This window comes from Corylus avellana, chromosome 3 (assembly GCF_965113065.1).
Source record: "Corylus avellana chromosome 3, dhCorAvel1.hap1.2, whole genome shotgun sequence".
Classification (NCBI taxonomy): domain Eukaryota; kingdom Viridiplantae; phylum Streptophyta; class Magnoliopsida; order Fagales; family Betulaceae; genus Corylus; species Corylus avellana.
In genome coordinates, this window is record NC_142492.1 from 12,304,903 (window position 1) to 12,439,063 (window position 134,161).

At 36.6% G+C, this 134,161-nt stretch overlaps 7 protein-coding genes, 2 non-coding genes and 1 pseudogene across 11 annotated transcripts; 4 read left to right on the forward strand and 6 right to left on the reverse strand.

Moving 5' to 3' along the window:
- The first annotated feature begins 2,898 nt into the window (after positions 1-2,898).
- Positions 2,899-4,412, forward strand: LOC132176178 (putative WRKY transcription factor 29). Its single transcript, XM_059588311.2, has 2 exons — positions 2,899-3,267; positions 3,779-4,412. The coding sequence occupies exons 1-2, from the start codon at positions 2,945-2,947 to the stop codon at positions 4,320-4,322; spliced, it is 867 nt and encodes a 288-aa protein (XP_059444294.2). The 5' UTR covers positions 2,899-2,944; the 3' UTR covers positions 4,323-4,412.
- Positions 4,413-7,773: 3,361 nt separating this feature from the next.
- On the reverse strand, positions 7,774-12,533 carry LOC132175101 (endoglucanase-like). The gene is made up of 8 exons (XM_059586926.2): positions 12,282-12,533; positions 11,921-12,133; positions 11,167-11,367; positions 11,002-11,079; positions 10,106-10,258; positions 9,881-9,989; positions 8,835-9,001; positions 7,774-8,251 (listed from the first exon to the last, which is right to left on the reverse strand). The coding sequence occupies exons 1-8, from the start codon at positions 12,522-12,524 to the stop codon at positions 7,862-7,864; spliced, it is 1,554 nt and encodes a 517-aa protein (XP_059442909.2). The 5' UTR covers positions 12,525-12,533; the 3' UTR covers positions 7,774-7,861.
- A 13,822-nt stretch (positions 12,534-26,355) lies between these two features.
- On the reverse strand, positions 26,356-32,159 carry LOC132175437 (endoglucanase-like). Its single transcript, XM_059587388.2, has 8 exons — positions 31,920-32,159; positions 31,525-31,737; positions 31,146-31,346; positions 30,979-31,056; positions 29,667-29,819; positions 29,453-29,558; positions 29,061-29,227; positions 26,356-26,766 (listed from the first exon to the last, which is right to left on the reverse strand). The coding sequence occupies exons 1-8, from the start codon at positions 32,157-32,159 to the stop codon at positions 26,380-26,382; spliced, it is 1,545 nt and encodes a 514-aa protein (XP_059443371.2). The 3' UTR covers positions 26,356-26,379.
- A 6,794-nt stretch (positions 32,160-38,953) lies between these two features.
- LOC132176757 (small nucleolar RNA R71) lies at positions 38,954-39,060 on the reverse strand. Its single transcript, XR_009439610.2, has one exon. It is a non-coding gene; the product is annotated as a small nucleolar RNA R71 (small nucleolar RNA).
- Positions 39,061-47,882: 8,822 nt separating this feature from the next.
- LOC148586804 (small nucleolar RNA R71) lies at positions 47,883-47,989 on the reverse strand. The gene has a single exon (XR_015911809.1). It is a non-coding gene; the product is annotated as a small nucleolar RNA R71 (small nucleolar RNA).
- Positions 47,990-61,482: 13,493 nt separating this feature from the next.
- Positions 61,483-64,082, forward strand: LOC132176470 (putative WRKY transcription factor 43 pseudogene; annotated as a pseudogene).
- Positions 64,083-65,119: 1,037 nt separating this feature from the next.
- Positions 65,120-86,571, reverse strand: LOC132175377 (Transducin/WD40 repeat-like superfamily protein). 3 transcript variants are annotated; one of them, XR_009439420.2, is made up of 10 exons: positions 86,304-86,571; positions 79,550-82,261; positions 79,332-79,435; positions 72,124-72,193; positions 70,072-70,881; positions 69,189-69,391; positions 68,301-68,424; positions 66,094-66,300; positions 65,565-65,769; positions 65,120-65,407 (listed from the first exon to the last, which is right to left on the reverse strand). XR_009439420.2 is itself a non-coding variant. In XM_059587315.2 (9 exons), the coding sequence occupies exons 1-9, from the start codon at positions 86,457-86,459 to the stop codon at positions 65,626-65,628; spliced, it is 4,530 nt and encodes a 1,509-aa protein (XP_059443298.2). In that variant the 5' UTR covers positions 86,460-86,571; the 3' UTR covers positions 65,120-65,625. The 3 variants fall into 3 exon arrangements, 2 of the variants coding, with proteins under 2 accessions (XP_059443298.2, XP_059443299.2); XM_059587315.2 differs by having other exon boundaries at positions 65,120-65,769; XM_059587316.2 differs by lacking the exons at positions 65,120-65,407; positions 65,565-65,769; positions 66,094-66,300; positions 68,301-68,424 and having other exon boundaries at positions 69,230-69,399.
- A 5,203-nt stretch (positions 86,572-91,774) lies between these two features.
- Positions 91,775-96,773, forward strand: LOC132174801 (protein SGT1 homolog B). The gene is made up of 10 exons (XM_059586482.2): positions 91,775-92,108; positions 92,221-92,290; positions 92,607-92,731; positions 92,911-93,076; positions 93,593-93,689; positions 93,909-93,974; positions 94,702-94,840; positions 95,108-95,190; positions 95,851-95,955; positions 96,401-96,773. Exons 1-10 carry the CDS (start codon positions 91,919-91,921, stop codon positions 96,506-96,508), a joined length of 1,149 nt encoding a protein of 382 aa, XP_059442465.2. The 5' UTR covers positions 91,775-91,918; the 3' UTR covers positions 96,509-96,773.
- An 804-nt stretch (positions 96,774-97,577) lies between these two features.
- On the reverse strand, positions 97,578-125,264 carry LOC132174322 (E4 SUMO-protein ligase PIAL2). Its single transcript, XM_059585996.2, has 16 exons — positions 124,974-125,264; positions 123,062-123,134; positions 118,310-118,375; positions 111,926-111,991; positions 111,750-111,832; positions 110,980-111,031; positions 110,831-110,902; positions 106,050-106,117; positions 105,917-105,965; positions 105,709-105,793; positions 105,528-105,629; positions 105,313-105,364; positions 103,715-103,766; positions 99,847-99,963; positions 98,880-99,749; positions 97,578-98,569 (listed from the first exon to the last, which is right to left on the reverse strand). The coding sequence occupies exons 1-16, from the start codon at positions 125,108-125,110 to the stop codon at positions 97,901-97,903; spliced, it is 2,613 nt and encodes an 870-aa protein (XP_059441979.2). The 5' UTR covers positions 125,111-125,264; the 3' UTR covers positions 97,578-97,900.
- LOC148586805 (uncharacterized) lies at positions 121,116-121,994 on the forward strand. The gene has a single exon (XM_088514093.1). It carries the CDS (start codon positions 121,116-121,118, stop codon positions 121,992-121,994), a length of 879 nt encoding a protein of 292 aa, XP_088370219.1.
- Positions 125,265-134,161: the final 8,897 nt, after the last annotated feature.

The window sequence follows — 134,161 nt, forward strand, 5'->3', positions numbered from 1 at the left end:
CTTTGTTTCTTGTGAAAGTAAACTTGACTTGTCAATTTACAATATTGTTTAGGTTGCTTTTGTGCGTGCAGAAAGGGAGATGGAGATGGCCATGGATCATGGATGGACCAACCAAGACACCATAGCTAGCTAGCTTAGCTATACGTGAGCAATGGTCACCATATATATGACACTAGGCTTTGTAAATATCTACTACTACTTGTGTCTGACGTACACAAGCAGATCGAAGCTAAGGCTTTTTATGTCTTGAGAATGTTTGTCTTATTCTTCATTAATCCATGTCTATCTTCTGATGTTTAGCTAAATTCAGATCTCTGCCCTCCACCCCTGATTGATTTCCTCCATTTGATCAACACATAATCAAACGACAAATGCCGTCGTTTCAATCTAGCACATTGATACCTCTCTCTCAACACCAAAATTCTCTCCCAAAAAACCAAAGCAAGCTAAGGAGGAGGGAAGAGCCGGCTTCGATTTTCATAGTTAAAGTAGTGATTAAGTGATTAAATTTATCTCTTCCTATTAGCTTAAACTTTTGGAATTAATGGTAGTTTAACATCCTCCATACCCCTCAGCCTTAAGATCGAAACTCCTCTCTCCCACCCCTCCATTTGTATTTGTCACTTTTTCTTCAACCCTTTAACTCTTGGTTTTTTGCCCCCACTTCTACCATGCATCTACCCACATCCCCTCTATCTTTATTGGTCCCTGCTTCACCTTTCACCAGTCTCCATCCTGGCGCATAAATCCTATTAAAGTAATAATTAAATGATTAAATTTACCTCTTCATATATATGAGCTTAAGTTTGTGGGATAAACGATAATTTAACTTGGTATTAGATATAATGGTCCTGAGTTCGAACGTCCTTGACTTTGTCATTTACTTCTCATTTCAATTAAATATTCAACGTGAAATGGAATGTTAAAGTAATGATTAAATGATTAAATTTACCTCTTTTTATGAATTTAACATTTTGGGATAACTGGTGATTTAATACATCTCACACACCACCGTGTTATACGTGCTTAATTGGGCTGTGCACATGTAGATGCCACTTTTGGACTCATGTGGCACATTCCAGACTCTTCCACCTAGCTAGCTCATTGCTTTCTCTAGCTCTCTTTTGTCTTGTGAAATTTTCTTTGGCGTAAATAATTTTTCAGATCCAAACATTGGCCATTAAATATTTGTCATGTATTACTATTTGTCTTTCAGTTCTTTTACTATGTCTTCTTTTGGTCTTACCAATTATTTTAGAAGCTAGTATGATGATACTAAGAAACATAAGAGTTTCATTAGATGTACAATCTACCATGGGCTGCTACAACTAGCTCAGCTGGTAGCTTTCCCACTCGCTTCCTCGATCCACCTCAAGGATTACCCGCAAAGCTGTGAAAAAGCCTTGCTTAGATTGCTAGCTGTTAAGAATAGTTTAATTTCTTTAATTGGCATGTAATGTTTTCGGCTCTTTGTTGTTTAGTTTTGGTAAGTTTTTAATGATTTCATCTATATATAAGAAATATCTCTTGCTCAATATCTTACATAATCTATACGTACGATTTTTCTAAAGAGAAATTTGATGGATTCTTTATTAAAAAATAATTAAGTGAACAATCCAAATCCATTCCGTTAGGGTGTTAATTAAATGATTAAATTTATCATTTTTATTAGCTTAACTTTTAGATTAAATAATGATTTTACATGGCATTAAAGTAAATGTCAGGAATTTGAACATTGACTCCACAATTTACTCTCAATTTTAGTTAAATATTTAGGTAAAGTCCACTTAATTCCCACAAACTACTACCTTAATGACAATTTACCTCCCAAACTATCAATTACGATAATTTACCCCCCAAACTACTAAAACATTGATAATGTACCTCCAATTTTTTTAAAATGACAAAATTACCCTTACTAAAATAAAAACAAAAATACTAAAATTTAATTTTTTTACAAATTTTTAAGGGCATTTTTGTCTTATTGAAAATTTTATAGGGGTTATTTTGTCATTTTGCTAGCATTAGGGGGGTACATTGTCATTGTTTTGGTAATTTGGGAGATTGTAATTGATAGTTTGGGGGGTAGATTATCATTTGAGTGATAGTTTGATGGGGTTAAAGTGAACTTTACCCTAAATATTTCACTTGTCAAATCTTATTTTTTGGGAAAGATTTTGGACCTACGACTATATGTAAATAAAATTTTAGAATATTATAAGAAATTTTAGCAGTTAAAAAATTTTAGAATATTAATTAAATGAATAAATTCTTCATTAAAATAAATAAATAGTGATTTACCAAAATGTTAAAGTGTTAAATTTTTTTCATCCAAAGTGCAGGCCAAATGTATAATGAATTTAGACTAATGATAATGATAAATAAATCACAATTGAAAAAAAAAAAAAAAAATGTAGGTGAAGTAAACGAATAACATTAAAATTTTTGACCAAGTAAAAGACGTATTTGGGTTTACATCACCGACTCAAGAAAGAGTGTGAGCGTGGAGATTTTATCAGAAGATTCCAAACTATCGGTCCTCGAATATTAGGCGACTGCCCAATATACTCGCGCGAGTACGTAAAATTCACACTCGCACAAGTGCCTTCACCGACCCAGAAAACCATAAACACGGCACCATTCACCAACTCCAAGCAAGATTTGAGACAAAAATCTACAGCGAGTACCATCTCCCTGCGAGTATCATTGGCGCTAGTCGCAGCTTTTGACTTTCGCAAAAGTCAACCAAAGAAATTGAAAAACTGGTTAAGAGTGAAAGGAAGAAAATCCAAAATAAGCTTTTGAAAAACTTTTTCTCACACACTCTCCCCAATATAAATCCAACCCCTGCTTTCAGTTTCCTCATAAAGCTGTTTGCAGCTCTCTGACAGCCTGCCAATAAACTCTCTCCCATTTTCTTCTTCTCAGCTAGGCCGTCAATTGCATGGAGGGCTGGGATTTGCAAGCTGTAGTTAGAGGATGCATGGATGAATTCATTGAAGCCCCTACCATGGCTGACCCAGAATCTTTTTTTGCTCCCTTGAGTGCTGTAGAAAATGATCTCCTTTTGGGGTTTCCTGAAATCAGTGATACCAGAGCAGTTTTGGATGAACTAGAAATCCTTTACAAGCCCTTTTACCCTGTTTCCTCACAAAACATCCTTGCCAGCTCCAGCTCCAGCTCCATATCTGTTCCTAAAGAACTCAAACAACCAGAGCAGCAGCAGCAAAGTAAAAAACAACAACCAGCTACTTACAGAAGATTAAGGTTAGTTATTTCGTGTAAAATTTTGCTAATTCTATCTTAGATTTCATATATATGTTAGAATATAGATTGAATCAATAAATTCATCATTTCTTAAAAGGGCTTGTTTGGGAAGACAATTCTTCCCAATTCTTCTCAACTTTTTTTCTTCGTTTTTTTAGTTGATTTGACACTGCTAACACTTAATTCAACTCAAAATTTTTTAGCTTTATTCAAAATTTTATATTTTTCAAACAACTCAAACATAATCTCAATTTTTTTTTGATATTCGCAATTTTAAATTCAGTTCGGTAGAATAGAAAAAAAAATCGCAAACCCAAATGAGCCAATTATTTTTGAAAAAATAATAATTTAAGATAGTATCTAGTATATATTAAATTGCCGTGCACGGAAATTTTTATCGTTTTTGAAAAAAAGTGGTGATTTAATGATGATATATGGGGCTGAAAATTTATTCATGAAAACTCTTCAAAAGTTAACAGTTTTTTTTTTTTTTTTTTCCCACGAACTGCAGCAGAAAGAATCAGCACAAGAGGGTGGTGCAATATGTGGCAGGGGAGGGAAATGGCTCAGATTTGTGGGCATGGCGTAAATATGGTCAGAAACCCATCAAAGGATCGCCATATCCGAGAAGCTATTACAGGTGCAGCAGCTCAAAAGGGTGTTCAGCAAGAAAACAAGTGGAAAGGAGCAATTTGGATCCGGGGATTTTCATTGTAACCTATACTTCAGAGCACAATCACACCCATCCAACTCGCCGGAACTCGCTTGCGGGCAGCAGGCGGAGCAAGTTCCCGGCACCCGAAAAGAAAGGCAGCCACCTTTCTCCGACAACCCCTTTGATGGCAGCCATTGAGGATGATCATGAGCTTGTGCAAAGTACAGCAAGCGTGAAGAATCATGAGGAAGAGCAAATGGTGCAAGGAAATGAAGGTAATAGTAACATAATTTCCATGCCTGATACTATTTTGGACAACGAATTATTCTTTCCAAGCCTAGAAGATGGTTTCTTTTTGGACCAATTATTGGATAACTGTCCTTTACCTTGGTTTCATTGACAAATCCACGACCGTAGGAGATGACACAAAGGGAGCATATATATATATATATGGGTTACTCAAGCTTCAATTAATGTCTCAGAACATGCAAATTGTAATGTTGTTTTCAATCTTTTTTGCACTCATCCGTTTTGTAATTTAGTTTCCTACTTATTCACTGAAATAGTTTTCAGGTATCTGACAAAAGATATATGTGTATGTTAGTAAATGTTAGAATATTAATCAAAGGGTTAGCTACATTTACCGTACGAATCTAATTATCATCATTTTTTGCAATGTCTCTTCAATGTTTCAATTTTTGAAATTAATGATCTCACTAATCTACCATTAAGGATGTAATATTATTCTCCGGCAATTCAAAACGATAAAAATATCATTCATAAGATAGAAAAAATGATGGCTACCCCCCTTTTTTTATTTGAATTTTTAGTTTTACATGGAGTAATTTTGTTATTTTGGGTGGCGGAAGGGAGACATTGCAACCCCAATGGTAAAGGACATTCTAGAAATAAAACATTAAAATGACATTGAAAAATGGATGGTAATTACAAATTAGAGGGGGTGAATGTAATTTCTTCCTTAATTAAATGATTGATTTGATCATTTTTTATTTATTTATTAAAAGCTGACGTTTATAACAAAGGTTAATTTAACATAGTATAGCGCAAAAGTCCTGAATTCAAATTTTGTTATGGATCGATCATTCACCTCACGTCTTATTTTAATATTTAAAATTATTAATAATTTAATGGGGGAAATTATGCAAGTCAAGAAAAGTTTGGCTTGAGGATCCGACTTATTCAAACACTATAATTAAACAAAGACTGGGAAAAGACCATATCTAATTTCTTCTATATTTGGCACAATTATGTGTCAAGTTGGAGATTTTCTGAGAATTTTCATATGCGGTGGGACATTAATCCGCTGTCCGCCCACCGTCCCAATTATATAACTGTAACGGAAAATGACAGAAATGCATGAGGATAAGCTCAGGGAAAAAAAAAGAAGTTAAAATATTAGGATAAGCCCCATGGCGTATCTTCAGGTAAACACCCTTCCTACAAGCAATGAAATCAATTTTTAAATTAATGATTTTTTAGCATAGCCCGGCTGCCGAATCTTTTATTTGGGAATTGGATGTCTTCAATTGGAATTGACTTTGATCTTTTAACTGTGAAAATGAAATTGTACGTGCAATTGGACATTGTTGGGATCCGGCGGAGACACTGCTCGGACCCGTACAGAACTCGAACAGGACCCTGTCAGGACCTGGATGGAACTCGACTGGGACACCGCTAGGATTTGGTCGGCACATTATTATCAGGAGGATTCAATTAGAACATTACCAAGACCTGGTTGAGACACTGCTAGTACCCGGACATAACCTAGTTGAGACCCCGTCTAGAACCAGACGAGACTCGTTGGGGGACCCAGTCAGGACATTGCCGAGACCTGATCGGGACACCTCTGAAACTCAGTCAAGACATTATCATAATTTAAAGTTTAATATAATTGAATGAATATATATATATATAGGGGTGTCAAAAATTACCGGGGAACCGGAACCGGAACCGGAAAACCGGGAAACCGGGAAACCGGAAACCGGGAAACCGGGGTCCCGGTTCCGGTTCCGGTTTGAAAAATCTAAAAACCGGGTACCCCGGTTCCGGTACCGGTTTTTGGTACCCGGTTTTTACCGGGAATACCGAAACCGGGTTTCCATTTTATTTAATAATATTTATATATTATTATATTTATATATTAATATATATATTATATATATTAATATTTTTTACACTTAGGTCTAGGTTTAGGGTATTTTAAAAAATTAAATTTTTATTTCTAAGGCCCAAATTGGCAAAAATAATGATTTTTTAGGATTTTTGGACTTTTTAAGGTTTATTTTTTAATTATTTGGAACAATCACAACAAAGCCCCTTTAATTTAGACAAAGAAACTAATAGATTTTTTTAAAAATGGGCCAACTTATGAAAAACAAATTGGCTTATTTTAGGCCCAATACCTAAAATAAGCCCAAAAATCAATTTTTTAAAAAAACCGGTTATCGGACCGGGTAATACCGGAACCGGCCGGTAACCGGGACCCCGGTTAACCGGGGTCCCGGTTCCGGTTCCGGTTTCTCAAAATTGAGAACCGGGGTACCCCGGTTCCGGTTCCGGTTTTAGGCCAAAAACCGGGAAACCGGACCGGGTTGACACCCCTATATATATATATATATATATATATATATATATATATATCAATGAAATTATTTTTCAAGAACGAAAAATATTTTACGTCGAAACAAACGGAGTCGACTAGGTCATGATAGAGTTCTAGTAAAGTCCTAGTGGGTCTCGACGGGGTTCTGACTAGGTCTCGGTGGTGGCCTAGATGGGTCCCAGCGAGTCCGATCGTGTTACGACAGGTCCCATTTGGGTCCCAACAGTTGATCAATTGGGTCTCGGTGGTGGCCTAGATGGGTCCCAGCGAGTCCGATCGTGTTACGACAGGTCCCATTTGGGTCCCAACAGTTAATCAATTGGGTCCCAGTGAGTCCCAAGGGGGTCCCGACGGAGGTTCGGTGAATTCGTTCTGGCTGAGTCTGTTAATTTGAAAATAAGATGTTTAAACTCGAAAAGTGGTTTATGATTTTAAAAAATGGAGACCATTTTATAAAAATTAAAGAAATTTTTTTGATTAAACCAAAAATATTTTTTGTTCTACCAAACACCAAAAAAATATGAAAAATATTTTCTAAAAATTATCTATGCCAAAACGAACTGATACCAAACTCATAAGTTGAATTATGACCAAACTCATAAATTTAAGCTTTTAGGTCTGACATGCTATTAAGTTTCATTGACAATAAACTCAACGTCATCCCCAATAATTGAAATCCAGACATTATAGATATTTTATTTGTTTTTATTATTATTATTATTAAAGACCTCCAAAACTACTTTTCGGCTACTTTGCCATCTTTCTCTTGATCCGAGCCTTCCTAATTTGTCTTGATCCGAGCAACTTGACTTGAGGAATCATAAATGTGTGACGGCATCAGACCCATTTGTACAAGTGGATGTACTTAAAGAATTAGTTTGAAGAATTATAAGCCCACATATAGTGCAAAATGCGGTTGCGATTAGTAGTTATTAAGTAGCTAATAAAATTAAATAGCAATTATTTAATAACTGTCGGTTTTTTAAAAGGATAAAAAAGAGAAAAAAAAAAGAGAAGAAGTCGAAACAACGGTTAGGGTGGTTAGTCACCCGCAATTTCAGCCCTACACGTACATAATTGCTTTGATGCTCAAAGGAAGTTAAGCGGAATCTAAAAGGAAAGGGCAACTCTTGTAGGAATTCCTCCAAACTTCTTTAATTTCTCTAGCAATAACTTTCGTGGCATCCATTTAGGAATATGTATATGATTTTGTATTAACTCGTGCATGTAACAAAGATGAGATTCTGCATTATTATTTAAGCCATAGAGTACAATATTACTAGTTGAATGAAGTACTCATCGATCTTTAGCACAACTTACACATAATAAGCCATATTAGCAGTTTTATTAACCTGTGGCAAATATTTCAAATACTCCTCTTTGCTTTCAGCAAGCAAAGCAGCCACTGAGCCCACAAAAGCTGCATTCATGTAGGTTGTAGGTTCAGCGTGGGAGAAGTCAGATCTCACATCGTTAAAGTTGTCATTGGAATCAGGACCTCCAACAATTGCACCCACATGAGTGTTTGGATTTGGATTGCTGGAAGAGAAATAGTTTGAGAAGCCATCATTGCAACCCACCTTTGTAGGGAGAGCTTTGACTGAGGGGATGGATGAACCTCTATGGTGTAGTTGCTTAGGGTGTTTGTCGCCAAACCCAACCATGTATGACATCTTCTTTGGGTTGTTTCCAAGTATGTAGTTCACCTGAAACCCAAATTCTTACAATATGATTTAAAAAATTACAACTAATTGTTTTAAAAACTTAATCTTATGAAAAATGATGAGTTTAATCACTTAATCGATAATAAATTAACTAACTACTAGCATAATATAAGTGAAATTCTTTAACTTAAAATAAGACGCAGACGGGAGCTAGCTAGCTAGAGTTTCAACTCAATATTGCTTGATCTAATACCATGATAAATTATTACTTATTTTAATTAAAGCCTTAAGCTTAATTATAAGAAATAATAAATATAATCACTTAATTAATATTCTAAAAATATGCACTTACGTGCATGCTAATATTCATGATTTACATTAATAAAATGATTAGTCCTCAATTTAAAGTCCAAATTTGTTAGAACATATATATTAATTCGTGAAAAAAATAAAGATGAAAGAAAAACAAAAAAAGTTTATTAATTAATGTGGCCAACTTAATCCTGCAATACTAAATTCCTGCCGTGATAATAATTCCCATATGGGCCATATTGGTCATGTGGGTTGTCGTGGGATTTATCCTTTGATTCTGAAGAAGAAATAATATTTGGTGGTGCAAATTAACCTGTGACTTTGCAAACTTTCTGAGTTGAGAAGCAGAGAAATGCACAGAACCACATTTTACTCCATCAATATGAGCTGCATTTAAGATTTTGGTGTAGATGAATAACACCATGGAAGAGCTTGTAACGTACTGTAGATTACTACTATCTCTTATAAACAGTAGCCCACCTGCAGAGAAAACAGTAGACAGTCTGTCAAGAAAACTTCTTAGGTCCAGTGTAGTCAACCATGTGTTAATAATTAACACTTTAATTATAAAAAACAATACATTTTAGCCCTCCGAACAATCACATATTTTGCACTTATAAACCCCAAAACTTTAAAAAGTAATATTAAGACCTCCTATACTTTCACCGCATGTTAAAAAAAAAAAAAAAAAAAACTTATTTGAATTTTTTTTTTTTTTTGTAAAAATTAAACAAAAACTAAAACTAAAATCACCAAAAAGGCGGCCCTTATTCATATTAGTCCATTAAATTTTTTTTTTCCAAATGATTATTTTTTAATTTTATTTATTAATAACTTCAAGAGTATTTTGGAGAGAAAAATGCAAAAGTGTCTAATTTGACATGCAATGATACTATGTGGGGGCATCGATGTCACTTTTTAAAGCTTGAAGGCATAATTGTAAAATGGGTGATAGTTCTCGAGGGGCTATATATATATATATTTTCCCCTTTGTTTTATTTAGCTGACTGACATGATAAGTCATTTAAAATACGTTAGAAAAATGTTATGTATACCAAATATTTTATTAAGAGAGACTAATCAAATGATGCATAGCTCTCATTCATTGGTCCCTGTTACATTTATTTTAATTAATTGTTTTGTTTCTCTCCAATGATTGAATTAAACATTAGTTTGATAAGTTTCATTTAGTAAAACATTTAATACCCCTAACATTTTTTAATACATTACGTCGTCAGCCGGTGTAAACTGTGAAGAGTAGTATTATTCAGTCAACCATAGATCGCACGTACACCCTGGTTGATGTAATATAACCTTTTGATGAATAATATATATATATATATGCTGTGATTTTCTTACCAGGGGTTGTTTTAATCTGTAGTGAGCTACTCCCGGGCATTACTGCACAAATAAATGACTCTGCATCGCTCTTAAACTTGGTCAAATCCTTCTTCCCACCATAAAACTCCTGATATATCACAGAATCTATTTTCCTTAGTTTTTTTTTTTTTTTTTTTTGGAAGGAAAAAGAAGGCAAAAAAATGTATATGAATAGTTATTATTATTATATATATATATACATACCTTTGCTAATAATGTCTGAGCTCCAACAAATTTGTTATCCCAACTGAACTCCGCAACCGGCTGACTCCAGCCTTGGTTGCTTTTGACATAGCTCAAATACTTGTTTCCTCTACTTGCCTTGTATAGCCAAGCCGCAGCCCACAGCAGCTCATCCTTATTGAGAAGTAACAAATTAACCATTGTAGAAATATATAATAAAATATCTAAAGCGAAATAAAAAAGAAAAAAGAAAAAAGAGACTAATAAAGACCCTTAGGGCTACATCTTTATTATATTTAAGTATATATGTTGAATTGTATTACAATAGATGGTATTTAAATATAAAGAAATTAGGGTGTAGTCAAGGACAGAGCCCGGAAGTCTTATAGGAAGGGGCCAAACCAAAACCAAAGACTACCTAGACTAATCATCGAATATAAATTAAAAAAAATATTGTAGTCTACAATCAAATAACTATAGTTAGTAAATAAAACTAAATAACTATAATTTCTTATAAAATACCAATAAAAAGAGCAAACCCGGGCCCCATGTATAAACTTTTCAAGATGTCCATTTGGCAACCCACTCTTATTATCAATCTATTTTTTTTTTTTTTTTTTTTTCTCATTTCTATCCGATTGGCCTTATTGCTTATGGTAACTTGGTAGGAACAACAAAATTTTTATACAATTAGAGCTTCAAGGTTTGAATGACTATAAGGACCAAAAGATATATTGGGTGGGGACAACAAAATTTTTATACAATTAGGATTTCTAGGTTTGAATGGATAAAGGCCAAAAATTTATTGAGTGGGCCAAAAAAATTAGTAAATAGGGGCCAAAATATGAAAGTAAAAATTTTACAGCAAGGACCAATCTTTTCTAAAAGAACCTTTTATAGCTAGCTTTACTTTTTACCTGATAGCCTGAATAGGAGCAATAGAAAGGGCAAGAAGCCTGGTAAGATTCTCTATACTTGTCGGCAAATTCAAACAGCTGAAAAACATGTTTCATGAATTAGATGGAACTTGTACTACTAGAGTTTTTTCGACAAGATTAATGAAATTGGATTATGCTCCTTACTGATCGGGAATGGCTTAGCAGCCTCCTTGAATAATTGGCATCAACCCCTTTGAAGACGATTGAGGCTGCAGAAAGAGCAGCGGCAGCGTCAGCAGCTGCCTCGGTGCCTGGAGAGTTGGAAGTGATCTTGTAGAGATTTCGCGGGGTGTCCATGTCTTCGGGACGCTCCCAACACTGGTGATCCGAATTACCATCTCCCACCTATAAATACAATATTGTTAAAATATTAATTAAATGATTAAATTTATTATTTTTTATCTGCAAAAAGTTTTAAGATAAATAGTGATTTAACCAGAAAATCAGCACATATTTAGCATGACTTTGTCTAAATATAACAATCCTTTGTTGGTCTTAGTAAGTTTCTTATTAATTAGTAATTAACATCATAATGTAAACATATATGTTCTGTCACAGAAATCTGTAGCTTCGTGGTGAAAATTTGCTTGAGAAATTAAGACTCGTTTGAGTTTGCAATTTTTTCTATTCTACTGATCAACTGAATTCAAAATTGCGAATATCGAGGAGAAAAAAAGTTGAGATTATATTTGGGTTGCTTGAAGATTGAATATGAAATTTTGAATAAAGTTGAAAAATTTTGAGTTGAGATGAGTGTTAGTGGTGTCAAATCAACTAAAAAAGAGAAAACAAATTGAGAAGAATTGGAAAGAATTGTTTTCGCTGCCTAAACAAGCCCAGTAGGGCCAGTATAATGAGTTATTTACGATGCGGCAAAGTATAGAAGAAAGAAAAAGACCTGAGTATAAAGAGTAGTGGGAGAAGTGTGAGCTTTCAATATAAAGTTAGTGCCCCAGCGGATTGCAGTGTGGAGGTGGCCAAGTTGGTTGACAGAAGATATCTCTTTCTTGTACTCAATTGCTGCCCAGCTCAACAAGCTGACAGTAAATGCCATTGGCCATCCAAATTTGACGTTGTCACCTGCATCATAGTATCCTCCGATCAAATTCACCTGTCAAAAGCACGCCCCAAAGTGTCAAAAACCATGATCATATATATATATATATATATGTGTGTGTGTGTGTTTGTGTGTTTGATCATGTTATGAAAAGGATGTTTAATTCTACATTAATTAATGTTAAGGTGAATGAATTTCATACATGATCAGGGTCGCCATCAGAGAGTGCAGAGTCTCCCCTCCACTTTACTCTCTGGCTTGCTGGCAATTTTCCTGAGCGTTGCCCTTCAAAGAATAAGATAGCTTTGCCAAGGGCATCTTTATAGTGAAAAGCAGAGGAGCACGATGCTTGTTCCTCAACAGCTAACCCATAAATGATCTGACTAGCCAAGACATGCCACAACAAGAACAGTCCCTTGAGTAGTAGTACTCCACCTTGCTCCATAGATCCTGACTCTTCTGGGCCTGCATGCAGAGGGTGCACTTGAGATTAGTATTTATAGAGCCATTGTTACTATAGGAATCATGACTTCATCATAGCATTATTAGCCGCTCCATCAAATTTTATTTACCAAAATAATTAAAAGTACATTTTTCTCTATTAATTTAACTAATTTTTTTAGAACACCACCAACAGCTTCACTATTTTAACAATCAATTTTAACTATTCTATTTAAATATTATTTTTTTAAAAGATTTGTTTATTCTTTTTCTAACTATTAAAGGAGGAGAGAGAAACAATATTTTTTTATTTAATTGGTAAGTAAATAGTACTCACTACTATTAATAGTGAGTAGTATTCACTCACCATTTTTTTTTTGTTTTTTTTTGACATGTCCGCACAAGAGGGGGGAGGAGGATTTGAACTAGTGACTTCTGCTTTATTAAGTGTGATCCCAGCTGATTGAACTAAAACTTTGGTGAGGCAATTTGATGAAAATGCTTAAAAACTTTCATTCTCAGCTTCACCAATTTGATATTGCATTAGAAAGTTTAAAAAATATTTATAGTATCTAGAAAGTTGTGCTAAATGAAAAATTGGTCTGTTAGGTTAAAAACTCTAAGAATACTTATTTGACTTTTTTATTCTAAAAATAATCAAAGCATATTTAAGGGAAAAAAACTTAAAAATGAAGGTGTTTTATTTTTTTCAACTTTAAAAGACGTGTTTCCCACACAATCTCAAACATCCTCTTAAGAATAACTATTCTCTTAAAAGAAGAATAACTATTCATCTCAAAAAGTAGTAGAGATCGATCCTCCAAGAATTGGATAGCTCTAAAAATAATTATATCCCAAAAAATCTATATATATATTTTTTATTAATAGTATTTTAAGAAATTAAGTTAAAATATGATTCGATTCGAGTTAGAAATTTGGTCATTCATGTATTGTTACTAAAACCAATAAATAGAAATGATAATTCTATTACACGTATAGTTTCTTGTAATTATAGTAATACTCATTCTTATTCTCAAATAATAATCATTCCAGTGTAACATTTCCTTACTATTAGCTAGATGTCTATATATCAAGATGGGTATAAGTTTGTCAATTCGAGTAAAAAATAAGATGTCACAGAGATTACAATAGTCATGACAGTAAGATTCTTGTAACCACTCCACTACGTCATTAGCTTCAATTATTCTCATTTTTAGGGTGCTATATTTGATACTATACGTAGTGTACACGTAATTGCTTCTATGCTCACCCCTAAAATCTAGCTCTATATCCTGATAATTACTTAATCAATATTTTAATTTTTTTTAGGTATAAAATCAAACTCTTATTTAATAAATAAAATTCAAGACTTTTATTTTAATACCATGTGAATTGGAAAAATGGTAATCTATCTTTGATTGAAGGTGGAATATATATGTAGAACCTAGTAGCTAGGTAATTGCTCGAATATATATGGCTTGTTATTGTCAGAATATACGGAAATATTTCATATATTCTTTATTTGATTGATATTTAAATATTCTATTCCCAAGAGAACATTTCAATATTAATTAAATGGAGGAGAATATTTCAATACCAATCAAATATAGAATTTATAGAAAATATATTATATTTTCTAAGAGTTATCATGATTAAAGCTAACAAATCAAGAAAGATATTACAAGATAACATCATGCATTGGGTCCTGCGAGTTTAGAAAGAGGAATGTTAGGCTTACAAATAAATATTATAAAAAAACTTTTACAAACTGATGTGGTACAATATGATTGGAAATGTCAGAAGGAGATAAATTCAAATTTTGAGAAACCCAGCATATAGTACGTGCCGCATCAGTCTGTAAAATGTTTTTTGTAAAATTTGTTTGTAAACCTAACATTTTCCATTTAGAAATGTACATCAAAGTTTAATATGAAAAAGTCACTTAGAGCCTGTTTGAAATTGCGTTTGAGAAATAGAGTTTTTAAGTCAAAAAAGGCTTTTTGGCAAAATCTTCATTTTTAAGCTTTTGTCAAAAGTGTGTTTTGGCCATTTTTAGGCTTTTTGGACTCTTAAAATTAAGCGCTTTTACTTTTTTTTTTTTTTTTTTTTTTTAAGTGGACTTTTTGAATGTTAAGAGCACTTTTAGGTATTTCAAACGCAATCACAAACCCTTAGTAAGAAAATGGATGGCCGGAGGAAATAAATTTTGAGTATGATATATTGTTTGAATTTTGTCTAAAATATAAAACACTGGCGATTTAGATTTCACATGCTAATCTATATTGCCTTGGCAATTTACATGTAACCCTATTCTAAGTAGTGTCTTGAATACTTTTATGATAAAAAAAATAAAAAATAATTTTTTTTTTTTTAAAAAAAAAATCCTAAAGAGTCTATAATTTGCTGACTGATCATTACGGAAATCTAATCAATTATACTGGGAAAATAAGCTTACTAGCTTGTGCCAAATAATAATATATTGAGACCTCATTGGAGGTACTCCGACAGACCGGGCCTTACTTCTTGTAGTTGTCTCTAAGCAACGGAAACCTGAGCAACCTCGTTACCCTATTGCCCGGAATCCCACTGTGATATTACTCCATGCATGCATGTGAGATTCTATCATGCATATATTTCTATCTGCTACAACGATCATATTCCCACTAGCTAGCCATGTGAGATTAGATTCTTATATTTCTATTTGCTACAACGATAATTTTTAAAATATGAGATTCTTATATTTTAAAATTTGAGTCTTTCATTTCATTTAACGGTTTAAATAAATACAAAATTTGTATTAACATATTAAAAATTAAAATTAATTACCTCGTAACATACGAACTTTTACTCAAATTTTAGAATACGAGAATATCATATATATATATATATATATATATATATATATTTCCGAGATTAAACTAGGTGAATTCCATCTCATCACATGGCAAATTCCAACAAGTCACAATCCTCCCAGAATACACACCTTGCATCACATCACATGGAAAATTCCAAAAAGTTACAGTCCTCCCTACCAATGCACAACACAAAAAAACACACGCAATCCCAAAAGAAGATGCCATTCAATCCATCCTTCAAGATTTATGTCCAATTAGCTTCTAAATTAGCTTTGTCTCATTGGGGGCATATGGGGCATATGCTTGTTAGCAACTGAGCTACGGTTCTTTCACACGAGAAGGATATTTCTTGTAATCTATGGCGAGCCTTTCACATGGAGCCAAATTCAAAACAGTAACTGAGAACTTTCTCCTCTTCATATATACCTACTCTGCGGGGTGAAACAAATGAGGTAACTTTGGATTGGCTTGATCAAACCATATATATATCTATATGGCCACCTTGCTTGTATGGTTAAAATTCATTTTTTAGCCTTCCTTTTTTCCTCTTTTTGTTTCTAACTTTATTGGGTTATCTGTATATATAGCAATTCTAGTAGAACACACAACCAAAGATCATATATCCATTCACACACGCATCTATTAAAGAATCTAGTATAAGATATTATATATCCACGAGATATCAAGAAAAGTCAAAATTTTACGACTTTTAGATAGGGCTGGAAATTTTTTATCCCATATAAATTTAATGCAAAATTAGCATGGTAGAGTTAAGGGCTTTGATCCGTTTAAATAAATGTGTCAGTTAGGATTGACACATATAGTCTTATATATATATATATATATATATATGATATATACACATGCATGTATTGACACGACTCAAACCCGACTCATAACGTAAGGGTCGGCAATTTTTTGACATAAGTCATGAACCTAATACAAATTGTACCAAACACAAAATTAGTTGGTTGAAGTTGAAGGGCATGACCCATTTAATTAAATGAGTTGAGTTATAATTGACCTATATATATAGTCTTATATCTATATCTCGACACAACCTAAACCCGACACACGAATACAATTGTTACCCCTACTTTTAACGAGAATGGCAATTCCAAACATTTGGGCAAGTTCACTGGACACAAGAAAAGAAGGTTCTATGGATAACATATATATATATATGAAACCTGTATATAGTCGATATATAGTATTCCAACTAAATAATTCATGAGTTACATCAATTATTTTCCAAAAATCTTCAAATGCGAGCATGGGTGCAGAATGAATTGTTTGTTTGTTCTTTTTATTTTTATTTTTATATGTAAGCTATCCCCTATATATATATATATATATATATATATATATATATATATCGTACTTTGGTCACTATTATACTAGATAAATTAGTGTTGCATTTATTAATATTTAATATGCTAGTCTCAAATATCGTTTTGTTTTGAAAATGAATAATTTCAGGAACAGTTCACGTATTATTTTAATGCAATGACAAAATACGGAATAAAGTTTATATTTTAAGCAATGTACATAATCATTCATAATCTATAGTTATATTTCATATGGTCTATTCATGCCATTAACCCTTTTTCGATAGGGTTTGCATTGTCTTGTGAGATTGTTCATTGTAGAAAGACACTAGTGCTTTACTTGTTATAACTTGTTAAACCCAAGCATGCATGCTTTACAAGCGTTATTAAAAGACATAAAAGATTCTAATTTCATCCTTGTAAACCTAATTTATTTCCCAACAAATCTGAGATAAGTGCATTAAGCGGCAACATAAAGTTGCCGCTAATGGTCCTGATGAAAAAACAAATAAAAAATAGGTCTTATTAGCAGCAACATAAAGTTGCCGCTATTAAGTGCCTAACAGCGGCAACTTTAAAGTTGCCGCTAATGGTCCTGACAAAAAACAAATAAAAAAATAAGCCTTATTAGCGGCGACATAAAATTGCCGCTATTAAGTTCCTAACAGCGGCAACTTTAAAAGTTGCCGCTAATGATTCTGAAGAAAAAACAAATAAAAAATACGCATTATTAGCGGCGACATAAAGTTGCCACTATTGAGTGCCTAACAGCGGCGACTTTTAAATGTTGGCGCTAATGAGTGGTCAATAGTGGCAACTTTTAAAAGATTAACCGATTGACCATAATGGTTCTAAAGAAACAAAAATAAAAAAATAGGCCTTAGTGTATTAGTCTGATCGATCATGATAAGATCAATCGATCAATTATTAGTCTAATTGATTGTGATAATCTCAATTGATTGATCCAAGTGCATTAGTGTGATTGATCGTGATACAATCAAATGATCGATCCAATTTGACACAATTGAATGTTCGCTCGAACATCCGATTACTCTTAGTATATTAGTCTGATTGATCATGACAAGATTAACCGATCGACCCAAGTGCAATATTAGTGTGGTTGATCGTGATACAATCAAATGATCGATCTAATTTAACAAAATTGATTGTTTGATCGAACATCTGATTACTCTTAGTGTATTCGTCTGATCGATCATGATAAGCTCAACCGATAGATCATTAGTCCGATTTGATCATGATAATCTTAATCGATCGATCCAAGTGCAATATTAGTGTGATTGATCGTGATACAATCAAATGATTGACCCAATTTGACAAAATTGATTGTTCGATCGAACATCTGATTGCTCTTAGTGTATTCGTCTGATCGATCATGATAAGATCAACTGATCGATCATGATAATCTTAATCGATCGATCCAAGTGCAATATTAGTGTGATTGATCGTGATACAATCAAATGATCGATCCAATTTGACACTATTTAATTATGATACATGATATCATAATTACTTTTTCAATCATGACCATCAAAACATGGCTTCTAATTTATTATATTTTGATTCTTAATTTCTTTATATATGAAGTGACCTTAATTTACTAACCCACCTACACACACACACATATATATATATAAGGAATTAATTGAGGAAAGTGGTAGAACGACCTCGTTTTAGGGAAAAATTTTGCCGGGATCCATTAATTATATTTCGCACTAGATATTTCGCACGAAACTTATGTTTCCCTCGCTCACCTCCCTCATCACTCTCACTCTCGATCTCTCTCCCTCAAAAACACCCCCCTCTCACTTGATCTCTCTCACTCCGGCACCTAGTGACCCGGACGGTTGGCCAACCCACCGGCCATCTTCTCCAGTTGAAACCGGCCGGCCATCCCCCTCTCCATCTCCCCGATCGATTGATGTATCCTCTCTCTACGGCGTCCAGATAGTGCTCTCTCTCTCTTAAGCCGGCGATTATTCTGCCGTTACTATTCCTATACTAGTGAGTCTCTCTCTGTCTTTGTATCTATTTTTCTTTGTCTCTGCTGTCTCTTTAAGTTGTCGATTTAGGATTCTAATAGTCAGATTTTTGATGTAGTATGATTTTTAGGAGAATTACGGATTTTAAATTTAGCAAGGTTTTCTCTGCTTTTAGGGTGTAGTTGGTTTGTTGCACTTCTTGAGATACAAGTGGAAGTAAGGAACAAATCTGCTGCCAAATAAAATCAATTAAAAAAAAAAAAAATTTGCTGACGACCCTGCCTGGCTTTTTTTTTTTTTTTTGGACGACCCTGCCTCTCTTTGCTAAATTAGCATTGGTGCTGTGCTCTGGTCTACAATGTGTAGAGTCAAAGAAATGGCATTAAGCATTGCAATCCTATGAAACCAGAGGAAAAAATTGTTAAGCAAATTGTGTGGGAAGTTAGGGCTAAGATCATGAGTAGAGGGAAATTTGGATTGACTAGAGAAAATGTGGATCTTTGTTGTCGTTGGAATCTGCTTGCATCTCTTAAATAATTTAGGAGATTGTGGTTTCGTAGTTTTCTCTAGTTGTTTGTTGCTTTCTTTGTAGTTTGTTATGGATGTCTCTGTTTTATTTCTGCTGAGGTGTTGTTGATGATTTGATTATAATGTTTGTTTGGGTATAAAAGTTTTCGCTTATTCATTGAAGAGAAAAATTAAATGAGTTACCCACCTACCAAAATCTTAAAATAACCAAAAAATAATAACAACAATAAGAAAAAAAGAAGCTAACATCAATATCAATAGTCAACACCTAATATATATATATATATATATATATATTGGTGATCAAAAGGCTATAGATGTACATTATGCATTTGTGCTAATGGATCAACCAACCAAGAGGCAAAATTTGCAAGGCAGCAGCATAAGCACAGGTCATGAAGACAAAATTTTAATTTTCTCTTGCATAACAAGCATGGTATTATTTGAATACATCATGAGATTGATCATTGATCACATATATTATATATATAAATACACCTTGTATGATGTGTGTATGTGAATGTAGATACAGATTTTGATTGTCTCATTTCACAGCATGAGAGACGAAGATAAAAAAAGTTTGTTGTAATGGAGCTAAAAGATTATGTGGATTGATGTTAGGCTGCACTGCAGATATCAACTGTGGCTAAACCAGAGTTTTTTTTTTTTTTTTTGGTTATCACTATAAGATAATTTAGCAGGCTGCAATGCAATCCAATTGTTACCGAGCCATTCTTTAGTTGATAGTTTCACCTAGCCTGCACATCCTAATGGCTTAAAAAAGACATAGGCAGTCATGGAACCTAGCAGCCTTGCACCCAGAAGGCCAAGCTCTATATCTACCTCAACACTCAACAACAGCACAACATGTTAATGTTCAATGATACAACATAAGCACACAAAGAAAAGAAGAAAAAAACAATATGTTAGGAAGAAAATTTCCTTTCTCAATTACATTTCAAAAAGACTTGCATCTATGAAAAACAACATAAATTCACTTACTGATAAATCCATCTATATGAGTAACATAAAACAGTTTAATTTATATAGACACCTTTCCCTTCTTCTTTTTTTGATAAGTTATACAGACAACTTCCCTTTTACTCAATACAACAGAAAAAACTACAGCTCTGCAAGTACGTCTGTCACAAATTTTTGTCTTGGCATTGCCTGACTTATGGAGGCCCAATTACCTAAATGCCTTCATTGGGTTTAGTAACATAAGATCCCTATGCAGCTTGATTTCATCAAAAGTCACACAGTCAGCTTCAATCAGAGCATGCGACTTTAACTAACTCTAACTTCATCTGCATCATTTCCAAATTCAAACACCCCAATTCGATCCTCTGACAATAAGAAAACAAAGTAGACTTCCACGAATAAATTTCAATTAGCTCTTCATAATGCAACACCCACAGAAACCACATGCTGATATTCCTAAATGTTTTCTTCTAAACAAGCCTAAGAAAACTTTTCACCCATTTTACTATTACTGGTACACTTGATTACCAAAGGAGAAAAGTCATTTTTCAATTAACCAATATCTACACTCCATAATGCTCAGCTAGTTCTGTTGTAATTTTACGTCAAAATGCTAAAAGCAACCCACAAAGCAGCCACCATGTCCCTTTTATATCAGAATACATTCCTGCCTTGTCATAATTGAGCGACCAATATGAGACAAAGGTTTCAAACTTTTCTAAAAGGTGGCAAACATCCTATAGAACCTATTACTACCAAAGCTAACAAAAATCCTGGAGTATCAAAATATCTTTATGCATGTAAATCATTGAATAAAAGAAAGTTACTTTACAACATTTACATTTAAGCATTTATAAATCCTTTGAGACATTGTGGTCACGCAAAAGTACCCAAATTTCATTGACATTCCAATCAAAACCTCATTCTTACCCAATTTCTTCAAATCAGTTGTCAAGTGTTTTGTCACCATTTGATCTTTTCTTTTCTTTTCTTTTTTTATTTTTTTTTATTTTTTTATTTATTTATTTTTTATTTTTTACAGATGCAATGTTTAAATGTAGCCATTAGAAGATGAGAGAATCAATTCTCCCTAAAAACCTTTGGATAAGGAAACGAACAATGTAAAGGTGGAATTGAAAAATAGAATAAAAAATAATAAGAAACTAAAATGTTTAGCAGTCCTTCCTTGTGCAATTATTAACACTTCTCTTTCCTTATGCTCATTCCTTCTATCATTCTGATGAATGCCAACTCCCTGTTATATGGTACCCCCATGGTATCACATATTTATACATGCTGCATCATAATTTGGAGATTCCCTTTCTATTGTGGGTTACACCATATTTATACATGTGTCTCAATCAAAACTTACAGATATTTGGCTAACAAACTGTAGAAATCACAACTTACACATAATTTGGCTATTGAGACCAAATTTCTAAACACACACAGCACGGTCTTACAATGTGTAATTGCATTGCCAATGAAGCTATAGCTCAAATGGCACTTCCTCGCTTTGTAGCGAGGTAGAGGGTGAGGTCGTGGGTTGAGTCCCACCGGGTGCGTATGTAACCTACCAAGCAAAAAACAATGTGTAATTGCATTTGTCATCAATTCAATCAGAGTAAAACTAGAAGAGAAAATGAAGAATTACAAAAAACTACCCATCCGCCCAAAATTTCTTCTTGAAGCATAAATAGATTATGTCAATTATCACTTCAAAAAAAAAAAAAAAAAGATTATGTACGTGTATGCTTTCATACAATATTTCTTCATCTTCTTCATATACTTTGGTTCATGCCTCTCTTTCTCTCTCCATCCTGAAATTTTAGCTATAGGCAATTGTTCTTGCCTTTGTTACAATATTCTCTAATTGTCTCTCATGGATTCTATTTGATTTTGTTAATTGGTGTAGTGCCATGTTCACTTATTGGTTTCGGCAATTTGTTTTCTCTTTTGTTTCAGTTTAATGATTATTTCTATTTGCATCATTGGTAAGAAAAAAAAATGCATGTTTACAACCTTTCCGAATCAAGTTTGCATTGTAGAATGTTATTTTATCAATCTTGACTCATTCAATCTCTCACTTAGAATACACGAGGTAGTGCTTCACTGTGTTTCTGTGTGTGTTTTGTAATAGAAAATGGAGAATGAGATTCATACCAAGTACCAAAAATAATTTCAGGTGTGCATAAATGTACACCTTTCTTTGTGTTTATGTGCGATAAGAAAATATTTAGAGGGTGGGATTCTCCTCAACTATAAAATATAGTTTGAGGTAGTAACTAGATGATCTCCATGGCGGTAGCATCCATCTTGCTGGAATTGAGTTGGTTAATTTATGTTTAGTATGAAGAGGTCTTAACTTGTGTGCAGTGATGTTGATATCTACATAGCCAAACCTTCTACTAGCCCACTTTGAGGACATAAATTTTTTTTTCTTTAGATATCAATCATTTCCCCCTCTTAACAATAGAGTATACATGATACTTAGCTTTGAAAAAATATGACCTTATAATATGTCCAATTCGACCTTATAATATTTTCATTACCAAAATATTTGTATAGTGAAACTTGCAGCATCAAACATTGCATTACAGATTATATCATCATTCCATACCGTGAATCGAGCACATGTTTGGAGTTGCTATCTTTCTTTGTTGTCATTCTTGAGTGTTTAATTTTAGTTAAGTAAATACTGTAACATGATAGAAAGCTTGTGCTAATTGTAGTTTGTAATAGTTTGGTTGAATCGAGTTAGTTGCTTGCTTTGATGGTGCATACTCTTGGTAGTGTTTATGGACAGGTTATTAGGACTGTTGAAAAGAAAATATAAAAATAGATGTGTTATTATGGTGATAATTCATACATGCATGCTTTTAAAGTTTTGCTATTCATGGCAACATGGTTTACTCTAAACTTAATACATTTTCAAGGTCCATGGTGTACTATAATGAAGAAACATTTGATGGATTACTATTTTATGTACCTATAGGTTGGTTGAGATAAACACCATGAACATGAATGTGTTATGTATTTTTCAATACCCTTTAATTTGAAGTAACAACTTATGTGTGATATCTAAATTAAACCTCTTTCGTTTCTTTTGGTACATCATATTTACTCAATTTTATAGTCTTACTTTTCAGAAAATTTTATGTATACTTGTTCAATAATCTAGACATTAAATCTATTTATAGGATAATATATATATATATATATATATTATTGAAATTATAATGGTAACAATTGTAGTGATACATAATATAGGGAATGAAGCACGTGCCATCCCAACTAGTATATATATATAGATGCTTTTTTTTTTTTTTTTTTTTTTTTTTTTATTATTATTATTATTTTTTATCAATAGCAGCGACCCTATTGAGTTTCTATTTTTTTAATTCATTAGAGGCAACCTCTAAGTTGCCGCTAATGAGATAAATAGCGGCGACTCTATGTTGCCGCTAATGACAGATGAATAGTGGCAACTATAGGTCGCCGGTAATGATGGAGAAATAGCAGCAACTATAGGTTGCCGCTAATGATAGATGAATAGTGGCAACTCCATGTAGCCGCTATTGACTTTTTTTTAAAAAAAAATTTTCTTATATTATTAGCAGCGACTCAATGTCGCCGCTAAAGACATACAATTAGCGGCAACTTGGTGGTCGCCGCTAATGATATACCAATAGCGGCAACCGTGGAATCATTTTAAACCTTTTTTTCCAGCAAAAAAAAAAATATTAGCGGCGACTTAGAGTGGTCGCTAATGAGTTGTCATTAGCGGCAACCTTGAAAGTTGCCGGTATTTAGCTTTACTGTCGGCTTACTACCAACTACCAAATAGCGGCCGCGTGTTGCCGGTATTTGTAAATAGCGGCAACTTTTTGGTCATTAGCGGCCACTTTGGGTCGCCGCTAATGACCATAATTTTTGTAGTGAAATTAACTCTTATAGTATTTGACTCCTCATAAGTTTAAATACTATTGTTATAATTTTGATAAAAATATTTGTGCAACCATCACGAATCAACCTTTAAGATTGTTGGAAATAATTTTTGATAGTGCACAAATTCTCATTGATATAGAATAATTACAATCTGAATATTAACAATAAAATAAATAAAATACAAGAGATGAAAAGTAGAGTATGGAAAGATCTCACAATGCTATAGAATCACGCAAGAGAGTTGTCTTTAAAGGTTGATTCGTGCCTCCCGGAGTGTATAACTCGGTGTGATCAGATCATTTGACACGTAACCTCTCAGGATTAGCCTATAGCGTCTACCTTCGTTAGGTATGCACTTCCAATAACGAAGACTAGTAGAATAACCCTTTAATCTTTTTGATAGAAAACTGCAAAGAGAAAATAGAAATTGAATAGAATAGAATTCTATACAATTGGTCTTCTAAAATATGACAAAACTCTTTTTATAAAGAAAATGAGTTTGTCTTTCTTTCTTTCTTGTTGAAAACTCACTCTTCCATAGGATTGGAGATGTTTTCTTTCTTTATATAATTAATGACCAAATGGTCATAACACTAAAAAAGGGTAAAACATTTGTTAATAATTTAATGATCAAACTACAATAAAACTTGTTAAAGACTAACGGTCAAAACGGTAAAAATCAATTAAAACTAATTTTTATTTAATAACTCATAACCAAGTAATAAATACAAACGGTTATAAAAGTTATATCTCATAACCAAGTACTAAATACAAACGGTTATAAAAGGTATATCTCATAACCAAGTAATATATACAAACTGTCATAAAAGTTATATCTCATAACCAAGTAATAAATACAAACGGTTATAAACCAAAATAGTTTGAAAATTCTAAATACGACTCCAAATGACACCAATAAGGGGGTTGAATAGGTGTATGCAAATAATACGCGGAATTAAAAATTAAACAATCATACAACCAAAATATGTAGAACAATAGATCACAGAGACACAAATATTTTGGTTACGAAGAGGAAACCATTTAGAGAACTCTCTAAAATGTAAAACCTCTCCGGGGCAGCCAAACCCAGGAAATCAATCAACTATAAAAGAATAAGGATTACAAAAAGTTCACACTTACAAAACCTTTGCAATTGACACTTCCTATATAAGACAAGCGACCCACTTGACTTCTACCGCAGTAGCCCTTTCCAGAACATCTGGCACAATCTTTCTACTTGATCTCCTTTACCGGAACTCCGGTAGACTTCGGTTGTATATGATTTGTGATGAAGACACAACCTTTAACTCTAAGAGAGACTAATCCTAACGCTCAATATCTTAAACGCTCTCTTAGCACATGGAATTCTTATGTGGAATTCCTTACAATTTCGTGCATAACAGCTCTCTATATATAGACTACAAGAAAACCTAGTACTAGTTGAAATGGAAAAAAAAACTAGTTCTAGTTGGAATAGGATTCATCCAAATTTTCTTCCTTATCTTGCGAGGCGATTTTGGCATAGCTAACTTTCGAATTTTGAAAATCTTATTTCACAAAGATTTGTATAATTTTGTGTTAGCTTTCCAATGCCGCTGGTTTCACCTCAATCCGAGTCTTGAGCCGAAAGTTATGGTCCGAATACTAATACATGTGTAGGATACGAAATTTAAACAAATCCTATTTTAACTCTAATTAAAGAATTCCGATTTGATTAAATTTAACCATATCATATCGATCTTCTAGGTCTTCTCTTGACACAACACCTCGTGTATGCACTGCTGATGAGATTGCAGATGAATGTATTTTGTCAATGAATTTGGCAATTCAAAACCCAACATAGTTAAAAGATGATTTTTTTTTTTTTGAAAATTGCGGACTTGTGCATTTATTTTGAATTAGGCAACGCAGAAAACTCTGCTTGCAATAATAGGTCACAAATACATGCCGGTGGGTTGGAAAAAGATGATTTTTATTTCTCATAAAAACTCGTGAAAATATTATCAAATGATAAAACATTTTCAAATGACTGAAAAATGAATGTTTGTAACAAATATTACAGCACAACTTTCGTGGCATCCATTGAGGAATATATATGATTAATTTTGTATTAACTCGTGCATGTTACAAATATCAGATTCTTCATAATTTAAGCCATAGAGTACAATATTACTAGTTGAAGTACTCATGTTGAAGTACTCATCGATCTTTAGCACAAATTACACATAATAAGCCATATTAGCAGTTTTATTAACCTGTGGCAATTTCAAATACTCATCTTCGCTTTCAGCAAGCAAAGCAGCCACTGAGCCCACAAAAGCTGCATTCATGTAGGTTGTAGGTTCAGCGTGGGAGAAGTCAGATCTCACATCGTTGAAGTTGTCATTGGAATCAGGACCTCCAACAATTGCACCCACATGAGTGTTTGGATTTGGATTGCTGGAAGAGAAATAGTTTGAGAAGCCATCATTGCAACCCACCTTTGTAGGGTGAGCTTTGACTGAGGGAATGGATGAACCTCTATGGTGAAGTTGCTTAGGGTATTTGTTGCCAAACCCAACCATGTATGACATCTTCTTGGGGTTGTTTCCTAGTATGTAGTCCACCTGAAACCCAAATTACAATATGATTAATAAATTACCACTTGTTTTACAAACTTAATCTTATGAAAATGATGTCATTAATCACTTAAGGCCTATTTGGGTATACGTTTGAGGGGCTTAAAAGTGCGCTTAACACTTAAAAAGTTAATTTTAAAAAAAAAGTACTTGTTTGTTAAAATAATTGAAAATGCTTTTAAAGATCTAAAAGCCAAAAAATAGCTAAAAAACACTTTTGACAAAAGATTAAAAATGAAGCTTTAGCTAAAAAACTTTTTTTTTTGACTTAAAAGCTCTATTTCTCTATCGCAATCCCAAACATACCATTAATCAATAAATTAATTACTAGGGGTGTAAAAGCAAACTGCAAAACCACTTTTGTAGGTGGTTGAAAAACAAAAATTAATCGCCTATAAGGTAGTGTGGTTAATGGTTTTAGGGTTAAGTAGAGGCGTTTAATAACCGCTTACCCATATATATATATATATATATATATATATGCATCGACACACCAAAACGAAGTTGTTTTGGGTTTAGTGTTTACATGCCTCTCTTTTTTTCTCTTCTCATTTCATTTGTTATAACAATCAAATGAGGGCAAAGGTTTTCCAAAGATGGTAATATATATATAAAACTTATAGACTTCTTTTATATGATTTTTTTTCTTAGTTTGTCATTGCCCAAGAAAAAAATGATTTTTTTGTTAAGGTTTATCTTATAAGTGAGGCCGAAAAAGGACCATAAAAAGAGGCTAAAAAAAAGAGAAGAAAGGGCAAAAAAAAAAAAAAATCTAAAATAGGCCAAAAAAAAAAAAGGTTTAAGAAGGCCCAAAACACACATGTAGACTCAAAAGACCCAAATTAAAAAACCTGTTATGCGGTGCAGTTTTTACTTCAAATAACTGTTAATTAACCGCCTAAAGTAGAGCAGTTACTGTTATTAAAATAAGATAATTGCCAGAGGTGGTTATGGTTACGATTAGGATCCCTACAAAAAAAAAACCAATATTAGGGACATGTGAACAGTGAGGTAGTTTTGAAAACATCATAAAATGGTGATGTATGAACAGTAAAATAATGACGTCCCTCTAAGGGGTGTCGTTTGAACAATACCAACTGGTGACGTTCACACGTCATTAATTTCAAATTTCAAATTTTAAAATTTTTTTATCCATTTTTAATGACGTGTGAACAGTCACTAATTTTGAATTTTAAATTTTGAATTTAAAATAGTTTTTTATACCTTATAAATTTTCTCACAGAACAATTTTACTCACTCAGACGCCCATCTCCCTCTTATTCTCCCTCTGTATCTCTTCTCACGCCCATCTATCTCTTATTCTCCCTCTGTATCTCGCTCTCTGCCTCTCTAGTTTCTCTAAATCTCACGACTGATTGAGAGACGAGGGGTCTAAATAAAAGAAAGAGTAGAAGACAAGAGAGAAAAATAAAAAGGAGAGGCGTGCAGATGAGCATGGGAAAAGGAAGAGAAAAGGAAAGAGCTAGGCGAGCATGTTTGCGTGAATGGGGGAAAGAAAGGAGAAATAAGGCTGTCGGCAGAGAAAATAAGTGAAAGGAAAGAAAAAGAGGAAAGAAAGAGAAAATTAAGAAAGACCGAATTATATTACATGGCAGCCAATGTCTACCAACACTGCCAAGCGCAGGTGAGAAAAGAAGAAGAAGGAGGAGGAGGAGAAGATCGAAGATCTAGAGAGAAAAAAATGAACAAATAAATTAATAAATAAATGAAAAAAAAAAACTTTAATGCCGTTTTTACTGTTTACATGTCACTAATTGGTGACCTTTTTTGGCCCAAAAAAGTCACTAATAGGCAGTCACAATATCCTTAAATTTTTGTAGTGGATTAGCGGCAATAGTAGTTGTTTTTACGGCCTTACTAACGATAACACAATCTAAGTGAAATTCTTTAACTTTATTATTACTTATCTTAATTAAAAGTTTAAACTTACTTATAAGAAATAATAAATTTAATTACTTAATTAATTTTAAAAACATGCACTTACGTGCATGCTACATATTCATGATTTACATTATAATATGATTAGTCCTCAATTTAAAGTCCAAATTTGTTAGAAAATATTAATTTGTGAAAAAAATAAAGATGAAAAATTTAATGAAAAAAAAAGGTTTATTAATGTAGCCACCCGAAAAAAGTCCAGTACTGTAAACCAAATCCTTCTATACTACTAAATTCCTGCCGTGGTCATAATTCCCATATTGGTCATGTGGGTCGTGGTGGGATTTATCCTTTGATTCTGAAGAAGAAATGGTGCTGCAAACCTGTGACTTTGCAAACTTTCTGAGTTGAGAGGCAGAGAAATGCACAGAACCACATTTTACTCCATCAATATGAGCTGCATTTAAGATTTTGGTGTAGATGAATAACACCATGGAAGCGCTTGTAACATACTGTAGATTGCTACTATCTCTTATAAACAGTAGTCCTCCTGCAGAGAAAACAGTAGTCAGTCTGTCAAGAAAACTTCTTGGAACGGTGTAGTCAACTACTCTTTACGACCAATTTATAGTGATTGATATGACTTATTTTAAGTGATTAACACACTTAATTTTTTAAACTGACTTAAAATATTACAGTCAACCATACATGGCACACCGGGTTCAAGTAATATCATCTTTTGATGAATAATATATATATGCTGTGATTTTCTTACCAGGGGTAGTAATCTGTACTGAGCTATTCCCGGGCATTACTGCACAGATAAATGACTCTGCATCACTCTTAAACTTGGTAAAATCCTTCTTCCCACCATAAAACTCCTGATATATCACAGAATCTATTTTGCTTAGATTTTCTTTCTTTTTTTCTTTTTTTTTTTTTGGGAAGGAAAAAGAAGGCAAAATATGTATATGAAAAGATATATATACCATTGCTAATAATGTCTGAGCACCAACAAATTTGTTATCCCAGCTGAACTCCGAAACCGGTTGACTCCAGCCTTGGTTAGTTGAGACATAGCTCAAGTACTTGTTTTCTCTACTTGCCTTGTATAGCCAAGCCGCAGCCCACAGCAGCTCATCCTTATTGAGTTAAGTAACAAATTAATTACCATTGTAGAAATATATAATAAAATATATAAAGTGAAAGTGAGAGAGCGGAAGCGGAAAAATAAATAAATAAATACGATACTAATAAAGACCTTAGGGCTACATCTTTACTATATTTAAGTATATATGTTAGTCTCCAAGGGGCAGCTCATTCTGTTGGGGACTACGTCTTATGAAGCAGAGGTCACTAGTTTGAATATCTCTTCTCCTCTTGTGTGGACATGTCAAGAAAGAAAAAGAAAAAAATAAAAAAAAGTATATATGTTGAATTTCCCTCGTAACCTTTTTCCCCATTTGCTTAAAAAAAAAAAAAGCATGTATGTTGAATTGTATTACAATAGATAGTATTTATAAAGAAATTAGGTAATTGAGTCAAGGACACAGCCCGGAAGTCTTATGGGAAGGACCAAACCAAAACTTTTTTTTTTTTTTTTTGTTCTCAAGATTATTATTATTATTATTTAAAAAATTCTTTTGGTTGTATTTTATGAACTAAAGACTACCTAGAATATAATTATCGAATAAAAATTAAAAAATATTGCAGTCTACAATCAAACAACTATAGTTAGTATAAATAACAACTAAATAACTATAATTTCTTATAAAATACCAATAAAAAGAGCAAACCTCATATACAAACTTTTGATGTCCATTTGGCAACCCACTCATTTTTTTGTTCCTTTCTATCCAAAAAAGCCAATCATTTTTTCACATTTACAAACAATTTTCTTCATTTCTTACTTAAAAAAATTCAAAACTCATTTTACTCACATCAACCGACTTTTATGTCTTATCAATTTATTTTTTTCTCATTTCTATTCTACTGGCCTGTTTGCTTATGGTAACTTGGTAGGGACTACAAAATTTTTATACAATTAGAGCTTCTAGCTTTGAATGGATATTGGATAACGAGCAAACATTTATTGGCTAGGTATAACAAATTTTTTATACAATTAAGGCTGCTAGGTTTGAATATGGGTAAAGACCAAAGATTTGTTGAGTGGACCAAAAAAATTAGTAAATAGGGCCAAAATATTTTGTTGGTAGGGGCCAATAGGCTGAAGGTACAAATTTGACAGCAACGATATATCAATCTTTTCTAAAAAATTTGGTAGATAGCTTTACTTTTTACCTGATAGCCTGAATAGGAGCAATAGAAAGGGCAAGAAGCCTGGTAAGATCCTCTATACTTGTCCGCAAATTCAAACAGCTGAAAAACATGTTTAATGAGTTAGATGGAACTTTTTCAAAGAGCTTTTTCTACATGAGTAATGAAGTTAGATTAATTGTGCTCCTTACTGATCGGGAATGGCTTAGTAGCCTCCTTGAATAATTTGCATCAACCCCTTCGAAGACGATTGAGGCTGCAGAAAGAGCAGCGGCAGCCTCAGCAGCTGCCTCAGTGCCTGGAGAGTTGGAAGTGATCTTGTAGAGATTTCGTGGGGTGTCCATGTCTTCGGGACGCTCCCAACACTGGTGATCCGAATTACCATCTCCCACCTACAAAGACAATGTTAAAATATTAATTAAATGATTACATTTACTATTTTTTTATAATTAGCTTAATTTTGTCTAAATATAAAAATCTATTACAGAAATCTGTAGCTTTCATGGTGAAAATTTGCTTGAGAAACTAAGTTAATTGGGATGCAGCAAATTATAGAAGAAAGAAAAAGACCTGAGTATAAAGAGTGGTGGGAGAAGTGTGAGATCTCAATATAAAGTTAGTGCCCCAGCGGATTGCAGTGTGGAGGTGGCAAAGTTGGTTGACAGAAGATATCTCATTCTTGTACTCAATTGCTGCCCAGCTCAACAAGCTGACAGTAAATGCCATTGGCCATCCAAATTTGACGTTGTCAGCTGCATCATAGTATCCTCCGATCAAATTCACCTGTCGAAAGCACACCCCCAAAGTGTCAAAAACCATGATCATATATATGTGTGTGTGTGTGTTGATTTTACCTTTTTTAATTTGTTGCTAATTTCATCCATGTTTTTTTAATTTCTTTAGCATGTTATGAAAAGGATATTGTTTTTCACGTTAATTAATGTTAAGGTGAATGAATTTCATACATGATCAGGGTTGCCATCAGAGACTGCAGAGTCTCCCCTCCACTTTGCTCTCTGGCTTGCTGGCAAGTTTCCTGAGCGTTGCCCTTCAAAGAATAAGATAGCTTTGCCAAGGGCATCTTTATAGTGAAAAGCAGAAGAGCACAATCCTTGTTCCTCAACAGCTAACCCATTAATCTGACTAGCCAAGCCATGCCACAACAAGAACAGTCCCGTGAGTAGTACTACTCCACCATGCTCCATTGTATCTGACTCTTCTGGACCTGCATGCAGAGGGTGCACTTGAGCTTAGCATTTATAGAGCCAATGTTGCTAGGACCTAATCAGGATATTAATGAAAGTTACCTAGCTTAGAGCATGCTTGATTCACAAGAATAGACCTAGATAGCTATTCCGTAATTTGGTTGGGCCACTTAGAGCGTGTTTGAGATTCCATTCGAAAGCTTAAAAAACATTTTTAGTACTTATAAGTACTAAAAAAAAAAGTGCTGGTCTGTTTGGTTAAATATTTCAAAAGTACTTATTTGATTTTATTTTTTATTTTTTATTTTTTACTTTAAAAATGATGAAATCGTACTTTTGAAAAAAAAAAAGGCTTTTTTAAAAAAGCTATTTTTAACTTTAAAAGCTTATTTCCTAACGCAATCACAAATATTCTCTTAGGAATAACTATTCTCTTAAATGAATATTCATCTCAAAAAGTAGTAGAGATCCTCCAAGAATCGGATAGCTTTAAAAATAATATTCCAAAAAATCTATTTTTTTTTCTCAGTAATAGTATTTAAATATGATTCTATTTTGGTTAAAAAAAATTTGGTCATTCATGTATTGTTACTAAAACCAATAAATAGAAATGATAATTCTATTACACGTGTAGTTTCTTATACTTCTGGTAATACTCTTTCTTATTCTCAAATAATAATCATTCCAGTGTAACATTTCCTTACTATGTATTAACTAGATGCCTATATATCAAGATGGGTATAAGTTTGTCAATTCGAGTAAAAAATAAGATGTCACAGAGATTACAATAATCATGACAGCAAGATACTTGTAACCACTCCACTACGTCATTAGCTTCAATCATTCTCATTTTTAGGGTGCTATATTTGATACTATACGTAGTGTACACGTAATTGCTTCAAAGCTCACCCCTAAAATCTCTATATCGTGATATATATAGTCAATAAGTAAAATTCAACATATAAATTTTTTTTTAATTAAAATAAAAGTTAAATTTCAAAGATAATGTTAAAATTCTAGACTTTTGTTCTGATAGCATGTGAATTGGAAAAACGGTAACTTAATTATCTTCCATTGAACCATTGAAGTGGAATATATATGTAGAACATAGTAGCTAGGTAACCGCTTGAATATGTATGGCTTGTTATTGTTAGAATATACGGAAATATTTCATATATTTCATATTTGATTGATATTGAAATATTCTATTCCCAATAGAACATTTCAATATTACCTAAATAGAGTTCCTAAGGAGTAGCTCAATCAGCTGTGGACCACGCCTCGTGAAGTAGAGATCACTAGTTCGAATCTCCCTTACCTCTTCTCTTGTGTGGACATGTCAAATATATATATATATATATATATATTAACTAAATGGAGGCGAATATTTTAATGCCAATCAAATATAGGATATATGAAAAATATAATATATTTTCTATATATATATTCCTAAGAGTTTTCACTATTACAGCTAACAAATAAAGAAAGATATTACAAGATGACATCATTGGGTCTTGCGAGTTTGGAAAAAGGGATGCTAGTCTTAATATGAAAAAGTCACTTAATAAGAAAAAGCCTTTTCTTATTAAGTGACTTTTTCCTCCATAGCTAGGGATAGAAGAAGTAAATTGTGAGTATGATTGTTTGAATTTTGTCTAAAATATAAAACAATGGCCATTTAGAGTTCACATACTAAGTATACTGTCTTGAATACCCACATACTAAGTATACTGTCTTGAATACCTTTATGATAATAAAACAAATAATAAAAATAATAAAATAATAAAAAAAAATCCTAAAAGAGTCTATAATTTACTGACGGATCATTAATTACAGAAATCTAATCAATTATATTGGGAAAATAAGCTTTACTAGTTTGTGCCAAATAATATTATATTAATTTATTTTATTGAGACCTTATAATTCAAGGTAGTACTCCGACAGACCGGGCCTTACTTCTTGTAGCTGTCTCTAATTAAGCAAGTGAAACCCTGGGCAAGCTCGTTGCCCTATTGCCCGGAATCCCACTATGATATTACTCCATGTGAGATTCTGTCATGCTGCAGGCATGATATTTCTATCTACTACAACCATCATATTTCCGCTAGCCATGTGAGATTAGATGAAATGGAGGGCTAATATTATAAAACGATTATATTAGCTCGTAACATATAAATTTTTACATTTGTTTAGACTGTTAAATAAAATGGAAGGATCAAATTGTAGAATATGATTAGAATCTCATATTTTAAAAAATATGAAGGAATCTCAATTAAACTAGGTGAATTATTCCATCTCATCACATGGGAAATTCTAACAAGTCTTAATCCTCCCTGAATACACACCTTGCATCACATCACATGGGGCAGTCCAAAAAGTTAACAGTCCTCCCTACGAATACACAACACACAAACACACACGCAATCCCAAAAGAAGATGCCATTCATTCCACCCTTCGAGATTTATGTCCAATTAGCTTTGTCTCGTTTCGGCATATGCTTGTTAGCAATGAGCTACGGTTCTTTCACATGGGAAGGATTATTCTAGTAATCTATGGCGAGCCTTTCACATGCACCACATTTCCTCCCAAATTCAAAACAATAACTGAGAACTTTCTCCTCTTCAATTCATATATACCTACTCTGCGGGGTGAAACAAATGAGGTAACTTTGATTGGGTTGACCGTTGATCAAACCATATAATCTATGGCCACCTTGCTTGTATGGTTAAAATTCATTTTTTAGCCTTCCTTTTTTCCTCTTTTTGTTTCTAACCTTTTTTTTTTTTTTTTTTGGATCATATATGCATTCACAAACGCATCTATTAAGAATCTAGTAGTAGTATAAGATATTATATATCCACGCGATGTCAAGAAAGTCCAAATTTTGCAACTTTCAGATAGGGCTGGAAATTTTTTATCCTATACAAATTTAATGCAAAATTTGCATGTTAGAGTTAAGGGCTTTAACCCGTTAATTAAATGTGACACTTATGGTTGACCTATATATATATAACATGCATTGTCAAATCCGACTCATAACATAAGGGTTAACAATTTTTGACATGACCCGCGAACATGATACAAATTGTATCCGACACGAAATTAATTAGTTAGTTGAAGTTGAAGTTGAAGGGTCTTACCCATTTAATTAAATGGGTTGGGTCATAATTGACTTATGTATAAAGTCTTAATTATATCAATGCATCGACACAACCTGAGCCTGACAAGCGAGAAGGCAATTCCAAATATTTGGGCAAATTCATTGGACAAAAGAAAAGAAAGTTCTATATATATGGATAACATATATGAAACCTGGCCTGTATATAGTCGATAAATAGTATTCCAACTAAATAATTCAGTTAGATAAATTATTTTCCAAAAATCTTCGAATGCGAGCATGGGTGCAGAATGTATTGTTTGTTTGTTCTTTTTATTTTTATATGTTAGCTACCCCCTATCTCGTACTTTGGTCACTATTATACTAAATAAATTAAGTGTTGTATTTATTAATATTTAATATGCTAGTCTCAAATATTGTCTTTTTTTTTTTTTTGAAAATGCATAATTTCAGGAACAATTAATTCACGTATTATTTTAATGCAATGAAAAAAATGCGGAATAAAGTACATATTTTAAGCATTGTACATAATTATTAATAATCTATAATTTTATTTCATATGGTTTATTCAAGCCATTAACCCCTTTTCGATAAGGTTTGCATTGTTTAGTAAGACTACTTTAGTGCTTTACTTGTTAAACCCCAAGCATGCTTTACATGTTAAACCCAAGCATGCTTTACAAGCGTTATTAAAAGACATAAAAGATTCTAAATTCATTCTTGTAACCCTGATTTATTTGCTAACAAATCTGAGATAAGTGCATTAAAACGTTTAATGGTGTGTGCTTCAAGACTGTTTTGTCATTTGAAACAACTCTTCAAAGTCTTTAGTTTTGATAATAGCTTAAAAGTGTATATTTTTTCTATTAAAATAAACATTATTATACTATGTTCTATTTTAATTCATATATTTTAGATTCAATTGTGGAATAGTATTCAATTATTGATATTGAGCTTGAATAATGTATTAATACAAGAAATCATCTTTTGTAGGAATCAATAGAATTTGTAGCAATTGGAAAAGCAAAAGAAAAAAAAAATAGAAGAAAGAAGAAAGCAGGCAACAAGGACTTATATATGAGATTTTGTCTCATATATACATATATCACGTGGGACCTCTAACAAAAGAAAGAAAACCAAAAAGAGAGGAAAGCAAGAAGCCATACGTGGAAATCAAAATAAAAGAAAGGAAGAGTCGAGGTGGGGCCCAAATTGGAGTGCAACAAAAGAGAATAATATTGGTGGACTTGCAGCAAACGTAAAGGAGGTGCTGAAGGGAAAGATTGAAGAGCAACAATTAATGACGCTACCTGGACAGAAAAAAATGAAAGGGGGAGTTAAAGTGGGACCCAATCGTAGAGCGCATGGGCGGTAGAAACCTAAAAGAACAAAAGCTCTTTTCCTTTTTATAAAAGTAAAAGAGAGGTGGAGCCAGCTGCATACCGGTGTTAAGTGAGCGAGTACAAGCTCGGTTTGAACTTGACTTGATTATTAAATGAGGCGTTTTGTGAACATAAATACTTACTCGAATCTTAAACGAAGTAAGCTTGGCTTGACTCAGTTAGAGCCGTGAGTAGTTTGTATAAGGCTTGAATTGATAGTTGTTCATATAGTCGCTCATATTAATATAAAAAATTGATGATTTTTTTTTTTTCCTAATAGCATCATTTTATTATAAAATGATACATATTCTCTCTATTCGAAATCAAGCTTCTTGTTGTATTGACTCAGGCTCCATACACGACCAACCAAGCTAAGCAAATGTTCATATGCAAGCTGGCTTCTTGAGCCGTTTAAGAGTACTTGAAATTTAAATTTATAATAAAAAATTAAATATAAGAGCCAGCATGTGAACTGACTTAGCTCGACTTATTATGAGCTCGAGCTCGGGCACGATTTTTTGGCTCGTCCTTGAGTCGGCTCAAGCTCGAGCTTGAGTAAAATTTAAACGAGCCAAGCCCAAACAAGAAAAGCTCGCTCAAACTAGGCTCGTTTACACCCCTTGAGCCACACAACACAGAGCCACAAGAGAACAAACAAAAGAAAAAAAGAAGACCTTGTGAACCGCAAGACACTGCCGCAGAGAAGAATCAAGAGTTTTCATGCAGAGAATTTATTCCTAATATTCAAGTTCTTTCTTTTTCAAGTCTTTTTATTTATACATTGTTAAGTATTTTAAAATTATTTGTAACTAAATACTTTAGTTATGGCTCGTTTGAAGCCCTAGTCATGTTTTCTTAAGGATTTTGATTTGCCTTGTTACAAACTATTTTTGTGATGCTTAATTGATTACTTCCAGGTTTATTTCATTCTTCATATGGCTTATGTGTTATGCTTGATCACCAAATACGTGTGTTGTATGGAGATTGTCATATAGGTAAATTTAGATGACCGAATCTTGTGCTTATACTAAGTGACGAAGGAACCAATTATGAGTTCTTGGGATTAATCAACATGAAAAACGAGAATAGATACCAGGTTCAAGGTTTCGTGTGTTTGTCGATTTTCATTGTTTTATGCTTTCTTGAAGTGCAACGTAGTAGATACCATGCTAAATACTTTGAGAGTGAAAAGAGTTAGAGTAGACACTCATGTCTAACTTGTTGCTGAGGAAAATCAAATGCTTAAGGAGCAGATACCATGCCCTTAGGTTGACAAACAGTGAGCATCTAAATCTCGTTTGTAGTATTGTGCAAGTCGTTTGCTTTGAGGAAGATGATTAGTGATGAATATAGAAGCCTTAACTTATTTTTTCATTATTTCAATTCTAGTTTCAAATCTATTTTGCTATTTTCTTTCACTAGTGCAATCTTGGTTGGTTATTCAAATATGTTATTTGTTTGTTTCATTTAGATAGAGCTTTAATCAATAATCTTTAAACACAATTAATCTAATCCTCGTGGGAATGATCTTGTATTTTCTAGCTATACTATTTGTTTGATCTTGTGCACTTACGAGTTAAAATATACATTTAGAGGGCTTATTATTTAGACTAATATTTGTATAACAAGTTTTTGGCGTCTTTGTCAGGGATTGCTCTAAATTATGTTTAGTTTAGTTGTGTTCATAAAAAATAAAAATAAAAAAACAAAACAAAATTTCCAAATATATATTTACTTTTTACGTGATATATTGCAGGATTTAAAGTTCGTTTATGCAAGATCGTCGGTCCTAGAATTTAGCCATCAGTGTATACGATCCAGAGATTGAACGAACCCTTAGACGACTTCAAACACAAAAAGGAGAATCTGAAAAAGAAGAAAGATCAGAATCTGAGAAAGTAATGGAGGAAGAACAAGCAGAAAATCCACCAGTTCGAAGGCCAATGAAGAGCTCATTTATCCCACAAACCTTAATCAACCATCATGCATCTCCTGCCAACCAATAGTGCAGAGCAACTTCAATCTATCTCCTCGTGTACTTAATACGTTGTCACATTACAAAGGCACACCTTCTGAGGATCCATATTTGCACATTAGGGATTTCTTTGATCTCTGCAAGACTCAGAATATCTAGGGCTTAACTCCAGAAGGAATCAGGTTAATCCTCTTTCCTTTTTCTTTAAAAGATAATGTTAAGTTGTGGTTGAACTCTTTGCCTACATGTTCCATTAGCAATTGGGAGGAGTTGGCCACTAAATTTTTAAAGAAGTTTTTCCCAGCTCAAAAGACAAGGCAACTTAGAAGGGAGATTCAAACATTTCAACAGAAAGATGGAAATCTTTTCTTTGAAGCATGGGAACATTTCAATGAGCTGCTTCTCAAGTGTCCACACCACAATTTTTCTCAAGATAATTAGGTACAAGCTTTTTACGAAGGTTTAAATACACTAATAAAAGTCTTGTTGATTCAGCTTGTAGAGGTGTGCTTATGGAAAAGAGCAATGAGGAAGCTATTGAGCTATTTGAGACCCTAAGTGAAAATTCTCAACAATTCTCATCAAGAGGGAGGCAAGGAGTAAAAAGTATGGGCGTGTATGAAGTAAGCACCAATGGTGGAGTCCAAACTCAGATGGCTGCAATGGAGAGGAAGTTAGATATGCTAGTGAGAGCAATGTCAACCCAGAACACTTCTCAAGTTCAACAAGTTGCGAAAGTCGAGATATGTGCTATATGCTCTCACTCTAATCATACTACTGAGACTTGTCCTATGTCTTCTTTTACAGAGCAAGAGCATGCAAATTATGTGGGACAAAGCAACTATCCTACCAAGACAACCCCTATTCAAATACTTACAATACAGGGTGGAGAAATCACACCAATCTTTCTTGGAGTAACAATCAGAACGTTCTGAATCCACAAGGATGGCAAAGGAATTTCCAATAGGGAAGTAACTATCAGACTCCACCACAGGTGGTGCAACAGAATCCTGAGCAGAAAAAAAAGAACAATATTGAAGGCGCCATACTCCAGTTCTTGACTGCACAACAACATACTAATGCTCAGACTAGACAAACCATTCAGAAACTGGAAGCAACAACCAGTCAAGCGATTCAGAGATTGGAGGCACAAGTAGGGCAATTGGCCAAGGATTTGAGTGAGAGAAAGAGAGGAGAATTCCCATCACATACCATACCAAACCCGAGAGGTCATGAGGAGCTAAAGGTTGTGATAGTCCTTAGGAGTGGTAAAGTCATTAACAATAATGTGAGAATGGATAAGAAAGTGGAAGGACCTCCAACAGGAGCTACGACCTCCACAAAGGTAAGTGAGAAGGAGAAGGTGATATTGCCACCCTTCCCTCAAAGGTTAGTTAATCAAAAGAAAGAACAACAATGTCTTGATATTTTTGAAACTTTAAGGAAAGTAAAAATCAATATTCCTTTACTTGATGCAATTCAACAGATTCCATCTTATGCCAAGTTCTTAAAGGATTTTTGCCCTAACAAAAGAAAGTTTCAGGAATATAAGACAGTTGCATTGACGGAAGAGGTAAGTGCGGCTTGTTGAGGAAGTTACCACCTAAGCTAAAAGATCTAGGCAGTTTTACTATTCCTTGCAGGATTGGTGATCAACTCTTTGAATATGCTTTGCTTGATTTAAGGGCAAGTGTCAATTTGCTAACTTATACGGTTTATGAGAAATTGAGTTTGGAGAACTTCAACCAATCTCAATTACTTTGCAATTAGCGAACAGAAACATCAAAAAACCTAGAGGTATTGTAGAAGATGTCTTAATTAAGGTAAATCAATTTATTTTGCTTGTTGATTTTGTTGTTTTGGATATGGGAGAATCACCTATGCCATCATCTCTGCCCATTATTTTAGGTAGACCCTTTATGAGTACTATTGATATAAAAATATGTGTTAAAAAGGGTACTATAAGCATGAAAGTAAATGGTGAAAAGATAGAGTTTACGGTGTTTGATGCATTGAAATTACCACAGGATAATCACGATTGCTTCAATATTTGTGAGGTTCAAAATGTTGTTGAGCAAGTCTTTCAGGTACATAGCATTGACCCATTGGAGGCTACCATAACTCACAGTCTCACAAGGCCGAGCATTGAGCAAGACTGTGAAAGTGTTGATGTTGACATCATTGAGGTCGTTCACTCCCTTAAGGTTCTTAAGCCTTATCCAAGTAAGTACACACCTCCCTTTGAAACTCTTGTGCTTACTAATACTACTCTTGTCCCTTCTACTGTCAAGGCACCAGAATTGGAATTGAAGCAGTTGCCTGAAAACCTAACATATGCTTACTTGGGAGAGCACTACTAGTGATAGTTGCTACAAACTTAAGTTTGGTGGAAGAGGAGAAGCTATTGAGAGTTCTTAGAGAGCACAAGACTGCATTAGGGTGAATCATTGCCGACATCAAGGGCATAAGTCCAGCCAAGTGCAAGCATAGGATCCTCCTTGAAGAGAATGCAAGGCTGACCAGAGATGCACAGAGAAGACTTAACCCACATATGAAGGATGTAGTCAGAGAAGAGGTTCTTAAGTTGTTGGATATTGGCATCATCTACCCCATCTCAGATAGTAAGTGAGTGAGTCCAATTCAAGTGGTGCTTAAGAAGAGTGGAATCATAGTGATGAAGAATGAGGAGAATGAGCTTGTTCCTACCAGGATGACCACAAGTTGGAGAGTCTGAATTGACTACAGGAAGCTCAATAAGGAAACCAGGAAAGATCATTTCCCTCTACCGTTTATCGATCAGATGTTAGAGAGGTTAACAAGTCATAGCCATTATTGTTTTCTAGATGGGTATAGTGGCTATAACCAGATTGCTATAGCGCCATAGGACCAGGAGAAGAGCAATTTCACATGCCCCTTTGGTACATTTTCATACAGAAGGATGCCATTCGGGTTATGTAATTCACCTACCACATTTCAGAGGTGCATGATGAGCATATTCTCAGACATGGTGGAAAGATTTATCGAGGTATTTATGGATGATTTCAGTGTTTTTGGTTCTAACTTTGATGAGTGTCTTAACCATTTGCAGGTTGTCCTTCTGAGGTGTGAAGACTGTAACTTAGTGCTGAATTGGGAAAAGTGCCATTTCATGGTACAACAAGATATTGTTTTGCGTCATGTTCTTTTGAGAAAGGGCATTGAGGTGGACAAGGCAAAAATCGATATCATCTCCAAACTATCTCCTCCTACATCAATTAAGGGTGTGAGAAGTTTTTTAGGGCATGCAGGGTTCTATAGAAGATTCATAAAAGATTTCTCCAAGATTCCCTGACCTCTTTGTATGTTGCTGACTAAGGATGTTAAGTTTGTATGGATAGAAGAGTGCATGACTGCCTTCAACAAATTAAAAAAATTACTTACGTCTGCACCAATTATGATGGCACCTGATTAGAACCTTCCATTCGAGCTCATGTGTGATGCCAGGGAGTTAATAAGGTACCTCATGCTATCTATTATGCTTCTAGAACTTTAAATTATGCTTAGCTAAACTATTCTACTACTGAAAAAAGAATTGTTAGCTGTCATATTTGCTTTAGAGAAGTTTAGGTCATACTTGATTGGTTCTAAAGTTATTGTATTCACTGACCATAATGCTTTGAGATATTTGTTTGCTAAGAAAGATGATAAACCTAGATTGATTAGATGGGTACTATTATTAAAAGAATTTGATCTTGAGATTAAGGACAATGAGGGTAGTGAGAATGTGGTTGCGAATCACTTATCCAGGTTACTTCATGATGAAGAAGGAAACGAGCTTCCCTTGAGTGAAAACTTTCCAGATGAGCAATTATTTGCAATAGATGTCCAACTTTCTTGGTATGCAAATATTGTTAATTATATAACTACTAAGTTTTTTCTCAGGTATGTTTAATCAGGAAATGAAGCAGTTGATGTCTATGTCTAGGCAATACTATTGGGACGAGCCATACCTATTCAAATTTTGTCTTGATCAAATCATCCGAAGGTGTTCCAGAGGAGGAACACATAAGCATTTTATAGCATTTTCATCAGCTTGCATGTGGAGGGCTCTTTGGAGCCAAGAGAACAACACTCAAGGTATTACAATCTGGTTTCTATTGGCCTAATGTGTTTAAAGATGCTTTTTGGTTTTGTAGTTCTTGTGATAGATGCCAGAGGACAAGTAACATTTCCTCCAGAAATCAGATGCCATTGCAAAGCATTCAAGTGGTAGAGCTCTTTGATGTGTAGGGTATTGACTTCATGGGTCCATTTCCTAACTCATTTGGTTATTTATATATTCTCGTGGGTGTGGATTATGTGTCTAAATAGGTCGAGGTTGTCCCTTCAAAAACTAATGATCACAAAGTTGTTGTGAAGTTCTTGCAGGATAGCATCTTTACTAGGTTTGGGACACCAAGGGCGATAATCAGTGATGGAGGTAGCCACTTCAACAACCAGCCTTTTGCTTCTTTGATGAAAAAATATGGGATCACACATAAGGTTGGCAGTCCATATCATCCTCAAACCAGTGGTCAAGTGAAGATAAGTAACAGAGAGATCAAAAGCATCCTAGAAAAGATAGTGAATACTAGCAGGAATGATTGGTCTCTGCGCTTGAATGATACATTGTGGGCCTATAGGACTGCATACAAAACCCCTATTGGCATTTCCCCATATCGATAGGTCTTTGGGAAGGTATGTCACCTACCAGTGGAGTTGGAGTTTAGAGCCTACTGGGCCATCAAGAAATTCAACTTTGATACAAAACAAGCAAGTGATAAGAGAAAGCTATAGCTAAATGAACTTGAAGAGTTGAGGCATGATGCATATGAAAATGCCAAGCTATACAAGGAAAGAACCAAGGCATAATCATGATAAGCAGCTTGTCAGGAAGGAGTTTCATGTGGGACAAGAGTTGTTGATCTGCAATTCGAAATTAAGACTCTTCCCTAGTAAGCTCAAGTCTAGATGGTATGGTCCTTATGTTGCCACCAACGTTTTCCCTCATGGAGCTTTGGAGATAGCACAGAGAAAAATCAAACATTCAAGGTGATTGGACACAGAGTGAAGCCTTAGATTGAGATGAACTTTGATCCTAGAGATGAGGATGTGACCCTCCAATTCGTCCAATACATGGCATGAGAGTCACCCAGTCTGGCTGAAGACTATAAAGTTAGCACTACTTGGGAGGTAGCCCAATTTGCGTGTTTTGATTACTTTCGTTTCAGACTCCATCCTTTTTATTTCAAAAAATAAATAAATTATTTTTGATTCTCGCCATCTTGTGCACATTTATGCTTGGTCTTTTAAGCTTTGATTTTTCAGGACATGTGTTTTCTGGGGAGCTTTACCCGTCACCACTTTTCTTTCTCGTCCAGGTACTGTATCTCTTACTACACATTGGGCACAATGTGTGATTTCAGTTTGGGGGTGTAGGAAAATTCCATTCCATGTCATTTTCTTTCTTATTTTGTTAGATTAATTTTCATTTCCTTCTTTTATGTTCTTTGTTCCTTCTATGTGATTATGGCATGTGTTCATGTGTGATATGTGCCAAATATTGCATATTTGGAGCCTTTAATTTACTTTTGTTATTCCTTTAGCTGTGTTATTGTTGATCAAAAATTTACCTAAATTAATAGGTAAATATTTGTACGTTTTACCTGCAAGTGCACAAGATCAACATAGTAGTATATGGTGCAAATACAGGATCATTCCCACGAGGATTGCTGAATTTCCGTTTAAAAATAATTCCCTTAAGTAAATTAGAGATTGAGTTGATAATAATAAAAAGAGTAGAGCTTTGATATCCACCACTAATTATATTCAATTAATATGACAATATGCCAATGCTTTGATCATATTATGCATATCTAACGTTTGCCAACCTAAGGGCATGAGTGTATACTCCTAAGCTATGGATTTCCCTAAGCAACGAGTTAGGCATGGGTGTATACTCTAACTCTTTTCTTTCCTAAAGGATTTAGCATGGTATATACTAAGTTATTATTTAGAAAAGCATATGTTCTATAGAAATCGACAAATACACGAGGCCTAGGGCATGGGTGTATACTCCCGGTTCTCCATGTTGATTAATCCAAGAATCGCGATGTGGATTCTTTTGTTATTTAAGTTAAACCCAGGACTCGGTCATCCAAATTGATCTAACTAACTAGTCCATACCACATGCACATGTTGATCAGGCACACACATATGAGAAATTCATGCAAGCATGTATTAATCAAGTTAAATAGCACAAAAAGATCATCACAAGGTGCCAATATTGAAATATTAATTTAACATAACTAGGGCTTCAATTTAGCCCTACTAAGTAAATTAGCTACACATAGAGTTGATGTTAAACATCTTCATAAAAGAAAAGAAAAGAATAAACCCGAGATTTTAACTTCAAGGGCTCCTCTTCTTCTCCTCATTCAGTCCCCCAATTCTAGAGGCTTAAGGGTCTATTTATAGGCTTTAGAAGTCCTAGACAAAGTAGTAAACCTAGGGATTTCGTAGGTTTTTGAGGCCTATTACAAATTAGAATTAGAAAACCCTAATATGGAAATAATGTCAATCCAGCCGCCACTTGATAAGTCTCCTGCGCACAGGTGCGCTCGATCGCAGCCCGTGTACGCTCGATCGTATGTCTGCGATCTTTCCTTCTTTTGGCATGCGCTCCATCGCTCCTAGCCTAATTGCTACTATGTCCTCTCGGGTATTGCTCTCGATCGTAGGTACCCTGCGATTGATCGCAGTACCAGGGAGCTCCAATTATCTTCATTTCCTCTTTTGAGCTCAAATTACCTAGTTTTACTTCTTTTTTCTTCCAAAAGCCTGTAAGAATATGAAAAACACAAAAAGGAATTAAAATTGCCTAATTAAGTAAAACAAAAGGAATAAAACATGCAAGTTAAGGGCTGAAAATATGAATATTTTAACACTTATCAGTTATTATCTGATATTATGAGTTAGTTTAGTGTCTTTAGTGTTTTGTAGATTGCTATGGGAAAGCTGCGGGATTTATATGAAAATTGCACACTTTAGAGAAGCAGCCAACGAACTTGCGATCGAGCGCAAGATGCTACGATCAAGCACACTGCGATCGAGCCCCTCGTCTTACAATCGAGCGCATACACGCACAATCCAAAGCTCATCGCGTGCGCAAATGTGCGCCACTTAAGATAATTGATGCTCGAGTGCGTTCGAGCACACTAAGTGTACGATCGAGCTCACCTGTTCGATTTGGCAGTAGTTTTATCCGATTTCAACTTGTAAAACCCTAGTTTTAGGTCTATAAATAGATAATTATTAGTTTAGTTTAGGGAGGCTGCGAATTTCAAGATTTCATAGGAGAAAGAAGAGAGTTTTAGGGTTTCCTAGCTTTTGAATCTCAACTTTATGACTCCATATTTGTAAGTATTCAATTTTCCACTATGAATTCAATTAATTTTGTTTTGTCTTTCAATAACATGAGAGGCTAAACCTTTAACTAAGGTTGAAGATGAAGCCTCACTTATAATTAGCACATCATTCCATGTATGTAATGTTTCCCAATTTAATGATTTAATTGCCCTATTGTTTTAGTTCAACGCAATTGGATTGAATAAATCTTGGATATCTTGTGTGATTCAAGGATACACATGATGATTTAAGATTATTCAATACAATTGATTGCTTGGTTTTCTTTGTTAAAAATTGGATTTCCCATGTGATTTATTCTTTGGATACAATTGATGTTTTGATAAAAATTGGATATTTTCTTGTGATTTATGGATACATATAATGATTTAATTATTTATTGGATTTCTTTTGTGATTTGGGTTATGTATGGATGCATGGGATGTTTTGATTAATTCTTTGATGCAATAGTAAAACAAATCTAAGATTTACATGTGAGAACTTTGGAAAATATTATAGATCATGAAATTATGTTGCTATGAATTTGTAAGTGCAAATTCTGAAACCCTAGTGTTCCATCATTAGATTACATTCAAATTAAATTGCTTATGCATTTGATTTTTCATTCAAACAATAATCTTTCAAAATTTGGAACTAGGTTAGGGTTAAATTAATTTAGATTTAAAATTGCTTTCAAGAACACAATTTCTTATGGGATCGTCCTCGCACTTGCAATTCATTGACTACAATTGATTTGTGCACTTGAGAGTAATTATAATTTGCACAACAAGTTTTTAGCGTCATTGCCAGGGAATTGTTTAATTTTTTAAACCAATTTAGTTCTAAATCTGTTTTATTCTTCTACTAGTTATAATTAGGATTTTTTTTTCTGCAATTTGTTTCGTTTTATTTCTGTTACTAATAATAATAATAATAAAAAGAATAGATAGTTTTTTTTTTTTTTTTAGCAGTTTTGGATCACATCTGCTCCTGTTAGTGCAACGAGCGCAGCTCTGCTACGATCGAGCGCACTTGCGGCCTCGACAGCAAGTCCAGCGCACCTGCGCTCGACAACTGCCGCATCTCCACCCGTACATTCACTCAAGGGCGATCGAGCGCACTCACAGCAAAGGCAGTAACTACAGCAGTTCCGTCGATTTTAGCCAATTTCTTTTGGTCCTTTTTTGTGAGTTTTTAATTTCTGTTTTCATTAATTTTTGCTTGCAATTGTGTTTAGTTAATTTAGTATAATTTAATTTAGTTCAATTCAGTTCAACTGTTAGTTTGTTAGTTCCTATTTGCATGTTAGGTCGTAGATCTTTAAATATGAAGTTAAGTACTTTTGATCCCAAAATTGAAAGAACGGCGAGAGAAAATCTAAGACAACCACCAAACTCACCCACCAATTCTCAAAGTTTCGAGTCTGATTTGGAAAAGTCTGTTAAGATGGGAGAACGAAATCCACCCAGATCCCTTAAAGAGCTACTTGCACCCACTACTACCAACATACCGTCATGTATAGTGCTGCTAGCTACTAATGCAACTCGCTTTGAGTTGAAGCCAAGTGTGATCAATTCTTTTTTGACATTTAGAGGATTAGAGAACAAAGATCCATACATTCATGTGAGGTCCTTCTTAGAAATGTGCGAAATTGTTAATACGCGAAATGTCCCATTCAGAATCGCTGCATCTTCGGTTATTTCCTCCTTCCCTACATGATAGGGCGAAATCCTGGCTACTCAACAATAGACCTAGATTTATCACCTCTTTGGAAATGCTGCAGAGCAAGTTTTACAACAAATTCTTCCAAATTTCCAAAATCAATGATCTCCGTCTACAGATCACCAATTTCAGATAGAAAGAGGGGGAGAGATTCACCGATACTTGGGAGAAGTTCAAAGAGCTTACTATGAAATGCCCACCCCATGGGTTTGACAATGAGACGATTGTTCAATTTTTCTATAGGGGATTGACACCAAGTGGGCGAAACTCGCTTGAGACTATGAATGGTAGAGAATTCTTAAGTCTTACGGGGGATGAAGCTTAAAAAACTTTAGATGAAATGTTCGAACAAGCACAACAATGAGATTTTCAAAATAGTTGGGTAGACAGCCTCTCGCTCCCAAGACAGGAGGCATCTATGAGGTGAAGAACGATGCTGACATAAGGGAGGAATTCGAGGTTCTCAGGCGTCAGTTTCATACTATGGCCCTAAAAAACCAGTGAATGCAGTAGATACTTACCAAGATGACGTATGTGGGTTATGTGCCAGTCCAATGCATTTCACTCAAAACTGCTCAACTCTATCAATAGAGTACACGATTGAGCAAGTCAATGCTTTCAATGAGTACAAAAAACCCACAAATGGACCGTTTTCTGAGTCTTACAATCCAGGGTGGAGAAATCACCCCAATTTCTCTTGGAAGCAAAATCAACCACTGAATCAGGGAGGTACCTCACAAGCTTAGAATCAGTTCCGGTCATCTAATCAAGTGCCACAGCCTACACCACAACTATCACTGGAAGACATGATGAAAGCATTCATGCAATCAATTGATAAGAACATGCAAGAGATGAAGCAAGAGTTGACGAATACTAACTTGAGCAATAATCAAGCTATACAAGAGCTCAAGAATTCCAACTCCCAAGCTATACAACAGCTGAAGAACTCCACCATGGGCAATAGTAGAGACATACAAGAACTTAAGCAGGCCATGATCAAGGTAGAAGGACAAGTTGGCCAGCCAGCCAATCAAGTGGGTGAAAGAGAAAAAGGAAAGTTCCCAAGTCAACCTATGCATAACCCTAAAGGGCAATTTGGTATTGGCAGTTCCTCTGCCTCTACTCAAGGTCAAGAGCATGTGCAAGCCATCACCACTATGAGGTCAGGAAAACAAGTAGATAATCAAGTGGCCATGCTTGAAGAGGCCACTGAAGCTGCAAAAGAAAAGGGAAGCCAGGACAAACCTGCAGGAGACATGGGACCAGACACTATCATTCCAAGTGCTGGGGATCATCCTAGAAAATATGTTCCCAAAGCTCCATATCCAAAGAGACTGATGGCGCCAAAGCAAAGCTTCAAGTTCGATGACATTTCGGAAGTGTTCAAGGAAGTGCAGATCAACATTCCATTCCTAGATGCAATCCAGCAAGTGCCTTCTTGTGCTAAATTTCTGAAGGATTTGGTAACCATCAAGAGGAAGACAAATGTCCCTAAGAAAGCTTTCCTGACTAAGTAGGATAGCTCTATTTTGCAATACAAGATGCCTGTCAAGTATAAGGACCCTGGATGTCCTACCATTGCTTGCAAGATTGGTGACAACCGAGTTGAAAAAGCTCTGTTGGATTTGGGAAATCTCCTGCCATATTCAGTATATGTTCAGGTGGGATTGGGAGAGCTGAAATCCACTTCAATTACACTTCAGTTGGCTGACAGATCTGTGAAGGTCCCAAGGGGAATCACTAAAGACGTTTTGATCAAAGTTGATAAATTTTACTACCTTGTGGACTTCATCATTTTAGATATAGAGCCGGTGGCAAATTTGGAGATTCAAGTTTCAATCATATTAGGGCGTCCCTTTTTAGCTACGGCTAATGCCCTAATCAACTGTAGAGCCGAACATCTTTGATATCAGCAGTCAGCCATTTGAGTATGAAGAGGTTAGAAGCACATGCTTGATTGAGGAGATAGTGGAAAAGACTGTCAATGAAACGAATATGGAAGACCCCTTGGGAGAATGCCTGATTGCATTGGGAGGTGACTTGGACCTGGATACACTATTGGAACAAGATGACACCTTGTTGGACTCAACTTCTGAGATAGAGACTGAGACTGGAGAAATCATTGAGACATCATCATCTGATCCATCTTCATTAGCACCTGAGCCTGTCAAGCGAGAGTTGAAGCCTCTACCAAGCACCCTGAAGTACAAGTATCTGGATCAAATGGAATCTCTGCCAGTGATCATTGTTGCCAACCTGGATAATGATCAAGAATAAAAGCTGCTAAATGTCTTGAGAGAGCATGAAGAAGCAATCGGGTGGTCAATTGAAGACATAAAAAGAATCAGCCCCGCAATAGTGATGCATAAGATTCACCAGAAAGAAAATGCTAAAACCTCTCACGAGCCACAGAGACGATTAAATCCGGCCATGCAAGAGGTAGTTCAAGCTGAGGTAAGTAAACTTCTGGATGCGGGAATCATATACCCAATCTCTGACAGCAAATAGGTGAGTCCCATTCATGTGGTGCCTAAGAAGGCAGGGATTATAGTGATCAAGAACAAGGACAATGAGTTGATCCCAACTCATGTGCAGTCAGGATGGAGAGTGTGCATTGACTACAAGAAGTTAAATACCGTAACAAGAAAAGATCATTTTCCTCTACCTTTCATTGATCAAATGTTGGAAAGATTGGCTGGCCATGATTTCTACTGTTTCCTTGATGGCTACTTAGGCTACAACCAAATTCTGCTGGACCCTGAAGACTAAGAGAAGACTACTTTCACTTGTCCTTTAGGTACGTTTGCATATCGTCGTATGCCGTTTGGGTTGTGCAATGCACCTGCTACATTTTAGCGATGCATGATCAACATTTTTTCAAATATGGTTAAACGTCACCTAGAGATCTTCATGGATGATTTCTTAGTCTTCGGTTCGTCATTTGGGGAGTGCCTGCATCATCTCACCTTAGTGTTGGTACGGTTTAAGGAGAAGAATCTGGTTTTGAATTGGGAGAAATGCCACCTCATGGTGAAACAAGGAATTGTTTTGGGGCATGTAATTTCCCACAAAGGTATCGAGGTTAACAAGACTAAGGTCGATCTGATCTCCAAGCCCCCGCGGATAGTAAAAGAGATTCGGTCATTTCTGGGACATGCTGGGTTCTATAGAAGATTCATCAAGGACTTCAACAAAATAGCAAGACCTCTATGTAAATTGTTGGCAAAAGATGTTCCTTTTGATTTTAATGACAAGTGCCAGACAGCCTTTGAGATTTTGAAGAAGACCTTAACTTCTACACCAATCTTTCAGCCACCTAATTGAGGAGTGCCGTTCGAGATAATGTGTGATGCCTTCGATTATGCTGTGGGAGCCTTTTTGGGGCAAAGAGTGGAAAAGCTTCCGCATGTCATATACTATGCCAGCAAGACCTTGAATGATGCACAGCTCAACTACTCCACCACTGAAAATAAGTTGTTGGCTATTGTGTTTGCTCTTGATAAGTTTAGATCCTACTTGCTACGGTCTAAAGTCTTAGTCTACTTGGATCATGCTACTCTGAAGTACCTTTTGTCAAAGAAAGATGCTAAATCTCATCTCATCCAGTGGATTCTGTTACTGCAAGAGTTTAATATTGAAATTCGAGACAAGAAGGGTTCCGAGAATGTTGTAGCTGACCACTTATCCAGGCTAGTTGTGGACTTCAATGAAGATGTTATGCCTATTGCTGAGCTGTTCCCTGATGAACAACTTATGCACATCTCTCAGACTCCTGCACCGTGGTTCACAGACATTGTGAACTACCTCGTCACCCCAAGATGCCATCACATTCGACCAGGCAAGACAGATCAAAATTCTTAGTTGGGGCGAAGTACTTCTTTTGGGATGATCTTTACCTGTTCAAATACTGCCCAGATCAGATTATAAGGAGATGCATTCCTGAAAGTGACCAACAAAATGTCCTCTCTTTTTGTCATGATCATGCATGTGGAGGCCACTTCAGTTCTAAAAAGACTACGGCGAAGATTCTTCAAAATGGATTCTATTGGCCCTCCATTTTTCGTGATGCCCATGCCTACTATTCAACCTGTGATAGATGCTAGAAGTTAGGGAGCATTGAAAGTAGGAATATGATGCCGCTGAACCCGATCCGTATTGTGGAGCTGTTTGATGTTTGGGGCATCGATTTCATGGGGCCCTTTCCTAATTCTTATGGGTATCTCTTCATCCTTGTAGCGGTGGATTATGTTTCCAAGTGGGTGAAGGCCATTGCATGCAAGACTAATGATCATAGAGTTGTGCTGCAATTTATGAAGGAAAATGTGTTCGCACAGTTTGGGACACCACGTGCCATCATCAGCGATGGAGGGAAGCATTTCTGCAACCAATTTTTTGAGTAACTCATGAAGAAATATGGCATCACTCATAAAGTTGCAACTCCCTACCATCCTCAAACAAGTGGGTAAGTTGAAATATCCAACAGAGAAATCAAAAGGATATTAGAGAAGGCAGTGAACCCGACAAGGAAGGATTGGTCTCTTCGACTCAATGACGCTTTGTGGGTATACCGGATTGCATTCAAGATGCCAATTGGCATGTCTCCCTACCAACTCGTGTATGGCAAGGCTTGCCACCTTCCTATGGAATTGGAGCACCGGGCGTATTGGGCTATCAAGCAGCTGAATTTCAGTCTCACCATGGCTGGCAATTAAAAGAAGCTACAGCTCGATGAATTAGAAGAATTGAGGAACGATGCCTACGACTATGCCAAGTAGTACAAAGCTCAGATGAAGAAGAATCATGACCAAAACATTTTGAGAAGATCGTTTGAAGTTGGTCAGAAAATCCTCCTTTAACACTCACGTCTGCATCTGTTTCTAGGGAAGCTCAAATCCCGATGGACTGGATCATTCATAGTGCATGTAGTTTCTACTCATGGAGCCATCGAGATCGAGGATCCCAAGAATGGAAGTACTTTCAAGGTCAATGGTCAGCGCTTGAAGCCGTTCTTGGAACTGGAGATTCCGGAGATTAAGGAATTGCCCTTGGCAGATCCTACATCGTCTACTTAATCATCGGCGGTGAAAAGTCTGGCTAAAGACTGTAAACTTAGCACTTATGGGAAGCACCCCTCTTTTCCTTTTATTTTTAGTCATATGCTCTTGTTTTGTTTATGTTTATTTTTGTTTATTGTTGTGTTTTTCAGGACGGGTGTTTTCACGAGCAAGTTTGGGGGTCGTCTTTTTGCTCACTTTGGTTCCCTACACCTCTTGGTATTGTTTTTCTGCCTGCATTGAGGACAATGTGTAATTCAAGTTTGGGGGTATGAAAAAATACTTTGTCTGTTTATTGTTGTTCTTATTTGTTTAGTTTTATAAAAAATAAATAAACACTTTGTTTGTTTATTGTTGTTCTTATTTGTTTAGTTTTATAAAAAAAAATAAAAAAAAATAAAAAAAAATTAATAATAATAATTGTACTATGTTGTTGTCAAGTTTGAGTTAAACTGTGACTATGGTTTGCATTTCATTGGCTTGCTTAAAGGGTTGAACACATCATTATGTCATTATGAGTCTGAGTCATTTGACATATTTTTGGGTAAAAGAGATTTCACTTGTTTTGAGATAAATTTTTATGAGTACATTAGTATGTTTTTTGTGAAGTATGATGTTTGAGCTTAAGTGTATTCCTTTTTAGATTTGTTTGATGACTCATTGATAAATAACCCTGGGTTGGAAGAGTTAAAAAAAAAATTAAATTAAAACTCATCATTTTGAGTTTTCCACTGAGTAACCGGATCTCTAGCCTCATTAAGCATTGATTGTTTGAGTCAAAAGGTGTGAAATTTAAGTTGATTGATGGTATGGCTCGTCTGGCCCTGTAGCCTTTTTGACTTGAGTTAATAAGCCCTTAGGGATGTTCTACATTTAGTGCCCTAAAGTCATTTGGCTTTAGAGTCACTTGGGAGTCATTGGCCTAACACTTGTTACATGGGTCAATTAGAAAGCTTAAGGGAATTAGACATTGCAGAGCCTATAAAAAAAAATAAAAAATAAAAAATTGCATATCTTGCCTTGGTTGTTTCGTCTGTTAGGGATTCTTACAAATTTCATGGAATTTGTCTTGAGTTTTAGCTAAAAGCTTCATATTTATATGCTAATTACACTTTGCACTTTTCAGAACATATGAAGTCTCAATTATCCATTTATGAGTGAATGGATTTTGGATTTCCTTTTGACTGTGATGATGGTATTTGTCTTTTTAAGCTTGCTATTAAACAAGAACCATGGTTTATGTGAAAATTCTTTTTTGTTAACAACATAGTGCTACAATGTTTGTAGGTATCATTCCTGTTAAGCCCTCACGAGACTTCACTCGTCCTCTAGGGATGCCTAGGGGTTTAAAAGGCTTGTTGCATATACTAAATGCAATCGTCTCTCCCGCGAAAGAGTATTTATGTTTTTTTTTTTTTCTTTTCATTTTTTTTTTTGTTTTTTTTTGCTAAGGGACTAGCAAAAGTTAAGTTTGGGGGCGTTTGATATATGCCAAATATTGCATATTTGAACCCTTTAATTTAATTTTGTTATTCCTTTAGCTGTGTTATTATCAGATATTTTGGGTTAGTTTTGTGTCTTTAGTGCTTTGTAGGTTGCTATGGGAAAGCTGCAGGATTTATATGAAAATTGCACACTTTGGAGAAGCAGCCAACGGACCTGTGATCGAGCGCAGGATGCTACGATCAAGCGCATTGCGATCGAGCCCCACGCCCTACGATCGAGTGCATATGTGCATAATCCAAAGCGCATCGCACGTGCATGTGTGGGCCGCATAGGAGAATTGATGCTCGAGTGCGCTCGAGCGCACCTGTCCGATCTAGCAGTAGTTTTATCCGATTTCAACTTGTAAAACCCTAGTTTTAGGTCTATAAATAGATAATTATCAGTTTAGATTAAGGAGGCTGCGAATTTTGAGATTTCAGAAGAGAAAGAAGAGAGTTTTAGGGTTTCCTAGCTTTTAGATCTCAACTTTGTGATTCCATATTTGTAAGTACTCAATTTTTCATTATAAATTCAATTAATTTTGTTTTGTCTTTCAATAACATGAGAGGCTAAACCTTCAACTAAGGTTAAAAATGAAGCCTCACTTATAATTAGCACATCATTCCATGTATATAATGTTTCCCAATTTAATGCTTTTAATTGCCCTATTGTTTTACTTTAACGCAGTTGGATTAAATAAATCTTGGATATCTTGTGTGATTCAAGGATACACTTGATGATTTAATATTATTCAATACAATTGCTTGCTTGGTTTTCTTTGTTAAAAATTGGATTTCCCATGTGATTTATTCTCTAGATACAATTGATGTTTTGATAAAAAAAAAAATAGATATTTTCTTATGATTTACGGATACAGTTAATGATTTAATTATTTATTGGATTTCTTTTGTGATTTGGGTTATGTATGGATACATGAGATGTTTTGATTAATTCTTTAATGCAATAGTAAAACAAATCTAAGATTTACATGTGAGAACTTTGGGAAATATTATAGATCATGGAATTATGTTGTTATGAATTTGTGAGTGCAGATTCTGAAACCCTAGTGTTTCATCATTAGATTACATTCAAATTAAATTGCTTATGCTTTTGATTTTTCATTCAAACAATAATCTTTCAAAATTTGGAACTAGATTAGGGTTCAATTAATTTATATTTAAAATTGCTTTCAAGAACACAATTCCTTGTGAGATCGACCTCGCATTAGCAATCCATTGACTACAATTGATTCGTGCACTTGCAAGTAATTATAATTTGCACAACAATGTGCTCTAATGCTTAGTTCTTTGTTGATAGCAGTCATGAGGTACAAGCTCAATCAGGTAATATCTTTCTTATTTTTACACCTTGTACTTGTTATCAACTTAATTTTCATCCTTTTGAGGTAAGAATGAACACATTGAGGACAATGTTTGATTTAGGTTGGGGGGGACATAGTTGTGTTATGCTTAGATTTTTCTGTCAAAAAAACAAAATGTTTCCTTCTTTAGCATGAATTTTATGTTTTAAGTTCATTATGCTACTTCTGTTAAAGAATTTCACTGCCTTCATGCTCAATTTATTGCACATGCACGTAGCCACATAAACATGACTCGTTGTTAAGGATAGACGTGACTTAGAATATCTTGAGGATAACAAATGCAAAGATTTGTAACCCTTGTGAGTTTTGGGCCAATCATTCTTTGTAGAGGGTAAGTTTTCATGAGATCATATTTCAATTGAAAGCGCATAAATAAATTTGTTGTGTTAGTCGCATTACTCTTCTGTTAGGCCGAATGCAAAAACCATATATTTTACGTTGCACTTGAATCTTTTGAAGTCATGAATATTGAAGAACTATGCAAATCCTTGGGCAGTGAGATTATGCCATTTTTCTTTATTTTGAGCCTCAACTTTCTTTGTATGATACATTGTCACTAGTCACCCCATTGAGCCGTATAATTAGACTTTCTTTCTTAAACCCTTTCTCAAGTGTTTCAAGAATAAATTTTATCAAATTATCTCAGTGTGGTGGATTAGTGATTCAAAAGAAGATGACCAAAAAAAAAAAAGGATTGAAAGAGAAGAAAAAAAAAATGTTGATGTTCAAGGGGGGAAGGTATACTATGGAAAAGAAATGAGTGCTTTATTGAAGGAAAATTGGAGAGAGAAATTGATTGAAAATACAAAAGAAGCTGAAGTTCCAATTATTTTGAAACACTTTTCACTTTTACCATCACCTTTTTGTTATCTATTTCCCTTTTCTTAAACAATTAAACCTACATTACATCCAAATAAAAGTCTTTATTTGATCTTGGGGAGTGTATGGTTCAGACATGTTCATGACAAATCAATGTGAGTGGTGTAAATTATTTTTGGCATCCTTTCATAAGACTACTTGTTCTATCTTGATTAAGCGTTTTTGATTTGATGTATATGTGAGATGTTTGATTTTGCTTACATTATTCTACTCACATATACTTGAGAGTGTTACACCTATTTCAGAGTGATTTCAATTGTTGAGTGTTAACACCGGTAAGGCTTGAATCAAAACATGCTTTCTGATAGAAATTTGATGTCATGTTTATTTGGACACTGAGAGAATGTTTGTGTTGACTAAAATTTTCACTCACATTGATTTTGAAGGCATGTGAAATTTCTTTGGTAGTTATTAATGTTTTGACCTTTAATTCTTGTTGCTTTGAAAAAGAAAATAATAAAATAAAATAAAACTTTCCTTGAGTCTTTGTTCTTATGCTTTGTTTTGAGTCGCTTGCATTGCTAGAAACTAGCAACAAGCTGGTTGGGGTGTGATAATAGCTTAAAAGTGCATATTTTCTCTGTTAAAATAAGCATTATCATATCATAGTATATTTTAATTCATATATTTTAGATTCAATTGTGGAATACTATTCAATTATTGATCTTGAGCAGGAATACTGTATTAATACAAGAAATCATCTTTTGTAGGAATCAATAGAATTTGTAGCAATTGGAAAAGTAAAAGAAAATAAAATAAAAAAATAGAAGAAAGAAGAAAGCTGGCAACAAGGACTTATATATGAGATCGTGTCTCATATATACATATATCTCGTGGGACCTCTAACAAAGAAAAGAAAACCAAGAAGAGAGGAAAGCAAGAAGCCATACGTGGAAATCAAAATAAAAGAAAGGAAGAGTCAAGGTAGGGCCCAATTGTGGAGTGCAACAAAAGAGAATAGTATTGGCGGACTTGCAGCAAACGTAAAGGGGGAGCTGAAGGGAAAGATTGAAGAGCAACAATTAACGACGGATACGTGGACAGAAATAAATGAAAGGGGGAGTTAAAGTGGGACCCAATCGAAGAGTGCATGGGCGGTAGAAACCTAAAGAACAAAAGCTCTTCCCCTTTTCATAAAAGGAAGAGAGACGACCACTAGAGGAGTGCCAGCTGCATAGGGGTGTTAAGTGAGCGAAGTCGTCGTAAATGAGTTTGGGTTCGACTCGTACTCGACTCAATTATTAAATGAGGGTTTCATGAACATAAATACTGGCTCGAATATTAAACGAAGCAAGCTCAACTCGACTCGATTAGGCTCGTGAGCAGCTCGTATAAGGTTCGAATTAGTAGTTTTTCACGTAGTTGTTCATATTAATATTAAAAATTGATGCTCTTCTTTTTTTTTTCTTTTTTCTTTTTTTCTAATAGCATCATTTTATTATAAAAAGATGCATACTATCTCTCTTCAAAACTAAGTGTCTTGTTGTATTGACTCAGACTCCATACACAGCTAGCCAGACTAAGCAAATGCTCATATGCAAGCTGGCATCTTGAGCCATTTAAGATTACTTAAAGTTTAAATTTGTAATAAAAAAAATTAAATAAAATAAAATATAAGATCCAACTCCGGCTCGGCTCGACTTATTATGAGCTCGAGCTCAGGCTCGATTTTTTGGCTCTTCCTTGAACTCGACTCGAGCTTGAGTAAAATTTAAATGAGTCGAGCCAAAACAAGGAAAGCTCTCTCAGGTTCGTCTCGTTTACACCCCTTGAGCCGCAAGAGAATAGGAAAAAAAAAAAGACCTTGTGCGCCGCAAGACGCTGCCGCAAAGAAGAATGAGGAGTTTTCATGCAGAGAATTTATTCTTAATATTCAAGTTCTTTCTTTTTCATGTCTTTTTATTTATACATTGTTAAGTATTTTAAAATTATATGTAACTAAATACTTTATTTAGGGCTCGATTGAAGCCCTAGTCATGTTTTCCTAAGGATTTCGATTTGCCTTGTTACAAAGTATTTTTGTGATGCTTAATTGATTACTTCCAAGTTTTATTTCATTCTTCATATGGCTTATGTGTTATGCTTAATCACCATATACATGTGTTGTATGAAGATTGTCATATAGGCAAATTTAGGTGACCGAGTCTTGTGCCTATACTAAGTGACGAAGGAACCAATTATGGGTTCTTGGAATTAATCAACCTGAAAACCCAGAATAGATACCATGTTCAAAGTTTCGTGTGTTTGTCGAATTCCATCGTTTTATGTTTTCTTGAAGTACAACTTAGTAGATACTATGTTAAATACTTTGAAAATGAAAAGAGTTAGAGTAGACACCCATGCCTAACTTGTTGCTTAAGGAAATCAATAGCTTAAGAAGTAGATATCATGCCCTTAGGTTGATAAACAGTGAGCATCTAAATCTCGTTTGTAGCATTGTGCAAGTCATTTGCTTTGAGGAAAATGATTAATGGTGAATATCAAAGCCTTGACTTATTTTCTCACTATTTCAATTCTAGTTTCAAATCTGTTTTGCTATTTTCTTTCACTAGTGCAATCTTGGTTGGTTATTCAAATATGTTAGTTTTGTTTCATTTAGATAGAAGATTTAATTAATAATATTTAAACACAATTAATTCAATCCTTGTGGGAATGATCTTATATTTGCTAGCTATACTATTTGTTTGATTTTATGCACTTACAAGTTAAAACATACATTTAGAGGCTTATTATTTAGGCTGATATTTGTATAACAAGTTTCCATACATGAATCTTACTTTCTTAAAATAAAAATATCAACTTTAATTTATGTGATTAGAAAAACAACTAAGCATAATTATATACAAAAATTATAGGAATCGACATGCATGAAAACTACGGATTGGAGGTTGGGTTAAGCCTAAGAGCTTTTCCAAGTTTTGAGGAGTAAGACCTCCAATGGCCCTATCTCTGTCTCTCTCCTCCTTTCTCTCTCCAGGGGTTGGGTCACTAAAAGAGGGAGGGTAGAAATGGTAGGTGGGGTTTCACGTTTGTTCTTAAATAAGACTTTTTTTCATGCACAAAATGCTGAAAACCCCTAAAAAAAGAAAGAAAAAAAGAAGAAGAAGCAATTGGAGGTTCGATCAAAGCATTGATCGATCGATGGGTGCCCAATGGTTATAAGATTCCTAAAGTAATAATTTTTAAACACAAGTCATGGAACACTTGGACATGTATACATATGTATGTATATATATTCAGAGAAATTTTTATATTTAAATAGTTTAAAATACTTGAAAAGTCTTGTGGTTGTAAAGTGGTGATTATTTTAAAATAATTGTCACGTGTTTAAGTGAGGTGTTACATACAGTGAACGCGCAAACTACCCCAATCAGCAAGCTACCCTCATTGGTTGGGGTGGCTCGCGGGCCACCTCCATTGATTGGAGTATTGGCCTCCTCGGCTCAAGGGTGGCTGCACACTATGCACCGGCCACCCTCGAAAGGTAGGGGTGGCCGCGTGAGCCACCCCCATCAAATAGGGTGGCTCGTGGGCCAACCTCATTTGTTGGGTTGGCTGTGCAGGCCATATTCTAGAGCTAGGAGGTAGACTCACGGGGCCACCCCAGGCAATGAGGGTGGCCTACGAGACACCACATTTGGTGGGGGTGGCTCGTGTGGCCATCCATAACCTTTGGAGGATGGCTTGCGAACCACCCCAACCAATGGGGGTGGCCTGTGAGATACTACATCTAATGGGGGTGGCTTGCGTGGCCATCTGTCACCTCTAGAGGGTGGCCTGCGAGCTACACCCATTTGTTTAGGGTGGCTGCTCGTGCCACCCAGCAATAAGGGTGGCCGCTCCAGTGCCCCAAGTGACCATGACTATATATATATGGTAGGGGGGAGGAGGCTTTAGGGATGCAAGGTTAATGGTGGTTAAGCATCTTCCAAGGCAAAGGTACTAATGATGTCACTCGAAATCAGTCTTAAAATTAAATTATTTATTTTACTAATAATTTATATTGTGACCCTTTTTCTCATACACATAATACCATCTCAAAAATGGGCATACACTATACTCTAAACCTCCCATCTTTCTGGGCTAGCTCTAGGTCTACCGTTTACCCTAACATAGAATTGGGTTCATTACAAACATTATAATTCATTGAAGACTTTGGTGTTCATTTCTTGCAATTAAATTAGTACGTTAGTATAGAGCAACCGATTATGAGCCACTGAGAGTACGTACGTAGTCAGCCAATATTTGATGAACATATTCTGAACTACCACAACAACATTTGATATCTTAACCATGTTTCTAGATTCTCTCATACGTACACATAATACCATCTCAAAAATGGGCATACACTAATAATTACTCCAAGCCTCCCATCTTTCTGGGCTAGGTCTACCGTTTACCCTAACATAGAATTGGATTCACTACAAACATTATAATTCATTGAAGACTTTAATAGAGCAACCGATTATGAGCCACGGAGGGTACGTTAATCGGAGTACGTAGTCAGCCAATATTTGATGAACATAATCTGAACTACCACAACAACATTTGATATCTTAACCATGATTCTAGATTAGCCCTCACCTATAACCCTCTACTTTAAGCCATTTAATTGTAAGCCTACAACATAGCTTTTCTATATATATATAGAGAGAGAGAGAGAGAGAGAGAGAGAGAGAGTTCCATCCGTTTGGGAATGTCTTTTGGTAATAGGACAGTTGAACAGAATTAGGTGAAGTATAGTTGGCTTTAATATCATGTGCTTAAGCCTGCAGCTAGGGTTTCCTACAAAAATTGCAGACCTAATCTCTCTTTCTCTGATTTGCATGCATGCAACCCTTTCTATTATTATCATTTAAAATGCATGCTTAGAAATCGATCGCATTCCCAGTGAAGGTGGAGCCATGGAAATTACTCAAATAGCTTCAGAAGACATTGATTGGGTGAGCCTCCTTGCTGGTTCCTCCATATTTGGCAACCAAAAGAGCGAGTCCTTCGCAGCTGATGAGAGTAGTGGAGTAGGCAAAAATGGCAGCACTAGACATAAAAGAAAAGTTAGAAGGAGCAAGAAAGTTATTCCCCCAAAGATTGCCTTCCATACAAAGAGCCCTGATGATATTCTAGACGATGGGTACAGGTGGCGGAAGTACGGACAAAAGGCTGTGAAGAACACCATCCACCCCAGGTTCTGCTCATATATATCTTCTATTAAAAACCAACTCAGCCATTTGCAATTTTAATTATCTATCAGTCTCTTTTTCTCTCTCAATTTTTTATTCTTTCTGCACACAATTTTTTTCATCAAAAACATTAATTTCTACAATAAAATAATTTAACATATTCTAGTTTGATTTCATTTATACATAATGCAGTAAGTAATTGTGAAATAGATAAATAACACAAAACAATCAAAAGTACTACAAATACTAAAATTTATACAGTTCCCACACTGTGAGATATGTCCACACGAGGGAGGCAATCACGAAAAATTCATTAACCAATAATAAAGTACAAAATTATGGTGAAAGAAAAAAAAAAATCACTCTCATATAAGACAAAGTAATTTTTTTTTTTCCCTTTTACACAATTCTTTAGTCCTAACACTTATAAAAGAGAGCATGAGAAAATAATAAGAAAATTTTACAATTGATGCCTTAACATCCTTTTTCTTCACCTTATGCCACTAGTCTTTACCGAGTAGAAAGAGCTTTTCTATTTAAAAAATGCTAAACACACTCCTACTCTCATATTCTTAAGTGTATACGTACGTACTCCTGAACATGCCAGTAAAATTATCATTGGATTTAAAATTCAGTAATGATCAATTCAAAATTTAATGGTAATTTTTTACTGCCATATTAAGGAATGTGCATTTAAGAGTATGAGAATGAAATTATGTGTAGTAGTTCTCTTTCCATTTTTCTTATACCAGAAAAACAAAAAAAAAAAAGGTGTGTTTTGTGTCCCTCCCCAGAAAACAACAAATAAAAGGCCAAAAATATATATGTTGCTAAATCAACTACTTTTTCTATCTACTAAAGCGCTCACAACAGCTTTCTTTTACGTTTTCCTAAATAGAGTTAGCCAAACTATTTTTTGTTTTCCTATTCAAATATACCCTATAATAGTTTCTCTTATCTTTCTATATATGATATACCAATTAAATATTATTTTTTTATAAAATTTAAGTTTCCTACTTACTCTCACATTTTCTTTTTTTTTTTTAATTTTTATAAAATCCCAATACAATCAATCTCCAATGAAAGGCAAAGAGATGAGAGAAATATTTTAATTTGAATTAAAATAGAGAATGATAGAATTAATTCTATTTTTAACCATCTCCATAGTAAATGGATGAATCGCCATTGAATTTGTGTAAGGTCCACATGAGTTCACAAATCTAATGGTTGATATATTGAATTTGTAGGATGAGATGGGAAAAAGATATAAAAAATATTGATGTGAATCATTACTCATTAAAATAATGGATAGGGAAGCTCTTGGGTAGCAATGTAGCATATTCAATGTTTAGGGAACATATATATAGGAAACTGTTACAAGTGAATTTTGTATTTGTATTTTTTTGGTTTTTTGAGATTTTTTTCTATTTTTAAGGAAAGGAAGCAGTTATAGAGTAGCTATTGTGAGAGTACTTGAACAACCAAAAAAATTGGGCTTTACTCTCTTGAAAAGTGAGTTCCTCAATGCAAAACTAAAGCCTCAATCTATTAACAATCAAACTTTATATTAAATTTGGATTTTATTGTATCCTAAATTAGAATTTGTTGTAATCCAACAGTTAGTTTTATATTTGAAAATAGAGTAATGCTAGAAATTATATTTTTATACCACAAAATTAATGTGGTAATTCAACTAACCATTAGTTTTGTCCTTATTAAAAAAGTAATGCCACATACAAGGATTCGGATCCCCAATAATTTTTTACTCGAATTGTTTACAATTTGGATAGAAAATGTGATAGAGCCTCTAGAGACTTGCATAGGCATATGGGCCTCATAGAGACTCTCTTACATTTACGGTTCAAATTGCTAGCAATCCGAACAGCAAAATTGTTAAAGATCTTTATCCCTACATATTACACCTCCATTCCACTGAACTGATACGCATGAGTTCAATGAGATAGAAGTGTGATTAGAGTGTAGTATGTAGCATTACTCTTGTTACAAAAAATTCTAACGGTTATTGGAATTGGCATGTCAATATTGTAGGATACTTATGAAATAAAAATTTAATTTCTTGTTTCAAAACCAAGAGCACCTTCTATTTTACTAAATAGTTTATATTTTTCACTTCTCCCAAAAGCAGAAGCTACTACCGCTGCTCAAATCATACATGCAACGTGAAGAAACAAGTCCAACGGCTCTCAAAAGATTCAAGCATCGTGGTGACAACATATGAGGGTACCCACAACCATCCTTGTGAAATGTTCATGGACAGCTTCACCCCACTGCTCAGGCAACTGCAATTCCTCTCCAGAATCTAGAGCCACTCATTTTTTATTTTTTATTTCTTCTGCAAAATCATAATTGTACAGTGCATGCACCTCCATCAATAGTATTGTTAAAATATTAATTTAAATAATTAAATCAACAATTTCTTTCCAATTTAAGCTTTTTGAATTAGGTTATAATTTGATATGTTAGAGCTGAGTTCTTAAATTCGGCCCTTGACTCAATAATGTATCTCCCATTTCAATTAAAAATAGTCTACATTGTTTGCTTTCACATGAATAGTTGTGTTACATTATTAATTTAAATAATTAAATCAACTTTTGAGATAAATGATGATTTATCATATCTATATATATATATATATATATATAAAAGGCAGATGACTGCAACCAGTAGATAGATCCGGAATCCATGATCTCACCCTCCATCTCTTTTCTTTTCTTCTTTCTTTCTTTCTTTCTTTTTTTTTTTTTAATTTTTTTTTTATTCCAATTCAATCATACCATGCTAAGGATAGTTTTGTTTTTTTTTTTTCAACCCATAGGTTGGGTGAATAAAATAAATTTACTAGACACAAAATGGGAAGTCTAGAGTTACAAGGCTTGGGACTAGCCAATACGCACACAAACTAGGGGTAAAAAGGCGGTTACCGTTAGCAGTTATTGGCTAAAACCACTAACTGTAACCGCCTAAGCGGTTAACCGGCGGTTAATAACCCTAATAACCACTATTCGCTTTTTTAAAGAAATTATTAGATTTTTCCTAACCGCCTTCAAAAGCGGTTAGCGAACAGTTAATAATTGCCTCCCTTTTCACCCAACACAAACACAACACTAGACCTTAGACACCCACTATCAAGAAGCTAAAAACAACTTACTAAAAAAAAAAAAAAAGCGCTAAAAACATCACCAAAGTTGCCCTGTTACACATCTATATGATTGGTTAACACCCAATTCACCAAAAAAAATTCCGAAGTAGGTGGAAACCCTAACAGATTTCCGCCTGACATTAGACTCAGTAGCACTTCTAGTATTATACCTGTCAGTAGAACTTCTACGGAGCCTTTCAATTCCTTGAAAATGTAATACTGCCTTAAGCAGAAAAAAACTGGAAAAGGCTACAGAAAGAAAGACCCGGGGCAGCCGTAAACATAATTGTCCATCCTAATCAGTTCAGCCATCTTCTGCTAAGAATTACATGCACATCACCCTTCCCCTCATCTTTTCCAGCCAAAGAAAAACAAATAAACGAATGGTACATCACTATCACTATCTACACAGCTATCTGCTTTGAGCAAACAGCACGTGTTGAATTCTTCTTCAGTGTGGTCTTTGAAAACAGACTTGTGCGCCGCAACCTTGTTTTGAATGATAAAAGAAACTAAAGATCATGATATCCTATGCAACTAAAATTTGATGGATTTTCTCTACACGCACACAAAAAAAAAAAAAAAAAAACATTTTTCTTGGTAAGACAACTGCAACTGAAATGCAACAACGATTTGGACTCCCCACCTTGAATATGCGAGGAAAATCTTCCAAGAGCTTGCTCACAAGAATCTGAATGACAGGATGCTTATAACTGGAAAGTACCCATCTCATGGCTATGCCTTGAAAGAAGTACTTTCCGTTCACCAGCCCATGCTATCCGATAAGACAGGTCTAGATTATGAATCAATAGTTTCAGATTGTCTGCATGACTCAAACCGCTAGCATTTTCCTGCAAAAAGAAATAATCAATGGTGTTAGGTTTAAGGAGCACTTGCAGTGATCTTTATGTGGTTAATCGGACCCAGAGAGATCCATTTAGGGAGACATTGCAAATAGAGCCTGCATAAATGTGGAATAGGGGATTCGTGTCGACACATTTAGATACAATGTTCATACTCACGCAGGTTACATTCTCGATATAAGTTTTTCTCACTTCTCTAACCTGTATAATATATAAGCTGAAGTGAAGAATACATAACAATAGATAGTAGTATCTACTTCAAAATTCATGTCTATAAAACTAATGCCACGTAACACAAAGGAAAATAAATACCTGTGAATTGACCTGCCTATCATTTCCCATTATGCTTGCCATTATGCTTGACCTAGAAGAATTAGGTGAGAAACCCTCCCATGGAGGAACAAAGATCAGTTTGGTACAATGCACGGGAGCAAAATTTCTGCTCAGTTTTTCCCACCACACAGATCCCAGTGACCACCATCTGATCATCAATCCATGCTCAGAGAAAGCAACCAGCCCCTGCAACTAGTATATTTTAGACTGTTGTAGAAAATCATACTTCAAGTATTCAACCAAGAAAACACGGATACTTTAACGGGGACTGATGTATTCGTGTCGAACATGTATTAGACAGGGATAAGGCTCAGACATAGCAACATACATATCTGTCTTGCATCCATGACAAAAAAAAATTAAATTTTAAAATTGGACATCTTTGGGACATATGGCAGAGACATATGGGCCAAAATAAAATTGTCTTAATAAAAAAAGGGTTCTAAAATGTTTTGGGGTCATATATTAGAAAAGAGGATCTGAATACTTTATTTTGAAAATTCAAAGGAACAAATAGCAGATTGATTGATTAAATTTTGGGGATATTATGAACAGTTGACTGATGTAATTTTTTGAATATGAACAATGTCTTTTGAGTATAATAAATAGGAAAGAAGCACATTTTTTTTAGATATATTCTTCAACCTTTGGGTGTTTGGTATTTGTCTTTTAATCAAAAATTAAAATAAAATATACACACAACTGTATATTTCCTTTATTATGTAGTTAACATGTAGCAGTTGCATCATATTCGAGAATGATCGTATCACATATGCGTATCATATTCCATCCATGTCTCGTGTGGTATCAGTACTTCTTAGGTTTCACCTCTCACTAATTGATATTAACAAAAAAATTAAAAGAATTCAAAAAATCAATGGAAAGGGTAACAGGGACGAGAAGACTACAATCTAGTAACACCAAATGTCACAGCCTAATAAAGTGTCATTTTAAAATTTGAATAAGATTAAAAGCGTATGGAAGTTGATTGACAGTAAACACTGATGAAAAGACATTTTCTCAAGATGGTACATTTATAACTGTGGGAAATAGCAGCAGCAACATTGGGCAAATGAATCAATGAAGCGAAGTACAAATGCAGCTGGTTCACATATCATGGAAAAAACTGAATCAAATAAAGAATAGAGAAAACAATTAAAAAGAAAACGAATATGAGCTTGAATGTGTTTGTGTGAGAGAGAGAGAGAGAGAGAGAGAGAGAGAAAGACCATAATAAGTGTTCCTTAACTATGCCATATGCAATGTCACATGCTGTTGAGAGCAGCCATCATTAAATGTCTGCAAAAAGATGCCAGCTAACCAGCTGGTCAAATCTCAAGGAGGGATGGATGTCCTGAGTCCAAGGATCAACCTTATCAGGGTCAGGAAGGTGGATGTTTACGGATGGGTAAGAGCAACTCCCTGGTGCGCACCCCCAACCCACACCCCACCCCCCCCCCCCCAGACACCTTTTTCTACCCCAAAAGTGAAAGAAAGAAGTAAAAGAAACCAAGCTTGAAAAGAGAGAAAAATAGTCAATTGCAAATTATTTGCACCAGTAGTCCTGACAATCAAACAAGAACTCTTCAAGGCCAGTTATCATTAGTGCTTCTGTAATTACTACTCAAAATAACACAATATCACATTTCAGAATCATCAAGTGACATGCCTAAGGAACTTTGTCAAATCAAATATTTCCTGCCAATGCTGCACATATGCTAGATCCCAATTTAAGCAATAAGGAAAGAAAAATTACAATGGAGGGAGGTGTTTGCGTGAGGCTAGATTTGGGAAGGTTCAAAATCACTCAACCTAACTCCACCTGCCAACCCGCAATTTTTTTTTAAAAAAAAAAAAACAAAAAATTACAATATTAAAGATACTAACATTATGAAGAACTCAAAATGACAAAACAAAACAATCAATTTTCATTTTTAACAAAAAGAAAATTGGGTTGGTGCAGGTCAGTCAGATACAGTATCAAAACCAAACCTTTTAAATCAGGCTGGTTATTGGGTTTGTGTCAGCCGTTGCTAGCTCATAGTAAATCCTAATTTAATTATATGACAAAATGAATGCATGTACAAACAAAGGTGCCATAGATAAAGACAAGGTTTTGTCATGGCACTAGGAACAAGCATGACAAGGAAAATTTGTGTTTGTAGGGCCTATCCACTAACAAGTACCTCCCCATCTGGTGAAAAGCTCAAAGCTGAAATTGCAGTGGTTACCACCGTTTCTGATGCTGTTGCAAGCAAGCTTGGAAGTCCAGGAGGTCCACTTGCATCCAAAACCTTGATCTTCATCATACTACATTTTAAAAAAATAAATAAATAAATAAAAATAAAAAATAAAAAAGGAAAAATTGAAACAACTTTTATCTCTTTCATTATTTACAAAAGAAACAAAAGCAAGAGGACTGAAACAGCTCAACTAAAATCGTATGAAGTATGTCTGAAATGTAAAACTAAATGGCCACAGGCACCAGAAAGATGAAACCCTTACTCATACTGATAAATATAAATTCAAGTAAACACATGTACCAGATATATGAAGAAATTTACAACTAGATTGCCTAAGACCACAACTGACAATTTTATGATGTCAAAATTATTTGGATAACTAGACACCAGTTTAGAAGCTAATTGATAATTGAGCGTCTAAACAGAGTAGTATATGCTTGTGTTTTTACTGTTTTAGAGTTAACCGTAATTAACAAGACCCCAAATGTCTTTCACTTGATAATACTTCGTTGAAACCAACCAAGCAAAAAAGCAAAAGTCAACTTTTAGCTATAATGTGATCTAAATTTATCAGCTTCCCAAGCCCCTCTACCAAAATGGTTGTCCTACCGCGCTTACTCGTGTCTTCATTTTTGTGTGTTTGTTCGGGAAAGGGGGAGGGAGTGGGAAGAGTGGGTTGTAAAATTAGAAGGTAGTGAGAGGGGCCTTTAATGAACAAGCTGAGTCTGAAATATATTTAATTATCCTACACTATTTGTAACATGTGTGCATTTCTGGTACATCAGTAATAAATCATTCAGATTCAATAAGTTATATTTTATTTCCTAATACCTTTGCATGTCATACACCCGAATGCTAGCATTGTTAGTCTCTCCAATCACATCCCCAACCGCCAACCTGGTCCATGTGTCATTCAAAGCCACCATAGGAAATACACGCACAACTTCCTTCAAGGCTGTCATTGAACTTTGAAAACAAGTTTTACGCATGACAGAATTGGTAGGGTCCATAGTTTGTAAAATGAAGTTAACCACCTGTAAATCTGTCCAAATGTCATATATAAATTCATATTGAGACCCAACAACAAAACGATTTTAGTGATAAAAATTTAATTAAGTCTAAAGATATAAAAGATCACTCAGCATTGTGAATAACTGTAACATACAGATAAATTAGTTCTTGCAAGACTAGAACAAACCTTGATAGCTGGAGAAGTTAGTGAAGTCACCAGAAACCAAGCAATTAAAGTAATCAAAAAGGAAAGTGATAAAATCATAAGTCCACAGATAAAATAGTATGTAAAAACAAAAAATGTGAAGCAACAAGCAGTTAAGATACAAGTTTCACTAAAGAATTTGGAAAAAAAAAAAAAAAAAAAGATGACAACAGAACTTATTCATTCAACAATTTTGAAAATTTACATATATATAAGCATATATAAAGACATTATATCATGACATCTTAATGTAATTATCTTAATATGAAAAGAATAAGAAACATTTAAAAATCTCATGCATGTAGAGCAGAAAATAAAATGACTCGTGTAGAGGCTCCAAATCCCACAATCAGTAGTAAAACCATATGCAACTATATTGGTGCTGGTGCTGAATTTTCCACAATTTTCCACATTGTCATGCATTTCAGATTTCATTTTTTTTCCCTTTAAATTGAACATGGACCTTTGTGCTACTCAATTAGAGATGGCATTACAAACCTTATCAACGTACTGCACTAAGTTTCTCGGAGAACCACGCACAACCCTGATGAGAGTCATAAGGGATACCAGATGAACAGGTGAATCAGATGCAGTAGACCAGATTTGGCTTTCTATAACAGTTAAAAACCCCAGTATGTCAGCCATTGCTAAACTTGGAAGAAGAATACCAACCAAAGTCTCCCGAATGGCAACTGGTACAACTGGATTTGTTCCAGCTGAGTTGCCTGATGAACCGCTTACACACTCTATTTGGAAAAATATATCTCCAATCAAACGAGGTATTTCAGAACCAAGGCATGCTTTCCATGTACTCTCCATACCTTCTGCAAGGAGCTCTGCTGCAGTGGAACTGTATTTCTCATTCGTTGCCATAACCAATTTCACTAATGGATGAACAACCAGCATTGCAAGACCTGGCTTTACAAGGCTGGGATACCAAATAGCCAATGCTGCTGCAACAATAATATGAGAAGTCATGGCATCTTGGCTTGTTCCTCCAACACAAGAAATCCAGTCTTGCATTTCATATGATTCTACCCAATCAAGTATTTTAGATTCATCAACCTGAGATATTCCTTCGGTCTCTATCAGCTGGTCTGTGTGCAATCTGTTAGCAGATGTTCCCCCTACATTTAAATTCTCATGTTCATCTTCTCCAGTTCCAATTAGAGAGCTCATTTTTGCATGGTCAGCTGCTTTTTGACTACGTAGAGGAAGCGGAATTGCCCGCGAAGCAGTGCAGTGGAATAAAGAGCGAGCAGCCATACGTACATTTTCACTTTCATCTTGCCAGAAACTCACCAAGAGCTGTAAAACAAAGCAACAGAAATAAAGAACATAAAATTAACCAAAAAATTGACTAATCAGTATATTCAACCATGCCACTAGCAGTAGGAGTTCCAACTTTGAAGTGATTATTCTCATGACAGAACAGTGAAACACACCATTTTTCAGTAGAATTTAGGATAAGTGTAAGCCATGTGAGAAAAAGAGAACATGAACCCAGACTATCAGGTTTCCATCTGTTCAATAAAGACATAAAATGAATTAAATCTTACCTGAAGTTTTACAGTTCACAGCATTACTAGTTCTAGTTCTTGATGATTTCATAGATGGAATTTTACTCTTATGAATGCTGAGCTTGCTAGACAAAAAGACAGTGGAAAAAAAGAGAGAATTTGGAATATAATCACGTTCATGTTCTGGAAAATAGTTCTAAGATTCAAAACTTTGTTTCTACTTCTCAATCTTCTTAATAACCAAACACATCAGATGTATACAGTGAGGGCTTAAAACCAGTACATACATATTTCAGTAGTATGTTTTGCACTCCATGACATCTAATTGCCTATAATAACTTTTGCAAAGATACTTTAAAGATATTATATGCCATTGCATCCATACGTCTGATTAAATAAAAACCAAATGAGTACCTATTCATAAACACAGAAAACAATCCTATACTGGATAATCCTGTCCTAGACTGAAATCAAATTATCTATTGAAAATAAGTAGCTTTTCAGGTACTCATCACCGCTTGAACACTAGGAAGTGAGCTCTTTGTTAGTAAACACGCTTCGTATTGACCCTGTTAGCCTAAGTGAGTTGCTCAACTAACATGACACGTTATTGAAAAGAGACCAACTAGATGTACATCTGCGGTCCATCTCTTTTGTAAATCAACCATTAGATTTGTCGGAGATGTACAAGAGATGTAGAAAAAGCATTTATCTATTGAGAAAAGAAAATAAGAATGCTAATTACTATGCAAGGAACTTATTCTTATCAGTGGCAAGAATTCTACACAGTTATTAATCATCAAAAAAGGTGCCGACAAGCAAAAATAATTCTGTACTTTTTTTCAGTTGGCTGGACTAATAAAAAACTAGCCACCTTTAGGTAGAATGTAACACATCAAGGAAATATGTGCTTAATACATAAAGTCAATTTCACACGTTCATACAGGAGGGAAAATCATACTGATGCATTTGAAATATTAAGTCCAGATTAGAAACCTGGAATAACAAATGAATTAGCACAAGAAGCAACCTGGAGTAAAGGTGGCTTCAAATCTGGATTTTTTTCTGCGAAATTCCTAGTATAGAATGCTGCTAAAGCACTGCAAACAATACCCATCAGGTTAAAAAAATAGCAAAAAACATATAACTGGTCTATTAAAGGGAAAAAAAAAATTAACATTGCCACACTAACGATTTTTCTTCAAGAATTTTTATCACTGGACAACTGTCTTTGACTTAAATATTTCTCGCTTTTATGTTTTTCTTGATCTTTTTTCTTTTGCTAGCTAGGTGTTTCTCTTGTATCCTATGTACTTGGGTTGCGCCTTTTGCGCTTTTTAATAAATTGTGTTTACTTATCAAAAAAATAAAACATTGGCACACTATTCAGCTAGTAGAAGAAACAGAAGAATCAAAAATGAGAAGCAGAATTACATTTATGCTAGAGCAATAGGAAGCCACATATGCAAGAGGTTGAAGAGCAACCTCACAATCAGACTGCTTTTCAAATAAATGTTCACCTCGGCCTAAGTCAACTGAATGAGCTATACCTTATCCTTCATTTGAAATTTTCTTTAAGTAATAAAAATAAACATAAAATAATGGCCATTACTTTTCCAACCATATGGAGACAATGAATACCAGCAGACAAGACAATAAATTAATATAAAGAACATAATCATATCCAGATGGCCAATGTGACTGCAACCAACAATTTTTACACAAAACATGTTTTTTTTTTATAAGTAATGTTTATATCAAAAGCGCAGAGGGGCGCAACCCAAGTATACAGGAAGTATACAAGAGAAAACGCCTAAAAAGAAGAAGAGAAAAGAACAATAAAATCAAGATAGCTAATCACTAAAGGGGCAAGCCAAGCTGCAGTCCAAATGAAAAGCGTGTAGAAGAAGAAAGCCGTGAGTTCCTCCAAAGATCTCTCCGAGTCCTCAAAGCATCTCGCATTCCTTTCTAACCATAAACATCACATTAGGCATAGAGGAACCATCTTCTACACAACAGCGCTCCGAGAATGCCCACCCGACTACCAACAAGCAAACAAATCCACCACCTTACTAGGCATAACCCATGACAACCCAAACCGGCTAAAAATAGCATACCATAAAGAGCGAGCAATCTCACAATGGAGAAGAAGATGATCGATCGTCTCCCCGTCCGATTTGCACAAGCAACATTTATTGATCACAATAAGATTCCTTCTTCGAAGATTATCAATCGTGAGGATCTTCCCTAACACCGCCGTCTAGGTAAAGAAAGCCACTCTCGAGGGTGCCTTGGTGCACCAAATGCTCTTCCAAGCAAACGGATTAGCCTCTGTGCTAGCCAAGACATTATAGTAAGATCTAACATTGAACTTCCCCTTGCGAGACGGAATCCACCAAATTTGATCCTCTCCTTCCCTATTCATTCTATGGGAATACAATAGAGTGTAGAATGAGGCTAACACTTCCAATTCCCAATCATGAATCAACCGAAAAAAGCTAACATTCCATTGAAGAACACCACCCGTGAAGTCCATATTGTCAGCGATAGACATGTCTTTAGCACAAGCTATGTTGTAAAGGCCTGGGAAGACTTCCTTAAGACACACTTCTCCACACCAAACATCATCCCAAAATCTGATTTTGGATCCATCACCTAGATCGAATCTAGGATGGCTGGAAAATAACTGCCACCCCCTACTAATATGCCTCCAAAGACCCATCCCATGGGGCCCAGAAGTGTCAGCGGAATGCCAACCACCCCACTCAGAACCATACTTGGCTTCCACAACATTTCTCCACCAAGCCTCTCTGTCGCGTGCGTAACGCCACAACCACTTCCCTAGCAAAGCCTGATTGAACAGTCTCAACTTTCTGATCCCTAGTCCTCCTTCGGAGATAGGAGAGCAAACCTTGTCCCAGTTAACCAAATGAAACTTGAACTCATCGTTTAAACCTCCCCAAAGAAAATCTCGTTGGAGCTTCTCTATATGCCTAGCCACCGAAACAGGAATAGGGAAAAGGGACAAAAAATAAGTAGGAAGATTAGATAAAGTGCACTTTATAAGAGTAACCCTACCTCCCTTAGAAAGATACAATCTTTTCCAACTTGCCAACCTACGATCAATCTTTTCCAAAATATCACCCCAAATGGTTTTGGCCTTAAAGCGTGCGCCCAATGGGAGCCCCAGGTACTTCAAAGGCAAAGACTCCGTTTCACAACCCAAAACACCAGTCAAATCTCCCAAATTGGCCACATCACCTACCGGGACCAAAGCTGATTTAGCCATGTTCACCTTTAAACCTAAGACAGCCTCAAAACAAACAAGTAAGGCTTTAATGGAACGGATTTGATCAGTATTCGCCCCACAGAAAACCAATGTATCATCTACAAAAAGAAGGTGAGATATGCTAACCCTCTCAGATAGACTGGCTCCCACTGAGAAACCCGAGATAAGACCACTTTCAATGGCAGCAGTAATCATCCTACTAAATGCCTCCATAACAATGACAAACAAAAACGGAGACAACGGATCCCCTTGCCTCACCCCTCGAGAGCTACTAAAGAAGCCAGCATGAGTGCTGTTGATCAACACAGAAAAGCAAGCAGTCGAAATTCATTGCTCTATCCAAGAACACCATTTCTCACCAAAACCACACCTCCTCAACAAATACAAAAGAAACTTCCAATCAATGTGATCATAGGCCTTCTCCATATCCAATTTACAAAGCACTCTCGGTTCCCCAGAACTGATACAGCTATCCAAACATTCACTTGCTATAAGAAACGAGTCCATGATTTGCCTGCCTTTTACGAAAGCGTTTTGAGGCTTTGAAATCACCCTATCCATCACCCTCATCCTATTAGCAAGAACTTTGGCAATAATCTTATAAACACCACTAATGAGACTAATGGGACGAAACTCCTTAAGCTCGGATGCCCAAGGAATCTTTGGAATAAGGGAAATAAAAGTAGCATTAAGGCTTTTTTCAAACTTACCACGGGTATGAAAGTCTGAAAAAACCGCCATAATGTCTTCCTTTATCACTTCCCAACAATCTTGAAAGAAAGCCATTGAAAAACCATCCGGCCCAGGAGCCTTGTCTCTATCCATACCTTTCACCACCTCCAACACCTCCCTTCCTCAAAAGAAATTTCTAGCCGATCAGCCTCACCCGCTTCCAAACTTTCAAAATCAAGGTTATCCAATCTAGGCCTCCAATTGCATTGTTCGGAGAACAAAGACTTATAGTATTCCACTGCATGATCCCTAATGGTGTCTCGATTAGAAGTAGGATAGCCATTGATACATAGGGACTCAATGGAATTACACCTTCTATTAGAATTGGCAATCTGATGAAAGAACTTAGTGCACTTGTCTCCCTCCTTGAGCCATCGGATCCTAGATTTTTGTCTCCAACTGATTTCCTTTTGTAATAGAGCAATCTCCAATTCCCTAACAACCACCCTTTTTCTTTCCTTCTCGCCTTCACCTAATCCTCTCTCTTCTTCCAACCTATCCAAAGTCTTCAATTCCTCTGCTTTTTCTATGCAAATAGCATTCACATTTCCAAATTCGACTTCATTCCAATTTTTTATGTCCATCTTTAAAGCCTTAAGTTTCCGGGCCAAAATGAAACTCGGAGTGCTAAAACAATTATAAGACGACCACCAAGTCCGCACCCTATCCACAAACCCATCAGTTTTCAACCACATATTTTCAAATTTAAAAGGCCTCTTACCCCTATTCAAGCCATCACAATCGAGCAAGATGGGAAAATGATCCGAACACAATCGAAGCAACCTTTTTTGGATTAGGCTAGGATATTTGACTTCCCAATCCGGAGAGACTAAAAAGCGATCAATCCTAGACCGAGAATAGGAATTGGACCAAGTGAACGTCCCTCCTGCAAGGCGAAGATCCATATGCCCCTGCTCTGAAATGAAATCCGAGAAATCGGACATTGCAGTGTTGAACAGCGCTCTCCCCGACCTTTCACTTGGGAAGTGAGTGACATTGAAATCTCCACCAATAACCCATGGCACCTCCCACCAACTAATAAGACCAGCCAACTCTTCCCAAAGAAAACGTCTAACAAAATCAAGATTCGGGCCATAGACCCCCGCAAAAGCCCAAACAAAATCATCCTCCACATTTTTGAAAGAACAAGCTGCTACAAACTCTCCGACATAGACCTCGAGCTTCGTGACCACCCTTTTGTCCCACATCAGCAAGATGCCCCCTGAAGCTCCATCAGCAGCAACAAAACACCAATCGGCATAAGCGCAACCCCATAACTTTTTCACAAACCTTCTAGAAATAAACTCCATCTTCGTCTCTTGAAGGCATACAACATCCACCTTCCATTGCCTAAGCATATTTCTCACCCTTAAACATTTATTACCCTCGTTCAAACCCCTCACATTACAAGAAATAATCCTTGGCTTCATAACAATTCTCTTTGAGCCCTACCCTTAACCCTCCCCCGACAAGCACTACCTTCATAATTAATGGAGCATGCCAGATTATTGAGTTCTCTCGAACCTCTCTTACCCGCTTTAGAGGCCGCACCCGCTCCCTTTCCTTCATTGCTTGCAATGATATTTGCGAACTGCTCTAAAAGCTTCCCTTCATACCCATCACATGAGATCCCCCCATAGTGACTAAATTCCTCCACAAGCTTCAAGAATCTTTCGCCGGAATTGGACCCCTTATTCACCAACAGTCCCTTAGCTGGACAGCACACCAGCGGATTATGATCCTCCACCTCATATACTTCCAGCTCTAGACCTGCCAAACCAGTCTCCTTGAGAGGAGTAGATTTTTCCAATGAAGAAATAGTCACCTCCAAGCTGGTTTTAGAGAGCCCACAGTCCAAAACCTTCTGGTTCTCCAAGGAATCATCCAAGTAGTCCTTCTCCCTTCCTTCCATCCCTTCTATCATCCCAACTTCCACCCCTATCTCAGAAGAAACCAACTATACAATTCTAGACTCTTTCTCGCATACTCTCAGGGGTAATGAGTTAGAAACGTCCCCAGGTCTAATCACCACTACCCCCTTAGGGACACCTTCCTCTCTACCGGAAATAACCTCGTAAGCATCCCCTGTCTGTACCTCCCGTGCCACAGGGATTGTCGGAACACTTGGCGGCACTACCCCCAGAGAAACGAGACCCCTGGCGCCACCCACCACCCCTCCTGCCTCCTTCACCAGCTTCATCGACGTCGTCTGCCTCAGACCCAGGTGTAGAACACCCTCCATTATGTTGGTTATACCCATATCGGCGCTAATCGGAGTGCCTGCCGGCGCTACCCCCAGAGAATCGAGACCCCTGACGCCACCCACCACCCCTCCTGCCCCCTTCACCAACTTCATCGACGTCGTTTGCCTCGGACCCAGGTGTAGAACACCATTCATCATGCCGGTTATACCCATACTAGCGCTAATCGAATCTTTTCCCAGAATACCCATCACAGATTTCGCCAGTGAACCCATCTGCGGCTGACCCAGAGAACTATGAGCTCCAGCGATAGAAGAAGATGCTCCTAGGTCACCAAACTTTGTCGACGTCCAAGCCTTTTGATGCTTTTTCACTTTCTTCGGCCTTATACGCTTATAGTGCTTAAAAAACTTTTTGGGCCCAGCATTCACCACGTGAGTCTCACCCATCTTCTGTTTGGGCTGAGCCTCAACTCCCCCCAAAACACCAGAATTAGATTGCGCAGGCCCAAGACTCGAAAGCCCGTTAGCACACATTCCTCGTTTTCCTTCTGCCAGCCGCTTCAAACAACACCCAATCTCCAGTTGTAATTTTTCCAACGAATTCCTTAAGTTGGCGTATTCGAATCCTCCAAAAACCACATATTCTCCATCAGAAAATTCCTTCCCACCAAGTACAATACGTCCTTGCACAGCCGCCATTGCATGCGACAAAGATTCGCTATCCAGCAAAACAGTGTTCGCCGGAGATGAGTTCACCGGAGGGACGGATTGCATCGGCGATAGAATCGTCGGAAATTTACTATCATAACTCTGTCTATCACCGTCTTCCAACAAGACTCCCTTATCCTTCTCCTTGCCCAAAATTTTTGTCGGATACCCCATTGAAGGCTTGAGAGAGGTTGCTGGTCCTGAACAAATTGGAACATCGACTTGACTAGGCTTCAACGTCTGTGGCTCGACTTGACCTGCATTGCTTCGACAGTTACTTAGGCACCCTAGCGACAAGTTCTGTCGATGGCCAAAAAAGTTCCTCAGTCAGCCGAACCGTGGATTGCAACACCTCAATAAAGCTTCTTTTTTTCTTCACTGCTTCATTACTTTGGTTCACATAAGGTTGAATGAACCTCATGGCTATTTGCAGCTCAGACTCAAGTTTGCTCCACCCTTTCTAGTTTTTTCCTTCCGGCACCATTACTACCCTGCGCTTTTCCCTCCCCTCACATTCTTCAATCACCAAAAAGCTGCCATACCTATTAGAACATTTCCGAGCTAGAACTCGAAGGTATCCCGACTTAGACTGATCTCTGAACACCCTAGAATCCTTCACTAAAACCAACTCCTCAAAGACGTGCAGAAGCCACATTGCTTCATTCCTTGCCAACCTTATAGACCTCACTAGACCCCTGCTTCTCTCCTGGAACAACAAACCAGTATCATTATCCTTCACCATCATCTGAAAATCCTTGGATTCCACCGACCAGCTTCTTAATAAACCCATCTCTCTACCACCGGCAGCCCACCGGAGACAAGAAAACACTCCTCACACACCTCCTCCGTGAAGGAAAAGAAGAGAAAGAAGAAAGCTTTTTTTGTTTGTCTGCCACTCTTTCTTACATAAAATTTTTAACACAAAACATTATCCATACACCTCTTCCAATATCGGCCAAGATTTAAACAAGATACCTTTTTTTCTTTATTATTTTCCGCTATTTTGAAATTTTAATAATCTTCCTTTCCTACACAACTTTCCGCAAAATTGAAGCTTCTAGTTTTCACCTGAACACATACTAGATTGAGATTTTGTAGATTGATGGCAATATTTAAATGCACAACTCAGCAGGGTAGAATGTGAAGAATAAGAAATCTTATATAAATTATACAAGTAGATTCTGTAGATTGATGCCAATGTATAAAATGCACAACTCAGCAAAGTAGAATGTGAAGAATAAGAAATCTAATAAAAATAATCCAAGTAGATTCTGTACGGTAATTTTTTGTGGACCTTTGTTAATACCTGCTGGCAGCAGAACCAGAGTGAGACAGGCTAATCATGCGTTGGGCAAGGGAGACCATCGTAAGTGACCTCATCGCACTAAATTCTGATGAGGATTTCCAGAGCTGAAATAGTGTTTTCAATTTCTCAGGAAAGTTCTCAATGTCTCAAGAAAAAAAAATGGAGGGAGCCAAACAAGAAAAACATGTTTCAACATTAAGACAGTTGATCCAAAATACCTCAAGAATGGCACTCGACCCAGGAAATGTCAAAGTCAAAGACCCTTTGTCCCCTAGCAAACCAGAAGCTACAATAATATTCTCTGGCCTCTTTAGCTTCATGTCAGTTATAAGCAAATCATCAAGCTCACAATCTACATTCCACAAATGTAAAAATGACAAGGTAAATCGAAGTAAGCATTCTTCAAGTGATCTAATCCACTCAAGCTCTTCTATAGAATCAGTCGTATGCTCATTCACATCAGAACCATCATCTATATTTATCCTGCCCCCACTTGGTGTCTCAGTAACCTGTTCCTTCAAATTGGTACCATCTAGCTTATCACTGCCATTGGCAGTGCGTTCACCCTTCTGATGAAGAAACATCAATGACCCAAGGTCAAAACTCAGTGTAGCAATTCCAGGGAATGGGCAATAGCATTTAATGGAAGGCTTGTTGCTTTGAAGGATAGATGGAGTGATTGGAAATGGTTTTGCAGAAATTCCTTTGCCAACATGTGCATGTGAAGTGTTGGGCTCAATTATATTTGCCATACTCCGCACCCCATTTGATGAAGTGACCAACTTCTCTATATTATTTAGATTAGACTGAGAAAAGATTTCATCCTCAATTATTGGAAGATTTAATAAGGAAACTGAGGTATTTCCATTCAATACACTGCCAGATATCGAATTCATGCTTATGCCTTTACAAAAATGATCAAACATTGAATGAGAAGCGGTCCCACGAAGAACCCGCTCCCGAGCACCTGTCTTTACATCCCAAATGTACAAAACACCGCTGGCATCAGATGTTCCTGAATGGTTTCGGCAGAGGCATGCAATATAACCTCTTACACCATCCCATACAACTTTAGCAGGATAGCTGGGGTGTCCAGGAAACATTCTCTCAACTCGTAGAGTCTCAAGAGAAGCCAGAGCAACACATGAGTCCTCCCCAACAGAGAGGAAGCAGTCACTCCAAGGATGGTCAGTCCGGGATGGGGGAAGAATTATTTGGTGCACTGGAGCCACATGTTGGTGCATTACGGTAATGAGATTTCCTGTGTCAAGATCCCATATACGAACTGTGCAGTCCATACTTCCAGAAATTAAAACCTGACTGAAACTCCATCCTTTGGCAGTGCTGACCATGCGATGTGCTGCCAAGCATAATACAGCACCTGCGTGCCCTAGAAAATATTGTCTGGATACATGTGAACCCACTTCATGGTGTGAACTATTACCAGAAGAAGTTAGTCCATGAAACAAATTAAATCTTACAACCTCTACTTCCCCACTAAAGAAGCCATACACAAGAGCATAAGGTGCAATGATATTTTCTGAAATAATCATAGAAGAAGATACTATCCGTCCCTTATGGGACTGATATTCTGCATGTATATTGTCACCACTTATTGGACATGGAACAGATTCTTGCTGAGAACTTAATTTATTCATTCTGTTACTGGGGCCCTCAATTTCATGAAGTGAAGTAGAGTTTGCAATCCAGTCAACAAAAAAACCGCTTTTCCCATGCATTCTGGACTGCCAGCACACTTTTCCTTGGTCATCATGTTCTGAATATACTGACCAGATTGTGAAGTGGGGTTTCCACTGTAGAGGTTCTTCAACATAAAAGCAAAGTGATTCAATGCAAAGAAGATAACGATTCAATTGAACGAAACGAACTGATAATCTCACATCAAAGGGATGAGAAGCGGTAGGGATCTGACAAAGAGATTCACACTTGAATATGTTATTTAAAAATGATACTGCATATACAACTGCATCACCTTTATTATTCCACACTGCAAAATTGGTTGTAGATATTCCCTGAAGTTTGTCAGCATTTAGCTTACTCCCAGAATCTTCACTTTCAAGAAACATTCCCCCTATAACATGTGACTGAGTAGACTTAACTTCTAGACAAAGGAAGTTGTCCACAAAAGAAATCTCTCCAATCTTAGTACCACTGGTCAATAGTCTAAATATACATTGGTTTTTCAAAACAAAAGCGATAACATTTCCACAGGTTGCAATTGACACAACCTGCCCACCTTCACTGAACCCATCTTCCCAAACATTCATCTCCAACTGAGAAGAACTTTTATGCAGACCAGTCCCGTTGTCTCTACCCCAGTGGGGATCCTTTAATATCGGAACCAATTGCAGCCTACCAAATGAATCAGCCATGACTACAGAATGCTTCTCTTTGTGTTCCATGGACGAAACTACGGCCATAAACCTCAATGAACTGATAGATAAACTCCCATGAAAAACGGTTTGGACAATCATAAGGGTATATGTATCAACAATAACTATAGCGCACTTCGGCGGTTTTCTGTGCTGGGACTCTCTATCCACCGACTCCTCACCTCCTTCCATGGAATCAATGGAATGATGACCAGACAAATGAACAGTATCTACAAAAGAACAGCCAATACACACATATCTTGCATTTGAAGGCAATGTTCGAACCATGGATGGACCACCTACCCAAGGAGGCAATTTCCTCCTTCGTCTACAATGCCCACTGCTTCTGCTCCACAAGCACATCACACCATCGGTACACACACTGATTAGCGCATCACAATAATCAGAAGTAGAGGTGACCCCAACGTCACTTGAAGAATCCAGCTTTTCATTTCCTGACACCACAACAGGATAACAAATGCCAAGATCAGCTATGGGTGCGGCATGGCCACACAACATAGCTATTGGTTTAATTTCCTGTCCAAATGAAAACTCATCAGATTGGTGCATTATCAATTACCTTTTTTTTCTATAAACTGTGGAGAAGCAAAATTCATTTCAAATCTCGAAAGATTTAAGAGGATCAAGGAAAATGCGACAATGCGCGATGCTGGACTGCCTTTTGCTACTGGGATTTCAATCTTAATTTTGGCCTTAACATACAAACAAGAGTATAAACTAACCAAGTATCTGTGGTTAAAGAAAAAATGAGTCATATGGTGTGAGAGTATTTTTTGGACGATATGGCGTGAGAGAAACAATAGGCATTTCGAGGATTTGGAAAGCTCTATGGAAGAAATTTTAGCCTCTTTGTTACATTCCTTGTATTTGTGGACTGTGGCATACCTTTCCCCTCTGTCGCTTAGCTATGCGGATTTTCTTACCCGCTTCTCTTTTTCTAGTTAGGTGTTTGATGTAGATTGGAATTCAAGGCTTATCTTATCTTATCTTTTAGTCTTTTATTAGGTTTTCTTTGTTAGTTGTTTATTCTATCTTATCTTTCAGTCTTTATTTGAATTAGGTTTCTTTGTTAGTCTTTTATTTGGTTTAGTTGTCTTTCGTAGACTTCTAAATTAACTTTATTTCATTGTTATCTTAGGACTAGAAGTCTTGGACTATAAATATATGCTTATAGCCTTTAACAATTCAGATTTGGATTATTATTGAGTTTTTTTAATAAGAATTACTCAGAGTTGAGTTTCTTCTTTATTTTCCTTAAACCTTAGATAGAATCTATTGTTTTTAAGAAGATTTCTTAGATCTCTTAATAGTCTTAAGATCTAGAAGTATTTATCCGCTGCTTAATGTTGTTATTCGCTACAGCCCACTAAGTAACGCTGCATCAGTTGGTATCAAAGCTCAATTACTTTCCATGAATGGGGAGGAGCAACCGCTTTGCACACATGAACGAGATGCACGTGCGCACGGAGGCAGCACGTAAGGAGCAACCAGCGATTCGTTTGCGGCACATGGAGGAGAGGTTTGGTGGTCTAACCGTGTGGAAGGAGGGGCGTGCGCGCACCCATCACGAGGTCCCTACCGATCACTTGGCCGACATGGATGGTCCGAGCATTCGTCGTCGCCAACCAAGACTACGATCCGCGGAGGCGGAAGGCAAATCTATCGCTGAACCTTGGCAACACACGAAGGATCAATTCAGGGCTATGAGGGATTAAATTGAAGACCTCACTACCCAATTATCCAACTTGTATGGTCAACATGTGAACAGATCTAGAAGCCCGTTTGCGGAGCGCCGAACGCACGGACGTCAACACCTTGCGCAAGCTCATGCCAATCGGCGGGTAAGTAGATTCGAACTCAAAATTCCGAAATTCGACGAGGATCTAGAACCTGACGAATTTCTGGATTGGGTGTTGGCTGTTGAAGAGGTTTTTGAATTCAACGGGGTGCCCGATGAACAACAAGTCTTTTTGATGGTACATACATTCCAGGGAAGAGTTGGTGCGTGGTGGCAACAACTGAAGAGAACTAGGAAGCGGGAAGGCAAATTGAAGATCAATAGTTGGGAGAAACTATTGAAATACATGCGCGTCGCCCTATACCCCCTGTGTACTAGGGTTGCGCCCCTCTGCGCTTTTGATATATAAACATTACTTATCAAAAAAAAAAAAAAAATACATGCGCGTCGCTTTCTTGCCCCATAGTTATACCATAGGTCAAAAGTCACAAAATTGGAGACAAGGGTCTATGGCTGTGACAAAGAAAATAGAAAATTCATACAAAAAATAGGTATTTAAGGAAACATGGAGTGAGATGAAGAGTCAACGACATGCCAATTGGACCCCTACTTGCCAACCACAAATCCATAAACCGAATCCATATTCTGTGGAGGAAAGGGAATCTGTGGATGAAGAGTTTCAGGAATCCGAATTCATTGATGAAGAATTCAGACATGAAGATGTTGAAGATCCTTCGCAAGGATTTGGGGATTGGGACTCACCACCAACCTATAATGAGGAGCCCGAAGAAGATGACTCATGGGAAGAAGAAAGACCCACGGAGGAGCACGAAAAAGATGGGGTTTTTCCCATGTTTGGCGGTCTCTATCCAAAAGAAGATGGCCAATTGGTAGAGGAAGGTCCCACGGATGTCATCACCAATTATGTAGAGGATGGCATCGCCGATTATGAAGACGTTGAAGAAGATCTTCTAGGTGCATTACCTAATTTTAGTGATGAAGAATTAGGTTATGTTGATTTTCTTGGTGTAGACGATATCTTATCCGATTCTCATAACAATGATTGTGATGAGTTTTATACGGATGATGACAATTATATGTTCATGAGGGAAACAATGGCTAACCCATTCTTGAGTACTTTCATGGCACGTGGAAGGGAGAAGTACGGCAAATTCGAAGAATTGCCAAGTGGTGTGTGGGGCCTTTGCAGCAACCATCAAGATATTTCGAAGAGAAAGAACGTCACGCTTATTTTGGGGTGTTGCCATGTCTTGATCTTGAGGAACGGAGAATGGAACGAGTTGACAGGGCACCCGAAAGACCGTGGAAAAGACAGTCCGAATTCGAGGGCGAATGCTCTCCAACCTCGGGTGGATGATGTAGATTGGAATTCAAGGCTTATCTTATATTTTAGTCTTTTATTAGGTTTTCTTTGTTAGTTGTTTATTCTATCTTATCTTTCAGTCTTTATTTGAATTAGGTTTCTTTGTTAGTCTTTTATTTGGTTTAGTTGTCTTTCGTAGACTTCTAAATTAACTTTATTTCATTGTTATCTTAGGACTAGAAGTCTTGGGCTATAAATATATGCTTATAGCCTTTAACAATTCAGATTTGGATTATTATTGAGTTTTTTTAATAAGAATTACTCAGAGTTGAGTTTCTTTTGTATTTTCCTTAAACCTTAGATAGAATCTATTGTTTTTAAGAAGATTTCTTAGATCCCTTGATAGTCTCAAGATCTAGAAGTATTTATCCACTGCTTAATGTTGTTATTCGCTGCAGCCCACTAAGTCACGCTGCACCAGTGTTCCTCTTGTATATATCCAATGTACCTTTGGGGCGCCTTACACTTTTTAATAAAACATTCTTATTACTTATCAAAAAAAAAAATTGAGTCAAATAAAGAATAGCACTAGACTGGCGTACAACAAAAATATGCTAAGAGTTATTAATTGAGGCTAAATTTGGTTACCAAAAAAATATAGGACAATATAAAGATTGAAACTATACTTCCAAGCCTTAGACCCCATAAAATCTATCTTAATATACTAATTTAAAAATAAAAGGTAGAAAATAAAAGAAAACGCTAGTCTAATGTGAATCTTCTGGTAAAAATTGAGGTTTTGGATTGCAAACAAATAAAGAAAGAAAATAAGCCAATCACACATAACACCAAAATTTCATGTTTCAGCTTGAAAACACACATCGGCATGCGGAGACGATCGAGGAAAATGCTCTAACAAAAGATTGAGCAAGTGAAAACAACACTCAAATCCAAAGCCCCAAAGCACCTAAGCCTCACTCACTCATGTGATTATCTTTCAATCTCCAAAAAGCTACAAGGCTACTCCCTACATGAGTGGACCACTTTGGGACAAAGGAAATCTTTGGAAACAATGCTTACCATAGACTCACTAGAAAAATAATTCCCCTCTCCAATTCCTATCTCTTATTGGACAATGAATACCGAATTACTAATGTCTCGAATTCCTTCCACATTAAGAACCCAAAAAACTAATTTTCTCAAAATAGGAATTTGAGGCAATTTTCAACAAACCTGATTGAACTGGAATTGAATTTTAGGAGTAACTTTTTAAGAACGAAAGAAGCAAAGCATAAGACATACAACTCGTGCATTGTATTTCTCTTTTTTTTCTCATACATTTTCTCAGGAAGGCGCATGTCAAATCAAAATAAATCCATTTGAATCATGTAAGAGGATTACTGTGCTACTCGGCAAACAGTTTTAGTTCAGATATTTTAACAAACAAGTAATGAGCGAAAGCAATGGGAAAATTGTAGATAACCGAGTTGGAGTACCGGGTTGGGATCAGCGGAGGAGAGGCTCCACCAGACGATGGAGCCATCGGATCCGCCGGTGTAGAGAGTCGGAGGCTGGTTCAGCACGGCGGTGGCGGTGACTCTGTGGGACGGAGGCGTGCCTGACCATATGCACGCAACTGATCGGCACTTCATTGAATCAGTGAGTCAAGGTGAGCGAGCGAGCGAAAGATAAGTTGGACGGAAAGACTTTACGGAACGTAAGAAGTTAACCGGAGGGTTATTCCGTGTGCCTCTGGCGTCGCGTGATATTTTTGTTTTTTTTTTTTTTTTTTAAGAGAAATACTAAACGTCAATATTTTTCTTATTTACTGTTCAACTACTAGATTTGTGAACTTATAATCTAATGACTGATTTATTAAATTTGTAGAAGAATATAGGCAAAATATAGAAAATTTATTGACCTCTGACATTTATCTTTTAAATACATCAAAATCTAATAATCATTTTTTATTTTTCCAAAAAATAATCCTAAAGAGTTTGAGAACCATAAGACATACAAAATAGACATGATTGGTGTCAATATTTTGTCTATATTTGAGTAGTATTTTTGTCATATTAAAAAATGGAAAGACAAAAATATCCATCGAATATAACTAAATAGATATTATCTAATTCAAATTAACTGAAGAAAACCCTAATTCATTTTTTCATTTTCTCCTACAAATTTTTTGTAAGTAACATCAGCCTATCTATAAGTCAGTGAGGTGTTAAATTTACATGCCTTTTGTGCTTTTCCAATACAAGATCCATACGGATTGGTTGCTTAACCCATAAAGACGCATGAATAGTTGTAATCTGATATTTTTTCTTTTTCTTTTTTTTTGTGCGTGTGGAAAAACAGATACTACCGGAGAAGCGTAGACATGTAGTATTGTCAACTAAAGTTGAAATCCGGCTTGTGAAAGCTGAAAGTATCAACTGGCCATATCTTGAATGTAGAATGGAAATTGCTCAAAAAGAATGGGATAAGTTGGACGCACAATGGAAGAAAGAGGTATTTTAAGCAACCTTTCTTTTATGTTGGTGGATTTCTTTTAAGCGCTCCTGAAGGTATGGAGTTGAAGAAATGGGACTATTAATGGAAGGCGTCAACTAAGATAATAATGACTGCAGGATCTTATTGTGCTCCATCAACGTTAGCCTTTTCACTTTTTTTTCTTTTTTTTTTTTCTGCTCAAAGCGGGAGAGGGGGGAAAGTTGTAAATTAGGTTGGATTATGTTTGTAAGTTACTGTAGTTGGCTTAAAGTTGACAGAATACAGCTTGAGTTATATTTTCAAGTCCATAAAAGTTGTGGAACATGTACCAAGATGTGGAACTGATATTTTGGGTTTGTGGATAACCTTAATATTTTCTCTAATTTCTTTTAATATTTTTTAGACAAATAATTTATTTAATCCAAGTCTAATATCAATAGGGAAGGAAAAAAGTGAATTCTGATTTGCCTTTTTGAAAGTGAAAAACGAACCTCATAGGAAATTCAAGATTCATATTCATGTGCAACAGATTGTACCTAGTTAACTAGGCCTTCCCTGGAGTTAGAAGCTCCTACTCCTGTTTGCTCTAAACTTTTTTACAATTCTTTTACACCTTAACTGACACGTCTCAGCATATAATGGAATCAAATCAGCCACTAATTTTTTTTCTAATCATATGCTGACACGGCTATAATGTAAACTATCCTTGCATTCTTTTAAAAACAGAAAATAAATGTTCGCAAACTTTAGAGTTCTGTGACTGCGAACTGAATGGAGTTAGTTAAATTGTGACAAAATATGCTAGACATGCTTAATTAGAAGAAATTCCTAGCTCAGTTGGAAGAAATTTTTGAATTAGTGAGATGGGTTTAATTCATTAGTACAGCTTAGCCAATAAGTAAAATTAGGGAGGTGAAACCCCCCCCCCCCCCCCCCCCCCCTCCCCTCCCCCCCCCCCCCCCCTCCCCCCAAAAAAAAAAAAAAAAAAAAAAAGCACTGGCTAGGTTCTACTACTTAGCCCAAAAAAGGGTTCTACTAGATGCTTATAGAACAAAAGGCCATATCAATGACTACTCCATCAATTCCAGCAACATAAGCTGCCATGTATGCTAGCATTACTAATACCAGTAACAAAATGTACTTAGTCCTATTAAAATGTGAGACTCAAAAAATACCAGAAACAAAATGTACTTCTTTATTGTCAGGATAAAAAGGTAAACAGATAACAGATTCCCTTCTTTTCTTTTTCTTTTTTTTTGGAAGGATTCCCTTCTTTTCTTTCTACAGATATATACATTCAAAAGCTGCACTCAGAAAATTATAAAATGAGTAAAATATTAAATATCCTCTTTGAGATTTTGTTACTTTATTTTTCTTCTTTAGTTGTGATTTTTATCACAAAAGGTTCATGTGATTTTGATAATAGACCAAATTAATTCTCTGTTAGTTGATCGTTAGTTGACTTAACGGAAATTCACATGGACCAATCAAATGTTGACATGTGGCACATTCTTAATTTTTTTTTTTAAATTAAAAAATAATGTATTTTTTTATAAAAAAAAAAAAAAAAAAAAAAAAAAAAAAAAAATTGGGGGTGGCCCTTGGCCATTTGGGGGGTGGCTCGACGCCGAGCCACCCCCTTGGCTCCAAAGGGGTGGCTCGGCTACCCCCATGGAGCCTAGGGGGTGGCCGAAACCACCCCCAAGGGTGGTTGGGGGTGGTTTCGGCCACCCCTTTGGGCACCAAGGTGGTGGCTCAGCCACCCCCTTGGCTCCAAGGGTTTTTTTTCTTTTTCTTTTCTTTTTTTTTTTTTCTTTAAAAAAATATATATTTTTTTTTTAATTTAAAAAAAAATAATAAAAAAAAAATTTAAGTAGCTGCCATGTGTTAACATTTGATTGGGCCACGTGGATTTCCGTTAAGTCAACTAACAGTCAACTGATAGAATGACTAATTTGGTCTATTATCAAAACTATAGGAACCTCCTGTGATAAAAATCAAACCCTATGAGAAAAAAAATAAAGCAACGAAACCCCGGAGGGGTATTTAGTATTTAACCCTTATAAAATACTAATAGTCTTTTTATTTATTTATTTATATAGATAAAACAAGAGATTACAACAAACAACAAAGGGCTGAGCAACCCAACAATAAGCCCCAAAACAACCCTATCAGTATGAGTAAACAAAAATTAATAGAGAATGTCTTAAATAAATGACGTAACCCTATATTTTCTTGGCACAAAGACCAAGAAATTTGGTCACCAATTAAGGTGGTTTGAAAAGGTGCACCAGAGATGGTGCACATAAGAAATATACAACTACAATGGTGAAAGAGAGCTTCAACAGCATGGAGAACCCTGATGAAGGTCGAATCAAAGCTAATTAAAAGGAAAACTAGTACAGAGCCTAGGTGACACCGCATAACGATATGTAACTAGATCGAGAGAGCACCAAGAAAGGTGAAAAGCCCTCAAACTACAACAAAACAAAATTAAAAATAGTAGCATCAGTCAAAGGAGGGGCTGGGGGAGGCAGTAGATACACGAATGAAGATCGGCATGTGTAAGCTGCTCACCGGCGCGTGATGACCATGCATCGGCAAGGATTGTCGAAAGATAAAACAAGTCTTCACGAGACCTACGACAGCTGTTGAAGGTGGGAGAGCGGAGGAACAGAGGTGTCACGCGCCGACGCTTGTAGTACACGCACCCGCGAGTAAGATCTACTCGTAGGCGCGTGTGATACACGCTTCGGCACGTGGTGGTTCGTTTGAAACTGGGCTGGCAGCGTTGGTTGCGGAGACTCCTAGGGGCATGGTGGAGTGGTGCGTGCAAGGTTGTAGCATCCTAAAATGAGTATATCTGATTTTGGGGAAACCAAATCCAAAAATTTCAAGAAGGGGGCAAATTTGAGGTTGGGGATAGATGGAGGAGTTGATGATCGGACGATTTGCAATAGAGGGGGAGACAATGCAGTTATTGAACAAAGATAAAACGCCAAAGGCGTTGGATAAGGTCTCCAAAGAGGCGTTTTGAGCCTCCAAATAGGCACATGACTTCATAAGCCGACCGTGGGATACAAAATTGGTTATGGCATATTATACGTACAGCCTCCCCAAAAGTGTCAAGTCAACATTGATATGTCTATAGAACGCCCAGGCAGGATATTTGGATCTCAACTCATATCAACTAGGTCTAGATAGACAATAAAAGCACGTAAAAACTTTTTATTAACCATATGAAATAAATTCATAGCTTGTTAAGTTCGAAGTCAAACCTTACTGAGGCCTACCCACCCTCATCCAATATTCTATTCCTAAGTCTTGGTACAAGGCTCAAAGCTACATTCAGTCATTTTTCTTTGGGGATGAGCCAAGCACAAATATAACGACACAGTGAAAGTTTTCCTTTTTGGAATGTTTTGACATTTTATACATTTCATTTTGGTTTTTTCTCTTTGAAAACGTTTTTTTTTTTAATTTTTTTATACCGTGATGGTCATGAACCCATCAGAACTCTGCAGTTAAGCGAGCTTATGTGATAGTAGTACTATAATGGGTGATCCCCTTGGAAGTCTGATTTGGGAAAATCAAAAGCAAACAATATTGTGTGTCATTTGGGATTGAGCGTTATAGATTCTGCTAGTTGCAACATCAACAGTTGAAAGAGCCTTTTTCAACAATGAATACTGTTATTCTCCTCATAAAAGAGATCTAAGACTACTCCCTCCTCCTCTTATACTCACCATTCCTACCCTCCCCCTCCCCTTCTGGTTTTTTTATTTTTTCTTTATGTTTGTAGGTGTTCTCTAACCAGATCAATAATTTCGCCATCTCCACTATGCGTCCGTCCACCTTTCACCATGTTGTGCCATTCATCTCCTTCCTGGCCGTTACTGCTGCTTGAGTTGTTTGTTTGTGTTTTTTTGTTTTGAATAAGAGGTTTCTTCTATCTAGATCAGCACTTACGAGCGATCTACGAGGTGAGGTGAAATAATTAGGTGTGAGGAACTATTTCTCACGGCCGGTTTAAATAAATTTTGATAGAAAATTTGTCTACTCATATCTTAGATCTAGTATACTCAGAACATATCTGCTCTTTAACTATATTTGTACATGGGTTAGCAGAAGATTGAAGTTATTGATAGCACTTAATTGTAACAATTTTTATTTGTATCTATGACTTTGTAACCTTATAACATGTAGCTATAATTTTGTAGAGGTTTATATTTTGTGTTGTAAGAGCTTTTGCTCTTTTCTGTAAGAGTTTTATGCTCTCAATCTTTAATCAATAAAATCCTCATATTTTCATTTTTTTTTTTTTTTAAAATGCTCTTATGTAACAGCTTTATCCTCACAATCTTTAATGAATAAAATCCCGTATTTCCAATTAAAAAAAAAAGAAAAAAAAAAAGCAAATGACTATCGTCAAAAAAAAAAGATCAAAGAACCGACCTGTCTTTTTCCGTGTCCGACCAGTACATGGAATCCCAAGAGAACGACTATATAAGTGGGGTCACTCTAGTCTACTCTCCCTCCACTCTCCACTTTCGACTCGTGCTTGCTCTTCTCCCTCGGATTTCCACGCTCAGAAACCTCACTCTCGCTCTCTCCGATGGTGATTCTCTCTAGCGATCTCCAACCAATGGCGGCTGAGCTCGCTGAGAAGGCACAGGAAGCCTTTATGGATGACAACTTTCAACTGGCCGTAGACCTCTACACCCAGGCCATTGACTTGACCCCCAACGACGCCAATCTTTATGCGGACCGAGCCCAGACCCATCTCAAGCTCAACAATTTCACAGGTACTTCGTCATTCTCTACCGGGTATTCGGAATCTATTTGTTGCTTTGGTTTTTCTAGTTTTTTTTTGGAGATTTTTTTTTTTTAAAAAAATATATATGTTTGATGGAGCAGAAGCGGTGGCCGATGCAGACAGAGCAATTCGGACCGATCCTTCGATGGCTAAGGCTTACCAGCGTAAAGGGTGCGTAATTCTAGTCGTTTGTTTACATTATACTATTGAAGACTGTTTGGAATTTCAATATTTTTGGTGCTGTAGTTGGGTGTAAATTTTGTAAATCTATGTTTTTTTATTTTTTATTTTTTTATATAGTAATCAATAATGTGTTTATGATTTTTTTTCGTCTAATCCTTGCTTTAGATGTGGATTTACAATGTATCAAGTGGCATTTTATAAAAATTAATTAATTTAATGAGTGTTATAAAGACATTGAATTGCTTTTCTTGATAACAATTATCGCTGTAACTTCTTTGCTGATTTTTTACTTTGTAATTGACAGCACTGCCTATATTAAGCTTGGTGAATATCATACTGCTAAGGAAACCCTTGAGAAAGGCGCATCTTTGGCGCAGAATGATTTCAGATTCATCAAGTTGATTAAAGAATGTGATCAGCACATCACAGGTATGTGATTTGTTGGTGTGGCGTTTTTTATATTTGTCTCCATTCAGTTTGGACTCTAATATTTTGAAGTTTTTGGAAGTGCGGTTGAGTTTATGCCTTTGGTAGTTATTGTACGCTGGTAGATGAATTATTTATTAGGAGTCGTTTATATAGCTTATATTATATATGATGGGTTTCAGATGTTTGTGCTGAGGAAACTACACGAGATGTGCCACCAAGTGCTGCACCCGCTGCTGTTGCCTCTGAATTATCTGATGAAACTGTTGTAACTCTTGAAAAATCTAAGGAAGGAGACAATATGTCCCAGCAGACGAGCACAATTACACCAGCCAAACCAAAATACAGGTTCTTGAAGTTTTTCTTGCTTAGTATATTGCATCTCGACTATGCAGAATCTGTACCACAAAAAGTAGTTGGCGTTATAAGTGTGTAGCTTTCCATTGAACTTGGTCAATGTACACGTCCTCACATGTCATTTCACTTCATTCATTGTGCTCTGGTTATGTGGATAGAGGCAATCTTTAGATGTAGATTGGGTAGCAGAGGAAGAGAAGGAATCTTGAAGTGGAGCCGCTTCGATCTAGCTTCCTTCTTTTTTATTTGAGCAATGCTATTTCACACCTGTTTTATTCTGGCTGACATGGTGTATATCCATTTTAGTATACCAATTTTTATGTGCGAAATCATACCGTATGATATACCAATTTTAGTATATCCATTGATACAATAAGATGTATTCAACAGGGATAATTAATTTTTAGCAGTCTTCCTTGCAGAGTATTTTTTATTTTATTTTTTTTAATTTTTTTTTTTTTGTTTAGCCTCAGCTTTATGGTTATCTGACTGTTGATGGTTGAACAGACATGAATACTACCAGAAGGCAGAGGATGTGGTTGTCACAATATTTGCAAAGGGCATACCAGCAAACAGTGTGGTTGTTGATTTCGGAGAACAAATTGTATGTTGATCCTCTAAAAATATCTTCTTCTTCTTCTTCATTTTTTTTTTCTTTTTTTTTTTTTTTTTTTTTTTTTTTCTCTTGATAGCTTGTGCTTTTGTTTACCCTCTGTAAACTGCTGAGGTTTGTCGATTGTTCTGTTTCAATATTCAGATAGCTTTTGTGGTATTATTTCAAATTGTTGATAGGCTACTTTGAATCTTCCTTCTTATCTTGCAGCTAAGCGTCAGCATTGATGTCTCTGGTGAAGATGCTTATCATTTTCAATGTCGATTGTTTGGAAAGGTATTGCACGAACATAATGGCACCATGGCATTGCTTCTTGCATGGATCATATAAAAATTATACTCTTTATTTACCAGCCTGAACATTACAAAGACATTACAGTGCCCATGCCATATAGCAATTAGTGAAAATCCTTTGTTTACTTGCCCTTGAATTTCGAATGTGTTTGTTTCACCGGTAGAGAAAACAAAAGAGAACTCTATTTCTCTCTTACTACCAATTGTTTGGTTTGTAAATGAGGAGCAAAAAGAAAGGTGAAAGTGGTGCAAATATTTCAGAATTTCCACTTTAGGTGGAGGTTTGGATGGAAGTTGGGGTTAAGCAGAATAGGCACTTAAGTTTTTTGTTTCTTCCGCCTTTCACTTTTTCTGCATAACAAAATAAGGGAATAATGTTTGTCTTTCTTTTTTATTTTTCTCTACTTTGTTTCCTATTCTATAAAGTGAACCAACAGAGAATTGGCAAGACTTATTATGGCATAGGCACCACTTTTGACCTCTATATGTGTCAAAAGCTGTCTATGTTCCTCATATTTTTGTACATCAGCCTATCTTGTTTTTGATAAGTAACATCAGCCTATCTATAAATCAGTGCGGTGTTAAATACATGCCTTTTGTGCTTTTCCAAAACACTATCCATAAGGATTGGTTGCTTGACCCATAAAGACGCATGAATAGTTGTAATCTGATATATATATATATATTTTTTTTTGTGTGTGGAAAAACAGATACTACCTGAGAAGTGCAGATATGTAGTATTGTCAACTAAAGTTGAAATCCGGCTTGTGAAAGCTGAATTTATCAACTGGTCATCTCTTGAATATAGCAAGGAAATTGCAGTAACTCAAAAAGTAAATGTCTCATCAGGTAAGCTACATGCCTTCATCATGCATACTTCATATATAGTTGTATTACTGTTTATAGAAATCCTATCTCCGTTATATAGCTACTCTGGGTGCCGTTCAGTTATTGAATATTGGTACTGTACTCCAATTGATGATTTTTGAAGTAGATGCATTATTACAAAAGCATCTTATCTTGCATATATGATCTCCTTTGTTCCCAGTAGAACAAGAAGAGATCTTATTATTTTCTTTGTTGTTTATTAACTTGCTTCCTGTTATAAATTTTCAGTTGGATCTCAAAGGCCTGCTTATCCATCTTCCATGCCAAGAAAAAAAGATTGGGATAAGTTGGAGGCACAATTAAAGAAAGAGGTATTTTAAGGAACCTTTCTTTTTTGTTGGTGGATTTCTGTTTTAGGATACTTCCCCCTTCCCCACTCAGATAAGAGGAAGAAAAAAAAAAAACTATAAAGAAACTACTAAATTACAAAATAAAAACAAGGGTTAATTACGTTTTTAGTATATGGGTTTTCATGTTTTTATTTTTTCCACCTAGGTTTCCAATTGTATCACAGATGATACCTATGTTATTGATAAATATCGGTTTAGTACCTCCATCACCATTCCGTCAAAAAGACTTAACGGTTCGGCCGCTCCATTCCAGCCTTGGCCACCCCAAATGGCCAAAATGGGAGTGGCCGGCCACCCTCCTTTTTTTTTTTTTTGAAAGTTTTAGTTTTTTATTTTATTATTTTTTTAAAAATTATTTTTATGATTTTTATTTTTAAAAAATAAATAGGAAAAAAAAAAAGGATTTTGGCCATTGGGGTGGTTGAGCCACTCCTAGGCTGGAATACATAGGTATTAAATCGGTATTTATTGATAACATAGGTACCATATGTGATACAAATGAAAACCTAGGTGAATAAGGTATTTAACCCTAAAAACAACACAAAACCTTTCTCTGCATTATCTGCTTTTCATTCATGTTATTGTTCCATTGGGGTATTAACCTCACGATCTTAAACTCAGGAGAAAGAAGAGAAGCTAGATGGTGATGCGGCTGTAAACAAGCTGTTTCGAGACATATACCAAAATTCCGATGAGGACATGAGGAGAGCTATGAGCAAATCTTTTGTAAGCTTCCTACACTTTTCTTTGCTTTTAAATGCCCTGCACAATTCAAGATAAGTACATTTTGCCTTGACTAGAGTTTATTTTATATTTACATAATCTGGCTTCAGCTCATTAATTTTCAAGCCCCTAGTCTCCTCTTAGAGTTTGCCTCTCTTTTATTCCCTCATCTCTTTCTCTCTCTTTCTCTCACACACACAAATATTTGGTTGCTTCCAGCAATTATTGGAATTATACAATGATTGTGGTGTTACTTTCAGCAATACTGATTTTACATGCTCTCAGTTGACCATGTCCTGATACAATTATTCTATTTTCTTCCTTCTGCTTTCTTTTTTTCCTTCTAAATTCTTCCTTTAAAGGAGCAATCTCAGTTTCTTGTAGTATTTCCTTTTTCTTCTTAAATTCTTTGAAAGTTATTTAATATGAAAATATTTCAACATTACAGGTAGAGTCAAATGGGACAGTGCTGTCAACAGATTGGAAAGAAGTGGGTTCAAAGAAGGTGGAAGGCAGTGCTCCTGAAGGTATGGAGTTGAAGAAATGGGACTATTAGTGGAAGGCGTTAACTAAGATAATAATGACTGCAGGATCTTATTGTGCTCTATCAACATTAGCCTTTTCACTTGCTTTTTCTTTGTTTTTTTGGGGGTCTACATATGTCTAAGTTGTAAATTAGGTTTGATTATGTTTGTAAGTTACTGTAGTTTGCTTAAAGTTTTTCATGGATTCTATGTTGCATTGAAGAGGACAGAATACGGCTCGAGTTATATTTTCAAATCGATAAGTTGTGAAACATGTACCATGATGTGGAACTGATATTTTGGGTTTGTGGTAACCTTAATATTTTCTCTAATTTCTTTTAATATTTTGTAGACAAATAATATATTTTGCCCAAGTCTAATATCAATAGGGAAGGAAAAAAGTGAATCTGATTTGCCTTTTGAAACTGAAAATCGAACCTCATATAGGAAATTTAAGATTCATTTTCATGTACAACACTTTGTACCTAGTTAACTCGGTGTTCTCTGAAGTTAGAAGCCCCTACTCCTGTTTGTTCTAATTTTTTTTTACAATTCTTTTACACCTTAACTGACACGTCTCAGCATATAATGGAATCAAATCAGCCACTAATTTTATTTTATTTTTTATTTTTATTTTTTCTAGTCATATGTTGACACGGTTATAATATATACTATCCTCACATTCTTTAAAAACTGAAAAATGAATGCTCGCAAACTGTGGAGTTCTGTGACCGCGAACTGAATAGAATTAGTTAAAGTGATCTTGCTATTGTGACAATCTGTGACCGCGAATTGAATGGAGTTAGTTAAAGTGATCTTGTTATTGTGACAAAATATGCTAGACATTTGTTAAAGTGATCCTGCTATTGTGACAAAATATGACAAAATATGCCAGACGTGATCAATTGGAAGCAATTTTTGAATTAGTGAGATGGGTTTAATTCATTAGTGCAGCTTAGCCAATAAGTAAAATTAGGGAGGTGAAAAAGCGCCCCCCCCCCCACCCCCCCCCCTAAAAAAAAAAAAAACACACACACAGTGGCTGGGTTCTACTAGTTACCCCAAAAAAGGGTTCTATTGGATGCTTAAAGAACAAAAGGCCATATCAATGACTGCTATATCAATTCCAGCAGCATAAGCTGCCATATATGCTAGCATTACTAATACCAGTATGTAACAAAATGTACTTGGTCCTATTAAAATGTGAGGCTTAACTGCAAAGTATATTGTCAGGATAAAGAAGGTAAACAGATTCCCTTCTTTTTTCTGTTTTTTCTACAAATATATACATTCAAAAGCTACACTCAAAAAATTCTCAAATACTTACCAGCTTTATAAGCCGACAGTGGGATACAAAATTGGTTATGGCATATTATAGTACAACCTCAGAATATTTGGACCACAACTCATAGCAGCTGGGTCTATCATTGGGTATTAGGTGTTTGAGGACTGCCGGCATTTCTACTATTTGCAATGAACGCCTGCAGCTGCGGTGGAATGCTAGATACTGGAGCCAGATTAGTCGGTGGTCTTGCAGTTTGAGCTGTTTCGGTTGGCTGAATCATGAATCGGCTAAGAGCAGCAGAATAAGCCTGACCTGACAGGCTTCCACGCATTCGACCTGAAGGCCGCCAATTCTGCTCTGACGTTGAGTCCAGCAAACCATCAGCACTTGGAACTGCTTGTGACGCTCCTCCCATATTCCCTCTCTGCTCCCACATTCCATCTCTGATCCCATCAGTGTTCATTGCCAAAGAGTGCCCAGTTCTAGATGTATGATTTACGACTGGCATAGATGGTGCCTGTCTACCAATCTGGACAGCAGGTCGCTGAGCAAGCGAGCTGGCCTGTTGGTTACTGGTACTACCGGCTGCATGACTGATTCCCACTTGTGTGCCACCTTGCTGGATATGGGTTTGTGGGAGGTGTGTAGATGGTCTTGAAGATTGACCCACTGGCTGCGGCATCCTTGGGTTAAAAGTTTGATGCAGGTGTGAAATTTGGAAATCAGTTAAACGCCGAGGAGATGGTCTGTAAGGACCCTGCAATTGACTTGGCGCTGACATGAACAAACCATCTTGGTGATCCTGATTCTGTGGGTTTCATGAGAAGCAACAACATGAAGTTAAGACAAAATGCAGAAAATTTTTACCGACAGAGTATGTCTGTGAACAAACACCAAGAAAAAAAAAAAAAAATCAAAGGCAAGGACCCAACAGAAAAAATATTATACACGATTAAAACAAATTGGAAATCTTATACCAAGATTAAGTCAATTGGTGCTCCGGGATTTCCAACTTGTTTTAATACTGGTAACCACCCGCCTAATTAAAAGGACAAAGAACACAAATAAAGTTCACTGTAATTTAATTCCAACAATGAAGATGAATGAATCTCGGACACCTGAGGTGGAATCTCGTGTGCTCTAAGCTGCTGCTGCCTTTCCATGTCACTACATATGGCATTGAAAGCGTTTGTAGTGGGTGCCACAGAACGGGTAACCTGAGAAGAAATCGAGGAACCATTTGGAGTCAAAGAATTCAAATTATTCCTTGGTCTTTGTTGTGGATTTGGTGCCATAGACTGGGCTGGCAGGGCTTGAACCGCTATTGGAGTCCTGCTCACAGGTCTGCTTATTGTTGAAAACCTCTCATATTCGTTGTTGACAACAGAATTTACATATTGTGACTGTTGTAACTGAAAATCGTTCGGCGAATTTTGACTTTGCATTATGGGGGTGGTGAAATTAGTATTCCCACGCCCCTCAGCTTCTTGATTAAGTGCAGGAGAAACAGCATCAGTCAACACAGGAGGCTGCATAAGATTGGCATGGATAGGCTCAGAGATACTACCAACTCTTTGGGCATTTGACCTAGCACTGGCATTCATGGACCCGTAATTCAAATAAACTCCAGACCAAAAGGCATCCTCTAGTTGACTAGCAATATTACGACAAGCTCCACTTGTTGGGTTCAATTCTGGTGGCAAAGTTAAATTTGTAGCAAATGGAAGACTAGCCTGGAAAGGTTTCCTGTCTTCAGTTTCACAGCTGCTCATTGCTTCCATCTCATCATTATCCTCAGTAAGATCCAAAACATTGGGAAGGGAAGTTGAGACTCGGCTAGATTCTAGCCCTTCAATCTTTTCTTTCTGGCAATAGGCATTTTCATCATGTGCCTGATCTACATGGTCATCACTTCCCATTATAGCCTTCCATGATCCATCTGCAGAGATAATCACTTCATCAACATTCTCTCCCACCTCTCTTAGGACCTGGGAAGAAGATGAAATGCTTAATCAATGAGAAAAAGAAAAAAGAAAAAAAGAAAACGAAAAACCACACTGAAAGTGGAAACCCATAACTACTTGCCTTCGCCATATTCTGATCAAGACAAATGTCCAAGTAGCAGACATACTGATTACAATGTGGGCAGCGCCAGGATGGTCTTCTTGAATTTATATCAAGATAGTTACTGAAGTCGAAGCACTACAGCAAGCAAAAGTAAGAGAACAACAACAATAACAACAACAATAATGATGCAATGATAATGAAGACTAAACAAAATAAGAAATGGAAAAGCCATATCTCTTCGTGCACAAAAAAGCAGCACAATTTTATACATCAAATGAGTTTGAAGGCAATGGAAGCAGACGCATATGCAGATCCAGGAACATGTTTACATGTCCCCCCAGTTTGTTACAAACTATATATGGCATACTGTAAACATGGATAAAATCATTGTATATGTGTGTGTATATGCATATAAGGGTTCATTGTACTTTCTCCCCCTAAACTATAAGGTTATTTGCATCGTCTCCCACAAACTATTAATTCCTTTCCTCTTACTGAATTCTCAGCAGTTCTTTTTTCCCTTCTTACTTGCTAAAATTCTCAGCAATCTCTTTAAGCTTCTTCTCCTCTTTTCTAAATCCTTTCCACTTCATTCTCACCAGCGTCCAAGCAAGACCTCTGTTAGTCCCAATGTTTCAAAGACTGTCATGCATCATTAGGTATAACAAAAGATGAAGAAATTTTGGCAGTATCAACCAAATAGTTTTGGAGGTTGAATGCTTAAATTTAAGGTTTAGTGTTAATAGGATTGCAGCAAGAAGATTAGAGGGAGAAGAGGAGGCTGATTGTATTATTCAGCTTGTAGTTAACCTAATACAAACATCCTAATATATAGGATTAGGGAAATATCACAATGACCAAACTACCCTCAAACCCTAATGACTTATTAACCCTAATAACTCTTCTAACACTCCCTCAAGCTGGATCATATAAATCATATAAATTCAGCTTGGAAGAAACAAGCAAACGAAAAACACATAAAAACATACTCTAACACTCCCCCTCAAGCTAAAACAACTTGGAGCACACAATACAAATACCCATAAAAATAATAAGAAAATTTGCTAAAACTTCGACGCCGGTCAAAAACTCGTCGGAAGTTGCAACAGGCAGTCGGATCTCACCAAAAAACATCAAGGCCAATAAGATCTTGCCGGAAAACAACAAGGACCGGTCAGAACCCATCGCAAAACACCAAGGCTGGTCGGATCTCACCGCAAAACACCAAGGGTAGATCAGATCTCACCGCACAACACTAAGGCCGGTAAGATCTCTCCGCAAAACACCAAGGCCGGAAAAATCCTGCCGGACAACAACAACTGGTTGGAAACCACCGCAAAACACCAAGGCCAGTCGGATCTCACCGCAAAACACCAAGGCCCCCCGGTCAAATCTCAACAACTAACAACGATCACATTTCACGTGATCAACCAACAAGTCTTGTCCGAACTAGTAGGATACAGGCAGAACACGCCATAGACACCAAAACCAAGTCGAAATACTACTGAAAAATCAAACAGGAACCTTCGCCGGAGCTCACTGGAACTTCACCAAGACAGACAGAACACGCCTACGACTTAAAACACAGCAGCCACAAAATCAATCGACGACCACAGAGCAACTTTTCAACAACACAGACCACACCGACGCTAACAGATTTTTTTTTTTTTTTTTTTCAATGGCCACTGCAACACACCGGCCACCTTACACCAACCACCATAGACCACGCCGACCACCACAGATGGAACCAAACATAACAGAAATACCAAAAACTTAGAAAACGTTTTTTTGATAAGTAATAACCAGTCTTATTAAAAGCGTAAGACGCCCCAAAGTACACAGGAAGTATATAACAGGGATCACCTAACTAGAAAGAGAAAAGCAAACATAGAAATCATCAAAGCTAATCGACAACAGGGACACAAAAGCTATAGTCCAAAGATACAAAGTGTGAAAACATGAGGATAAAATGTCCTCCGTGGACCTCTCCAAGTCCTCAAAGCACCTATTATTCCTCTCCCTCCATATACACCAAAAAAGGCAAGTAGACACCATCTTCCAAATCGCTGCACTACCCTTCCTCCTAGCAGACCACCAACTGGCAAACAACTCGAAACCTGTCTAGGCATCACCCAAGACATTCCGAAACGACCAAAAATAGTACTCCACAAAGCAGAAGCTACCTCGCAATGAAGAAGAAGATGGTCCACCGTCTCCTTACTTCCCTTACACATGCAACATCTATTCATCACAATAACATGCCTCTTCCTGAGGTTGTCTAAGGTTAGAATTTTGCCTAGAGCCGCCAACTATGAAAAGAACATCGCCCTCAGAGGAGCCTGCGTCCGCCACACACTCTTCCAAGTCTCCTCCCTTCGGTGCAAGCTAAGGAGTAAAAGAGGGACTTAACCTGGAAAATACCTCTTTTTGAAGAGCTCCGCAATTGAGGCATCCTTCGCACAAGCTACCTTGAGAACCATATCTCCACACCACAAATCATGCCAAAAGCTAATCCGAGTCCCATCCCCCACCACAAGTCTTGTAAGGCCTTGGAAAGTATCCCACCCTTTCCTGATATTCTTCCACAAGCCCACCCCAAAAGCTCCTCTAGGCTCCATAGAACACCACCCACCCCATAAGCTTCCGAACTTCGAGTTTACCACCACTCTCCACCAAGCATCTCTCTCCGTTCCATAGCACCACAACCATTTCTCTAAAAGAGCGCTGTTAAACACCTTTATATCTCTAATACCCAACCTTCGCTCCTTAATCGGAGTGCAAACCTTCAACCATTTCACCAAGTGGTACTTGAACTCTTCACCTATCCCGCCCCATAAAAAATTGCATAGTAACTTCTCGATGTGCTTAGCAACACTCACCAGGATAGGAAAAAGAGACAAGTAATAAGTGGGCAGATTAGCAAGGGTGCTCTAGATAAGGGTGACCCTACCGCCCTTCGACAATTACATCATTTTCCAACTGGCCAATCGATGCTCTAGTTTCTTAATAACTCCATCCCAAATATGCTTGGCCTTACAGGAGGCCCCCAACGGAAGACCAAGCTACTTCACTGGCAAAATAGCAACCCCGCATCCTAAAATACCGGCTAGCATTCCAACTTGCTCCACACTCCCCATCGGGATTAACACCGACTGAGCCAAGTTAACTTTCAAACCGGAAGCAGCTTCAAAAAGCAAAAACACACTCCGCAAATAACGCAACTGGCCGGGCATAACATTGCAAAAAATCAACATGTCATCGGTAAACAGAAGATGAGAGAGTAGAATTATTGACATTGAAACCTTCTAACAGCCCCTCATGAACCGCCACCATAAACTTAGAAAACTAGTAGGAAACACCACAAAAAACCACCGTGAAAGAACACGACAAACTTTTTTTTTTTTTTTCAAACTCAACCACGGACAACATCTTTCAAGGCACTACCTGTGTGGGTGGTGCTGCCACCAGAAGAACACAAACCAAAACAAAAACAAAAAATAGTGAAAAACTAAGACTACAAACAAAGGAACAAGGGTCTAAACCCTAAGGCTTTGATACCATGTTAATAGGATTGCAGCAAGAAGATTAGAGGGAGAAGATAAGGCTGATTGTATTATTCAGCTTTTAGTTAACCTAATACAAACATCCTAATATATAGAATTGGGGAAATATCACAATGACCAAACTACCCTCAAACCCTAATGACTTACTAACACTAATAACTCTTCTAACAGGGGACATTGCACACAGCCTTATAGTTTATCGTATCAAATGCAATTTAACATATCCAAAAAGTGAAACACACATACATACATATATGGTCCAAATCTCCCCATATGGACATCACTTCTCTATATGGTATGTTAAAACAAAACGGGGCACTCACCTGAAGATGTTTGCACGAATGTCCTTTGACAGGAGTCTTGATTCGCGTATAGCTGTTTGGGATGAAAAGCAAGATGGATCAATTAGCAGAATATCAATAAACTATTGTTCCTACACTTCTAAAGAAACAAGCCACTGAAAAATTACCCACACTATCTTCTTCACCGCCCACCTATCCCACATTAACAAAGTCCTACCTAATGTCCCTCTCGACCCCAAATATGTCCAATCCACATGTTAGCACCCCCATAAACTATGAATCATCTCCCTAGAAATATACTACAATTTTGTCTCCTGTAAACAAACAACGTTAGCCTTCCAATCTCTTAGAAGACTTCTAATCCTCAATCTTTTTTCCTTCTCATTCAGCCCTCTAACATTCCATGACATTATCCTAGGTTTCATAAAGAATTGATAGAGCCCCTCCCCATTACTCACCCTCTATTAGATTGCCCTCCCTTTATATCATAGTTTGTTTTTATATAAGTAATCAAAATGTCATTAACAGCACATAGCACAATCCAGGTACACAAGAAGTATACAAGGGAAACGTCTACCTATAAGAAGAAAGAAGAAGAAGAAAATCATTAAAACTAATCACCAAATGAGCTAAAACGCAGCTGTCCAAGTATAAAAAGAACCCCCAAAAAAAAAGGATTTAAGCTCCTCCAACATTCTCTCTCGGTCCTCGAAATTTCGGTCGTTTCTTTCCCTCCAAAGCCACCACAACAGGCAAGAGGGCACTATCTTCCACACTACAGCACTCTAAGACCTACAACCCGTCCACCAGCAAGCAAACAAATCAACCACTCGACTAGGCATAACCCAAGACGACAAGCGACTAAAGAAACCATTCCATAAGGCACAAGCAACCTCACGATAGAGAAGAAGATGGTCTGAATACTCCCAAATCCTCTTGCACATACATCACCAACCCACCATAATGACAAATCACTTCCTCACATTATCCATAGTAAGAATCTTTTCTAGCGCGGCCAACCAAGCGAAAAAAAAAAGCCTCTCAGAGATACCTTGGTTTGCCAAATACTATTCTGAGAAAAAGGAATGCCATCAATACATGCAAGGACCCTGTAAAATGAGCTAACATCGAACCTCCCTTTTTTTTGAATGAGCCCACCAAAGCTTGTCTTCCATTTCCCGTCTCAATCTATAGGAATACAACAAATTGAAGAAAGAAGCCAAAATATCTACCTCTCAATCATGAGCTGCTCTAATAAAGCTTACATTCTACTAAAGGGAACCACTAGAAAGATCCAAATGAACTACAATAGAAGCATCCTTCACACAAGCAATGTTAAATGACTCCTAAAATGCTTCCTTAAGGGCCATCTCACCACACCACACATCATCCTAGAATCTGATCTAGGAGCCATCTCCCAACTCTTATCACTGTGTTTACAAAGTTCTATCTCCTCAGTAATTAGTATATTAACAACATGCAAACAAGATAAGTACCTTTTTGTTTGTTCATATGTCTATAATTTCCCTATTTGTTCATATTCTTATACAAACGGGAATAAAATGAAGAGCTCCAAAAAGTAGTAAAACATCAAGTTCTAAGCAACTAATATGGTATACCTTATTGGGCAATGAAGTGATATTCGCGATGGTCCCTCAACTATGTCAGGATCTAACATCCAAAAAAACAGAGAAAGGAGATAATCATGCAATAAAGATCAATATAGTGTCAAGGAAAGAAGTTCAACATGGCGCAAATCAATAAATTTTGTGAAACTACTAGAAACACAAAATTAATAAAGCAAAATGTCTCTACTTCTATATTTTAGGAATACCTGAATCAACTGCAGCTACAACAGGCAGAACATAATCATGTAGCACCGGAGTTTCAGATGATGAAATCACACTCATGAAGGCAACAACAATAACATAATGACCTTAACAATGATGAGAATTTCTGTTAGAGCTGGATGAGTATCACACTTTAGACAAAAAAAGATTTGTGTTCAAGCTTACCATTAAACTGGCCTACAGCTTGAAGAAGATTTGTTCCATATTTAAGAATTGGAGTCACATTTGTTGGAAACTGTGGTCCAGTTTCCTGATAAAGGGGTAAATGAACACAAGCAGAGATATGAGTTATCAGATCAAGCCTATGCTACAATCAGCACCAAATGCTGCATATGCATAAAGTTATCCACAAAGTAAATGGAATTGCACAAACCATTAGAACATTGGTCCTTCTGTCTACGGGATTTCCATTCAGAAGAAAGCTACAGAATTTAAAAATAATTTTTCAGAATAAATAGATAATAACTCTAGTATATTAAAAACAAAAAGGAAAAAATAAGTCATACTTCACTTTGGGAGGACTTATAATGCATGCAGATGTCTCTATGTTATCTGTTTGTGCTACAAATAACCACTGCAAGCAAAACATAATGCAACAATTACAAAATTTAAAAATGACTATAAAGAAGTTTTCCAAATTCATGATAATACGAAAAAACATACTAAATGGGGAAAAAGAAAAGAAAAAAACAAGCACATATAGAAAAAACATGGTGAAGATGGTATCTTTGTTGACTATGGCTTCTGAGGAAGACTGCTCAGGTCCTTCCCAGAAAATGGGTCCCACCAACAGCAAATATAGTGGTCCAGCCTTTGCTGACACCAGATCCATGCTCAGGGGCGACTGAGCTGGGTGAGAGACTTTGTCTATCTCTTCCTGTGATGTCGGATTGTGGGGCTCCTATTTATCCTTCCGATTCCCCTAGTCACAGCCGAAATATTTTCAGAAGGTAAAGGACGATATAGGTGCACAGCTTTATAAGAAGATGAACAAGAAGTTGATTGTCGAGGTTGTGGCGGCCACACATTTGGTGGGGACTGATAAGGGCCCGGGAGCCGCGTGTGGTGTGATGAGTGCCGCTCCCTATTTGGGGTTGTCGAGGGTGACGAGAAAAGACTTAAGATTTTTCTTGGTTATTGAAGAGGATCGGTGTCTTGAAGATGGGGTTTCTATTTCAAAAACTAAGGGGATGAGGGAGCTCAAAAATTTAGACTGCTCCATCAATTTTGATGCTAGAGGCAATGGCTCTAGTCAAGGTAAAGGCTGGACTGTTTTGCGGGTTTCGGGTTCTTTTGGGGTTTTAAGGGTCTGATGTGTGGGTCTAGGGCATTTTTTGGGATTTAGGCTCCTCTTTTGGGGGTCTTTTGTGGGTTAGCTTTGGTTTTCCTATGTATACTTCATGTGTACCTAGGAGTGCCTTACGCTTTTTTAATAAAATCTCTTATTACTTATCAAAAAAGAAAGGGATAAATGCAAAATTGGTCCATGTGGTTGACCTAAATTACAAATCAATTCCTGTGGTATAACAAATAATTTATAGGTTCCTGTAGTTGGCCTAAATTACAAATCACGCCATGTGGTATGAAAAATAATTTATAGGTCCTCAGGGTATGCCAAAATAACAGTTTACTCCTTAAAATCAATTTCCACTAAGTAACTTAATAGAATCAGTTACTTTGTCATGTCATACTGTTACATTAAATTAACTTAATATCTTTTATTCCCAAAATTTTACTCCCCGTTCATAACCCTCCCTCATTTTCATCTTTCTCGCCACGATTTGGGAGCATTTTGCGAGAAGTTGACGGTCACATTTTGTGAAGCGGCTAATGAAGATGAAGATGAGGGAGGGTTACGCACGTGGTAAAATTTTGGAGATATAAGAGATTTGGTTAATTTACTGTAATAGTATAACGTTGAATGAAAGCTGATGTGTAATCTTAGATGGCGTCATAAAATGATGTGAAAAATCCTAATTGTCATTTTTGAAAGTCATAAATTAGTAATAACATGTATCGCATTTTTATAGGGTATGACGTGGTAAAGTGACAGATTTTGTTAATTTACTTAACAAAAATTGATTTCAAAGAATAAATTGTTATTTAGGCATACCTTGAGGACTTATAAATTATTTTTTATACCATAGAAAGTGATTTGTAATTTAGGCCAACTATAGGGACCTATAAATTATTTTTTATACCACATGGAGTAATTTGTAATTTAGGCCAACCACAAGGACCACTTCTGCATTTATCCCAAAAAGAAATACTAGCACAAATCCACAGATTGAATCCAAATGTATGGACATTGCCAATGTAAAAAGCTAGAATAGTACACAAAAGTCAAGTTGTCATGCATGTTGACAAATATTAGACCACATATAGAAATAGATCAGGGTAATAACAGACATAACAAACACATACATAAAAGATACAGTGTGGGATTCAACTCAATTTGTTTCAAACAGAGAAATGACACCATTTTGGGGGTGGGGGTGGGGGTGTTCAACAAATTCCAGTCAACAATGGGGTGAAGAAAAAAAAAATTGATAAGTAATGCCATTCATTAAAAACGCAAAGCGGGCAACCCTAGTACACAAAATATATACAAGAGAAAAAAAACTCCCCTAACGATATACAGAAGAATAGAAATCCACAAACTTAGTAAAATTAGAAAAGTGAGAAAATCTATACACCCTTGTCCATATATAAAGCGTTTTGACCATTATGTTCTTGAGCTCTTCCACCACCATCCCACTGTCTTCAAAACATCTTGCATTTCGCTCTCTCCAAACATGCCACATTAAGCATAAAACGGACATCCTCCAAACAGCTAAATTTGAACAACTTCCAACCTGACCCAGCCAACAATCTAACAACTCTATAACCCTTCTAGGCATAACCCATTCAACTCTGAAAAGGCAAAAAATCACTCTCCAAAATTCTCTTGCCACTTCACAAAGGAGAAGATGATGATCTATAGATTCTCCACTCCTTTTACACATGCAACACCAGTCCACCACTATTAGTTTTCTCTTCCTCAAGTTATCCAATATGAGAATCTTTCCAAGACCCACCATCCACACAAAGGAACTCACTCTCAATGGAACTTGTACTCTCCAAATACTCTTCCAAGGAAAAGATTAACCCCCCGATCTAGATAATTCTTGATAAAATGACCTTACTTCAAACTTCCTCCTATTTGAAGGATTCCACCATATACGATCCTCACCACCTTGTCTCAATTAGAGAGAATACAACAAATCATAAAATCCAATCATGCAATCCACTTCCCAATCTTGTACGGATCTAATAAAAGATAAGTTCCACTGGAGATTCCCATTCAAAACCTGCACATTATCCGCAACCTACGCCCCTTTACAACAAGCTATACTAAACAACTCGGGAAAAGATTTTTTTAGTGGTTGATCCACGCACCATAAATCATACCATTACCTAAGCTTAGTTCCATCTCCCACTTCATATCTGGCCAATCTCAAAAAATATCTCCACCCCCTCCTAATATATTTCCATACTCCAACTTCAAAGGATTCCTCTACCTTCTTAGTGCCAACCTTCGTTCCTACTATCATAATTTGTTTCCACCACCAATCTCCACAAAGCCTCCCTCTCCGTAAAATAAAGCCATAACCACTTACCCAACAATGTTTCATTAAGGCTCCGTTTCTTTTGATATAAAATGGTTTCCGTCGGAAAATATTTTAAGGGAAGTCATTTTTCCTGAAAATGTTTTCTGCCGAAAACATTTTACGGTGTTTACCGCACGCACGGAAAATCAATTTTTTTTTTATATATATTTTTTCATTAAATCATATTAAACTCTAAATTACGAAAATGCCCCGACCAAGTTTTAGAGGTGTCCGAACCGAGTCTCGCAAGGACCCCACTAGGACTCACCCAAGACCCGCCCGAACCCCACCTAGACCCTATCAGGACTCCATCGGGATCAGCCTGAGACCTTGGTAGGACCCGCCCAAGACCCAACAGGGACATTTTCGTAATTTAGTGTTTAATATGATTTTGCGTACACCAAATATCGGAAAATGTTTTCTGCTGAAAACATTGGGGACCTGACCGGGATTCGCCTGATTTTCCGTACATGCCAAATACCTGAAAATGTTTTCCCCCGAAAATATTTTTCAATGAAAATATTTTCCGACGAGTCCAAGGTAGGTCCTGGGCGAGTCTCGATCAAGTCCCGGTTGGGTCCCAATCAAGTCCCGGGCGAGTCTCGAGCAGGTCATGGCAGGTCTGGGCGGGTCCGGTTAGGTCCCAGAAGGGTCCTGTTCAAGTCCCGGGCGGCTCTCGGGCAGGTCCAAAGGGGTACCGAGTGAGTCCAGGTCTAGTCTCGAGGTCCCGGCGAGTCCTGGTCAAGTCCCGAGCAGGTCCGGTCGGGTCCCGATTAGGTCTCGGTGGGGTCCCGGACAGGTCTCGTTAGGTCTCAGTCAAGTGCGGGGTGGGTCTTGGTCAAGTCCCGGGCAAGTCCTGGGCAGATCCGGGCGGGTCCCGATCGGGTCTTGGGCGAGTTCTAGTGTAGTCCTAGGCGGGTCCTGGGCGAGTCCTGATCAAGTCCCAGCCGGTCCTAGGTAGGTCCAGGCGGTTCCCGTTCAGGTCCAGTTGGATCCCGAATAGGTCCCGGTAGGGTCCCAAAAGGGTCTTGGGCGAGTCTCAGTCAAGTCCCGGGCAGATCCTGGTCAAGTCTCGGCAAGTTGGCCTCGTCCGTCGATTTGAGAATGAGATGCCATTTTCCGAAAATTAAAGAAGAATTTTTGGTCAAAAGAAAAATATTTTCCGTTGACCACTATTTTATGTCGCAGTAAACACCGCAAAATGCGGAAATCATTTTCTGGAAACCATTTTACGGCGAAAGAAACGGAGCCTAAGCTAAATCAAGTTTCTTACCCCCAGTCCACCAGTTTGCTTCGGAGAACAAATCTCTGACCAAATAAGTAAATGGAACTTAAACTCTTTATTGATACTTCCCCATAAAAAAATCTCGCTGAAGTTTCTCAATGCTATTGGAATAAGAAACAACAACAAATAATATGTGGGCAAATTGGACAAAGTACTTTTTGATCAGGGTCAGCCTACGTCCCTTTGAAAAATAGAGCCTCTTCCAACCAGCCAACCGCCTCTTCATTTTTTCTACAATGCTGCTCCATATACAACTAGACTTATAAGGTGCACCCAATGTGTGTGAATAAAAAAATTTGGAAAAGAAAAATTGTATTGCCGCCTAATTCAGATTAATTCAGCAGATGCTTACAATTTTTTCTTTGGGCGAATGTGGCATATTCTTTAAAATATGGATATCAATCATGTATGCCCCATATCCAGGCTACAATGAAAACAAAAATATATTAGAAAATGCTTCAAAATTATAATAAAAAATCAAGCTTAGGGAAAAGGAGCCACCTTGACTTCAAGAGAAGCAAGTATATTGCCCATCTTCATTCGTGGGTAGAACCTGCAGACACACTCACACACACAGAGAACATTAATCACCCAATTAAGAAATCACAATGACTCAATATCCTACCATGTCAACACATTCTAACGAGTGGTCCAGTTAAGAAATCAACTTTCGAATCTTGGCCTACCTTACAACTTTTCAGTTGGAATTCCCCGCAACATCCATTTGGTCGACATAAGAGTTAAAATCAATATAAATCAGATACTAATATCAATATTATATAGAAAACTGTGTGTAACTTGAGTAAAACAAAGTCACAATAACATCCTTACTGACCAAACTCATGGTCTGACTTGGGTTTTACGTTCACCCACATCACCTTAGTCAGACCCTATTAATATAATCTGAAAAGCATGTTCATGCTAGCACCAGCACGATCATCGTTTAAAAAAAAGAAAAGGGATCCCTACTCTTATGAGCCAAAGATGTCAGTATTTATATACGGCAGTAATTGCTTAGACATAAAAGGGTAACTAAAGAAGTGTATATCTTCTTTGTCATTCCTTAAGTGGAAAAACTCTACCAATTCCAAGTAAAACTCAAATCTCAAATTACTCAGTATGGTTCCATTTTGGGGCTTCAGCTTCAAGTATCATACCATAATTTTAAAATGAAAGCTTAAATTGGAGTGTACTAATAATTGTTGCCATAAAACTTTATAGTCACATTATATATACAGTAAGTATTTGTGCAGTGCAAAGCATGTTCCTACCTCTCCATAATTATACTAATAGCAGAAAGAGAATTACTGGGTTCGGTGTTAATATCACCCGGACTGGAGAAGCTTCTCCATATCTGTAGATCAGAAAGAAAACTATTAGCTAGAGATAATATGACAAAAAGCCATAAACTGAATATACATTATAAGAACAACATTTGATAGCAAACCTCATTAGCGAGTGTGAAAAGTTCTTCAGTCTCCTTTTCTAAGAACCACCCAATCTTACAAGCATTCTGCCACCAAAAAAAAAAAACTCATGAGGAAAAAATTGTAAGAGAACACCCACAGAATTTTGAATGGATACTATTTACCTAACATTCCTAAAGACATCTCTCAAGGCAAAAAGGGAGAAACAAAAAAATATTTTTTTTCTTTTATAAATAAGCGAGGAGTTTTGTCGGGAGGAGACAAGCAGTCTGAGTCAGCAGGTTCTTGTTGGAGAGAAAGGAGTGGAATGTATGCCGGTAATGGTGCCTATTGGCCCTGGTTCTGGTTTGGAAGAGGATAGTACCTCAGAGACAGCTGGGTTGGAGGACTTGGGGCCAGGGAGGATTTCTTCCAGCTGGGTAGTTAATAATTGTCTTAATTTTTGCCCTAAAATTGGCATAACTGATGGAGGGAAGAAAGGGGATTTGGAGCTTTTATTCAACTCTATTGAAGTTTCTAGAATGCAGGGTGATTCTGTTTTGGGAGGCATCTCTGCCTATGTTCCAGCCCCAGCAGGAATTAAGGAGCTCAAGGAGTGTGAGAGGGGCACATTGGTGGATCAATGAAGCTTAACATCGTAGCATGGAATGTGAGAGGGTTGAATGCCCTCAAGAAAAGGTTGCGTATTAGGGGTCTTTTGAAAGAATGGAGTGTAGATATTGTGTGTTTAATTGAGACTAAGATGGAGGTTATTTCCCGAGAGGTGGTTCATAGTCTTTGGGGAGGTCAACATGTGGGATGGAAGTTTAAAGGGTCTAATGGTTTGTCAGGGGGGATTTTATTGATGTGGGATAAAAGGGTGGTGGAGTGTAAGGAGGATTGTGTGGGGCTTTTCTCCTTGGCATGCTCTTTTCAAAATGTGGAGGACAATTGGAAGTGGGCTTTTGGGGGAGTGTATGGTCCGAATGATGATGGGGAAAGAAGGGCCCTTTGGGAAGAATTGGCGGGTTTGATGAATGTGTGGGAGGTTCCTTGGTGTCTTGGAGGGGATTTTAATATTGTTCGGTTTCCTAGTGAGCGTTCCAGTGTTTCTTACTATTCCACTTGCATGATGGATTTTTCGGACTTCATTTCAGAGAACAACTTGGTGGACATGCCCATGATGGGGGGTCAATTTACGTGGTCTAATAATCAAGAAAATGAGAGTTGGTCTAGGATTGACCGATTCTTGATATCCTCGGATTGGGAAGATCATTTCCCTGCAGTGTCACAAAGAAGACTTCAGCGCTTGATTTCCGATCACTTCCCTTTACTATTGGATTGCGGGGCTCCTTGCGGAGGTAATAAATGCTTTAGATTTGAAAATATGTGGCTTAAAGCTGAAGGTTTTGTTGACAAGGTTAGGTCTTGGTGGGGGTCTTATTCGGTGGAGGGTTTACCTAGTTTTGTGCTAGCTAAGAAGTTGAAATCCCTTAAAATGGATTTGAAAAAGTGGAATGAGGAGGTGTTTGGGGACATTGGGAGGAAGAAAAAGGAGTTGTTGGGAGGTATTCAGGAGTTGGATGAGTTGGCAGAGGTAAGGGGCTTAGCCCAAGAGGAGAAGGCCCAAAAGGCGGATATGGTGAAAGATTTGGAGAACACCTTATTGTGTGAAGAAATTCATTGGCGCCAAAAATCGAGAGTTTTGTGGCTCAAGGAGGGGGACCGCAATACTCGTTTCTTTCATAAAATGGCTAACTCTCATCGCAGGTACAATCGTGTGGAAGTGCTTCGTATTAATGGCGTTTTATCCGATGATCCGGCTAAGGTAAAAGACCACATTGTGAGGTATTATAAAAGCTTATATTCGGAACAAAGCACGTGGCGACCTAGAATGGACAACCAGCCTTTTTTGTCCATTGATGAGGAGGATAAAAGGTGGTTAGAAAGAGATTTCGAGGAAAAGGAAGTTTGGGAGGTGGTTAAAGGTATGGATGGTGATAAGGCTCCGGGTCCGGATGGCTTCTCCATGGCTTTTTTTTCAAGCTTGTTGGGGTGTTGTTAAGAATGATGTTATGGCTGTTTTTGCCGAGTTCCATTGTAGACGACAGCTAGAGAAAAGCTTGAATGCAACTTTTATTTCCTTGATCCCAAAAAAGGCGGAAGCGGTGGAGATGAAGGACTTTCGGCCCATTAGCTTGGTGGGAGGGGTGTACAAAATTGTATCTAAGGTTCTTGCCAACAGGATGAGAACTGTGTTGGGTAAGATCATATCCTACTCTCAAAATGCTTTTATTGGGGGTCGTCAAATCCTAGATTCGGTTCTTATTGCAAATGAATGTGTGGATAGTTGTATGAAGTCAGGGGTGCCAGGTGTTCTTTGCAAATTAGATTTGGAGAAGGCCTACGACCATGTTAATTGGGACTTTGTGTTGTATTTGCTGCATAGATGTGGTTTTGGCGAGAGGTGGAGGGCTTGGATAGAGTGGTGCATTACGTCGGTCAGATTTTCCATTCTTGTGAATGGTTCTCCGGAAGGCTTCTTTAATAGCTCGAGGGGAATTAGGCAAGGGGACCCGCTTTCTCCGTTACTTTTTGTGCTTGTTATGGAGGCATTGAGTAAGATGGTGAATGCGACGGTTGACTTAGGCTTTTTGTCTGGCTTCTCGGTGGGAAATAGGGTTTTATCGGAGTTGGTGGTCTCTCACTCTTTATTTGCTGATGACACATTGATTTTTTGTGAAGCTTCGATCGAGCAAATCCGGTATGTGCGGCTCATTCTTTTGTGTTTTGAAGCTGTTTCGGGCTTGAGAGTGAATCTTGGAAAGTCTAAAATTGTGGCTATTGGGGAGGTGGAGAACATTGAGGGTTTAGCAGATATCCTTGGGTGTAGTGTTGCCGATTTGCCTATGAAGTATTTGGGTCTCCCTCTTGGGGCGGCGCATAAGGATACAGCTATGTGGAATGATGTGATCGAAAAGATGGAGCGTCAGATGGCAGGTTGGAAGAGAATGTATCTCTCTAAAGGAGGTCGTTTAACCCTCATTAAGAGTACGCTCTCTAATCTACTGACTTACTTTTTGTCTCTGTTTCCGATCCCTATGAGTGTAGCCAAAAGACTGGAGAAAGTTCAAAGAGATTTCTTATGGGGAGGGATGGGAGACGAGCCTAAGATGCATCTTGTCAATTGGAATCAAGTCTGTCGTCCCCTTCGGTACGGCGGGCTTGGCATTCGAAAGTTGCATCAGTTTAATCAAGCTCTCTTAGGAAAATGGCTTTGGAGGTATGCGAATGAGAGTGAGGCTCTATGGTATAAGGTTATCAAATCTAAGTATGGAGATCAGGATGGTGGGTGGTGCACAAAGAAGGTCTCGGGTTCCCATGGTGTGGGCTTATGGAAACACATTCGTCAAGATTGGGATTTTTTTGCCAAAGGCATCCGTTTTGAGGTGGGGGTGGGTTCGAAAGTTCGTTTTTGGCATGATATTTGGTGTGGGGATTCCGCTTTGAAGCATGCTTTCCCGTCCTTGTTCAACATTGCCAGACATAAAGAAGCTTGGGTGAAGGATAACTTCATGTGGAGGAGTGGGGTGGTCGAGTGGAATGTCATTTTTGTGCGGCCCGTACAGGACTGGGAGATGGATTTGATTTCTGCTTTCTTGGATCGGTTGTACTCTTGCAAGATATCCACAGGTTCTGAGGATCGTATTCGATGGTCATCGTCTAAGAAAGGCAAGTTCGAGGTTAAGTCACTTTTCAAGGCCTTGTCTAATTTAGATCGTGAGGTGTTTCCTTGGAAGAGCATTTGGCGTACTAAGGTGCCTATGCGAGTGGCTTTTTTTGGGCGGACCGCGGCCTTAGACAAGATTTTGACTCACGACACCTTACGGTAGAGAAACTTTGTGATAGTGGAGTGGTGTTGTATGTGCAAGAAGGATGGAGAGTCAGTCGATCATCTTCTTCTCCATTGCGAGACAGCGAGCATTCTTTGGCATACTATTTTTGATCGTTTTGGGTTGCATTGGGTCATGCCTTGCAAGGTGAGGGGCTTGTTCGATTGCTGGTGGTCGGGAGGTCGGTCCCGAAGTGCGGTAGTGTGGAAGATGATCCCTCTGTATCTTATGTGGTATATTTGGAATGAAAGGAATGCTAGATGCTTTGAGAACTCCACTAGGACCATAAAGGAATTGACCCATTTCTTCTTCTTTACTTTGTATTCCTGGACAGCCGCTTGGCTTGCTCCTATAGGGATCAGTTTCTCTGATTTCCTCTTTCATTTTTTTCCCTCTTAGGCGCTCTCTTTTATACTTCCCGTGTATGTGGGTTGCGCCCCTCTGCGCTTTTTATATCATTATTACTTATCAAAAAAAATAAATAAATAAGCGATTCATTGAAAAGTGCAAAGGGGCGCAACCCTAGTACATAAAATGTATACAAAGAAAAGCCCCACTAAAGGTAAAATGAAGAACAAAAAAGCCACAAATTGAGACATAGTAGAAAATTGTGAAATATTTAAAGCTCCCGCCCCATAGAAAAGCATCTTGATAAACATCTTTTTGAGCTCATCCATCGTCTTTTCTTGATCTTCAAAACAACGTGCATTCCTCTCTTTCCAAATAGTCCACATAGACACAGTGGGATTATTCTCCACACCTCCTTTACTGAACAATTACCTCTTTCACCTTGCTAACACGCTTATAAATCTACACCAGTCCACCACTATCAATTCTCTCTTACGAAGATTATCCATAGTCAAAATCTTACCAAGAGTAGCCGTCCACACAAAGAAACTCACTCTCAATGGAACTTTAACTCTCCATATACTCCTCCACAGGAAAGAAAAGGACCCCAAAGAATCCATCCCTGAATAAGAAAGCACATGATAAAAAGACAGCACCTCAAAAATCTATCTTTGAAGGTGTCCACCTCAGCACCTCCCCTAGCCGTCGTCGGAAAGCATACAGTTTCCCAAAAAAAGCCAACACCCTCTCTACCTCCCAATCCTGGGACTCTCGTAAAAAAGATACATTCCAATGGATAACACCATTAGAAATCTGCATATTATCCCTAACCCAGGCCTCCTTATTTCTCGCAATACGAAATAAATCAAGGAATGCTACCGTCAGAGAGTGATCCCCACACCAAGTATCATGCCAAAACCTAATATGAGAACCATCTCCTACTTCAAATCTAATAGATACCCTCTCCTAATATGTTTCCACACTCCAACACCAAAAGGACCCTCCCCCACCTTAGTACACCAACCGCCATTCATGCACCAATATTTTACTTCTACAGCCATCCTCCAAAATGCTTTCCTCTCTGTAGCATAATGCCGTAGCCATTTACCCAATAGAGCTTTATTAAAAATTAGCAAGTTCCGAATTCCCAAACCACCAGCTTGCATGGGAAAGCAAATTTGAGACCATTTCACTAAATAGAACTTAGACTCCTCATCGATACCACCCCATAAGAAATCTCTTTGCAACTTCTCTAATCTGTATGCCACAGGGTGGGGAATAAAGACAAGAAATAGGTAGATTAGACAAAGTGCTTTTAATCAACGTTACCCTCCCGCCCTTTGATAAATACATCCTCTTCCAACCCGCCAATCTCCTTTCCATTGTCTCAACTATACCATTCCAAATGGTGGTCGACTTGTAACGCGCCCCCAAAGGAAGACCCAAATACTTCATAGGTAACCCTGCCACCCTACCCAAAAATACTCGCTAGCATATCTATATCCTCCACCTCACTAATTGGAACAATTTCTGACTTTAGCAAATTAATCTTTAACCCTGAAACCACTGCAAAGTGTATAAAAAGACAATGCAAGTCACGAAGTTGTTCTTCATTCACCCCACAGAATATCAGGGCATCATCCGCAAACAACAAATGGGAAACATTAAATCCAGGATTATGGTTTGGTCCCACTGAAAAACCCTAATATATTAAGCTAGAATCCTAAAGGATCTATATTAAACAACAATTTTTTTGTTGATAAATAATCGAAATATCATTAAAAAGTGCAAAATGCGCAACTCAGGTACATAGGTTCTTGTATACAAGTGGAACACCTAATTAGAAAGAAGATTTGAAGAAGTGAACCACAAGCACAAGGAAAACCTACTAATAATATGAATGTTTCATTCTATCCAAGAAAAGTCACAATTACTTTATCCAAACATTCTTAAAATTCCCATCCTGTACATCATAGAGCAAAATATCCCACATCACTCCTTACAAGTCAAAAAATAACTAAGCATGTCCATTTTTGCAAAAATGTAAAAGATGCCTCATAAAAAAACAATCCACTCCAAACATTGAAATTGTTTCCAACATGCAAAGCATTGTGAGGGACTAAAGAGATCAAAATCATTACTGAAAATTCAAATTAGCGATCAACGGCTGCATTTAACTCTTACCTTCACAGAGACCATAAGCACCATGGTAGCCGCCTCTAATAGGGGATCATTTCTAATCGTGCATGCCTACACACCATCACATTAAAATATAAGAACACCACCATGTTTTCGAATATAAAATTTCATAGATAAACAAACAAAGAGAAACAATGTGTTAATAATCCTCAATAGACACAAAAACGTGACCCTAGGGGATGTTTTTCAGTTTGCAATGCCTAGGAGAGCATTCATTCTTGAGGCCCGAGGGCAAGGTGATTTAAGATGGTTGGGGGTTTACTAAGACTATTCTAAGGCATGCAATGATTCATTTGTTGACTATTCTTGTTTGATGACAAAGAGCCCCCCAAGGCAGGATCACTTCATGTACCCACCCTTGTAGAGCAAATCCTAACCCATGCAAGGCGCCCCCCACACAGATCGGGTAAGACTCGGCTTCACCATGGGAGGGGCTTCAAGAAATTGTTTGCAACCATTCCCTACATTCATTCTAGAGGAAATGTGTAATATATATATATATTGCAAGTAAATTCATTATCATTAATTAAGCACCAATCTTAATACACAGGAAGTATACAATAGAACCCTTAATTTGAAGAGAAAGAAGAACAAAAATTCAAAAAATCTGCAAAACTAGAAATAAGCAAACTATGATGGCCAAATTCTTTTTTTTTTGGATAAATATAAAAAATCCCCCCTGAACTAACAACCTTTTTTTAAATAGCCTCATAAAGTGACAAGTATGCTAAAGGATACATCAAACTACCCAGGTGTGCTAAAAAGGTCATTTTTTGTCATTCTTCCTAAAATACCCCTACTTTCTTAAAACAAAAATTAAAATTAATTTAAAAATCTAAGATTAAAAAAAATAAAAATAAAATAGGGAACTCAAAGGATGGCCGATCCACCCCTCATGGGGTGGATTGGCAACCCAAATGAAGATGGAGGGGGTGGCCCTCGAGCCATCCCTATGGGTTGGGAGTGGCCCTGAGCCACCCCCAAATGGGTGTGGTGTGAGGTGGCTCATAGGAGGCACCCCTTGGTTTTTTTTTTTTTTTTTCTTTTCTAAACATAAACATAAAAAAATTAAAAAAAATTAAAAAAAAAGTTTATTTCAGTTTTTAAGAAAATATGGGTATTTTAGGAAGAATGACAGAAAAATGGTCTTTTTGGAACACCTTGGTAGTTTGATGTATCACTTTTGGGGCTCTTTCAAAAACGGTCGTTAGTTCATGGGGCTTTTTTATATTTATCTCCTTTTTTTTTATAAGTAATCAAGCAAATCTTATTGAAAAAACGTAGGCACCCCTAAATACACAAAAAGTATACAAGAGAACACACCAAAAATGGGAAAATATATATATATATCCATTCAGGCTAGTCAATACTTGATAAGTTCAGTTCAAACTTGCTCCTTTTGGAAGGACTCCATCCTATTCTATCCTCCTCTCCTTGTCGTAGTTGAAAAGAAGATAACCTCTGAAAGAATGACACTACCACCTCCACCTCCCAATCTTGAATTGGTCTAGTAAAAATTACATTCCAATGAATAATCCCCTCTTGAAACTACATGTTATCCACCACCCATGCATCCTTTCTCTGAGCAATACTAAACAAATCCGAATAAGATATCTTCAATGGACTATCTCCACACCAAACATCATGCCAAAAACTAATCTTGACCTAACCCCCACCTCAAATCTAACAAAGATGGAAAACTTATCCCAACCCCTTCTAATATGTTTCCAAACTATAATAAGATTGGTTATTACTTATCAAAAAAAATAAAAAAAAATGTTTCCAAACTCCCACTCCAAATGCTGACGTTACCTCCTTAGAGCACCAACCTCCCCTTATACTATCATATTTACTCTCTATCACCAATCTCCCTAATGCCTCTCTATCCATAGCATACCGCCACAACCACTTCCCACAAAAGGCTTGATTGAACTGAATCAGATTTCTAACTCTCAAACCACCTAATTTTATCAAAGTGCAAATATTTGCCCAATTCACCAAGTGGGATTGAAACTCATCCTCAATACCACCCCATAAAAAATCCCTCTAAAGTCTCTCAAGCCTATTGGCCACTCCCTAGGTGATGTAGGACGATATTTACCTTTATTTTCGGTAAAAACGAAAATAAGGAAAATATCAAAAATAATATTTGAGCAACGCCGCTTGATCAGAATTTTACCCGCTTTTAGACAATGAAAGTACAAAAGGAAAGGTTGTCACGATTCCCGCTAATTGTCAATTTTATATTATGATTTTATTTTATTTTATTTTATTAGGACTTTATTTTCTGTCCTTAATAGGGTTAGATTTGCTTTAATTATTTTCCTTTCCTTATTAGGATTAGGTTTACTATTGTTATCAGGATTATGTTTACTTTCCTACTAGGATTAGATTTACTTTCTCTACTAAAAGTATGTTTACTTTCTCTACAAGTATTTATCTTCTATAAATACGTTTGCTTATTATGTAAAACTGTACTCACTGAATTATTATCAAATCAGAGAATTCTCTCTCAAATACTCTGCGGAATTTTATCTCTTTTAGCATGCGGGCTTGTTTTTATCTTTTTGGGTAGAAGACAAAGACGCTTCTCCTTGCAGAATCAAAGACGTTACTCTTTGATTAGTTACCTTAGTCTTCCGCTACGTCAGTTGGTATCAAAGCAGGCTTTATCCTAATCATGGCCAATTAGCGCAACGGTGACAAACTTCTCCAACAACGCCCCTTGTAGGGGAGGGACTCTTTGAAAGCCAAATTCATAGGGTATCCGAACCGGCATTATCCAGATTCGATGGCCAACTTATACTACAACAACAACTTTTATAATGGCGACGTTCGTGAAAGAGATGTTGTTTCAAGAGTCGAATTTCAGGAGTTTCGACAGACGGTGCAACAGGAGATGCAGCAATCGTGGGAGACATTTGAACGCATGCAAATGCGTGCCCTTTGGAAGCACAGGGATACCCAGGATGACTATGGGATCCAAAGGAAACCCATTCAGTATCCTTATGTTGACAGATTCCTTGATGATGACGTAAGCCACATTCGACATGTCCATAGCCATATTCATAAATCTCCAAATAGGCGCTCCGTCTATGAAGAAAATATTAATTATGGTGAAAAGGATGTTGATGCTGTTAATTTGGAGTTGCCATTAGAGGAACAATTTGTGGAGCAACAAATATTTGCTCCAACGACTACACCAGTAGAAGAACAACCACCACATCCTACATCACAGGTACAACTCATCACGATCACAACGAAAATTGGTAATTCCTTAGAAGAAAACTGTAAAGTTGAAGATTACATCAAAGAAGAAATCGTTGGAGAAATTTTTGTGGAAGAAGACGAAAAGGAAAGATCGTGTCTTGATGCTATCTATGTAGATTTCTCCAAGTACCTTTCTTCAGAGGAGCCGTTCGTGCTATGTTCCAAAGAAAACTTGAGGACGAGTTTTTTTCAAGTGGGGGTGTCTGATGTAGAACGATATTTACCTTTATTTTCGGTAAAAACGAAAATAAATAAAATATCAAAAATAATATTGGAGCAACGCCGCTTGATCAGAATTTTACCCGCTTTCAGACAAATGGAAGTACAAAAGGAAAGATTCTCACAATTCCCGTTGATTGTCAATTTTATAGTAGGATTTTATTTTATTTTATTTTATTAGAATTTTATTTCCTTTCCTTAATAGGGTTAGATTTGCTTTAATTCTTTTTCTTTCCTTATGAGGATTAGGTTTATTATTGTTATCAGGATTATGTTTACTTTCCTACTAGGATTAGATTTACTTTCTCTACTAGAAGTAGGTTTACTTTCTCTACAAGTATTTATCTTCTATAAATACGCTTGCTTATTATGTAAAACTGAACTCATTGAATTATTATCAAATCAGAGAATTCTCTCTCAAATACTCTGCGGAGTTTTATCTTTCTTTTAGTCTGCGGGCTTGTTTTTATCTTTTTGGGTAGAAGACGAAGACGCTTCTCCTTACAGAATCAAAGACACTGCTCTTTGATTAGTTACCTTAGTCTTCCGCTATGTCACTAGGGAATAAGGAAAAGAGACGAATAATACAGAAGCTAAAGAATAGATTTTATAAGTACCATGATTACCACTTAGTCATCAGTAACTCACCAAATTTCACACTAAATAATAGATATTGAATGTCAATAATTCTGACACATACAATATGCATAGCATAAATATTATAATCCATTTAGAGATGACATGATTCACTTGCTGTACATCCTAAAAGGCAAGGATTGAATTCCATTAGCAAATTATTTAACACCATTCACATATTTGAACATGGCATTATTTTCTTCACAGCAGTTGTGCTTCTTAACGGTGAAAGGGAGAGAATAAACTGCAAATTAGAACAGATTAGAAAAGAAATAACTCTATTAAACATCTACCAAATGAGTGACCAGGACATTCTAAATTTTCTTCTGACTATCACTATCTCCAGCTAACCAACTGGTTTTAGCCATTGGTGCGGAAACCTCAAGGCGTCAATCGCAGGTAAGCAAAAGAAGTCAAGAAAATCTGATTATATATCACATATAGGTTGTTCTTCCCACACTTGCAGATTATACAATTCCACAAACACCAATGCCTGTAATTTGTCATGTTTGGCTATGTAGTCCATAGGCATAACAGGCCTCCAAAGGACCAAAAACAGGTAAAAGACGACAAAATTAAGAATTTGACATCCAATAGGAAGACAAAAATCACCTGCTTGAACAAAAGAGGCAAATCTTGAGCTACGGGTGGGACCTCATCATTTGCAACTGCATAATCAATGTCCCTGTTTTTGTCAAAGTAAATCTAGTCAAGTACAACAATAACAATACCACTAATAAGGTTGATGATGATGATGATGATGTGTATAACATTGATAATAGCTCCAACTCATAATGACAAGCATACCACTCACAAGAAGAGCAACCATAATTTTAGAGCCCATGGGATAGAGAAAAAGGCAAGATGCAGTCAATGAAGATGAGATAACAATATTGCACAATGAACATTTTTGGACACAAGCAAAATAGTGTATGAAACAAAGAAAATAATATAAAAATAAAATGAAGACCTATCAAGAGTGCTGTCAAAGTTTACTAAAAAAATGAGGGGGTTTTGCTATTCTGCTCTGAAGCAGTTAAAAAACCTTAGGATGTTTGGTTTGGTGTGGAAGCCTATTGGTAGCGCGTGCACTTCCACACGCATGAGGTTCTTAGACGGTCATCGGTGCATGGCTCCGGTTGCGATCTTGCCAGCGACTAACGCTGGTCCAATTTTTTGTTAGCATCTTCTAGTGAGATAGGGTGTTATGGCAAGGAGATCCGGGAGAGGATGAGGTAAGGGGAAGAATGTCAAGCTATTGGCAAAAGTGAATTCTCAAATTCCTTCGGATAGTTTAGAGATGGAGTCTGTGGATATGGTTGAAGGTGGTATGGAGGAGGAAGAGGTTGTTGGTGTGGAGGAAGGGAATGAGCTCTGCTACAGTGATGGAAAACAGAGTAAAACATAGAGTTTCAAGCTTGGGGAGTGTAGCGGAGAAAATGGAGGGAAAAAGCAGGATGAAGGCAATCAATATGTAGCATCAATGTTGAAGACAACGGATGAGGCAAAGAAGGAAGAGGTTGTGCAGAATTTGAATACTTAGATGAAGAATTGGCATGATCTATTCAAAAGTGAAAAATGAATGGGAACTTAGAAGTAGTTTGAGCTGGAGGAAGTTGACGGGAAAATTGTGGTTAAACCGCCCATAGATGCGATTGAGGATGGTATTTTCAAGTGGCTGCCAAGTCTAGTTAGACAATTTCTTGATAAACCTTTACCTTATTCCCTTGTAAAGAAGGCGGTAGATTCTATGTGGCAGTAATGTGGAATGGTGGATATTTTTTCTGATGGACAACAGAATGTATATTTTCTGGTTTGCAGATGAGAGGACTCGGGATGAAGTTTTGGAGTCAAAGTTGTGGCACATTGTGAACAAACCTTTGATTCTTCGGTGGGACTGACTAATCTAGGTAAGAAAGGTCATAAACTAGTGTTGGTCCTATCCAAGTGGGGTTCTTGAGGGAAAGTTTGATGTGGTCTCACCCTTACCATTTATCTTATGAAGTGGCCACCCTGCTCGACGCTGGCCATACCAACAGGTAGCAATCGGTTACCAGCCAGATGGGGCTGGTACTGGGGGTCAGGAAGCCAGTCCATTTCAATCCAACTAACCTTTTCTTCTCCCTTTGTCTTTTGCCACAACCGGCCTTAACCTTTGGAGGCCTAAACCTGCCTCCAAGCCCCTTCATCACACACCAAGATACAATCTTTTTCGTTTCTTTTCCCGTTTGTTATTAAGTGTGAAGCAAGATACAATATCGTCTTCCGTACACATCCTCAATCACCAACTTCATTCAAACAAGCACCCTCAACAAAAGCTACAAGGTAAAATAATCCGAATCCACTGACTACCAAATTTCCTGTGCAACCAAACAAGGCCTAATAAACTAACTATGCACGCACATATCCAATTTGCAACACCAGACGGTGAAAAGCTAAAAAAAAAAATTCCCAAACAGAGATAGTACACCGAAAAAAGTTACTATTTCCATTAAAAAAAAAAAAAAAAAAAAAAAGAAAAAACCTGGCGAGGAACAACAAGACGTAGTAGAGCTCCGAGTCGTCGGCACGGTTGCCGCGGCGGAGGAGCACGGCCAATCGCTGGGCCAAGGAGGAGATTCGTAACGAATTCACAACTGACGAGTAACTTGCGCCGCCCATCTCGTTACTGAATATTCTGTTTTTCTTTTTTATATATGAGGAGATACAGAGGCTTCGTCCCGGCAAGTTCCCGTCCGTTCTAGCGAAATGGCGGAGACTTCGTCCCCAAGACACCCAACTAGTTTCTGTCGTTTTACTACCAGAGTTTACTCCCAACTAATATCCTGAAAGAGTTTCTGGTCAACTTCGTGTGATATGTAATTTTACTCTTACAAGAATTAAGAATCAGATTGTAATTAAGAATTTTCAAAATTAGTGAAATTACGTTTTTTTAAAAAAAAAAATTTTTTTTGTTTTTTTAACGAAAGTAAAATTATGTATTAGTTCTACTAGATACCAAATTGGTCTCTCAATTTGGCAGCTAGGAGTATAAACGAGCTAAACTTGAGCGAACTTCTTTTGTTCGGGCTTTACTCGTTTAAATTTCACTTGAACTCGAGCTCAAGGGCGAGCCAAAAAAATTGTGCTCAAGCTCATAATAAGTCGAGCCACTCTTATATTTAATTTAAACTCCAAGTACTCTTAAACGGCTTAAAAAACCAGCTTGCATATGAGTATTTACTTAGCCTGGCTAGTCGACTATGGAGCCTGAGTTAATACAGCAAGGCATTTGGTTTCAAAGAGAGAGGATATGTATCATTTTATAAATAAGTAAACTTGGAGATTGGTGTTTTTGTAGCAATGTGTGACAAGTTAACATGTTGTATTCAAACTGTATTGGGACAACGCCCCCTACAAAAAATATTTTTTCAACGTCTCTCTCTCAATCTCTCTCACCAGTCAACGCATCTTCCACTTGAACTCTCATTTCCCACTCTCTCACTCTTGCTCACTAGACAGGTAGTGTTAGTGTTTAGGTCTGTTTGATTCTTCAATAGTTTCTGCATTTCGCAATCTCCCTCAATAGTTTCTGACTTTCGCAATCTCCCTCAATAGTTTCTGCTTGATTCTTCTTCCTTTCGTTTGGGTCTGCTCTAATTGAATCAGGGTCTTTTTAATGATTGCTTTCTCTCTCTCTCTCTTTGATCACGAAGGGTCTAGAATTTTTCATTTTTTAACGCTTAAATATAAATGCAATTTTAAGATTTTAATAATTATGAGATTTATAATTAATTATATGTTACTTAGTTTATATATATATATATATATATATATATATATATATATATACACACACACATGAGTGCGCACGAGCCTAACCGAGTCAAGCCAAGCTTGCTTCATTTAATATTTGAGTCAGGATTTGTGTTTACAAAGCATTTCATTTAATAATCGAGTCGAGCTTATACGAGCCGATCCTGAACGAGCGAGCGAGCGGAACACCCCTATTGGCAGCCCCCTCCTCCAAGCGTCTTTGAAGATCAATTTTGATGTGGCTGTACAAAATTCCTTCTCTATTTCAGTGGCAGTGTTAAGCAATGACAAGGGTGATATTCTTATGGCTTTCTCTAATAAATTGTACTCCTCATATGTGAACAAAGGGGAAGCTACGGTTGCTCTCATGGGTGTAAATTTTACCCCCTCTTTTGACTATTCTGAGTTGCTGCTTGAAGGTGATTCTTTGCTAACTATTTTGGCAATCAACCAGCTCTCCCTCTTTCCAGATTGGACATTATCTCCCATCATCTCAGACATTCTATTGAAACTTCAGCATTTTCAAGTTTTGAATGCTTCTAAAGTTTCTCACAGTACAAACTTTTGTGCGCACCATCTTGCTAAGTGGGCCACTACCAACCTTGTGTTTGGAAGTATTCCTAATTCTTCCCCCATCATGTCTTCTATTAGGATCAACAGTAGGAAGGATCCTCCTATATAACCCTTCCCTTTTTGTTGTATTTGCTCAAAAAAAAAATAAATAAAAAAATAAAAAAATTCCAGACAAACATCTTAGAGGTAAAGCTCCAGATTTTAAAACTCTTCCTTATGAGATATTAATTTGATGATAGGAGTATATTAAGGGTTAAATACGTTTTTGCCTCCTACGGTTTAACAACTTTATTTTTTGCCTCCTCAGTTTCGTTTTGTATCACAGATAATACCTCAATAATGGTTGAAAACGGAGATGGTACCTTCGTTTAAATTCCATCCAAAAATTGACGAAAATCCATGTCAACACCTCAAAAAAATTAACACGTGTCTATATACCTAATTAAACATAAAAGAAATAATAATTTTTTAAAAAATTAAAATGATTAAAAACATTACAAAAAATAAAATTTAATTTATTATTTTTTTTTTAAAAAATGGAAAAGGGTGGCTTTTGACAAAATGGAGGTGGTCGGCCACCCTCATTTTGCCTTAAGGGGTGGCCGGCCACCCCCATGGGTTTTTGGGGTGGGTTCGGCCACTGTAAATCGGCCTGTCTAGGGTGGTTGAAATCACCTCAAGCCAAACAGGGGTGGCCGAGCCACCCCTAACAGCCTTGGGGGTGGTTTTGGCCACCCCCAAATCAACCAGGGTGGCTTTTTTCCATTTTTTTAATTTAATTTTTAAATGTTGTTAACCATTTTAGCTTTTAAAATTTTTATTTTTTCATTTTTAATTATGTATATGGATATATGTCAATTTTTTAGGGGTACTGATGTGGATTTCAATCAATTTTTGGACAAATTTAGACGGGGGTACCATCTTCATTTTTAACCATTATTGAGAGTAATTCTAAGAGTCACTCTTATGTCCCTCCAAGAATAATGTGGCTCTCAAAATTACCATTTGATCAAAATTTAATAATGATCAATTACAAGTCCAATTGTAATTTTAATAGCCACATTATTCTTGGAGGGACACAAGAGAGATTTGTAACATTATTCCATTATTGAGGTACCATCTGTGATACAAAATACAATCGAGGAGACAAAAAATAAAGTTGTTAAACAATAGGGACAACACAGTATTTAACCCTTATATTAATATTAATATTAGGAAATAATATTAATTCTTGATAAATTTATGATTATATGAATATTATAGAAATAAATGTTAGTTGGAGAATGGTAGATGTGGTACCCAAGGGGTTGCTCAACCGGCTGTGAACCACGCCTCATGAAGTGGAGGTCACTAGTTCAAATCTCTCATCCCCTTCCCTTGTGTGGACATGTCAAAAAAAAAAAAAAAAAAAAGAATGGTAGCTAGAGAATGGTAATTGAAAAATGATAGCTATAGAATATTAGTTGAAGAATGGTAGCTGAATAAGGGTAGTTGAAAAATGGTAGCTGAAGAATGGTAGTACAAATAGACACTCTCCTCGTCACAAAATATGCACCACTCTTCCCCTCTTCGTTCTCTTTCACACATTCTTCATTTTTCCCCTTTCTTCTCGGTCTTTTTTCTTTTTGTTTGTGTTTCACACAGAACAAAGAGAGAGGGTGAGACATAGGGCTAAAAGAAATAAGACGAGAGAGAACTGATTAAAGAAAGTTAGATTCAAAGAAGAGAATCCGTGGGTGTTGGCCGGATTGGAACAGCTAAATTCATCAAGATAAAATCTATTCTCTTTAGCCTTGATTGATCTTCACTTAGTTTCAATTGGGTTGGATATTGAGTGTTTTGTTGAAGATTTTTGCTAGTTTGACCAGTAGGTAGTTTTGGGTTGTTGGTGTGTGTGAGTTGTTGGAAGTTTGGTAAGGTTTTGACTTAGTAGTTAGATGGCTTGGTACTAACCATTAGCCTCGTCATCAAATATGATTCCAGTTTTATATATTATTATTATTCTTTCATACATATAATAATACTGGTTTATATTTAGTGGTACTAACCATTAGCCTCGTCACAAAATATGAATCCAGGCTTTAAAATTTTTAAAAGTGACCTTCTCAAATTAATAAAATAAGTAAATAATATTAAGAGTTTAAGGATATGATATACTTATCATTCACAAGTACTATATACAAGTATTGTTCAAAACTACAATGTCTAGGAAAGTTTTGTCAACTGGCAACACTGAAGTCTAAGGAGACTGGATTTTAAGTGGGACCCCTTATGACCCATCCAGTCTTTCCTGGGAACTTATTTGGTTGTATTTTGGACCTATCTGTTTCATAGTTTTAACTTCTAAGTAAGTTACTTGGAAAAGATCTCTATTATAAAAGATCTCTATCATGGTTGAAGTACAGGTAAAAGCATAGTCATGACGAATTAAGAAAAGGGTTTGGCCTACTAGAGAATAAAAGAATGAGTAAATGTTTAGTAATGGGTTCAATAGAGTGACCATTGACTAATGTCAGGACTATATTAAATTGCAGTAATTACCGGTGATGGTCCATATCTGTAGTCTATAAGGATGTAAGTATTTTCATACTTACTGAGTATGATCTTGATCTCTAATAATATGAATTCTTTTCGTTTTATTTATTGCTCGATACAATTCTCATGGCATATTGCATATTGTGTCTAAATGAAATAATGGACTCATAAGATAGCCACCTTAAGGATAAACTAAGGTTCGGCTGCTAGAGAGGTTGGCAACTTAGTGGATTGTGGGTATAACCGTCCAACATGCCTAATATATAATTAAGCTAGGTCAGTGTAGTCGCTTGCACCGAACAGGTAAATATCTAAAGTGGGAGGGTGACACAGACATAATTGGGCTGGGAGCCTAAGAACAAGAGGTCTGAACAAAGATTATCATAAAACACAAACTAATCAGTCACTACGTTACATTTGCATACAACTTATATATCATTATTATTTGCACTTGCTTTAATGATTCAATGATGATTTTTATATTATCGAAAATCAGTTAACTCACTATACCACAGTTATTGTAGTACTTGCAGGAATGGACGATTGGGGTAATTCAGTGGGCGTGCTTAGGCGTTTATTCTTGAGGTGATCAGGGATCTCAAGCTTATGGAGTCGTGACTTGAGTTCAGTCAATCAAGTAGAGTTGTATTGATGCCTGGTTTGAAAGTTTTGAGTATTTTTGTATAAACTATTATACATTTTAATAGTAATGATTTATTTAATAAATTATAAGCTCTGGTATATGCTTGGTGAAAAATGCTATGCCGACTTGTTTATCACAATTTAAGCGGAATTAATACTATGAAGCAATAAACAATTCAATCACCCAAAATATATAAAGCAATAAAGAGACAGACACAATATTTTGGTTACGAAGAGGAAACATTTTAGAAACTAATCTAAAAGTAAAACCTCTCCGGGGCAGCCAAACCCAGGAAATCACTATCAAAAGATTATCTAGACATTACAGACACTAGGAACACTTACAACCCTTTGCAAGACCTTAGTTCTGTAAGATCGACAAGCCTATAACTCGTCTCTTTGCTCACAATCTTTTTCAACGTGATTCTCCTTTACCTGATCCTTCCGATAGACTTCTCAACTATAGATTTATCAAAGGAATAACTAAAACTCTAAGAGATTCAATTTAACGCTCACCACATATGATCTCTCTTAGCACAGCCTACGACGAACTCTCTGGGGGTGAAAATACGTGCCTCTCTCTTCTATAATGATGTATATATATCAGTACATCAAACCCTAGACCTGGGCCCACTAAAAACACGTTTTTAGGCATAATAGGTACAGGGTGTCTGGACAGGTTAATGGGCTGTCCGGACAGGGCCTTGCGGAGTAAAAATAGAGTTTCTAGAAAGCCTGTCCGAACAGCCTAGCACCGTGTCTAGGCATGGCTTGCAGTGGGGAGAAAACAACATTTTAGAAAGGGAAAAATCCACTTTACCCCCCTGAAGTTTCAAGAGTTTTTCAATTTGAACCCCAAAGTTTAAAAAGTGGCAATGTACCCCCCAATGTTTCAAAAATTTTCAATTTAAACCTTCCCTTACAATTTCCGTTAAGTTGGACGGAAATTTTTTTTAAACAAGCCTGAGGGTAATTATGTAATTTTAGAGATTTCAGTCCAATTTAACGGAAATTATTAACGGAAGGTTTAAATTGAAAATTTTTGAAACATTGGGGGGGTACATTGCCACTTTTTAAACTTTGGGGTTCAAATTGAAAAACTCCTGAAACTTCAGGGGGGTAAAGTGGATTTTTCCCTTTTGGAAATGCTGTCCATACTTGATCAATAGCTCCGATCGATGGGCGTTTGTGATCCAATTGAGCTGAAATTTTGCAAGGACGTTCATAACACATGAATCTACATTATGAACGGTGGAGATTGAATTCTGAGCAATCTATATCAGTGTTTGAGCCAATAAACAGTAACCTTTGCATTTTGGAATTAAATTAACCCAACACAAAAACTAACAAACTCCCCTTTTGGCAATTCAGTGACAAAACCAAAATGTCGAGCCAATCCCCCAATCCCATCATCTCCCTATATTTACTCCCCTTTTTTATCATAGAATGACAAAAGGTCTTCATGTTTCCTGAAACACTTCACAAAATACATCAAGACATATGTGGAATAAGAATACATAAATCAAACTCATGATAAAAAAAATGACGTAGAATGCAAGATCATAAAGAAACATCAGCAAAACTCCCCCTCAATGTATGACTCAATTATCAACAAGAAACTGCAAAATCAAAAACATGTTTCTCCCCCTCAAAAGTCAAATGAACACACATGATATACACATCAATGACTCGTGTATTGTACAATAAATATCCCAAACATGCTCCAAATATGCAAAATATACATGATACTAGAAATGGCAAGAAACTCATATTGCTTAACCTAAGCAAAGAAAAATGTTCCATTCAACCCATGCTTGTGTGGTGTGTGTGTAAGCTATCCAAAGAGAAAAAATTTCAACTTACAAAATGAGGAGAAAGTTTTACTACCATGAAGTTTTGACAAGTATATCAAATCAAAAGTCAAACCTTATCATACTAGGGCCTAGCCACTCTTATCCTATACATTTCTCTTTGTAAAACATTTTGCACAAGTTTGACATAGTGAAATAAATTCCTTTTGGAATATGATCTTTTGATTTTATTTGTTCCACTATTTTGTTTATTTTTCTTTTTGAGAAATTGTCCTTAAACTTTTGGTGCTTATCACAAAAGATAAAGCAGGAATTTTTAAGCCCTAGGTTCAATTAGCATATAGTCAATTTGAAAAATATAACTAGTCAAAAACCTTATATGGTTACCTAACAAACCTCATAAATAAAGTGAAACAAAACCTCAATTTAAGCTTAAATGTGCACAAGAGATAAAGCATAGGCAAAATGTACCACATAAGCTCAGGCTTTAGGTAACTACAAAAACAAGTCTATTGGCACAAATTTTCATCTCATGCATATTAAGAACATTCCAAGACGCAAAGAATTAAATCCATGAAAGCAACATGAGAAATTAATGGACTATCCAGGTGCATAAGACAAAAGAAAGAAAAGAAAACAACCAAAGTAACATATTTTTGTCTTTTTGAAATTTTTCACAAAAGAAATGCACACAAACGAAAAACAAATGCAAAATAAACAAAAATGCAATGCAAAAGGAAAAAAAATGCTTGAATTGAGATCACAACAGACAATACATGAATGTCTTTTAACATTAAACTTTCATCACATCTTATAGGTCCCACTACAAAATAATGATTTGGTTTAATAACTACATTTAGGTCTTCACAAGACATTACACATTCATAAACATTTGATTAGCAAGTAGACAAAAATCTTGGTGGTCCGCACACAACATCTCGTCTATAAGCCTTTCAAAGAATATATGAATTTCTTGAAAAGTCCTTTATGAATATGCCTTAAACAAGAATTTCAAAACAACTATGTATACACTCTTCATACAAAAAGTGTAACAGCAAAAACAATGCATTGCATAAATAAGGAAGCAAAAACAAAAAAAAAAAAATGCAAAGCAAAGAAAAATAACATGCTCTAGGATATTCAAAAATAGGCAAAATACTCAATCATGGGCCTGTTAATGACTCACCTAACTCTAGGTGAGATCACTACCACTCCCCCTCAATGGGTGAATGTTATAACCCTTCCTAACCCACTCTTGAACAATCTTAAGACAAGATTTATGACGCACATGGGGTTTCAATTTAAAACAATTTGGTTGAATATGACCAACTTTGCCACAATGATGACAAGTGGGAACAAACTTTTGAGAAGGTTGTCTTTTATGAGGAAGGATATATTTAGACTTTGATCTAAGCAAACCCGACTCTATATCACATTTTTCTTTCTTAGGAGAAGCCGAGTTTTTGGCATTTAAACTGAAAATAGTTTGGTCTGATGTGACCAATAATCCCACAATGGTGGCATGTCGGAACAAACTTAGCTTGAGTTTATTTCTTAGAAGAAGTCTTCGATTTGGGCTTCACACAATTATTCAAACAAGAGTTTTTGCCCTTATCCAAACAGACTGTATTAGCCTTGACTTCTTTAACATTCACAAGCTTAACAAACAAGGTCTTTCTTTCAGATTTAAAAGCATGCGAAGTAGAGCAAACACTATTATCAACAATCATACTATGCTTATTATCAACACAGAAAAAACTTTTCAGATTATCACTAGAGAATTTTTGTGAGAGTTCTTTCAAATCATTCTCAAGTGATATATTCTTTTTAACAAGCACAGACATCTCAGAATTTAAAGAATCAATCAAGGCATGTGATTTAGACAATTCATTCGTCAAAGACTCTTTTTCCTGTTCTACAATTTTAAAATTCTTACAAATCTTTTTGTATCTGTAGGACAATTGACTATACTCATTAGAGAGGATCTTGTACACATCGTCAAGATCATCAAAACTAAAAGAGTCAATGACAAGGGACTGAGATGTATTCATAGTAAAAATGAGTCAAGGATCTCACTCAGGAATTTAAGCCAAACAGAGTGAACCTGCTCTGATACCAATTGAAAAAAGCTATGCCGACTTGTTTATCACAATTTATGCGGAATTAATACTATGAAGCAATACACAATTCAATCACCCAAAATATATAAAGCAATAAAGAGGCAGACACATATATTTTGGTTACGAAAAGGAAACTTTTTAGAAACCGATCTGAAAGTAAAACCTCTTCGGGGCAGCCAAACCAAGAAAATCACTATCAAAAGATTATCCATAGATTACAAACACTAGGAACACTT

Coding starts and splice junctions, on each gene's coding strand:
- LOC132174322 (XM_059585996.2), bottom strand. CDS start 125,110: ATGGGCGGCGCAAGTTACTCGTCAGTTGTGAATTCGTTACGAATCTCC. Junction 111,032..111,749: donor ATTAGTATAATTATGGAGAG/GTAGGAACATGC, acceptor GTGTGTCTGCAG/GTTCTACCCACGAATGAAGA. Junction 105,794..105,916: donor GAAGGACCAATGTTCTAATG/GTTTGTGCAATT, acceptor CCCCTTTATCAG/GAAACTGGACCACAGTTTCC.
- LOC132174801 (XM_059586482.2), top strand. CDS start 91,919: ATGGTGATTCTCTCTAGCGATCTCCAACCAATGGCGGCTGAGCTCGCT. Junction 93,077..93,592: donor CCAGCCAAACCAAAATACAG/GTTCTTGAAGTT, acceptor ATGGTTGAACAG/ACATGAATACTACCAGAAGG. Junction 93,975..94,701: donor AATGTCGATTGTTTGGAAAG/GTATTGCACGAA, acceptor GTGGAAAAACAG/ATACTACCTGAGAAGTGCAG.
- LOC132175437 (XM_059587388.2), bottom strand. CDS start 32,159: ATGGAGCATGGTGGAGTAGTACTACTCACGGGACTGTTCTTGTTGTGG. Junction 31,347..31,524: donor CCACCACTCTTTATACTCAG/GTCTTTTTCTTT, acceptor TTGTCTTTGTAG/GTGGGAGATGGTAATTCGGA. Junction 26,767..29,060: donor GAAAGTTTGCAAAGTCACAG/GTTTGCAGCACC, acceptor TTTGGGTTTCAG/GTGGACTACATACTAGGAAA.
- LOC132175101 (XM_059586926.2), bottom strand. CDS start 12,524: ATGGAGCAAGGTGGAGTACTACTACTCAAGGGACTGTTCTTGTTGTGG. Junction 11,368..11,920: donor CCACTACTCTTTATACTCAG/GTCTTTTTCTTT, acceptor TTGTATTTATAG/GTGGGAGATGGTAATTCGGA. Junction 10,259..11,001: donor GCTCCTATTCAGGCTATCAG/GTAAAAAGTAAA, acceptor CTTCTCAATAAG/GATGAGCTGCTGTGGGCTGC.
- LOC148586805 (XM_088514093.1), top strand. CDS start 121,116: ATGGCCAACTTATACTACAACAACAACTTTTATAATGGCGACGTTCGT.
- LOC132175377 (XM_059587315.2), bottom strand. CDS start 86,459: ATGAAGTGCCGATCAGTTGCGTGCATATGGTCAGGCACGCCTCCGTCC. Junction 82,262..86,303: donor CCTCCGCTGATCCCAACCCG/GTACTCCAACTC, acceptor TCATTTGGACAG/GAAATTAAACCAATAGCTAT. Junction 65,770..66,093: donor ATAGGCAGGTCAATTCACAG/GTATTTATTTTC, acceptor TTCTTTTTGCAG/GAAAATGCTAGCGGTTTGAG.
- LOC132176178 (XM_059588311.2), top strand. CDS start 2,945: ATGGAGGGCTGGGATTTGCAAGCTGTAGTTAGAGGATGCATGGATGAA. Junction 3,268..3,778: donor GCTACTTACAGAAGATTAAG/GTTAGTTATTTC, acceptor CACGAACTGCAG/CAGAAAGAATCAGCACAAGA.